The sequence below is a fragment of the Telopea speciosissima genome, chromosome 11 (genome assembly GCF_018873765.1).
Source record: "Telopea speciosissima isolate NSW1024214 ecotype Mountain lineage chromosome 11, Tspe_v1, whole genome shotgun sequence".
NCBI classification, from domain to species: domain Eukaryota; kingdom Viridiplantae; phylum Streptophyta; class Magnoliopsida; order Proteales; family Proteaceae; genus Telopea; species Telopea speciosissima.
The window spans coordinates 12742944-12887120 of NC_057926.1; the positions used below are offsets into that span (position 1 = coordinate 12742944).

Here is a 144177-nt window from a genome sequence, read left to right on the forward strand (position 1 = left end):
CTTGTATTTTGCTTTCACTATTTGCTGGTTCGTCTAGGATTGTTATCCAGCGATAATAAAATTTCTGTACCAAAAAAAAAAAATTTGCTGAATTAGTATGAATTTTCCAAAATAACCTTCCATTTATAAAAAAATAACAGAGACATCCTTCTGTACCTTAGTCAAATGAGATAGTCAGACACTGATTTTCATGCGGTAATGAAAAACCTCAAAAAAGGATACTGACGTTGGAAATAAAAGTGACGCATTAGGGTATTAGGGTCCAAAAAAAAAAGGCTATTTGTAGAATTGCTGCCAGTAGTAAAGCAACACAAATCTTCTACGGTGTGCTGTTCTGTCCAGCCTGTGCTGCGTAGACATAGGGCTACACATAATGACCGTCTTACCTCTACTCAAGTAGGGATAAAGCGTTCAATGCGCACCACCTTGTGTCTACGCAGCACAGATAGTGTGCACCGTAGTAGATCTGGATCCTAATGGAATTTGCCGTATGTGTAGGAGAATTACATGGAAAAACCACCCAAAGGTCATGAACTTCCCATTGTAAATTTTTTGGAATTGATCCCTTTGTAAATTTTTTTTGGGAAAAAGTTCTCTGTCGGGAGTGTGGCTTACGCCAGTACTCCCATGAGTCTATCTCTTTCCTCCCCATGTAAAAAGACACCTCTGTCCCCTTATTTTAAGGAGGAGAGAGATAGACACATAAGAATACTGGTGTAGGCCACACTCCCGTACAGAAAACTGCTTTCCTTGGGGATGTAGTAGAATCTTTGATACCCATCCGATTGTCAAATTTGTATCGTACAAGAGGAGGGGCCACTCACTCATTGATCTGTATCTAGGTTTCTTTCGTGAACAGTGTGGGAAGCCATTCCTACTTGGACAACTTATCTGCCATGTGACAATATTAGATGCATGTGCCATGGCCTTAATAACCTTTCCAAAAGTATCTCCCACGGGCCCACTCATTCATTAATCCATATGGGGTGGTCGGCGGAGATTGTGGTAAGTAAATTCTACACGGGCAATGTATCAGCCCTGTGAAACTACTATTTTTTTTTGGAAAAAATGTCGTAGCGCGACCTATAAATGCACCGTTATATAAGTCGATCTTAACCATTGAGTTAACTGAAAGGTAAATCGGTTAAATGCAGTAATCTTTACCGGTTAGTAAAGTAATTTTTTGAAAAAAATATACCTTTTACTGGAGATACCGGAGGTAATCAACACAGATTGAAAAACAAAAAAAAAAAAAAAGTTAGAATCGAGGAACAAAGGTCGCGATCTCTGGTTTTGGTCGGGAAGAGCTGGTTTTTCGGCGATCCTTCTTCCGTCTCTGACCGGTAAAATCTCCCGGTATATGAAGGTTAGATGTCTATCCCTTTCCTGGCAATCTTTCTTCTTCTATTGAAGTGATTGTTCATATATACGATGTTTATAGAGTTTGTTCTCTGTTTCCTTCTCTCAGTTTCTCATTTTATGATTTATAAATCTCAAGTTGAACAGTTCGATATGTTTAGGAGTTGATCGATTGATTAAATTTTATCTTGATATTAGAAGAAAGACTAGCCTGGCTTAGGGATTAATCAGCATTTGTTAACGATTTTGCCGAAACCCTAGATTTGCATTCCCCCAAACTGTGAGAGCACTTGTTTAGGAACTCTTCCGCTAATTGATTTTATTTTGCTGTAGCCCATAGTAAATATGACTGAATTCTTTGCCTGATTTAGAACTTTAGCATGCCTTGAGTAGAGAGTTTAAAAAATTCTTGCTAAACTGCTTACCAGTCGGCTCCAATTTGTGATTTCGAACATGATTAGTGCTAATCAAACCTCCTCAAAGGCCATAGCATTATTAAAAAATTATTTTGCTGTCTCATGAACTAGTCAGGGAGTTCAATAGAGGCAGGGGTCCTCAGAGAATATGTCTGAATGTTGATCTAAGGAAAGAAGAATGAAAATAAAGAGAGCATTATTACTTACATTTTGCTGGCTCATGAACTAGTCAGGGAGTTCAGTAGAGGCAGGGGTCCTCAGAGAATGTATCTGAAGGTTGATGTGAGGAAAGAAGAATGAAAATAAAGAGAGTGATGGTGGAGATGGACCAATATAGGATCCATCCATTTCAGAGACATGGAGTGTATCAATTATATATGATGCATCTAGTGGAATAAAATTGTTAATATGGTCGAAAATCTTGAAGTGGGATCTGATTAATATCGAAAGTCTTTACTTGTAGTCAAATGAGCATGAAAATTTGTGAACTCTGAAAGTTTTGAAGGAAACTAGAAGAATAACAGTGCCCAATCATTGAACTCAAGAGTATGATTGAATTAGGAGAAAAGAAACTGAAACTCAAGAGTATCATTTAACTAAGAAACCTAGGGAGTTTATAGGAATAAGAATATACATAAAGGTGAAAACCAGCCTTTTCTATGTTAAAACTTATTAAAGCTTCTTCATGCATGAACATTGTCTTCTTCACGGATTCTCTGTTGAATTCTTCAAAAAGTTGATCCATGGAGTGTTGAAACTTGTTAAAACCATCAATTTCTATGTTTTGCTTCAATAATTTCTTCTGGAAAAACTCCTAAGAATCTGTAGTATTTACAGCATGTTGGTTGGTACTCTTTGGTATGCTGGCTAAACAAGGTATGATTGAATTAGGGGGGGGGGTGTTAAATCTTTGCACTATTGAAGCCTTATTTGGAGCCAGCAACATGAATCCAGTTAGATTGTCCACAAATCAGGGTGAGTAAACAGGCTTTGGCTGAGATTTTCTGCCACCTCAAGGTTGGAAGAAAATGATTGACCTCCCCCCTTAAGGCCCACCCCCCTAAGGGATTAACTGTGTATTGGATTTCTGTTCTTATGGCTGAAATGGTAAAAAGAATAACTACTTAACTAGAACCTTTAATAGAATCTACAATATAACATGTTGCAAGCCAATAAATTTATGACATTCTTGTGATAGGTTCCACATCTTCAATTTATTCACAATTGGTAACATGTTGACTAATTGTGAATTAAATATGATTTGGATTACAACAAAAGGTAAAATAAAATAAAAATCAGACATGGTCTTTGATAAACCAAAAATACACAGGCCAGTCCAGAGATACCATGTCTACTGACCCAAAGGAGAGGTTGGCCCAAGCCGGGCCACGACAGAACCCATTCGGCAAATCCAACAGGAATAGACCCAAGAAATCATCCAAAGACCAAGTTTTCCATGCAAGCCAACGAGGTCCAACCATGATGTCACCGCCAAGGTCTACGTCATCTTATCATTAGAAGGACGTTATCCCAAAGAGATGTGATCCTATCCGGACTCATACATCAAGGATCATTATCCAACACGTGAAGAACACACATATCTATCTGTTAGGGAACCTCTTCCCTACCAGGACTCTACGTCTCATAAAGAGACACCCTACTACGTGATAGACTCTTCCACGAAGAATGCTTATCACCAATAGGGACTCTACACAGCGCCATACTCAATTATAAATACTCAGGTATTCCAACCCATTATTCATCTTGAATTCCAGTAATTCATCTGTTGCTAAGAGAGATCTAACTTGGGCATCGGAGAGTCCTAGGCCAGAACCACACCGGTTCCCCCTTGTCCCTAACGTCCTTTTGCAGGTTGCGGCACCCGAAGGACCTACCGAAGATTTCTTGACGCAACAGACTGACGCCATCTGTGGGAACGACACTAGCCAATGTTTCTACTAGCTCGCTTCCTCAAGTACTTAATGGCACCGCGTAAGAAGGTCGCTCCCTCCACCAATGCTCCGAGGGAGAGGAATGCGATGCCACCACCGGAGAGCTCTTATCAGAGAGCCAATAATCATGAACTTTAAGAGACGGAGAACCCGGAGATTGAGCACGTCGACATGGGAGAAGTAAATCTCAATAACGTAGTAGCCATGGAGGCTGTACCTGACCAAACGTGTAGACAACTATGGGTCAGATTAATGACTTGCAGAGATAGATTCTCCAGGACCAAAACCTTTTTCGGGATTATTTGAGGTAGCGAGTGACTTCCCGCAGGAGGATGGTGCCATTGCTGAGGACAGAACTAATCCCTCGACAGAAGCAAAACCTTAGGAGGTCACTCCCTGGAGGTGAAAGATTGAAGAGACTCGCGAGACTCACAAGTTCAACCCATCAGCAAGGAAATCCTTCACATCATCCCGTGAGAACCGCGGATCTGTCGATCCGATCGGAACATGGGGCATCACCGACACATAGATCGGTGGAACCTAATCAGGACAGTTCGATCAGAAGATCGGTATTCCAGGGGCGACTAGGAGGAAGTCGCACACCAAGGCCAAGTTGGACATATCTTGAAGAAAGTCCCTCACGTTCACGTCAAGGCTCATCACGTCATGACCACTGGCCATCACGTCAAAACTCATCGCGGGAGGAAACATCAAGGAGGGGTCGAGAGCGGGTTCATAGTGAACGTGCAACCAGGCGTGATGGACAGTCGCGTGATGAAGAGCTAGATAAAAGACTCCAAGAATTGGATGGGAGGTTAGAAGGACTAAAGAAGCAGACAAAAGGCGAAACGCACTCTATACCAGGCCAACATCCATTCTGGGCAGAAATCATGAGCGCATCTCTTCCCTCCAGATTCAGGTTACCTACCTTCGAACTCTACAGCGAAACCACGGACCCCAATGATCACATCAACTACTTTAAAGGGATGATGATCCTGTATGGCAGATCAAAGGTCATCTCTTGCCGAGCTTTCCCAGCCTCCCTCAAAGGCGCGACCACTTTGTGGTTCTCGAGACTTAAGCCTCGATCAATAAACACCTTTGCAGAACTCTGCGAATAGTTTGTCACCCGCTTCCAAAGTAGTGTCAAATAGAAGAAAACCATAGTCAACTTATTGAACGTGGTACAAAATCCAGGGGAGTCCCTCAAGGAGTATGTCACCAGATTTACGAAGGAATCCCTGAAGGTTAAAGACCTGGATGACCAGACTCAACATGCAGCCCTAGCTGGGGGCATAAGAGACCTAGACCTCATCAAGGACCTAGTGAGGCATGAGACTAGGATAATGAAAGAACTACTGGAGCGGTGCAACGAGTTCGCCAACATGCCCGAAGTACTGCAAGCCTGAAGAAAGTGATTGAAGCCAAACCACAAAAGAATAAGAGGTTAGCGCCGGATGATCGTGGTGAAAGCGAATGGACTAAAATAGAGCGCCGACAGGAGAAGGGTGATCGTTGACCCAAAAAAACTGAGTGTCGACTGATCGAGCTGGAAGCCCCAACTACACTCCCCCGAACACCACAAGGTCCAAATCCTTATGTAGATTCAAGACTGTGGCCTACTTAATTGGCCGCGACTCATGCTTGTAGGACTCGAGAAGTGAAATCTAAACAAGTATTGTCTCTTCCACAAGGACACTGGACATGACACAGAAGAGTGCATTTAACTGAAGAGGGAGATTGAATAACTCATCAAAATGAGGAACCTGAACAAGTACGTAAAGGGAGGTCGAGAGGGCCGTTTAGGTCAAGGAGGTAGAGATCATGATCGGGGGAGAGAGGAGCCGCAACGAGAGGAGAGGAGAACAGATCATGATGGGGACAGAGGCCGCCACGAAGAAAGAAGAAATGCTCCAGGACCAAGCAATACCAGGGGAGCCCCAATCCTCACTATAATGGGAGGACCAGGGCAGGAGTCTACAAGAAAGGCAAAAGCCCATGCTCAGTTCATAGGGGTAACAGAGATGCCAAACAAAGTAGCCAAGACAGAGACGGTAATCTCCTTCTTGGACGCCGACCTGGAAGGAGTGAGCCTGCCACATGAAGATGCCTTTGTGGTGCAGGTGGAGATAGCCAATCGAGCCGTGTATAGGATGCTGGTTGACAACGGAGCGTCTGTGGATGTAATCTCACTAGAGGCCTACAGGCAGTTCGGGTTCAGTGATGATAAGCTCAAGCCTGAAGCAACCTACCTCCATGGGTTCTCAGGAGCCTCCTCTTCCATTAGAGGAACAATTGAACTGTCAGTCACCTTCGGAGACCACCCTCGGCAAGTTACGATCATGATCACCTTCATGGTAGTAAGGTCAGTTGTATCCTTTAACAGCATCCTCGGACGAACAACCCTAACTATCCTGAAGGGAATAGTATCGTCGATACACTTGAAGATGAAGTTCCCAACAGAGAATGGCATTGGCGAGATCAAGGGGGACCAGAAGAAGGCTAGGGAGTGTTATGCATTATTTATCAAGAAGAATAACGGCAACACTCGGGGGATGACTTTATGCATAGAGAACCTCATTAGCGATCAGAGGGATGAGCTCACAGAATGGAGAGAAAAGCTGGTGGAAGACCTAGTCCCATTCCCTCTCAGCGAGGACGAACCCACCAAGATTGTGCAGGTTGGATCATTACTAGACGAAGAACAGAAAGGTAAGTCGGGGCGACTCCTGAAGGAGAACTCAGACGTCTTTGCATGGTTGGCCTTCGACATGCCAGGCATACCTCGGCACATTGCCAAACATAGGCTCTACATGGATCCAACTAAGAAGCCAGTTCAACAAAAGCGGAGGAATTTTGCCCTCGACAGACAAGCTACAATCAAAGAAGAGGTCGAGAAGCTGAGCTGTTCGGGGTTCATCAGGAGCAAGAAATTTCCTACTTGGCTCGCAAACGTCGTGATTGTTCGCAAACCAAACGGCAAGTGGAGAATGTGTGTGGACTATACCGACCTAAATAAGACATGTCCCAAAGATGAATACCCCCTGCTGAGGATCGACCTATTAATCAACACGACTGCAGGTCATAAGATGCTGAGCTTCATGGATACATACTCAGGCTCCAATCAGATCCTCATGAATGAGGAGGAAGAGACCTGCACGACATTCAGGACAGATCAAGAGAACTACTATTACCGCATCATGCAGTTTAGGCTAAAGAATGCAGGAGCAACATACCAGAGGATGGTCAACAAAAAGTTTGAGGCATAAATCGGGCACAACATGGAGGTGTACGTGGACGATATGCTCGTGAAAAGCGTCAAGGTCGATGACCATCTAGTCGATCTCAAGGAAGTGTTCAAGGTATTAAGGAAGAACCAGATGAAGTTGAATCCGGCAAAGTGTGCCTTTGGCGTAACCTCAGGAAAGTTTCTAGGTTTCATGGTTTCGGTCCAAGGCATAGAAGCTAATCTGGCAAAGATCAAGGCCATCCAAGAGAGATCGCCACCCCGAACAGTAACTCAGTAAGAGAGGTGCAAAGACTGAATGGAAGGATAGCGGCCTTGACGAGATTCATGTCGCATGCTGGGGACAAGTGCTTGCCATTCTTTAAAACCTTGAAAATCCTAAGAAGCCCCAAAGGCTTCACGTGGACGGAAGAATGCCAGAGAGCCTTCAAGGAATTAAAGAAATATCTGGAGAGTCCACCGTTGTTGGGGCGACCAGAACCTAAAGAGGAATTGTAGCTCTACTTGGCGGCAATCCCAGTAGCAGTAAGTGCAGTATTACTGAAAGAAGAAGGCAAACAACAGAAGCCCATCTATTACGTCAGCCACGTGTTGATCGATGCAGAGACCAGGTATACCAAGATAGAGAAGATAGCCTATGCACTTGTGATCGCGGCAAGGAAGCTAAGACCATACTTCTAAGTCCACGCGGATAGATTTGGGCAATCTGTTAAATGGTTGCTATATTTTACAATCGTACAATAGTGATTGGACCAAAATGTAAATATAGACACATTTCGTGTTGAACATGATCCACGGGGATTCCTGAATTATTCACCGTCAAGTTGTAGTTGCAACGGGAATCTCCGGTAATTATTTTCTCTGTACTTGAGAGACACTTGCCATTTTATTTATATTTTATACATTTGTGGTGTGTCAATGGTTGATGTCTACCGAAAGGACTAACTATATATCGATCGCTCGGTGTGCACAATGTAAATAGTTATGGATGTGATGCTCAATAAAGTTTCCACTGCCCGTAAAGGGAGAATACCAAAAAGAGAGTGAACAGATTTGATGGTGCCAAATCCAAGGCCTTGGTATTTTGTAAAGTGTTTGCATAGAGTATTTTATCTTATTAATATTAAATTAAATGTATTTTGAAAAAGAGTTTTCAAAGAGTTTTATGGCCAACCAAAGTCCTCCATACTCTCGTGATAAATTATAATGGACCAGAATTGTGGCGGTGACATTTATTCTATGGTTGCAATGGCCTATTCTAGGTGTCAGTAGTGTGGGGAGAAAATATAATAAAATTACCTACCGCAAGGGGTTTTCAGGTTACGCCCTGGTAGGATCGTCTTTTACTATGATTTTGAATAAGTTTTATCCTTATGTGCAATTTAAGATAATCTTATGAGCTACCCTTTAGGATCACACCACTTGGTTAGATCTGGATCGTAGGTTTGCCACCTCCTTAATTAGGTCTCTATATATATAAAGAGACCTAAGGCCAAAGATTATTGATGATGATAGAGAAAAAATCATTAGAACAATTTGCACAAAATTGTGAGAGAACTTAGAGAGAGAAAAAGAGTCTTCTTCTTCCTCAAACACTATTGGCCATTGGAGGAGAAGCAAGCTTGGGAGATCTTCTTCAAGTGTTGCATTGCTTTGGAGGAACATATCATTTGAGTGTTCTAGGTGACCTTGCTCTCCCTTTGAGGTTAGTACATGTTTGAGTTAAAATAATACAGCAAGCGTACGGGTCAATCGTAGCTACGGGTTGAACACGAGGAGATATACGCCATCTTATTTTACTCACTTTAAAGTAATGCAAAGTGAACCAAATTAAAGTGTTAAATTAAACTAATTAAACTAATAGACTAACGAATCCTAACTCACAAGCATCTAAAGAATTAAATTGGCGTCCTAACACATATCCATCTAACCTATCAAACTGACGTGGATTGGAATGGATAAATTGCAACCACACACCACAACCACATAAAAAAATAAAAGAAGAAGAAGGAGAATGAGATAGAAGAGAGGGAGAATGAGTTTAAGAGTTTACAGAGTAAAAACCTGGATGTGCTTGCATGAATGTAGTTGAAGAGCTTGAATACTTGAACAAACTTTGCATAGCTTCCTCTTTTAAATCTCCAAGTCTTGTCATCAACTTAAGAACTTAGACTAGAAAGTTTGAAACTAAACTAGAATTATTACAACCATATTGAAGACATAAAATTAAAGCATAAATCAAAAGCATTACAACCATGGAATTGAAAGCATGAAATCAAACTAGAACTTACAAAGAAGAAATTTCATTAATAAATTGCACTAGAAGCTGAACTAAAATTGAACTAAAACTAACTTAAAAACTGAACTAGAACTAACTTGTTACAACCCAAAGGGCAAGGGGTATTTATAGGGGGAAGGGAGAAGAGAGAAGAGGGAAGTGGTAGGAGAAATATTCCCTAAGAAAAGAGAATATTTTCTTCTCCTTCCTCCTTTACAATGCCTTGGATCCCAAGAAAAAAAGAAAAAAAAATAGAAAGAGGGAGAGAAAAGAATCCTAAATACATAAGTCTTCTATTTATTAAAAAGTAACTTTCTAATGTTAACTTGTGTTTCTTTTTCTTTGTAAGTTTCTTCTCCAGGCAATGAGATCAAGGCATCTTTGACTTTTCAACCTTCCATAGATGAGAGAATACCTTTCAAAAGAAATTTATCCCAAGTAGAATTTCAAAAGTACCCTTGAAAAGTTGGAGGAGAGAGAATGATGACTAGGATTCCACTCACAATTAATGAAATGTCAAATCTGTCATTCAAAACACATGGAGCATGGGATACTTATATGGGCCTCACTGTTGTATTCCTTACGAAAAATCACCCAAAATAGATCCAAATTTTGTCCAATTTGGAGTTCGAGAGCCCAAGATATCTCAAGTTAAAGTTGGACTGCTCCAGAGCCTTCCAAATTGAATCTTTCGGTTGACAGAAAGATAATTTTTGATAATTGTGCTAAGGCCCCTGGAATCTGAACTTCTACTTTATTTTGTCCTCGATCGACTATCAATAATTATAAATAAACCCCTGTCCACGAAAATGGTCGTAACTTCTTCGTTTCAACTCGAAATTAAGTGCTGTTTGAACCGTTGCAAAGCTGACTCAACGGGCTACGCATCCATACTATTAACACCTCAAAATTATGTTAAGGGGCCCACTGTAATCACATTCAAATTTGATTGATTGACGTGATTCTTTCAGTGCTCAATCCAAACTTGATTTTCTCGACTCCTGGGTACTTCCGGCTATTCTTAGCATCTTTTGCTCCATTTTCACAAGAATTCACCTAAAACCTGAGAAGCACAAGAAAGCACCGAAGTAATTCTGTCCAATGTGGTAAAATGTATGTTTTAAGCCCTAAGATTTCACACAAAAATGTGCTCATCAGATTCCCCCACACGAACGTTACTTGTCCTCAAGTAAAGCAAAAGAAAAACTAACCTAGAATGCAGAAAATCTTAACTCACTTTTGTAGGAATCACGGTTGCACTTAGCATGTGCAACAAGCCTTTGAACCCCTAGGTTACCCCTGGTGGACGCGTTGTGTCTCGTGGGTATTTGCAGTGAATATACACCCAAAATTCAATTGTAAATGATTGCTACAAATTTTAATCATGGCATAAGTAGGACAGTGCACACAGTCTCAAAGAATGTTCAACTAAAGATCAAGGAGCCAAAGATTCCCCCACACTTGAATTTTGTCACCCCACATCAATTCAAGTAACAAGCATACATCAAGGTCAAGGGATCTCCTCATATTTTCTGAACGTTACTCACCTTCAAGTAAACCACTCATAGCATCGATGGAACCAAAGACTTAGGCTTTGAGTATTTTTTACCATACTTTCTTTCTAGGCATTAAGACAAACTTTTTTCTTTCTCAACAACAAACTTTATTTCTATTCCACTACTGTTCTCTGAATGACATGGTGGAGCATACACCAGACACCCAAATACTTGGTAGCTTCGCTTTTTGCATATATCCATAAGACATCGAGACATTGATGCAAGAGTTTTTTGAGTTTCCTTCCAAGGAATTTCGATCAAGTCACTCTGCTTCATGAGGCACAGTGCCTTGTCTAGTCCCAAGGAATTCCACTTTTCTTTCTGTTTCTTTCTTTTTTTTTTAACCCTTTTTTTTTTTCCATTCACTTTCATGTCTTGCCTTGCCACAAACAAATTGGTCTCAACCACTAGCCAAAAGATTAAAGGGTCCATAAAACACATAGATGAATCTAGCCATCAAATGAAATAGTACTCATATTTTCTAACTCAATCCCCATCACTGGATACATATCAACTACCGTCCTTGAAAAAGAATTTTTTTATTATTTCACATGCTAGGGCACCTAATTCTCTCTTTCTCTCGCTTTGCAATCAAAGAGACGTATGCACAACACCAAACTACCGCCACAATCAAAATTTACCAAATAAGCAAGCTTACACCCCCCCCAACACTTAATTCATGCAATGTCCTCAATGCATGCATAAAAGAAAGAATAAGGACAAGGGAGGAGATGAGGGGGCTATGATGAAGAGTCATGAGCTCTACAACAAGTACTTGGGGCATTAAAAGAAATCTCAATCCATGGCCAGCAAATGTAGAAAGGGCTTCAGAACCAGAAAACACTCGACCATGAATTTTAGCAAAACGAGAAATAATATAGAAGTTAAGTACAACTGAGAAATATCCAATAGAAAAATCTATCCTCATGGGACAGTGGAAAATGAAGGCATTAAAACTCATGCCATAAATCCTCCCCTTCTCTCCCGTTTGCAATGTAGAACACATGTCATGTTTAGAAAAATCAACCAAGAACGGATCGCAGTAAGCATCAAAAGGATCATAAATATCAATAACCTAATCAAGATAATCATAAAAAATGGGAGGTTTACTCAAATCAATCCTAGTAATAAAACTATCTGCTCTTGACAGAACTTGGTTTGCTAAATAAGGATCGCGATAATTTGCTTCAAAAGCATCATGACTAACATTGTCCTTCTCAATAAAATCATCAATCTTAGGAGGTTTGGACAAATCAACATGTGAGACAATGGAATCCTCAAAATGACAATTATCTGGGTTTTCCAAAGAGAGAGGGGGAGATCAAATTTTCAGGGTTTCTATGCTATCATAAAAATCTGATTCTAAATCAGTGGAAACATTAGGCTCATTAAGATCAGAAATTTCAGGCAAAAGTTGGACGTCCCTAGGTAGCTCATCAAACCTCGCTTCATTAACATCTTCAGGAGACTCAATCTCAACAAATAAATCATCTTGAAAATCATCATATTGGGGTTGACTCTCGTTAACCTCAAACTGGGGTGGTGGACTTCCAACATCATTAAACTGGGGATGGGGTGGTTCATTCTGAACAGGAATCTGGTAACATAGACTAGGTTCAGGCTGACTAGGTAATGTACTCATTTCCTCCTCCTGTAACATGGTGATCAATTGAGAGAGTTGCTTCTCCATTCTATCAATAGTCATTTCTAGCTCATTCATTCTAGCCTCCTCACCCATTTTTTGAAACTCAGGGGGTTGGTGATACGGTGCAAGGAGAGGTGGCTCATTGAGATTCAATGGAGGGTTGGGCATTGGAGGACCAAACTGACTATGATATTGGAAATTGGGTGGTCCAGCTTGGTTATTTCATTGATCCCATGAGAAATTTGGATGATCACTCCACCCCTAATCGTAAGTACCAAAAGAATTGTACTGAAATAGAGGACTCACATTCTCATCACCATAGCTACCTCCATAAAGACTAGGGCATCCTTCCATATCATGGATAGTCTAAGGATGTGACCAATCAAAATTTCTTGAAAGCCCATAGTTGGGTTGGGGAGCAAAATTGTACTGGGGTGGTGCAAAATTGTTCTCTTTCTCACTACTTTTGGCTTCCCTAGTCTATTTAAACATTTCCCCCAAAGTTATGGTTGCCTTAGCATAGTTCTATCTTTCCCCCAAAATCATAGGTGGAAGTATATCTCCCATTATTCTAAACTAACCACCTATCCCAAATTGAGATCTCTCTTAGAAAAATTAAAGAAAAATAAAAGACTAGAAAAAATTCACTAAAAACATGAGGGAATAAATAGATAGATGGTGCATTGCTCTCAACAATCGAAACAATGGTTCCAAAGCTGTAATTGATCAACCCACAAGAAGAATTGGCATCCTCCTATACATTTGTAATATTTGCTACCTCTATTTTTTTCTAGACCTACAAACATCTTTCTTACACCTCAGACCACAAAATTCATAACTAGCAATGATAATCATGCTCTTAGTAGAAAGCCATCTGGTACATTAAGAGTTCCGTGCATTAATTAAAACAAAAAGGTAGAATTATTTCAAGAAAGGAACAGGAGACTCAGCTTGTAATTTTAATCAAAATCACAAGTTGTTGCAAATAGAAAAGCCTCTTTATCTGTTTTCTGTTTTCTTTCCCAATATTTCTAGAAGTCAGACAAAATGGATAAAAGTTCTAATTCTTTGCTGAGCATAAATTTAGACATTACATATGCAAAGACATCAGTCTAGAGAAGGCCGAGGAGATTCATAACAACCATTCTACTGAAAAATGGCCGAGGAGATTCATGTATTATCTTCCCAGAAGGCTACCTTGGAGCCCGGGACCACAGACTTATCTGCTAGGGTCCGAGCCCTTGAGGATGAGCTTTGTGCCCTTCGACAGAAGCATGGTGCCAATCTTGTCCACGTCCGTGAGTAAGCCGTGGCCGACTTTCGAGTATCTCGTGCTTGCAAGGATATGTTCGATGCATACAATGATGAGGTTTATACTATGGGTATAAACGACGCCGTGGACTTTGTTCTTGGGAGAACTCCCGGCTACAATTTTAGGGAGTTTCAGAACTATGTTCCTCCTGCCGCTGCGAATGCCGATGAGATAGCAACCGATGTCCCTCGTCCGGAGGAGGGTGTTGAGGTGGTTCAGTCTCCGAGCATAATTCCCGTTCCGCTTTCCAGGGCTCATTTTCCTTCATCCTCGAGGGTGTCGTCTCTTAAGCGTGATGTCGCCATTGCTCCTCTTGAGCCATGATTTTATTTCTTTTTTTATGTCATAGAATACTTTTTCGGCATGTGCTTATAGTGGCTTTCATAATCTCAATACTATTTTTACCTTGAATCTTACTTCTTTTTTTGTACGTATCGCAATTTACCCTTGTTTGTTGTCTTGTGGCCTAAGGCTTTGGTTGGTATAGAGCCTCGTGGCCGATGGCCTTGGTTGGCATAGAGCCTTGTGGCCGATATTCTTGGTTGGCATAGAGCCTTGTGGCTGATGACCTTGGTTGGCATAGAGCCTCATGGCCGATGGCCTTGGTTGGCATAGAGCCTCGTAGTTGATGGCCTTGGTGCTTGTGCAAACTTGATCGACAATTGGGAAGTGCATCTAAGAGCTTTCATTTCTTGAAAATCTTCAACTTAGCACAAAAAACTTCAGAAAATCTTACTTGAAAAAACTTCAAAAAATTCTTGAAACATGAAAATAACTAAAATAATTGTGGCTGATCCTTTACTGGTAAAATTTTTTTAGATGTTCAGGGTTCCACGTCGATTAATCCTCTTGTCCCCCCTAAGTTTTCCAGCGATATGTCCCTAGCTGTATCTGCTTGGAAACTATAAAGGGCCCTTCGCAGTTTGCTGATAGCTTTCCTTAGAACTAGGTCTCGCTGATGGAATAGCCTCTCTTTGACTCTTGAAATATAATACTTGGTCGTTCGCTGCTGGTATGCCACGTTTCGTAGTAATGCTTTCTCACGAACCTCGTCCAAGAAATCCAAATTCGCTCGAAGTCCATCATCGTATGTTCGCTCGTTGAAGTGCAAGACTCTATGTGACAAGGTGATGACCTCGACCGATGCTAGAGCTTCGGTTCCGTATGCTAGTCGGAATGGGCTCTCTCCCGTGGGTGTCCTCACCGTTGTTTGGTATGCCCATAGGACAGTTAGAAGTTCTTCCACCCATCTCCCCTTCGTTTCATCTAGTCTCCTCTTGATTCCTTCGAGTAGTGTTCTATTTGTTACCTCTACCTGACCATTGGCCTGTGGGTAAGCTACAGAGACAGGTTGGAAGTCGATGTGATATATCTGATAGAAGGTCTTGAACATGGGATTATTGAATTGCATCCCATTATCCGTGACAAGAATCCTTGGTACCTCGAACCAATAGATCACTTTGTCGCGAACAAATTTTTTCATCTCTTTCTCCGTTATCTTCGCTAATGGTTCAGCTTCGACCCACTTGGTGAAATAGTCGATCGCCACCACCAAGTATTTGCTATTCCCGGATGCTGGTGTGAAGTCTCCCAGAATGTCCATCCCCCACATAGTGAACGATATAGGACTAAGGATGGAAGTCAATTGTGTCGCTGGCTGATGAGGTACCGGGGCGAATAGTTGACATTTCTTGCAGGCCTTAACATAGTTTATGACCTCTTCTTGCATCTTCGACCAATAAAATCCTTGAAGTAGGATTTTATAGGCTAGGTTTCTCCCTCTCATGTGGCTTCTGCATATTCCTTCATGCACCTCTGCTAAGACATACTTAGCTCTCTCGGGTCCTAGGCACCTAAGTGGCGGTGCCGTGACCGCTCTCTTGTATAGCACTCCGTCGATCAGCGTGTATTTGGCTGCCCGAATTTCACCTTTCTAGCTTCGAACCTATCCTCGGGCAATACATCATTCTGCAGATAGTTGACGATGGGATCCATCCAGCTTGGCCCTTCCTCGATCTCGTTGACTTGTTTTTCCTTGTATGTCGGCTCATGAAGTACCTCGATGTATACCGCACTGGCCAAGTTTTGGAGTTCATTATTTGCAAGCCTCGATAGGGCATCTGTTGCAGCATTCTCAATCCGCGAGACTTGAACCATCTTGAACTTCTCGAACTTGGCTACTAAATCACGAGCTCACGTCAAGTAGGCTGCCATGTGTTCATCTTTTGCCTCGTACTGTTCGTTTACTTAGTTTACCATGAGTTGGGAATCACTTCGAACGGCTAGGTGGATGATCAAGATTGCTCTTGCGACTCGTAGCCCTACAAGCAATGCCTCATTCTCTGCCTCATTGTTTGAGGCTTAGAATGTGAATTGGAGTGCGTATTGAATCCGAAAACCTTCCAGACTGGTGATTATGAACACAGCCCCGCTCCCTGCCGTATTACTCAACCCGTCCATGAACATCTCCCACGACCCTCGATCATGCTCCTCATGTCCTACCTCTTTTGGCTCGGTCTCCGAGAAAGTACATTCGACTATGAAGTCTGCTAGGGCCTAACCTTTTATTGTCGTTTGAGGTTGGAACTTGATGTCATACTCGGTTAACTCTACAGCCCAGGTGATCAGTGTTAGTAGTGGCGGAAGCGACGGGATTCTCATGTAATCACAAAATTTTATGAGCATGTAACGATCTCAATAAACACATTAATGTACTAACGTCAAGGGGAGAGCAAGGTCACCTAGATCACTCAAATGTTGTGTTCCTCCAAAGGAATGCAACATTTAAAGAAGATCTCCTAAGCTTGCTTCACCTCCAATGGCCAATAGTGCTTGAGGAAGAAGAAGACTCTTTTTCTCTCTCTAAGCTCTCTCATAATTTTGTGCAAATTGTTCTAATGTTTTTTTCTCTATCATCATCAATCATCTTTGGCCTTAGGTCTCTTTATATATATAGAGACCTAATTGAGGAGGTGGCAAACCTACGGTCCAGATCTAACAAAGTGGTGCGATTCTAAAGGGTAGCCCATAAGATTATCTTAAATTGCACATAAAGATAAAACTTATCCAAAATCATAGTAAATGACGATCCTACCAAGGCGTAACCTGAAAAACCCCTTGCGATAGGTAATTTTATTATATTTTCTCCCCACACTACTGACACCTATAATAGACCATTGCAACCATGGAATAAATGTCACCGCCACAATTTCGATCCATTATAATTTATCATGAGAGTATGGAGGACTTTGATTGGCCATAAAATTCTTTGAAAACTCTTTTTCAAAATACATTTAATTTAATATTAATAAGATAAAATACTCTTTGCAAACATTTTACAAAATACCAAGGCCTTGGATTTGGCACAATCAAATCCGTGCACTTTCTTTTTGGTGTTCTCCCTTTACGGGCAGTGAAAACTTTATTGAGCATCACATCCATAACTATTTACATTGTGAACACCGAGCGGCTGATATATAATCAGTACTTTCGGTAGACATCAACCATTGACACACCACAAATGTACAGAACATAAATAAAATGGCAAGTGTCTCTCAAGTACAGAGAAAATAACTACCAGAGATTCCCGTTGCAACTACAACTTGACGGTGAATAATTCAGGAATTCCAGTGGATCATGTTCAACATGAAATGTGCCTATATTTACATTTTGATCCAATCACTATTCTAGGAATGTAAAATATAGCAACCATTGAACAGATTGCCCAAATCTATTCGTAGTTGTGAACAAAATGATTTGAATTGGGCAGATGCAATATACAATTATGACAAGCACATAATGAAATAAAACTAAATTAATTCATATAATCAAATTAAATTGGGTTTAATGGACACATAAACGTTACATCCAACAATTTCCCACTTGTACATGAAACCCAATGTCCAACAGGTTTTATCCCCATGTTCTCAACATGTCTGTTAACTACTACTGGAGTAAGTCCCTTGGTTAAGGGGTCAGACAAATTAGCTGTAGAATTAACTTTGGCAATCAATACATTCCCTCTTTGTATTATCTCTTGAATGAGATGATATTTGCGCTCCACGTGCTTGTTCTTCTAATTTGCTCTTGGTTCCTTAGCTTGAGCAATGGCTCCTTTGTTATCACATAACAAAGTCATGGGGTCTTTAACGAGGTCAGGTACTACCTCCATGTCGACGAGAAATTTTCTCAGCCATACCCCTTCCTTAGCAGCTTCACTGAAGCTGCTAAGTATTCAGCCTCAGTTGTGGAATTTGACGTTGACTTCTGCTTTGCACTATTCCATATGACAGCCCCTCCTCCTAGCATAAATAACATGTCAGATGTCGATTTTCGGTCATCTTTATCTGACTGAAAATCTGAGTCTGTGTACCCTACTACTAATAAGTTATCTACACCATAAACAAAGAAATAATCTTTTGTTCTTCTCAAGTATTTCATGATGAACTTAACCGCTGTCCAATGTTCCTGTCCAGGGTTTGATTGGAATTGACTTACTATACTAACTGCATGACAAATATCTGATTTGGTACATAGCTTTGCATACATGAGGCTTCCAATGGCCTAAGCATATGGAACCCCTTTCATAGTTTCTATGTCCTCAGGGGTTTGTGGACATTGTGACTTAGAAAATGCTATGCCATGTCTAAAGGGAACATTTCCTGTTTTAGAATCTTTCATTCTAAACCTCTCCAGATCTTAGTCTATGTAATTAGCTTGGGACAGACCTAAAATTTTGCGTTTCCCGTCTTTGACTATCTTGATGCCTACTATATACGTGGCATCACCCAGGTCTTTCATTAAGAAGTTAGTGAAAAACTATTTCTTAACAAAAGTGAGCATTCCAACATCATTCCCATTGAGAAGTATGTCATCTACATAGAGAACAAGGAAACAGATCGAACTCCCACTGAATTTCTTGTAGACACATGGCTCATCAACATTCTGATCAAAACCAAACTCTTTGATCGTTTGATCAAACATGATGTTCCAGCTTCTAGATGCTTGTTCAAGTCCATAGAATGACTTCAACAATTTGCACACTTTGTTCTCTTCCCCATGGAAAATGAACCCCTCTGGTTGAGACATATAAATGTCCTCATTAAGACGTCCATTCAAGAAGGCTGTCTGGACATCCATCTGCCAGATCTCATAATCGAAGTGTGCCGCTATGAAAAGTAAAATTTGAATGGATTTTAACATTGTGACTGGCGAGAAGGTCTCCTCATAATCTATGCCTTCTCTTTGGGTATAGCCCTTGGCTACCAGCCTTGCCTTATATCTCTCCATGCTTCCATTGGTGCCTTTCTTCTTCTTGTAGATCCATTTGCATCCTATAGGCTTACTGCCTTTAGGTGGATCCACTAGAGTTCAAACTCCATTAGAGTACATGGAGTCCATTGCGGCTTTCATAGCATCTAACCATCTAGTTACATCCACATCTCCTATAGCCTCTTGGTAGGTGCAAGCATCAGTGACCATGTAGAACTCTTCTACTTTGAATGATTCCTCGCTAAATAAAACCAAACGGAGGAGCCCTGATTGTTCTCCCACTGTGCCTAGGCTCTATAGGATTCATCACCGGTGGTGAAGTTTCAACGGGTGGTGGTGTAGGGACCATCTGAGTATCCATGTTATACAACTCTTGAATTACAAGCGGCTCAGTTCTAGGTGCAATTTGGTCATTCTCGAGAAACATGGCGTGTTTACTTATAAACAACTTTTTCTCTGTTGGGTTATAGAAATAGTAACCCACAGAGCCTTTGGGGTAGCCTAAGAAATGGCATCTATCAGTCCTGGGTTCAAGCTTGTCTGCATGCTGTCGTTTCATATGTATAACACAACCCCATACCTTAAAGTGTCGTAGGCTAGGCTTGCGCCATGTCCACAACTCATATGGTGTCTTGGGCACAGACTTGCTTGGAACCCTGTTTAGAATGTATATAGCCGTTTCCAATGCACATCCCCAAAATGAAAAGTGCAGCTGAGAATAGGCGAGCATGGATCAAACCATGTCTAACAGAGTTCTATTTCTACGCTCTGACACATCGTTTTGTTGTGGTGTGCCTGCTGCCGTCAGCTATGATAAGATCCCCTTATCTTGTAAGTGATCCAAGAATTCATCGGATAAGTATTCACCTCCTCAATCGGATCTAAGGCATTTAATACGCCTATTTAATTGGTTCTCAATCTCGGCTTGAAACTCTTTGAACTTTTCAAAGGTTTCCAATTTGTGATGCATTAGATAAATATAGTTATAATGTGAATAGTCATCGGTGAAAGTGATGAAGTACTGATATCCCTGCCTAGCAGTGATATTCAGTGGTCCACAAACGCCTGAGTGGATTAAATCTAACGTTCCGTTGGCTCTTCCTCCTTTCTTAGGAAAGGGTATCTTGACCATTTTACCTTGTAGACATGATTCACAAGTTGAAAATGGCAGAACCTCTAGACTTTCAAGAGATCCATCCTTAACTAACCTGTTTATCCTGTCTGTCCCTATGTGGCCTAATCTAAGATGCCATAAATACGTTTGATTATTTGGAGAGTACTTTCTTTTCATTACATTAACATTCATGCTGGAATCACCGAATTCATTCAAGACAGAATTGAGAAAGTAAAGGCCATTCAATTTAAAACCAGAAGCAATGAACTTGCCCTGAAGAGTAATGATCATATTATTATCAAATGAGACCTTATAACCATCATCAATAAGTCTTGAAACCGAAATCAAATTCCTACTAAATCCAGGTATGTAATAACAATTATTAAGTTTCAAATAACCAGCTTTGCTAAAATAAATGAAAAAAGTTCCTACAGCTACTACTTCAGCTTCATCTCCAATTTCAACTTTGAGGGTGATCTCATTCCTTCTTGTCCTTCTACTCTCCTGAAACCCCTACAACTTATTGCAAATGTGTGCAATGGACCCAGAGTCCACACACCACATGTTAGTTGGTCTAACCAACATAAGAGATTCAGAAACAACAAAAGATTCAAAAATACCTGTCTCTGGCATGTCCTTCTTCAAGGAAGATAGGTACTCTTGATAGTTTCTCTTCTAGTGTCCAGTCTTGCCACAATAGAAACACTTTCCTTTGTTAGCTTTGGCCTTTTTCTTCTACACTCCTCCCTCTTTCACACTGGTTGACTTACCTTTCTTGCTTTTCTTAGTACTTTTCTTTTTCTTGTTCTTTGAACCCTGACAACTCTTCTCAGTAACATGAGAAACAACCTTATTTTTCTTAAGCGTACTTTCTGCTTCTATAAGCATGTTAGTAAACTCAGAGACGTTGTTAGCCACTACTTTATTCATGTGGAAGTTCATGATAAAGAAGCTATAGGCGTCAGGAAGTGAGGCAAAGATAATCTCTATCTTGAAGTCCAACTCAAATAGAATACCCTTATTCTCCAATCCAGAGAAGAGCTTGGTAAGCTTCATCATATGATCCTGGATTGTGGTACTGTCATGCATCTTTGCAGAGAACAGCGCTGAGGAGATTTGTTGGCGTGCAAGAAGATCTTGCTTGCCAAAAGTCTGCTCTAAGTGTTCCATCACATCCTTGGCCGATTCCAGGTCATCACATGAGCTCTGGAGGTTCTTATCAATGGAGCTAAGAATATAGGCGGTGGCCAGAGCATCCTTCTCTTTGAAGGTCTCCCAAGTCCCATAGTCGTCACCTTCAGTGGTGTGGGGGTAAGGGAGGTCCATCAATAGAAATGACATGGTGGTTCTTCTCTGCCTTCAGAATGAGTATAAGCTTTCGCTTCCACTCAGGGTAATTAGTCCCGATTAGTCTATTGTCATTAAGTAGGGAATTGAGGGTGGCATTGTTGGTCATATTGATGGCAGTTAGGGTCTACAAATAACATACAAACAATTAATTAACAACCATACCATCAAAATAATTAAGGAAACATGCATCACATTCCAATGGTAACTCACAAAATCAACATCCCTCTCAGTCGAAAATGTGAATTGGAGTCTTCTAAGCCTTTAATATGCAAAGCTTCGCCTTTCCGAGTTCACTATGTATATACTTTGCTGTCAATACCCTAATATAAGGGTTGAACTCCAATATACTTTGGCCACCTGAGTGACAGCTTAGCCTTTCGGAGTTCACTGCACACTCAAGTCAAGTAGGTATCTATCTCCTCAAAACAATTTATGGCTCTTAGGTAAAGCTGACACTCAGGCTATACCTATTTACTATGATTGTTTCTATCATGCCGGAGATGGGAGGATGCTACTTATCCACTTATCACTAAGGTTAGCCTTTCGGAGTTCCCAAAGTGGTCTATGGATAGTCTATTCTCTCATCGAGATAGGAGACCACGGGCGTCTAATCATTAAAGATTCTCGCATTATTACTTGCTTTACTTAGTCGAGGGTAATAAGATAATTTTAACATTACTATACATTAACCATGTTACTCCTAACCATCATACATCACATGCATCTAGTAACGCGCACAAGCAAATATTACCTTATGTACTAACATGTAGCAAACCACATAAAGCAAATAAAGTAAGCAATAATATGGTATGGTCATGGGATTCTCAAAGGTCTTCAACTACTTGAGATGCTCCCACTCGAAACTTTGTCTTCCTTGAAGTCACCTTCCTCTTTTTTTAATCTCAAAGATCATCTCATGTCTTCAAGCGGTTACATTCATTGGACTTTAAAATTAAATTACATCTCATGAATTTAAAATAAAGATTAAAATTTTACAACCATTTAGAAAACCTTGGGAAACCAACCCTCCAATTATAGGGCTGTCCAAGGGGGATACAACCATTTAGAATGGGGTAAGAAGAGAGGGGGAAAATTAAGAAGTGACATAAATATAAAACAACCATCACATACTTAATCCCATGACCATTCCATGCTACAAAACAAATGATTAGATCAATTGCTCAAAATCAAAGTGCTAGTACCACATGAATTTCATAATCCCACTTTTAACTCTTTAAAAGTGATTCAAGTATCAACTTTAATACCCAACACTTGGATATGCAATCTATACATGATAGGTAGGCATGAATTCAAAAAAGCATTGCATTATCTATATTATCTCATAATAAAATGCAATGCGGGCAAAATTGTAATTTCACACATACTTGTTTGATTACATAATTTCATGAACTATTCTGAAATTTCTTTAATTAAACAATGTTAGAATGAAAATGCATTTTGGTTCTCATAAAACTCGATGTCCAATCAATTCTCAATTAATCACACCAAGTGGAACCTTAAATTAAAAAATAAAATTTGTATATATCTCATTCAAAACATTTATTTATTTATTTACAATTCAGGTTGGCCCATGGGTCGACCCAAGTGGTCCGATCCACATGGACCGGCCCATGGGTCAAACCCATGTGGGTCGGCCCGAATGGGTCCCATGGGTCAATTTGCAATTAAATAGAATCCTATTTTAATTTGGACTTTCCTAATCAAGTTAGGATTCCTATTTAAAATCAATTTCCATTCATGAGAGAACATAGTTAGAGTTTGATTCCAAATAAGAAATTAGAATCCCACTCCTTTTAAATTCTCATTATATTGTGAGCAACTTAATTAGATATAGATTCCAATCCAAAATAGAAAATTAATTCAAATACAAGTTTTCAAATCTAATTAGGCGATTTTGCTCACAAATCCAACTTTCCTAATCTAATTACGAAACTTTGCTAAAAATCCTATTGTGTTCAAAATACAATTAGAACATCTTCAAGCAATCTCTATTAAAATAGCTTCAACTAGAACTCCATTAATGGAGCTTACAAGATGGAATTTGACATGAAGAAGATGAACTTTTTAAATCTACACCACATCCACACATAAAAATTTTTAAAAATCATCATCTTCCCCAACCTCCATGGACCCTTTTTTTTTTTTAGGGATGCAAGGGCCATCAGCCACGGGGCTCATGGCAGCAGGCCGCTTCCTACGTGTTTTGCGCATGATTACCTGCCCCACACCTACTGACAAACTGGCCGACAACCGCGGATCCGACTGGTGTGGCCTCTTCTCTTTCGTTTCATATATTGTCAACTTCGAATTTTGTGTACAATACTCAAAATTCAAAAAACTCAAAACACAATAATGGAGGAAGAAGAAGAAAAAGAAGATTGTAAGTTGATTTTGACATGTGTTTAATGAAGAACCTATGCTCTGATGCCAATTATTAGTGACGGCGGAAGCGATGGGATTCTCATGCAATCATAAAACTTTATGAGCATGCAAGGATCTCAATAAACACATTAAGGTACTGATGAACACATTTCTGTGTAAAATCTTAAGGCCTAAAGCATACATTTTACCACATTGGACAGAGTTACTTCGGTGCTTTCTTGTGCTTTTCAGGTTTTAGGTGAATTCTTGTGAAAATGGAGGAAAAGATGCTAAGAATAGTCGGAAGCGCCCAGGAGTCGAGAAAATCAAGTTTGGATTGAGCACTGAAAGAATCACACCAATCAATCAAATTTGAATGTGATTACAATGGGCCCCTTAGCATAATTTTGAGGTGTTAATAGTATGGATGCATAGCCCGTCACGTCAGCTTCGCAACGGTTCAAACGACACTTAATTTTGAATTGAAACGAAGAAGTTACGACCGTTTTCGTGGATAGGGATTTATTTGTAATTATTGATAATCGATCGAAGACAAAATAAAGCAAAATTTCAAATTCCAAGGGCCTTAACGCAATTATCGAAAGTTATCTTTCTGTCAGCCGAAAGATTCAATTTGGAAGGCTCTGGAGCAGTCCAACTTCAACTTGAGATATCTTGGGCTCCCGAACTCCAAATTGGACAAAATTTGGGTCTATGTTGGGTGATTTTTCGTAAGGAATACAACAGTGAGGCCCATATAAGTATCCCATGCTCCACGTTTTTTGAAGGACAGATTTGACATTTCATTAATTGTGAGTGGAATCCTAGTCATCATTCTCTCTCCTCTGACTTTTCAAGGGCACTTTTGAAATTCTACTTGGGATAGATTTCTTTTGAAAGATATTCTTTTATTTATGGAAGGTTGAAAAGTCAAAGACGCCTTGATCTCATTGCTTGGAGAAGACACCTACAAAGAAAAAGAAGCACAAGTTAGAATTAGAAAGTTACTTTTTAATAAATAGAAGGTTTATGTAGCTAAGATTCTTTTCTCTCCCTCTTTTTATTTTTTTTTCTTTTTTTCTTAGGATTCAAGGCATTGTAATGGAGGAAGGAGAAGAGAATATTCTCTTTTCTTAGGGAATATTTCGCCTACCACTTCCCTCTTCTCTCTTCTCCCTTCCCCTTATAAATACCCCTTGCCCTTTGGGTTATAACAAGTTAGTTCTAGTTCAGTTTTTAAGTTAGTTTTAGTTCAATTTTAGTTCAGCTTCTAGTGCAATTTATTAATGAAATTTCTTCTTCTCTTCTTTTAGTTTTTGGCTTCCTAAGTTCTAGTTTGATTTCATGCTTTCAATTCCATGGTTGTAATGCTTTTGATTCATGCTTTAATTTTATGTCTTCAATATGGTTGTAATAATTCTAGTTTAGTTTCAAGCTTTCTAGTCTAAGTTCTTAAGTTGATGACAAGACTTGGAGATTTAGAAGAGGAAGTCATGCAAGGTTTGTTCAAGTATTCAAGCTCTTCAACTACATTCATGCAAGCACATCCAGGTTTTTACTTTGTAAACTCTTAAACTCATTCTCCCTCTCTTCTATCTCGTTCTCTCTTCTTCTATCTCATTCTCCTTCTTTTATTTTTTTTTATGTGGTTGTGGTGTGTGGCTGCAATTTATCCCTTCCAATCCGCATTAGTTTGATAGGTTAGATGGATATGTGTTAGAACGCAAATTTAATTCATGCCAATTTAATTCGTTAGATGCTTGTGAGTTAGGATCCGTTAGTTTATTAGTTTAATTAGTTTAATTTAACACTTTAATTTGGTTCACTTTGCATTACTTTAAAGTGAGTAAAATAGGGTGATGTATATCTCCTCGTGTTCGACCCGTAGCTACGATTGACCCGTACGCTTGCGATATTATTTTAACTCAAACAAGTTTTTGACGCCGTTGCCGGGGAGATTATTGTCCACTTTATTTTTCTGATTTTTAGGTGATTCCAAGTGCTTTAGTTTCTCCTCTTTCCCATCTTCTATTTAAAAAAAATAGAAAGTTTTTTAAAACCTCATCTTGTTTCTCTTTTGTTTCAAAGAGTGTGCGCTCAATCTAAACTCCTTCATATGTTCAAACCCTCCATCTTTTGGTGTCCCTCATAGGATTAAGTTACCTATGACGCTGCATCTTGACTTGGTTGGGTGGAATGGCATATGACTTATCTTTGGAGGTGACCAACTTTGATAACAGGAAGCGACATAGTGAGTGCCTTGGAAACAGAAACGTATAGTAGTCCTCCACTCTACATTAGAATCCAATTGGAGTCGTCCGTAGGTGGCTCTTGAAGACTATACGGGTTCCCTTGCTGTCAACCTATATGGCAACCTAGTGAATGTGAAAATGGATAATGTAAGGTTAGAACTTCAAAAATCGAAAGAAGGAAAGGTCAAACGTTCTGGTGTTGCCCCAAATCAAATTTGGTATGAATACTATAACTTATACATTTTTATGTCCTTTATAACAAACAAAGCTGGATTTAAATTCTTTTGTTTTTGTCTAACATTTTTTGAATTGAACTACAGGCTGTTGATAATGGTTGTGGAATGTTTGCTTGGATAGAAGATGAAACCTCCACGTCTGATGCTCCTTCTACCCAACAAAAGTATAGTTCAGTTGATTACGCGGAGACCTCCATGTCTGAAGGTCCTTCGACTTCAGATGAGTTTATGAAAGGTTATTTTAAAACAGCGATTAAAGGCTCGAAAAATCAAACAATATTGTTAAAAGAAGTCTTTGATGCCTTTAGTGAAGTTGACCTAAATAAAAAGAGTTGAGTCATGTTGCAGGGGTAGTAAAAGGAACTAACTGTGATGGCACGCGGTTAAGGATGTAGGCAGCGGTCAAAAGAGCATCCCTCCAGAAAGATATTGTGAGGTTGGCCTACGCCATCATCGATCTAATCATATCTAGAAGTGTCCTATTCCTTCGCTTTACTACACCATTTTGCTGCAGAGTGTAAGGAATAGTTAATTGTCTAATGATTCTTTTTTTCTCACACAGTTCTTTGAACTGATTTGACAAATATTCGCGTTCTCGGTCAGTGCATAGAGTTTTTAAGCTCTTGCCTTGTTGATTTTCAACCTCCGCTACAAAGCGTTTAATACAATCTAATGCTTCATAGCAGCGAGTGATAAAAAAGACAAACATATCGCGAATAGTCATCTATGAAGGTAAGGAAATAAGAAGCACCATGACGTGCCTTCACATTCATTGGTCCACAGATGTCCGAATGGACAAGCTCTAGGATCTGGATTGTCCGGATTGCCTTTTCAAAAAGATTTCGATGGGCCTTACCAGCTAAAAAGGGCTCACATGTCAATAGGTTGATTTTAGCGAGTGGGCCAATAAGGCCTTCTCTAGCTAACCGTCTCATCCTATCTTGACCTATGTGCCCTTGTCTAGCATGTCATGCAAGTGATTCTCAATAAACATCAGTATTAATTACAAAAGATGAAGAAGTAACTACAAGAGTTATTAAGTCTAACTTAATAAAACCATTCTCATATTTGCATTGTCCAAAAGAACTACCATCCAAAAGTGTCTCAAAAGTGTCACCATAAAAAACAAATGAATAACCTATAGTCAAAAGTTCAGTAACATAAAGTAGATTATGTTGGATTTTCGGTGCGTATAGCACATCATGAAGAAGCAAGATGTACCCAGTGCGCAAGGTGAGCTGATAGGTACCAACTCCTCGATCTACTTCACTCATGTCATTTCTCATGTAGATGTTCTAGGCACCATCTGGAATCTTTCTATAATCTACGAACCCCCTCAATCACGCGTTATGTGTCTTGTTGCTCCTGTATCCACAATCCAGTCAGATAGAGTTTGGGCAACCAAAACATGTGTACAAACAAAAGTACAGAGAGAGAGGAATGGAAATGGTACTTTCTTCGCTTTAGTGCAATCACGAGCGAAGTGCCCCATCTTCTGGTAGGTATAGCACTTGACCTTGGTAATATCGCTTTTTCCACCTCGCTTGCTATGTTTGCGCTTGGTGGATTTATCTCCATTTGGTGCAGCGTTCTGAGCCTGTCCCTGATTCCATGTGTTCCTCTGTCTCTTGCGTTTAGACCCAGAAGTCTTGCGCTGCCCCGCTTGGGCGACAAAGGGATATGATTGGGTCACCTCTAGGCGCTCCGCCTCTAGCTCCACATGAGCAACAATGACATTGAAAGTTTTGACATTGTCGTTATGTGTGAGAACCACTTTCATTTGGGCCCAGGAATCAGGTAACATCCTAATGACAGCTTGAACTTGCTGCTCATTGATAAGGTGTACCCCAGCATCATCTAACTTTCGTATCATGTCTTTCACAATCCTAAGGTGTTGTGCTTGGGGTCCTTACGGTACATCTCAAACTTCAAGGTCATGGCCCGTAGCCTTATAGTTGATGTACTGCCACATTCTAACTTAACCAAATCCCACATGGCCTTGACAGTTTCGCACTTTTCATACTAGTCGATGAGATCATCGTGCATCGAGCTTAACATAATAAAGCGAGCACTACAGTCTTTTTTAAATCAAGTCTCATAGGCTTCCTTTTCTTGACGGTGACGGGCGGTAGTACCTTTATCGGGTTTAGCCATTTCAGAGGTCAGGTGTTCAAGGTAATCTTGTTCATCAAGTAAGAACTTCACTTTACGATGCCACATATCATAGTTGGTTCAATCCAATTTGTTACCTTGGTTAAGGTCAATCACAATATTCTTGGTAGCCATCACTATAATGTGAAAGGGAGGACATTTGGTATACATTCATAAAAAAAATTGTTCAAGAAACCCTAATTAAAATTAATGGTTCCCTCTTCCACACGATGAGACCAAACATTTCGCTAGGCTCATAATCAAATCTCACAATGTGTAGGTTTGGGAACGTATAATTTTAATTGATTTCGAACAAAAATAGGAGGAAAGGGCATCTCAATACCACTATTTAATGCGCCATACATCAAGTGCGCAAGGGACTCACACAAAAGACCCAAATTGGTACTTGAAGTGATATGTCGAGTCGATACAAAGTCAGGATACGCAGTGCAGTAGCCTCCCTTTACATGGCTTTTCAAAATTTAAAATTAAAATTACAACCAGATCTTTACATTCAAGAATCCTACTACATCACTACTAGGGAGCATCACACTTTATATCATGTCCAGGTACCAACTCTATCACACATATATCACAAAATATATCCCTTACACAAGTACCAATATTCCATCCCATAAAATATAAAAAATAATAATAATAATAAACATAGGTTACATAGAATAGGGTTTGACCTTTTACTCATACGGTGTGAGTCAAACAAAGTCAATACCGTCATAGGAGGGTAAAAATATCAATTTAAATTTACAAACACATAATAGCAAAAAAATAAAATAAAATAAAGGCAATTAAAACCAACTAAGGGAAAACAAAAATGTGGGTGAAGAGAACCGTAAAACAAATCCTTCAATAAAATTTTGAATCTACCACTTTTTTGGTGTGACAAATCCAATGGAATTCAATAGTACAAGCTGTACAGCCTGAGGCCATGGGCAGTAGCCCTTGCATTTGAGCCTAACTCAGCCCACCCTATGTTCCACATCCACTCATGCACATCCAAAAAACAAAAAACCCTGTCTCCGAGACTTACGTAGAAATGGCATACCATAAAGACTTTTTAAAATAAAGTTTTTTGGTAATGACTTTTTAAAATAAAGTTATATAATGATTAGTAGGGGTGTCAACCGGTCGGGCTCGGTCGGTCTTGGTGGGCCTAGCCGAGCCTCACCAATTTTACAGGCTACACAGTGTCCGACCGTTTAGGCATTCGGGCTTGCCTTGGGCGGACATGGTACGGTTTCATTTCGGTCGGTCGGTGTTTGGTCTTTAATCGGGGCAGCCTTATTCGGGCTAAACGGGCCTAAATCGGGCTCAAAACTGCCTAATGAGTCGTTTAACTCTAAACGGTTTCTAAACGGTGTGGGTTTACTAATTGACATGCAACCAGAATTTTAAGTTCAAACCATGGGCAGTCACGGTACACCTCAACTCAAAGTCAAATAAAGCTTATCCCAATTAAAATAGTAGTACAAAACCGAATAGAAGCACATCTAACAAAATAAGTAGAGGGAAAAAAATAGCAACACAACACCGAATAGAAGGCACATCTAACAAAGTAAGTAGAGGGAAAAAAAAATTGCAGCACAACAGCAAATAGAAGCACATTTAACAAAGTAAGATCTAAAAACTAAAAACTAAGCCTCATTTCACCTATGTTAGTGTATCTAACCAATAAATGTCAAAACCAACAAAGAAACAAACAAAAACAGGAAATTTGGAGGGAAGGGGAGGGGAAGTTTATAAGTTAAAAGGTCGGGCTGGGTCGGGCTGTAACTAGTCGGTCTAGGTCAAGCCTGGAATCGATCGGTCCGGTTGGGCGCCCGACGGGCTAGGACCTCACACCGGGACTGCCCGATTACTAAACGTGTCGGGCCGGGTCGGGTCGGGCTTTAACCGGGCAGGCTTGGTTGGGGCTGCCGGTTCAGGCCTGGAATTGACACCCCTAATGATTAGTAGGGCTGCAAGTTTGGCCCTATCGGCCCGAACCCGCCCTAGCCCGCCCTGAGCCCGAACAGGGTCTGGGCTAAGATTTCTGGCCCTGAGGGCGGGTTAGGGCCAAAAATTCTTGGCCCTGAGCCAGGGTCGAGTCGGGTCAGGGTTGAGACCTCGGGCTCAGCCCGACCCTGATTTTGACCCTGATTTTTAACCTTGATGGCCCTGAAGAAAATTCTTTATTTATTAAATAATAGAAGCTATTCTATGTATAAAGAACTATGTGGTGCACTAGGTAGTTTGCGATGTATAAAAGCCAATTGCTATAAGGAGGTCTTGGGTTCAAGCCTCCTCTCTCACATCTTCCCTGTACTTATTCTTTTAATTTGCTTATTGCAGGGCCAATCAGGGCGGGCTTGGGCTGGGCTTGGCCCGTAAGGGTCAGGGTCAAGGTATTTAGGCCCTGAGTCAGGGTCAGGGCGGGCCTGGGCCTAGCTAAGGGGACTCAAGGTTGGGCTAGGATTTTAAAAAGCTCGGCCCAACCCGACCCTGTTGCAACCCTAATGATTACCTTTGTTTTTTGGGTTTTTTAACAATGCCCCCCTGAAAATGTCTATTTATCCAAATGTCCCCTTATAACTTTTTTAATTGCAAAATACCCCTACTTTCAAAACATTGTAGCATTTTGGTCAAGTCCGTTAATTTGGGACGTTAGATGTTAGTTTTAAGGAATCTAACGTCCCAAATTAACGGACTAGACAAAAATGCTACAATGTTTTGAAAATAAGGGGGAGTTTCCAATTAGAAAAGTTGTAAGAGGGCATTTGGACAAATGAATATTTTTACGGGGGTATTTGTTAAAAACTGTTGGGTTTTTTTTTTATAATAATCGCAGGCTTTTAAACAGTCTTGAAAGCCATCAGTATGGTATTCATGAGATAGCATCAATGTTGTATTTTTTTTTATATTAAAAAAAGCGAAAGCATCAAAACTTGGTGCGCACGTTCAACGTGAGGGGCAACGGCTCGTAGCCAAGGCCAAGCAACAACAAAGGTACATGCGAGGCATAGATCAAAGGCGCCAGCAGGCCAGCACGTGCGGATGGACAGCCAGCTACGATGCATGCATGCTGCCATAGCAGCGTCCACCGCCGTTGGTTGCGGATCGCAAAAAACTCAAAAAAAAAAAAATTTCTTAAGTTAAAAGCGAACCAAACCCTAATGGCTCTAATGCCAATATAAATAAATCATCACCCGTTAGAGTGTTATCTGAACGGAGATGGAAACGCAGCGGAAGAGAATCTCGCACAAGTTTGGTTACAAACTTTACAAATTCAAACAATTTCCTTCACGATCTTCGAATATCTCGAAAGATACTCCACACCACAAATCCCTGAGAAGAGATGGAATCCCAAAGAGAACACAAAACAATGGAGAGAGAGAGAATTTGATTTCTTGGATTATTTAGTCTTAGGGGTTACAGACTTTTTATTTAAAGTCAAAACCCTAAGAACCCTACCCCTATTTAGACTCTCACTGGGAATCTACCAAAGAGGGAGGAAGAAACCCAACCACTTAAGTGGCTGATTCTCTCCACACCTAGCGGGTCGGGTCCAGCCTACCCTTTGTGGACGGCTTGGACCGGGCCTAGCCTCGTGTTCGATTTACAACCACTAATTTCATCCACAATAATAAGAATATCACATCGTACAGTTGGCTCTCCCTAAAATTTTTTAAAACAAAAACAAAAAAAAAAATCTTTTCTTATCTCAAATTATACATCCCCAAGAAGATAAGTATATAAAAAATATAACAAATATAAAAAATAAATATCCTCTAATATACAAAGTATCAAAATGATATCAATAAAGAAAATAAAAATAATGAAATAACAAAATTTTGCGTCCCAAGATTCCATACAAACTTTTAACATGTGCATCATTTTTCATCTTGATTTTTTGCTCCTTTTTTTTTTTGGTTGATGAAATTGATTTTTGCCTTTTGATATGGAGCTTAGAACATTGAAATTCACAACTTATTTACATCTTCCCATACCAGCTCTGGTCCAACTCGAAGGCTGGAGTATAGAAATCACCTACTTCTGGAAGATCTATACAACTTTGCCCTAAGAACAACCAAAATAATGAGGATCCTGCAAAAGAAATACAAAACTACTTCATCTCCATGCCAAGAATCCAATGCATGGAAAAAAATTGTATGCAAAAGAAGTAAATAGTAAATAGACCTACTCACATTCTGATCAATCATTCATAGCTCTCCTTCATGCATAATGTAGCCTTATAGATTCCAATCTAGAGCACATATAATTGCACTCAACCAAGAAATATCCAAGTATAGCAGTACTAAGAAGGTTTTCTAAGGCTAAGTAAGGCCATTGTCCTCTCAAAAAGGCAGGTGATCTAACTGCATGATCTACTGTATTTTCCTCATCTTTCTAGACTACAATAAGGTGATATTTACAGCTAGAAAATGAACGCATCATTTGACATTCACTGCAGCAGACATTTTCCTCAGCCTTTGAGAAATTTCTGAAAAGGATGGTCTCTCTGACGGATCAGAGCCCCAACAACTTTCCATCAAAGATTTCCATTCAGGGTCACACCACGTAGGAACTTGTGGACGCAATGTGTTGTTCACAATTCCCCCTACAGAGGTAACAGAAGCAACAAGGATGATCAAAGTGGTCAGTATAATGGACTAATAATAACTGTTGTATCAAAAAGGACCAGCCCATACATTCATATAGCAACAAGAAAAAGAAAAACATTAATTTTCTCATCAAGGTGTCACATTCTTTATTCATAATGCCAATAGTTTCTGCAGTGCAATACAATGGTCACCCACAAAACTTGTTCCATAAGAATTAGAGGAAAAGTTCGTCAAAAATATACCCAGTACCTAACCAAATTGAATCATTTTTTTTTTTCAAATTTAAGTTGGAATAAGGCATAGCTGAGTGAGTTGAGGAACAAAGCTTACATCTTTAGAAAGTATCGTGAAAAGTCACTACGCATACATTTTTAGATTCAAGCACCACAAATCCTGTTACTTCCTTTGTGCATCATACTCCTTTACTCTAGAAAATATGAAATTAAGGAGCCAGCTAAAAAGTAAACTTGGACACATGCGAATAAATAGCAATCCTATATTTGAACATATGTTTTCTCAATCAGAGGTAAGGGCTCCCTGTAGCACCTATGTTACAAAGGTATAGGAGTGACAAATGTTGGGATCGGATTTATCAACAATTAGGATCCTTCAGAAACCCAAGGGTAAGGACATAAGGACTTAACTAATCTGTATCCTCCCAACTGAATACAGTTGCATGGGCATATAATATATAATAATGAATAATCTCCTTTTTTGTCCAAGGGCGTGCTAACAAACATGCATGTGCGCAAACATAAACCAGATCGGTCCAGGCATACATGTTTGTGTGTGCCGTGTATAAGTCATTAATCAGTTTAAGTTTGTTTACATCAATGTACAAGATATGCATTAGCTTAGTTGGTCTGTTCAAGCTCGTTAAGTAGGTGGTCTTGCATTCAATCCAAGCTCAAAAACAGAAATATTTCTTTGCATTGAGTAGTCAAGGTAAGAGTTGTATTATTCATCTGTTACTAAGATTTATTAAAGAGGACTAGCTCATTTGTTCCTACAGCATCAAGAAATAGAAATGCATTATATTCTCATCAAGGCATTAACAAAATTTTCTGCGATATAATACAGTCAACTACAAAATTTTCCTTCAGTATTCATGGAAAAGCCATCCAACACAATGCTTCAAAACATCCTGCACACCCCAAAATGTTACCAGTATGTAACTAAGTTGAATAACTTACATTGCACATCGTCCCAAAAAGTGTTACGTGTTTTTTTAATAAGTTTGAAAGAGGATTAGTATAGCAGATCAATGATAATTAGGAATAATTTTTTTAATAAATATCTTGAAAAGTAACCAGGCAGACATTTTCAGATTTAAGCACCACAAATACCTTCACCTTTTTGGTGCATCATGTTCCTTCACTCTAAAATCTATGAAAAAATAATGTAACAGCTACAAATTCAACTTTGGCAAATGAATAATGGGAAATCTTGTATTATTGGTTAGGGCATCAAGAAGCATCTATGTTAAACAGGTGGGAATGCAGATGTAGGGAATGTAAGGACTTGACTAATATTTACATGGCAACGGTATACTGGTTTTTTTTTTGGGGGTGCAAAGAGTGCTTCCCACACATACTCATGCATACGTGCAAAATGAACCAAATCAGGGCCAATTATACATGCTTGTGTGTTATGTGGACGTCTATGATCAGCTTAAGTATATTTACAAGTATATAAAATTTGCAAGCTATAATTAGTTTAGTTGGCTGGTTCACTTTCTTGCCAAGCAGGTCGTCTAGTATTCCCACACATATGCATGCATGCAAAATGAACCAACCCAGGCCAATTATGCATGCTTGTGTTATGTGGACGTCTATGATCAGCTTAAGTATGTTTAGAAGTATATAAAATTTGCAAGCTATAATTAGTTTAATTGGCTCGTTTACTTTCTTGCCAAGCAGGAGGTCTAGTGTTCAAACCAGACTAAAAAAATATATATATACACTTTATTGAGTAGTAGGCTAGATGCTTCCTCACTTTATTGAGGGCGGGCCTTGGTGCAACGGTAAGGGTTGCTCCATTGTGACCAAGTGGTCACGGGTTCGAGTCTGGAAACAGCCTTTCTGCGAAAGCAGGGGTAAGGCTGCGTACATTATGACCCTTCTTAGACCCCGCAGTGGCGGGAGTTTCGCACACTGGGTACGCGCTTTTCTTTTCATAAGTTTTGTAATACGACCATTTGGTTTTCCTTGAGAACAATGACATGATCTTGGTTTTGAAACTACAGGTTGTAGGTAAGAATTATTTTTTCTTCTCTCTTAATCCTAGAGACTTTGCCCATACAAAAAAAAAAGGAGGATAACAATAAATATCATAATTGCTTAATTATGAATAATATCTTAAGTAAATGAAATAAAAATATAAAAACATTTACTTAAGTGATATTTGGCATAAATAAGGGCCAAACTTGGTTCAATACTACTAAGGTGCCAAATGCCTAGACCCCAAAAATTCTGCCTGGACGCCTAGACGACGCCGACAACTATGATAAATATACACTTCATAATCAAGTTATATGTAATAATCCATATGGAGCTGTATTAATATCTAATAAAGAAAACAAAGAGCAATATAATAAATGCAATTACGAAATTGCAAAATCACATTAGGAACAACTCCTAACATAATAATTTCCAATAAAGGAAACATTAGCAACAGAATAAGCAATTATGTACTAAAATCTACATTGCATAAGGTTAGGGTCAACTGGCGGGACATTTGCATAGACTCAAGTTTTGAGTTCTTGTAATAATTTGCAACAATGCCAGTCCACAATTTATGTTAGTATGTATCAGAATAATCGGTAAAAGCCCAATCCATAAAATTCATAAGAAATTGGAGCTGGATTGGCAGATATAACAAATATCCAATACCTAGAACCAGACTCATTTCATGTACAGGAGTACAGACTGATAAGAAGGATCCAAGCAACCATACTGATTCAGTTTTGGGCGATTGGTTGGAACTTTTTAGTTCATCAAATGGCCACCAAATATTATTCTTAACATATGTTTACACGGAAACCCATAAGAAGTAAACACCAAAGAATGAAGAACTTCAATAAGAAAGAAAACGAGGTGTAAAGGTACAGCATTGGTAGTTTGTCTTGAAGAACTTAACTAAGTAGAAAAATTGTATCTAGAGTATAGCAGATAGGATTTGACTTTATAATAGGTTGTTCTCTTGCGTATTAAATTGTGTAAACACGTCCATGGTTCAAAATCTCGCGATATTTCGGCTTAATTTCGTATATCTCGAGCTTACCGAGATGCGAAATCAGGTCGAAATGAAAAAATACTATATTTCGTTGATATCTCGTGAGATATCGACGATATCTCGATATCTCACGAGATATCGACGAAATATGGTATTTTGGCTTAAAGTGTCACGTGAAGGGGGGCTTTAATACAATATTTCGCAGATTTCGGTCCATATTTCGACCGAGAGCTGCATTTGCTAAGGAATTTCAGTCTTTTGCCTATTCTTCCACTCTTCCAAGCTCTCATCCAACACTCTAGCCATTGTTCAAGCACATTGTTGTCGGATTTTCGCCAGTAAACTCATCGGAGGGTCATCTAAGCTCATCATCCAAGCCTTTTTCCACTATTTAAGGTAAATTCTATTCCTCTAAAACTATTTTTTTGAAAAGACTATGTACAAATTTTGTTGGATGGTGATGATATTAATATATGTTAGACACCGGAGGCCGATCTATAGCCTCACGGTGTCGAAATTTTTTTTCCATATGTTTTTTTTTTTTTTTTTCTGGTTTTAAAAATTCATTTTCCTACAATTAAAATAGGAAATAATTAGGGGTAATATGACTTAGATGGTAATGAATTAAATATATGTTAGACACCAATGGCCGATCTACGGCTTCACGATGTCGGATTTATTTTTCTACTCTTAAATAATTATTTTAATTTTCAAAAATTAAGAAAAATATATATAAAAAAAATTAAAAAAAAAAACAGAAATAAATAAGGAAAAATATGAGTTTTAAGTTTAAAAAATAATGAAAAAATATGAAAGTTATTTCTATATGTTTTGAATTGCATTACATGTATATTATGTTTACTAATTTTTGGTTTTGTTGTGTTAGGTCAATACTTATATTAACATTATATATAAAAAATTGGTTTTAATTATGTGAAAAATATAAGGGTTAGGGGAAAACTATTAAAAAACTATGCAAGTGTATTAGTAATCTAAAAGTGTCAATTGAAGTGCATCTACATTAAATATTTTAATTATTTGTGTTACTTACATTGCAGTAAAAAAGTATCATTATAGCGGATCGTGATAGACAACGTGCGAAGGGCAAGCAAAAGGTGGGGGAAAGCAGTCAACAAAGGGGGCGGAGGGAACAAAGAGAACAGAGGGAACAAGAGAGACCTATCAGCCAGCATAGGGGTGACATTGCATGGTTACATGGCACTCCCATTGATGGGGATAAGAGAAAATCTATATGTAACTATTGTCACATGCAATTTATGGGAGGTGGGTCCAGTAGACTTAAACAACATCTGACTGGAGGATCTAAAGATGTTGTAGGTTGTCATATGGTCCCTACTGAAGTAGCCAGGGAGATTGGTGATAGTTTGAGGGGAAAGAAGAAGAGGAAGGCTGATAAGCAAAGGATAAGAGAACAACTTGAGGATACAGTGAGGAGTTCGATGGGAGGAGGAAGCCAATACAATATGAAGATGATGATGATGAGGACATTGCAGTACCTGATGACATACAAACAGCACATGAGGCTAGGGATTTTAGGCAGACTGTTTCAAAGAGTAGAGTAAGTTTTCAAGATGATCAGCAGAGACAAAGAGTAGGGGGTAGTGGAGGAGCTGGCAGTTCTGGAGGTCCTAGATCTTTGAATCCTTTTAGAAAATCACAAAGTGTGAGGGCAGCCCCAACACCTCTACCAGTACCAGTACCACCATCAACATCTGATCCTAAATTGCATAAGAAGAAAGGAAGCAGTCAACCCAGAATCAAAGGAGCATGGAAGAGGATGAAGGGAGTGGTTAAAGAATCCATAGCTAAGTGGATGCTATACCATACCATCCCAGCAAACACTACACAAGGCCCCCATTATGATACCATGATAGATACCATTGCAGCGGCTGGCTCAGGATTCAAGGGCCCCACCTCATATGAGGTAATGAATGTTTATCTACCTCAACAAAAGAGTGAGATTGATGAGTACATTAGTGAGATGAGGAATATGTGGGAGACATATGGGGTGACTATAATGCCAGATGGATGAACTGGGCCTACAAGAAAGTCCATCATCAATTTCATGGTTTATTGTGATGGGAGGACGGTGTTCCTCAAATGCGTGGATGCATCCAAAGAGATAAAGGATGCAAAATATATTTCTGATTGTTAAAGGAAGTAGTGAAAAAGATGTGGGTATTAAGAATGTTGTCCAGTTATTGTAACGACAATGGAAGTAACTTCAAGCTGGCCGGTGAGAAGATGATGAACAATAATCAGTACCGGCTCTTCTGGACTCCTTATGCAGCCCATTACATTGACTTAATGCTAAAAGATATGGGAAAGTTAAAGTTGGTGAAGACTGTGGTTGAAAGTGCAAAACAAGTCACCAACTTTGTATACAACCACTCCTATGCACTCAATCTATTGAGGGAAAAATGTGGGGGTGACTTGGTTAGGCCTAGCATCACAAGATTTGTCACCAACTACATTGCCCTCAAAAGCATTGAGACAAAGAAGGCCGGGCTGAGAAGCATGTTTGCCTTTGAGGAGTAGTTTGAATGGAAGGGTTCCAAGAGCGCAAATGGGAGGGAAGCACAAGCAACGATGTCATCGAGGACTTCGGACCAAACTAAGCAAAGTGGTGAAAGTTTTGGAGCCGTAGTTAAAGTTCTACATGTTGCCGACTCCGCTCGAAGGGCCCAACCATGCCGTCCTATATGCTGCAATAGACTTGATGAAAGATAGTATCTATAGTGTGGCTCATCGCAGTAGCAAACACTTCTTAGATATCATAAATGTTCGCTGGGAGAATCAACTTATGCATCCACTGCACAAGGCTGGTGAGTAAATTTGTTTTATGTTTACTAATTCATAGTATTATTATTTACTAATTACCTATGCATTTGACAATACCTCTATTCTATATGTCATATTTCAGCATACTACTTGAACCCTAAGTATCAATATAACAATAGGCTTGGGTTGGAAACTCAATTTATTGATGCTGTGAAACAAGTAGTGAAGAAGTTGGAGCCAGATGGTACACTACAAGCAATTTGCAACAATGAGGTGAGTTCATTTGGAAACTCAACTTATTGATGCTTTTAAATAAGTAGTGAAGAAGTACTTACTAATTTTCCACATGGGTGTAGATCAAGGTATTTAGGGATGCATTGGGAAGTCTTGGAACTGAGACTGCGATACAATGCAGAGCACGTGGTGATGCTGGTAATTCTTTTAAGTTTTAAATTACATATGTATTGAAATTTGAAAGTTGAAACAACATTTGACACATGTCTTTTTTGTTGTAAACTTGTAATGCAGCTGAATGGTGGGTGTTGTATGGGAATCGATGAAAACTTAAGAATAATAGCAATTAAAGTCCTTGCCCAAACATGTTCTCGCATCCTGGTTGTGAGAGGCGGAGTACCTTTCGCACTCATCCACTCCAAGAGGCGCAACAGATTGGGGTCTCAACGTTTATCTGACATGGTGTATGTGCACTACAACTTGAGGCTGAAACTGCAACACATACGCATGGGACATGAAGGACAGAGAGGCACCATTGATCTAGCTGACATCTTTCAAGTTGACTCAGACGATGAGGACCCTATTGTGGATTGGGTGAGGGATAGAGGTGAGCCAGTGTTGGATGAGGAGGGAGGTAGGCCCAACCCCATGATAGCTTCTGAGATTGGTGCTGATGTGGACAAGTATATGGCTGACGAGGGTCAGATACATGCAAGGGAAGCCTCACCCATACCATTCCAGCCCACTGGTTGCAATGTTGCTGATGATGAAGACTGGTCTAAGTCCTCAAATGATGATGATGGTGATGATGGTGGTGATGCTGGTGGTGGTAATGCTGGTGGTGGTGATGTTGGTGATGCAGGTGAAGAATTTGACGGCATGCGAGAGCGTTATGTGGTAAGCCAGGAGGCCCAGGATACGACATCTGTAGAGCCACTCCGATTCACTGGAGAGAATTTGATCATGCCACACAAGATACGGACCACGGAGCATGTGCCCCCGCACCCCCACCCTCAAGAGGCCCCCTACATACATACAACAGGAAGCGTAGGGGTCGACAAACACAGTTGCAACCTGATCACATGGACATTGATAACCTATCTAGCTCTGTTGGTGGTTTGAGTATGGGTGATAGGCAGGGAGGACCGACTGGACATTGGCGTGCCCCATCTTTTGACGCACATACCACTCCATTGGCATTGGATTATGGTGCATCACAACCTTACGGTGGATATGGATATGGATCATCATCATATGGGCAATTTAGTGGGGTAGGGGACTATGACTACGAGTCCCAGTCCAGGGGACATCTTGGATCATCTTTTGTAGATAACATCTTTGTATACCCTAGCGGACCTAGCTAACAACCTCACACCATACACGCACCAATGCCATCGCCTCTTGCGCCGGCGCCAACATCATATCACGGTGGATCATCTTCTTCACGGATTGGATCGATTGGTAACCCTAGTTTATATTCTAGGATAGGTTACCTACAGTATGTTGATGATTCCATTTACGTGACACTTGTGGATGACTAACCTCGTTTCTTCTCCGATTCTATACCGTGGTCCACATATGTCCTTCAAACAGAGAGCGATGGACGTCGACTCCAGCGAGGCATGAGTGGGATTGATCAAGGGAGGCACAGCAACTACTATTAGCAGTTTAGCACTTATAATGTGTAACTTAAGTTGTGATTCATTAATCTATGAACTTGTGAGTTATGACTTGCGAGTTGAGAGTCTTGTGACTTACTAACTTTGACACTTAGTGTATTGCCTTTAAGGCTTTAAGCGAGTTATTGAATATTATGGAGTTTATGAGAATCATGGTACTCATCAATGTGTATAGGCTTTAACTTGATATGTGATGAAGTTAAATACTATTATTAATTATTAACTGCCTAATCTATGTGTATTTAACTATTTATACATTTGGGTCGGCGACCGTATGTCAATCAAGGGTGCAAGCCCAAAACACCAATTTGAATTCACATTTTTACAATTTTATGGTTTAAATGTGTTTATTAAGCTTAAATAAGGCTGTCCATGATATTTCAGGCCTAGATATGGCCAAATACCCCCCGAGATGGACCCCCGAAATATTACAGAAAAAATGCAATATTTCGGTCATATTTCGCGATATTTCGGGTATCTCGGATATCTCGGTAGGCCCGAGATACCGAGATATCGCGAAATATTAAACCTTGAACACTACACGAAGATAATCATACAAAGGGGTGACAAATTTATGAATCAAAAAAATTGAGAGTTGTCTCCCTTAGGTTCATCATTGCATATCATTTATTTAACAATCGCTTGATCATAATTAGGTCTTGGATCATATCATTAGCTTTACTCTGGCTGTTGTACAGCCTACTGGCTACCGACATATCGTTCATTTATCCCAGACTGCATCACATAGAACAGCCACCAGCAAACTACGAATATGGCCCATAAGTTATTTCCCTACTAACATATTTAAAAGCAGAACCAATGGTATATAATATAGCCACTCCTGGGGATAACCTACAAGCTACAATTTCCTTCAGTCAACTGAGAAAAAAAAATCCAAACACCCTGTTAAATACTATTAATTTTCTGACAATTTACTCTTCATTTCTGTTAGGGACTTTAAAGTTTTTATGAAACATCTTACACGATCGAAGTCCTAACACCAATTTAAAGTCATAAAACTATAGCAAGTACCCAAAAAAATATATATTTATAGCACTGCCCTTTAATTTAGCATCTTCATGTCCATAGGATAACATTTATTTTCCACTCGATGAATCATATAAGTACAAATTAGGCACACCGAGAGGGTTATACTATTTCGATATGTTGAGTTTTGTGAAGTCTACATTAAATTTCCCTCATAAATCCACACGATTTCTCAGAATGTCATAATCAAAACTTCACATGCAAAAAATTTGAAGTGTTTTCAATGCTAGCCATGAATTTTCTGCAGAAAACACAATTCATAATGGATGGATGACATTAATCGATATAGTCATGTAACCAAAAATAAAACTACATCATAAAGTAAACAAGAAATAAACAAACTCAGAAGAGTTTGGTGAGAACCCTAGAAGGGTTTGAGTGCGAGACATACTCAGCATGGTTACTTCATCCATCTAAAGAATCCATGGAATAAAGACTCCCTTATTTCTCAAAGTTGACTTCTATGGAATTTATCATTAAATTTCCCATACAAGTCTACATTAATTTATGTTACAAATAAATAAAAAAAACAAAAAAAATATATATGTTACAAATAATAACAATACTTTCTATAAAGGGTGTTGTTTGTTTTTTCCTCCAGAATCAATAAGACGAAAATTGTAACACAAAATGGATTTAGAGTGTATAAGAGAGAATTTAAGTTAGAACTTTTTTGACGTGTCAATATCATAGAGGGACCAAGAAATTTTTGTACCAATGAAAATCAACAAATTTTTGAAAATATTGCAAAACAATTTGGAATATTTTTATTACCCTAAGAGTTCACATCATCACCTTGACAAAAATCAGGATAGTTTGCTGAAATGTCTAAAAATTACCCGCAAGTTTGAATCTTGATTACAAAACATTTCAAATAAGTTCATGAATGATCGCTCATTTATGGAGCTGTCCCCAAGAGAAATGCATTACTATCTGTTTCATATATAACACAAGCAGCTCATGGGTATCCTCAAGCTATCTTCTCTTACACCTCCATCAAAGCTAAGCGAATTAGCACTTTCTGGAAGGATTTCGCAAGCCGCAACAATAGAGTTTCCTTTTCATTTTCAGCTAAGGTTCTCATGAACATTTTAATAGGAATGGCATCTGAAGCCAAGGAGTTCACCATAAAATGTTCAAGGGAACTTAAAGGAACATAAGTGTAGATCACAACTGCTAGTTGCTAAGCCAAAAACACTAACACTCCCATGTCAGGAGAAACTAGCAAAGGTGAGACCGGGCAAGTCAGCCCCACAAAAAGTTACCCATTGACTTCAAAATACTCCTACATGGAGAAGGAAAATGATCCACAACTAGAGTTATGACAAATAAACAAAAGAAACTAACTTTATGAGAGCTTAGCCCACCAAGGACAGAATTTAGGACCAAACAGATGGTAACATGAATTGATAACTGACTCATGATTTGAGGTATGAATGAAGATACTTAATTTAAGAAACCAAATGTTATCCATAAAACATTGTGATACTGTGATGGTGACATGAATTGATAACTGACTAATAATTTATTATTAAGGCACAACTGAAGATACTTGTTGATTATTAATTGCATTTATTACTAAGCTGAACATATTGATGCATACACCATATTCCAAGATCATATTGTATATCAGCTTCTTGATACAGCATTCAGCATGACATTCCAAGCTAATGTAGTAAGAACATAATATCACTTGACACTCTCAAACATGTTACAACTTACAAGCAAAAAAAAATTACTGGTTTTCTGATATTAAACCTTATTTATTTAGTTTACTATTTTTATTTCTAGGGTTTGACGTTCAAACCTCAACATGGTTGTCAGGTCAAAAAAGTTAGTCTCTCTCTCTCTTGGTTTTCTGATATTAAACCTTAACTTATCTATTTAGTTTACTATTTTTATCTTTTATTTTTATTTCTAGGGTTTGACGTTCAAACCTCAACCATGGTTGTCAGGTTAAAACAGTTTTTTTCTCTCCCTTTCTCTCACATGCTGTTGATCAACATAAAACTCCATAACAGAATGACATAACAGGTTATTTATGTAAAAAATTGTTAATGGAGTAGGATTACCCTTTCAGCATGTTACAAGTTCCCACTCAACAAGCAGGATCGCAGGGCGCCACTTGTACCAGATCTGAGAGAAGGTTTAGAACTCAAAAACTACTTTTCAGATTTATGCAAATATCTGGTCAAGTGTAGGTCTGAAACAACAGTATTACTTTCCAAAAGTTGGATTAACTAGTTTTCAGATTTAGGTAAAAATCTGGTCGAGTGTAGGTCTGAAACAACAGTATTAATTTCCAAAAGTTGGAAGGAATCCAACGGTTGGATGAAGTTCTACAGGTACTCCTAAAAATAGAAACTTAAGAGTTCGCAGATTTAGTAACTCCTCAACACTCCAGATCCGTATGTCAAATCAGCACCCAAACCTGATCGACTTATCCCCTTGGAATAGAGAATAACATACCAAAATATCAGCCAAAGTTGATGGCTTGATGTTGCAGATCAGAGAGGCCAAACAGAATAGAAATGTAAGGGAAAACAGAGTATTGCAAGTACTGTTAGGACCTCAGGAAAATATTCTGTAACCAAGATCTATTATGCCCCTTTTGAAAAGTGATAATATGCCTTCAAACTGCCAGAGAAACAGCAGTGAACAAGTCTAAACAGAACTGTTTGCTTACTGAAATTATCAGAAACAGAAAAGAGAATTAGGTTAGAAGAAAGGATTGAAAAAAAATCAGAATCTAAGCTTTTGTGAATGGAAAAGAAGAAGAAGAAAGGATATGTTAGGCCTCTCACCTAGATATGGAGAAGGAATCCCACCAAGTTTGTCCTACTACATCCCACAGTAGAGCAGTTTTGAATCCCACAAAACGATGCTCTCTCTCACAGAACTCGCAAGCTAAAAAAAAGGGCATACCCAGTGCACAAGGCTCCCCCGCCAGTGCGGGGTCTGGGGAGGGTCATATGTACACAGCCTTACCCCTGTTTTCACATTGAGGCTGTTTCCAGACTCGAACCCGTGACCACTTGGTCACAATGGAGCAACCTTTAGCCTTTACTCGCAAGCTAAAGGCTAATTTAATTTCTCAAATCGTTCATAGTGGGTATGATCCCCCTACTCTTTATTTATAACCTCAATGAAATAGAAAAATTGAAAACCACACATGTGGAAGGAGGAATCCCTTGCAACATAAGTTCTCCAAAAATTAGAAACTCTTCTATAACTTAAACAAAATATAAACTATGGCCGGATTGTAGCATTTCTATCCAACCCTTCTAGAAACACTACTAACATAAAAAATATAACTTATTAAAATAGAAACTAACACTAATGCCATATGAGCCTTAAATCCCTAATATTTGGGCTTATAGAATTGGCCCATTACAATAGAAAACCCAAAAAATGTCAGCCCATGACTCATAGAACCCATTGGGCACTCAAAATTAAGCCTATTGGTCCATTCTTGGTCCAGTTCGTGGCTAAGTTTGCGGCTGGCCTTCTTGTTCTTTTGAACTGCATGGGAATGGCAATGGAGCCAATTAAAGCGGGTGCTCACCAAACTCCACCCTAATTGTTTGAGTAAGAAATGCTTCTTACAGATGCGCGTGCAGCAAAACCAACCAGGTATAGGGAATGGCATAACTGAGGCATAGCAAGACTCCTAAAATCTAAGTAGCCAGACAAGGTTATCTGCTCCAGGTTGGGTGCTTTGTGAAGGAAGACTACCCAGCCGAACAGGATGAAACTTAGCATGTTAAAATTTATGTAATAAGGGTACTTTAGGAACTAGTCTTTTGCCTAGTTGCTTTATATTGTATTTTCTCCTTTTTTACCTTTTTTTACTTTTTACCTCCCTAGAGAGGTGTATGATATTTCTTTCTTGTTATCAATGGATTAATATAAATGTGGTGGAGTAAACACCCGAACTCTTCCCTTCTCTATTCTCTTGTCTTCTTCTTCTCCTCCTCCACTTTTCCTCCTCCATCTTCTTCTCCTTCTCTTACTTACGTTTACTACCTAAAATCCAACTTGGTATTAAAGCTACCAGGTTTGAGAGTCGTATTTCTCTTCTTGCTTCTCTTTTTCCTCTCTTTGGAATCCTAGGGCACAAAGGATTCCAAGAAGGAGGCTGCTATGTGAAACACTTGAAGAAGTATGAAATAGGTTTCATATACAACATATTTGGAGATTTCAAGTTGATATTTGAGCTACCTCGAAGCCCACATGAAAGTTTATGTTAGGTACTTGACTAATACGCCAAAAGCTCCAAAGTTGATGGAACGTGTTAAATCAAGCTCTTTAACCTATCCCATACTAGGCTGGCCCAATCTAACGCCCATACACTAGAGTGGGCCCCATTAGGCACCTAGCAGACCACCACGCTTCTGTAGCTGTCGTCCTCGGCAGCTTCCACTCTAGCAGTAGGTCCTCGGCGGCTCTCTCTCTCTCTCTCCAAGTGTTTGGGCTTTGGAACGGACCACTAGAATCGCCCTAGAGTCCTTTTTATGCTCCATATGTCCTTATTTACTGATTGAAGAAGCTGTTGGAGCATAATCTCTTTTCGTGGGATCTGCCCGGTTAAGCCGATATTGTTTTTCTCTTTTTCTTGCATTTGGAATGCAATGCGTGATTTTCTTGATTGTGAAATGGTTATGCAATGCCATGTGTGGACTCTTGAGTTGGTATGAGTTGATGCTACCCTTTGGAGGGCTTATCTAAGTAGGGATTTATCAAGTTGGTGTTTGTTTTTCTTGGCTGGGATTCTTTTCTTGTATTGAATTGCATATTTGGGTTGAGTGTGTACTCCTCACTTGGTTTGGCTACCTTTGTTTATGGTTGAGTGCCTCTTTTTCTACACTATGCCTGATCCAGATGTCTCCGGGAGTGTTACAGCTGATTCACAACCCACTTTGGTAGCCCCTCAGTTAGACTTTGAGAACCCACATACACAGGTCTCCATTGTGAAGCTTGATAACACCAACTACTTGGACTGGGCTCACGCTATGAAGCTGTCCCTAAGGAGCAAAGGGAAACTTGGATATATTACTGGTACTATTACAACTCCAGAGCTCAGTGATCCTACCTATCAGAAATGGGAGACCGAAAATTCCACAGTCATGACTTGACTGATTTTCTCGATGAAGCCCGAGATTGGGAGAAGATTTATGCGAAAGGAAACTGCCAAGGCCATTTGGGATAGTGTCTCCAAGACCTTTGACAAGGTGGGTCACTCTGCCAAGGTCTACCAGCTTCTCTAAAAAATTATTACAATGCAGCAGGGTGACAAGACCATTTCTGAGTACTATAATACCTGTGTTGATCTCTGGGAGGAATATGACCACTACAGGGATCTTCAACTGACCAATCCAGAGGATGCAGCGAAGGTGTACCACACTCTTGAGAAGGAACGTGTCCTCATTTTACTAAATCCTGATTATGAACCAATCTGGATCCAGATCTTAGCCCGGTCTCCTCTTCCCTCTCTTGATGACGTCTGTGACTATTTAAAAAGTGAGGAGACCCAATGTGTGGCCATGGAACCAGCATCACCACTTGAGCAATCGGCTCTTCTAGTTCTCACAGAGACTTCCGTGGTGATAGTAGAGGGCCTACCTGTGGGGAAGATAGAGACACATTCTGATGCGATCATTGTGGGAGATCTGGGCATACTAAAGAGAAGTGTTGGACTCTTCATGATAGTCCTCCTAGTACACGTGGTGGCCATAGAGGAGGTGCTAGAGCACACTCTGTGATGACTGAGGCAAATGCTAAGGAGTGTCCACCTAGCACACAGGACGATTCCACCTTGGTAAATGCAATGTTTCGTATGGTCATGTCATATCTAGGCATTTCATCTTTTACACCTACAGTGGCACATTCCTCATCATCCTCAACTCTGCACGTCTCCACATCCGCTCCTATTGCAGCCCTGTCTTAGGTCATTGACTCTGGTGCCACTGACCATATGACTGGTACGTCTCACTATTATGATTCTTATACCATTTGTTCTGGTAGGGATAAGGTTAGGGTAGCTGATGGCTCCCTTTCCTCCATTTCTGGTAAGGGCAGCATTCCTGTTACATTGTCCATTTCTCTTGATTCCGTCCTTCACGTCCCTAACCTTGTTGCTAATCTTGTATCTGTGAGTTTTTTAACTAAATCCTTTAACTATTATCTTTTTTTTCCTTCTTACTGTCTTTTTCAGGATTTGGTGACGAAGAGGATTATTGGCAGTGGGCGTGAGGAGAAAGGCCTCTACCTTTTTTAACCTTTTTCCACAGCTCAAACCTTTGTGTGTGGACGTAATGATAGTAGCTCTATGGATTCTGTTATGTTATGGCATCGTTGTCTTGGTCATCCATCATTTGTTATAATGAGGAAACAATCACCTCATTTATTTTCTTCTTTTGCTTCTTCTCATGTTTTTCAATGTGAACCATGTATGTTTGCCAAACATTGTCGTTCATCTTATCGATATCAGGGTAATAGATCTGTTGTCCCTTTCCATATTGTGCATACGGATGTTTGGGGACCCTATCCTACTACCTCTTTATTTGGCTATTGTTATTTTGTTTCATTTGTTGATGACTTTTCTCGCACTACTTTGAATGTTTTGATGAAGCATAAAAGTGATGTTTGTGCTACATTTAAGAATTTTTATCAAATTATCCTTACTCAATTTGATACTTGAATCAAAATTGTTCGTTCTAATAAAGAGGGAGGGGAGGAATACATGTTTAGTGACCTCCAAACCTTCTTTTTTAATAACGGCATTATCCATCAGCTAGCATGTATTGACACACCCCAACAAAATGGGGTCGCTGAGAGGAAAAATTGCCATTTATTGGAGGTCACCCGTAGTCTTTTACTTGGCATGCATGATCCTAACACTTTCTGCTCTAATGCCCTTCTCACTACTTCCTTTCTCGTAAATTGTATGCCTACCAAACTCCTTGGTTACAAATCTCACTTGGAAACCTAGTCGTCATAGATCTCTGCTTTCTCCATTCCTCCCAAAGTCTCTGGATGTGTTTGTTATGTTCATGTTAACAAACCCTCTCGAACTAAACTTGACCCCAAAGCTCTCAAATGCCTCTTTCTTGGGTATTCTTCTACGAACAAAGGCTTCAAATGTTATCACCCTTCCTCTCATCGATGTCTTCTCTCCAAAGATGTCACCTTCCTTGAATTTGTAGCCTTCTTTACCTCTCCTCAGTATCCCCTTTAGGGGAAGAATTGTGGGAGTGACTAGGCTGTTGATAATATTACCTTTCTTTCTTCTCTACCTATTTCTCCTTTTATGCTTGCATGACATTGGGAAACACAAAGAAGTGGATGTGGTTGATATTGATGATCAATCAGGTGTTGATGCTAGCAATGAAAAAGAGGTAGTATTATTGTAAGAAAGGGAAAAAAGAGCTTGTACTAATCCTATAGCCCAGTTTGTTTCCTATGATGCTCTTTCTCCTACAAGTCTTGCCTTTATTGCTACTCTCTCTTCTGTTTCTATTCCAAAGAATGTCACTAAGGCTATGTCTGACCCAAAGTGGAAGCAAGCTATGTTTTAGAAGATAATGGTACATGAGAAGAATACCGTGGGGGGTATTCTGGACTTTTTTCCTCTTTATTTATTTAGTTGTTTGTATGTGGTTTAATCCCACATTGCTCATGTACATATGTTTATACTTTTATTACTCTTATAAATAAAGAGGTGTTTGGGGTGACTCAAATCATCCAAGCCTTTCCCTAATTTCAAATCTCTCTACATGGTATCAAAGCTGATTTCAAATTAGGGACCAACCCCATCGATTTTTTTTTCTCCTTCTTCTCTCCTCCATCGTTTTTTCCTTCTTCTCCCTCCTTGTTTCTCCTTTGTTCTCCCTTTTTTCCTAAGGGCAGCACTACAAGAGGTGCCTCTGCCTCTGCTGGAACAATGATGAAGACCTGAACCATCTCTTCTTTGATTGTCCTACTGCAGCTGCAATATGGAAGGGTGTGCTCCTTAAATGCTGGCCTGTCCGAAGGCGTATTCTTCCCTTCGCTAGAGAATGGATTTGGATTGATATGACCTTCGCTGGCTCCTCTACTTGTGACACGGTCGGGAAGATGGCTTTCTGTGCTACTCTCAACCATATTTGGATGGAGCGTAATTTGAGAAAATGGACTTCCATCTCTTGGCCTTTCCAAAAGATTTGGGATTCCATTTCTTTTGAAATTAAAACAAAACTATCCTTACTTCCCCCCTCTACTTGTAAAGACACCCATAGGAACAGGACCATTGTTCAGTCCTGGGGTCTCTCAAATGTCTCCTTGGTTGCTCCGGCTAATGCTTAGGCTGGCTGGTTGGGCTCTTCCTCTTTAGGGCCTTTTGTAATTTCTTCTCTTCTTCTTTTGGTATTGAAATTCTTATTCACACAAAAAAAAAGAGGTGGTCGTATGACTTAGGTGCTGCCCCTCCCAACCTCTTTTTTATGTTTTCTCCATGATCAATCCCTGCTCGATAGCTGCTGGACTCTACCTGCGTTTTTTAAGTCTTCAAGTTTTTTTAGAAGATCAGCCCCTACCATTATTGCAGGCTGTTCTTCCCTTATTGGAGCTTCTTCAGCACCCTTTCCAGCATCTATTCAGCATATATATCCTCCTTCATTGAAGACCTCCACTCCCAATCGATCTCCATCTTCAGGGTTTTTTCCAAAACCCTGACAATTGTCGACTTTGGGTGTGGGGCTGCTTGTTGCTGCTACACTTTGGCTCTACTTCTGCAGGGCTGATTCTACACTTACAATGACACACTCGACTGCAAATTGGGCCTTCACAGTTCAGTTTCGAAGACCTCTCTAAGATCGATATACCATCACAGGTGCTTTTTAAAACCCTGACATCCATCGATCTTGGGGGCTGCTGCTGCCTATTGGACCTATATTTCTGCAGGTTATTTTCTCCATTATACAGGGTCAATCGACTTCAGTTGCTGCTATTTACCTGCAGTTTTATCCCTCTCTTGTCCCTTTATCAATTTCCACAATTCAAGGTTTTTTCCAAAACCCTGCCAATATCGATATAAGGTTCTTCTTGTGCTGCTGGTTCTGATTTTTGGAGAGGTGATTCAGCCTTTAATTTGAGGATAGTTTTGGATTAATTTGCTTCCAGTATGGGTGATTCAATCACTTCTTCAGCCACTTCATGATGGTCACAGCAAGACAGAGTACCACAGCTTCCCACCAAATCCTATTAAACTAGATGGCTCGAATTATCTTCTATGGTCCAGATCTGCCTCTTTTGCTATTGCAGGCCGTGGTCTCACCAGTCATATTAATGGTACTTGTGTTATGCCTACTGAACAAGGGCCTACTCAGGAAAAGTGGCTTGCCAATAATGGTGTTCTGATGTCTTATCTGATAGGCTCTATGACTTCAGATTTACAACATAACTTTCTTCTTCTGGACACTGCTTCTCAGATTTGGGCTGCATGCAAGGAAACTTATGGGCAGCTTGGCAATGATGCCCAAGTATATGAAATCCGGAAGCAGGTCCTTCACATCACTCAGGGAGAACTTTCAGTGTCAAAATACTATGCTACTCTCCGCAGTCTGTGGCAACAGTTGGACCATTTCTCAGACTTTCACCCTACTACAATGGCTGATATTGCTTCCTATAAGAAGCACGTGGATAAGATCAGAGTCTATGACTTTTTGGCTGGTTTGCATGTGGAGTATGATCAGATCCGTGTTCAGGTGTTGGGCCATAAGCCTTTTCCCACACTTGAAGAATCATATGCATTAGAGTCTTCTGAGGAGAACCGGAAGGCTGCTATGTTGCACCCTCCTATTACAGACAGATCAGCTCTCAAGGCTGCTGCCCCTGCCACTCCTGCTCCTAGTGGCAATGCTTCTCTTGGTGATTCTGCTACAGGGAATGTTGTTTGTGAGCACTGTCACAAACCCTATCACATGAAAGAGAAGTGCTGGAAACTTCATGGGAAACCAGCTGATTTTGAAACAAAAAGAGCTGCCAAGACCAAGGCCCATCAGACTGAGACTATTACTGCAGCCCCTGCTACTGACCCTGGTCTATCCCAGGAGGATCTACAGGCACTCCTACGTATGCTAAGGTCTTTCGCTGCCTCTACTACATCAGCTACTACCAATTCTTCTGCTCCTTCAGGTTCACACTTTGCCCGGTCAGGTATTCCATTTGGAGGTCATTGTGCCTCTGTAGCTTCCCATCCTTGGATCATAGATTCTGGAGCTACAGAACATATGACCGGTTCCTCTAGCTTGTTCCATAAATACTCTCCCACTTCTGGGAAAGATAAGGTCAAAGTGGCTGATGATTCTCTTTCTTCCATATCTGGAAAGAGAATCATCAACTGCACTCCGTCTCTTCCCTTGACTTCTGTTTTGCACATTCCTAATTTTATTACTAACCTTCTTTCCATTAGTAGTATTACTCGTGATCTTAACTGCAAAGTCATTTTTTTTTCCTTCTCATTGTGTGTTTCAAGATCTGGAGTCTGGGAAGACGATTGGATTGGGTAAAGTGCACAGTGGGCTGTATCTGCTTGATGACGGTCGCTTCTCTCCACCACCATTACATTCTCCACTACACCAGAACTCCATGGTCTGTTCTGAACTCTACCAATGGCACTCTAGGTTAGGTCACGGGTTACCCCCCTCTAGGAATCTTAGCTCATTTATTTCTTAGTCTAGTCACCCTTCGTACTAAGGATGACTTTTTTTGTGAGGCTTGTGTTCTGGCCAAACAGACACGTTCAAATTATCCAGTTTCTAATAAAAGGAGTTCTTTTTGTTTTAATTTGGTGCATTCTAATGTTTGGGGCCCTAGTCGTAAACCTTCTATTTCTGGCCACCGATGGTTTGTTTCTTTCATTGATTGTCATTCTAGGCATACATGGGTATATCTTTTGCATACAAAAAATCAAGTTTTTTCATATTTTCAGAATTTTCATAAGATGATTCAAACTCAGTTCCAGGCTACTCTCAAAGTATTGAGAAGTGATAATGGAACCGAGTACACTGAGTCACAATTTCAAAAATATTTGGCTGACCATGGCATGCTTCATCAAACTAGTTGTGTTGATACCCCTGCCCAGAATGGTGTGGCAGAAAGGAAAAATCGCCACTTGCTAGAGATGGCCAGGGCTTTGATGTTTGCAAGGAATGTCCCATCTCAATAGTGGGGGGATGCGGTCCTCACTACCGCCTATCTCATCAATAGACTGCCCTCTAGGGTTCTTAACTCTCGTAGCCCCTCTGATGTTTTAACGGGAAATTCCTCCTTTATTATGCCACCCAAGGTCTTTGGTTGTGTGTGTTATGCTAGGGATACTAGATCTCCTGGCAAACTAGAACCTCGGGGACTTCGTTGTATTTTCTTAGGTTATTCTCCGACCCAGAAAGGTTACAAGTGTTACCATCCCCCTTCCCGCCGGACCATGGTTAGTATGGATGTTATTTTCCATGAGTCCCTTTCTAACTATTCTTCGCCACCTCTTCAGGAGGAGAGTTCTAGTAAAGATGTGCCTTTTGAGACTCCTCTGTCAGAGGTTCCTCAGGCTGCTGTCCAGCCTACTTTATCACCACCCACGGTTGCTGTCCAACCTAATTTACCACCACCTGCCCAGCCTACTTTGGATGCCCAACTTCCTCTGGCTGTTCCTCCCTCACCTGATGGGAATCCTTTACAAGGGGAGACCATAGAAAATAGTGTTGTTAATGTTCCTATCCAGGGGGAGCTGACTCCTGTCTAGAGGACTATTGGTGAATTTCAGAAGAGAATCGACAACTCCAACATCATCACCTATACAAGGGGCAGATCCAACAGAGGGCAGCTGCAACCCACTGTAGCACCAGTACCCATCCAATTGCCGGCTCCAGACCCGGATCCTTCATCTCCTGGTAATCCCTCTCCTTCCGACCTACCTATTACTCATCGCAAAGGTACTAGGACTTGCACTTTACATCCCATATCTCGCTTTGTTTCGTATAGTTCTCTTTCTCCTTCTTTCCATGCTTTTGTATCCTCTCTTTCTTCTGTCTCTATTCCTAAAAATTGGCAGGAAGCATATACAGATGGAAAGTGGAAGGCTGCAATGTTGGAAGAAATGAGAGCACTACACAAAAATAACACGTGGGATCTTGTGGCACTTCCTCCAGGGAAAAAACCAGTGGGATGTAAATGGATTTTTGTGGTAAAACAGAAGGTTGATGGTTCAGTGGATCGGTATAAGGCACGTCTGGTTGCAAAGGGGTTTACTCAAACTTATAGAGTTGACTACCAGGAGACCTTTGCACCACTGGCAAAGCTCAACACTATCAGGGTGTTATTATCTTGTGCTGCAAATCTTGGGTGGGATCTTCAGCAGTTAGATGTAAAGAATGCCTTCCTCGCTTGAGGAGGAGGTATATATGGACATTCCACCAGGCTTCTCAGATGACAAGACTAAGGGCAAAGTTTGTAAGTTGAAACGTGCTCTATATGGGTTGAAGCAATCACCTAGGGCCTAGTTCGGCAGATTTCATAAGGCTATGATTTCAGCAGGTTATAAGCAGATCAATGTTGATCACACTTTGTACATCAGACGAGTTGGTGACAAGGTTACTCTACTCATAGTCTATGTGGATGATATCGTGGTGACTGGTAATGATAATGCTGCTATCAGGGATTTGAAGCTTCTCCTTGGCCGTGAGTTTGAGGTCAAAGATCTAAATTCTCTCAAATATTTTCTAGGGATAGAAGTTGCTCGCTCTTCAAAGGGCATCTTTCTTTCTCAAAGAAAATATGTCCTGGATCTGTTGACTGAGACAGGGCTGCTAGGTTGTCATCCTTCAGATACTCCTATGGAGGCCACTACAAAACTTAGGGAGAAAGAGGGTGAACCTGTTGACAAAGGTGGTTATCAGCGGTTAGTGGGCAAACTAATCTATCTTTCTCACACCAGACCTGACATAGCAGTTGCTGTAAGTATGGTGAGCCAATTCATGCATGATCCCTATTCCTCTCATATGGATGCAGTCCGTCGTATTTTGAGGTATTTGAAGTCTGCTCCAGGAAAGGGAATTCTCTTATCTTCCAATGGTCACCTCAAGGTTGAAGCTTATACTGATGCCGATTGGACTAGTTCTCCAAACAGAAAATCTATCTCTGGCTATTGTTCCTTTGTGGGTGGGAACCTTGTCACCTGGCATAGCAAAAAGCATAATGTTGTGGCAAGGTCCAGTGCTGAAGCCGAGTTTCGTGCGATGGCCCAAGGCATTTGTGAACTTCTATGGCTTAGAGGATTATTACAGGATATTGGTGTTGCTGTCCATCTTCCAATGATGCTTTATTGTCACAATAAAGCTGCCATTAGCATTGCTCATAACCCTGTCCAGCATGATCGCACTAAGCATGTGGAGGTTGACAGACATTTCATCAAGGAAAAGCTTAAAGCTGGCCTCATTTGTGTTCCCTTTGTGAAGTCTACTGATCAACTTGCTGATGTGTTCACTAAGGGGCTGAATAGCAAGCTGTTTCATCCTATCTTAGTCAAGTTGGGCATGCATGATATATATGCTCCAACTTGTAGGGGAGTGTTAAATATGGGCCAGAATACCGTGGGGGGTATTCTGGACTTTTTTCCTCTTTATTTATTTAGTTGTTTGTATGTGGTTTAGTCCCACATTGCTCATGTACATATGTTTATTCTTTTATTACTCTTATAAAAAAAGAGGTGCTTGGGGTGACTCAAATCATCCAAGTCTTTCCCTAATTTTAAATCTCTCTACAGGTACTTGGAAATTGGTAGATCTTCCCAAGGGGAGAGACCCAGTTAGATGTAGATGGGTCTACACAATCAAGTATCGATCTGATGGTGCAGTTGAAAGGTACAAAGCAAGGTTGGTGGCCAAGGGGTACAGTCAAGTATATGGAATTGACTCTCAAGAGACATTTGCTCCTATGGTTAAGCATAATTTTATAAGAGTTCTATTATCATTGGGGGTCAATAAAGATTGGCCATTATATCCATTAGACATGAAGAATGCCTTCCTCCATGATGACTTGGAAGAGGAAGTGTACATACAAAACTCACTAGGCTTCAAACTTCCTTTAGCTGAAGGATAAGTGTGTCTTCTCAAGAAGGCACTATATGGTCTCAAACAATCACCAAAAGCATGGTTTGAACGATTCCAGCAGGCTATTCTAAAGAAAGGATATTCCCAAAGTCAAGCTGACCACTCTCTCTTTACCAGGCAAGGTAATGGTACCATCACAACTCTTGTTGTCTATGTTGATGATATTGTAGTAACTGGAGATGACAGAGACAAATAGGCTGAAGATCTACTTGGCTCAACAGTTTAAAATCAAAGATCTGGGTCCCTTGAAGTATTTCTTGGGATTAGTATCAAGGTCCAAGAGAGGAATCAACATATGTCAACAGAATTTTGTTCTTGATTTGTTGAAAGAGACAGGCATGTTAGGCTGCAAACCGGCAAATTCCCTTATTGAGCAGAATCACAGGCTAGGAGAAGATTGTGGCCCCTCTCTTATTAATGCGGGAAAGTACCAAAGGCTAGTGGGGAAGCTTATTTATCTGTCTGACTCGCCCAGATATTTCTTATGCAGTGGGAGTGGTTAGCCAATTTATGCATGCTCTCAAGAGTGGCCACTTGGATGTTGTATATCGCATTCTTAGATACTTGAAGTCCTCTCCAGGGAAAGGACTGTTGTATGCCAGGCACAATCACTAATGTCGATTGGGCTGGATCCATCTCAGACAGAAGATCTACATCTGGTTATTGCACATTTGTGGGAGGTAACTCGATCACATGGAGAAGAAAAAACAGCCTGTTGTAACCAGATCCAGTGCAAAGGCAGAATTTAGGGCTATGGCTCATGGAGTGTGCGAACTCATATGGTTGAGACGATTGGTCCAGGAAATGGTATTTGACACTGAAGGTCCTATGTGGCTCTACTGTGATAACAACACAGCTATCAGCATTGCTCACAACCCGGTGCAACAAGACAAAACAAAGCACATCAAAGTGGATCGATACTTCATCAAGGAGAAGATAGACTCTGGCTGCATTTGCACCCCTTTCGTGAAGATTGGTGATCAACTGACGGATATCTTCACCAAAGGGCTTACTTCTCTCCAGTTTGGCACCCTATTATGCAAGCTGGGAATGCATGACATTTATTCTCCAGCTTGAAGGGGAGTGTTAGTTTATGTAATAAGGGTACTTTAGGAACTAGTCTTTTGTCTAGTTGCTTTATATTGTATTTTCTCCTTTTTTACCTTTTACCTCCCTAGGGAGGTATATGTAATATCTTTCTTGTTATCAATGGATTAATATAGATGTGGTGGAGTAAACACTCCAACAAAACACATTACCACCGAACTCTTCCCTTCTCTATTCTCTTGTCTTCTTCTTCTTCATCTTCTTCTCCTCTTTTCCGCCTCCCATCTTCTTCTCTTTCTCTTACTTACATTTACTACCTAAAATCCACCTATACAACCATCAATGCAAATAGTCTAAACCAGCAATTGACGTACCAGAAGCAGGGATATTGTAGTTGCACACTTTTTTATGGTCAAGCTCATTGGTCATTGGCAAAAGCACAATTCATTTCAACCAGATAGCCAACATCTGATCATATAAAAAAGAAGACATTTTCGCACGAGGGGAGGGGAAGACCATAGATCATCAAATTGGAAAAAAAAATAAAAAATTTGATATACGAGATCTGTTTGGAATACATGGGTAGAAGGTAAAAACACTTGTATTAGAGCTGACTTGGGAGTTGCCCCGATCAATGACAAGCTCCGAGAGAGATGTTTGGGGTGGTATGGTCATGTGGAACAGAGGCCTAGGAATGCCCCAATAAGGAGATGTGATCTGATTCCATGGAAGGAGCTAAAAGAGCTAGGGACAGGCCTAAAATGACCATAGGTGAAGTTGTGAGGAAGGACATGCATATAGTATTAGGTCTTGTACCCAATATGACCTCGGATAAAGCCTATTGGAGGAAAAGGATCCATGTAGCAGACCCCATTTAGCTGAGATTCTCCTGAATTACTGGGCTGTGCCTCTTCCCTCCTAGTTTCATCTTTCATCTTTTATCTTTCATTTTCCTTTACACTTTCCATCTTCCATTTGTCATTTTCCTGTTTTTCATTTCTCATTTCCTTTCCCATCCCTCTTTTCCTCATCTCTTCATTCCTTTTTTTTTTTGTTTAGACCTCAGTTTTCCCTACTTTGTTTTGTTTGGATCCATGTAGCCAACCCCATTAAGTTGGGATAAGGCTGAGTTTGTTGTTGTTGTACATGCAACACAACAGACAGCATGCAGATCAAAGTATTCTTATGAAGATAATTGTAATTTCATGACCGTTCTGTAGCTACAAATGAGAGGGACAACTAGCAATTTATAACCATAAGTTAGAAAAGTACAGAACTTCAGCATAATGCTGCCTACCAATAATAGAAGCACAATGCATATCGGCATAAGGTTCCTCCCCAGTAAGCAATTCCCACATGACAATCCCAAACGAGTAAACGTCGATCTACAACAAGAGGGAGAAAGAAATACAAGAAAAAAAACAAAAGCACAAAAAATTAAACACCTTACCATAGAAAGATACATGTAAAATATAATATGAAATCTTCACAACCATTCTAAGATTGACCTTACTTTTTCTGTTACCATGTTACTTTTCCCACTAAGGAGTTCAGGTGCCATCCATGGTAAAGTTCCTCGGACACCTCCTGACACTAAGGTGTGTTGTCTTACTTTCGACAAGCCCAAATCACCAATCTGGAAAGAAAAGTAAAAGTAAAAATTGATTCACTACAACATTCGTTGCAAGATATAGTAGAGTATCAATAATATCTGCAAACGAGTCACAAAAGAACCAGATAAAGAATGAACAACGCAAGAGGCCATACAGAAGAACAACTAACTCAGTTAAATGGCAAACCCACAACTGCATGACCACCCCTCCTCCGCACAAAAGAAGAAAAAAAGGGGGGGAGGTAGGGGAGGAAAATTGGACATGAGAACATGTTGAACTCAAATGATTAAGATATACTTCCTCAACAAACATAAATATTCCTATAAATATTTATAACGAACTTTATTTAACATAGACATATTCCGAAATAAACATAGTTCAAATAAGATGCAGTGACAGGAGGAATAGAAATATACACGAGAGTGTTGTAATTTGGGGTTCAAGGGTATTTATGTTATTTTGTCATATTTTATCCCTTAGGGGTATTCTTGTAATTGTTCCTATTCTGGAATATTCTCTAGTTTATTGTAAATAAAGTGGGCTGTGGACAAAGTCACAAGCCATTATTCCCCAGTTCTTCATGGTATTAGAGCGAAGATCAACATGCGGATCCGAACCCTAATGGAGAAGAAAACACTAGCAGCCCTCTCTCTCTCTCTCTCTCTCTCTCTCTCTCTCCCTCTCCTAATGCCTCCTTTTACCCGGCGCTCCTCGAGGGTTCTTTTTTGTGAATCCATGCTTGGATGAGAGATCTCCTTCTTTGAGATCTATGTTTTCTTTTTCTTGCCACTGATTTGGCTTTGCCTTTTATTGAGAGGCCTTTTGTTTGCACAAGTTTTTTTTATCTCTGACCAACAATCATGTTGGACGTGACAACTGATGAAACATCTCCAGCCACATCGAGTGATCACGGCTTTCCTACATTCCCTGTTTGTTCCATTAAATTGGATGGGAATAATTACCTGATGTGGTCTCGCTCCTGCTTTGTCTCTATAGCCTCCCGTGTTTTTTCTGGTTTTCTCAAGGGATGCTACACAGCCCTAGAAGCTGGTCCTCAAACAACTATCTGGTAATTTCTTACCTCTTAGTTCTATGCTCCCACATATTGCCCGAGGTTATGTCTTACTGGATTCCACAGCCAAGATCTGGAAGACAGCTAAGGATATGTACTCTCAAGTGGGTAACGATGCTCTTGTCTATGAACTCTAAAAAAAAGATTTATGTGACAAAGCAGAAAGAGATGGCATTACCTCAATATTTTTCTGAGTTGCGGAGTATGTGGCAAGAGTTAGATTATTATGAGGCCTTCTCTGCCACTCATGGTACTAAATCTCGTTTCGTTTTGGTGTTTCGGTCTGACCGAAATTTCCGAGATATGGTATTTTTCTGTGGGTGTAAAATGCCAAAAATGACCGAGATTTCCGAAATTTTCGAAACGAGATGACCGAAATTATCGAGATTTCCGAAATTTCCGAAACGAGATGACCAAAATTTTTGAAATATTCGAAATATTGCATTTTTCATATTGGACTTGCGTTTCATTTCAGACAGGTCGAGATACTCGAAATATTCGATATCTCGACCGAAATTTCGCGAGTTTTAGTACTATGCTGCCACTTGTACTACTGATGCTTTGAAGTTCCACAAGCGGAAGGACAAGTTTCGTGTCTATGTGTTTCTTGTAGGGCTTAATGTTGAGTTTGATCAAATTCAGGCTCGGGTTCTGGGTCGTGATCCTTTTCCTACCCTAGAGCAAGCATATGTGATGGTTCAATCTGAGGACAGCCGTCGTACTGCAATGTTACAGCCTGCTCCTCCAGATCGATCTGCCCTTTTTTCTGGTTCTGGAGGTTCTTCTTATGAAAGGACTCAACATCCCAGTGATCCCCCTGCTCCCGACAAGGGTACTATTAGGTGTGAGCAAGGTTCAATATCTCGCGATATATCGGTATCTCGGGCTGGCTGAGATATCCGAAATTTCGTCGAAATATGGTATTTTTTCTGCCATATTTTGGCAGTCCATTTCGGTGGGTTTTTGGCCATATTAAGGCCTGATATTTCATGTACACCCTTATTTAAGCTAAATAAACACATTTAAACCTTCATATTGCAAAAAAAATGAACTCAAAATGGTGTTTTGGGTTTGCACCCTTGATTGACAATATACGATCAGACCCTGATATAAAGATAGTTAAATACACATTGCATAACTGTATAAGTACTCAAAGACATAATAACAAATTGAAACAAAGTAATGAATAAAAAATAAAGTCAAATGTGGCCTTTAGTTTTCCGGATGAGGCTTCAACGTTTTCCGGCGACAATCCGTCGAAAATGAGGATGAACAATGCTTGGATGATGCTTGAAAGAGTGGAAGAAGAGGAAAAAAATGAAGGATTTGGAGCTCTATGCAGGTCTGACTTGCGAAATTTGAACTTTAAACCTATGGTCACGTGAGCCATTTAAGTTAAAAAGGAATATTTCGACGATATTTCGTGATATCTCGAAATATTGCCGATATCTCACGAAATATTGTCGAAATATTGTATTTTTCATTTCGACCAAGCATTTCGTCTCGGTAGGCTCGAGATTTTCGAAATATGCCGATATATCGGCGATATTTCGCGAAATCTTGAACCATGGGTGTGAGTACTGTGGCAAGGAGTGACATACCAAAGATTTATGTTGGAAGCTCCATCGTAGACCTGCAACTAGCAAAGGTCATGATCAAGGTCGTGGAACGGGTTCGGCTCAGGCACACCAAACCAAATCCACTGCAGCTGCCCCCATTGGAACATCTCTTTCTCCGGAGGAGTTGATGATTCAGCTCCAGCGTCTTCTTGCACTGTCCAGCTCTTCTCCATCTGGATCTGTTGCTGCTTCCCTGCCATCCATCTCTGATTCCCATTTTGCTCATAAAGGTATTTATGTCGGTGGTTCATGTGCCTACTCTGCTTCTACCCCTTGGATTATTGATTCATGGGCCATTGACCATATGACTGGTTCATCCCATTAATTTTTTAAGTACTTTCCTGGATCAGGTAAGGATAAAGTTAAAGTTGCTGAGGGCTCCCTCTCCTCCATCTCTAGGAAGGGATCCGTCAAATGCTCACCTTTACTCTCTTTATCTTTTGTTTTACATGTTCCCAATTTTTCTACTAATCTCCTTTCAATTAGTAGTCTCACTGGGGATTTAAATTGCAAAGTAACCTTTTTCCCGTCCCATTGTATTTTACAGGACTTGGTGACGGAGAAAACGATTGGCAGTGGTAAAGTGGTCAATGGCTTATACTAGCTGGATTTTGCAAACTCCTCTTCTTCAACTTTGATGACACAAGCTTCTCCTGGCAATTTCAATGTTATTCTAGCTGATTTATATAGATGGCATTACCGTTTGGGTCATCCTCCTCTTGGGACTTTGGCCAAGATTTCCAGATTTATTTACTAAATGTAACCCGAACAATTTCTTTCGTGATGCTTGCATTTTTGCAAAACAAACTCCTTTTGTTTATCCCCCTTCTGATCATATTCATTTGAAACCTCACCATTTAATTCACACTGATGTATGGGCCCTACCCTATGTGTTTCAATTATTGGGTATCGTTGGTTTGTTACATTTATTAACTACCATACTAGAGTGACTTGGGTTTACTTGTTACATCAGAAGAGTGAGGTCTTTCGTTGTTCTGTTTTCAACTTTTTCACCAAATGGTTAAGACCCAATTTGATGCCACCACACATTCTTCGGTCAGATAATGGGCAAGAATATCTAGAATAAATACTCTTTTCAAAGTTATTTGGGTGACAATGGCATTACACCAAACCAATTGTGTGGATACTCCTGCTCAAAATGGTGTGGCTGAGCAAGAATCGCCATCTATTGGAGGTTGCTTGGTTGTTGATGTACCAAATGAATGTTCCAACACCCTATTGGAGCGAGGCTGTTCTCACGGCTGCATACCTCATCAATCGGATGCCCTCTCGCGCCTTCAATTCTCGGTGCCCCTTGGAGGGGCTTACTGGTTCTGTCACTTTGATTGTCACTCCGAAAGTGTTTGACTGTGTTTGCTTTGCTCGTAACCATCACCAGCATGGTAAGCTTGATCCTCATGGACTCCGTTGAATTTTTCTTGGTTATTCGGCAACTCAGAAAGGGTACAAGTGCTATCACTCTCCATCTCGCCGCATATTTGTTTCTATGGATGTTATGTTCCATGAAAGTGAAGCCTTTTTTCCCATTGCTGCAACTCTTCATGGGGAATCCTCTTCACAGGAAGATGTGCTTTTGTAGGCTCCTATAGAGGAAGACGACGAAGTTTTGGTTCAGAGGGGAGCCCACAGTTCCCACGGTTCCTATGAAGGTGTTTGGTCGCACCAAGTAAAAAAGATAGCAAGATGGAAGCCACCACTACTACCTCTGAGCCACCTCAATCATCACCTCCTGATCCAAGTTCTCCTATTTAATCATCACCTGGTAAGTCTCCTCCTATTTCTGATCCTACAGTAAATTTTCCTATTGCACTTCGCATACCTATCAAGACTTGTACTTTACATCCTATCTCTAATGTAGTATCCTATGAATCTCTTTCCCCTTCTTTTCAAACTTTTGTTTCGTCCTTGTCCTCTATCTCTATTCCTAAGCATTGGTAGGAAGCATTAGCATATTTGAACTGGAAGGCTGCGATTATAGAAGAAATGAAAACTCTTAGAAAAAATGAGACAAGGGATCTAGTCACTCTTCCTCCGGGGAAGAAACCTGTGGGGTGCAAATGGGTGTTCACTATGAATAGATGATATGATTGATAGATATAAAGCTCAGTTGGTTGCCAAGGGCTTTACCCAGACATTTGGGATTGATTACCAGGAGACCTTAGCTCATGTGGCCAAGTTAAACATTGTTCAGGTTATTCTCTTGTGTTCAATTAACTTGGGATGGGAGCTACAACAACTGGTTGTGAAAAATGCGTTCCTTCATGGGGCACTCAAAGAGGAAGTTTACATGCATATTGAAGCGAGCTTTGTATCGGCTGAAACAGTCAACTAGAGCATGGTTTGGGCACTTTCATAAAGCAATGATATCTGTTAGCATGGTATGAGATTTCACCAAGATCTCAAAAAAACTCGGTTTCATCTCGAAACGAGATGGTAGGTGATACAGGACTTGTGTAATATCTCGGTCGAGATCTCAGTATCTCGCCGAGATCTCGCGGTATATCTCGACCTCGATTTGACTTGGTCGAAAACCAAACTATAAAAAGGCACCCTCTCAGCAAGATTTCAACCTCAACTCGAATCTCGCCTCTCTCGCTCTCTTATGAAGAAAAAACAATTGGAAGTGAGGGTTTTGGTGCTTTTTTTTGGTAAATCCCACCTCAAATGAAGATTAAAGCTTGGAGATTCAAGATTGAAGCTTCAACATCAAGAGAGGGTTTTGGTGCTTTTTTCATAGATTCATGATCAATACTTGTTTGTTGACTATGTAGTTTTTATATGTGATACCATGTCCAACGACACTCATTTCAATACTAGCTACTCTCAAATGGTAGGATTTGCTACACACTTACACTTGTATTTGTCTAATTTATGTCTCTTTCCAAGTTTCTAACAATTATTAACAAACTGTCAAGCCATCACCAAGTATGATTATGAATATCATGCCTAATGCTTAAATGGATTATGGTTTGATGTTTTTTAATTTCTAATGCTTAATTAAGTTGTTTTACACCTCTACTTTAATTATATGTGTTCTAAATATTGTGTGGAATAGCCTAGGGTAGAGGTCACCTACGCCGTAGACTACCAACCTAGGGTCTGAAGTCAAAATACCATTTTGGGTTTGAATTTGTAAAAACTAATGTTTTCATTGCATTTAGAAGGCCTAAAATAGGGTGGGCGTCAAGTTTCAGGACCTATCTTGGCCATATGGCCACCGAAATCCACCACCAAGTCAAGACGGGAAAAAATACACTTATACACCAACTCACTGAGATCTCGCTAGAACTCGATGTCGTGGCCTAGCAAAACCAGGGGCGAAACCAAGACCTAAAACCTTATCTGTTGGTTACACACAGAGTAATGTTGATCATACTCTATTCACTAAGAAGATTGGTGAGTTGATTAATATTTTCATTGTGTATGTTGATGACATTATGGTAAAAGGAAGAGAAAATGATGAGATAGCCCGGTTGAAAACTTCTTTGGGTACCTAAGTTTAAAATTAAAGATTTGGGAAAGCTTCGCTATTTTCTTGGGATTGAGGTTGCCCGATCAAATCAAGATATCTTCCTTTCTCAACGGAAGTATACACTTGATCTTCTCATTGGCAATGGAATGTTAGGGTGCAAACCGGTAGAGACACCCCTAGAGGCAAATTCTCATCTCAAGCAACAGGATGGTGAACCTATGGATAAAAGGGGTTATCAAAGATTGGTTGGGAGATTAATCTCTCTCTCTCACACTAGGCCAGATATTGCTTTCTCTGTTAGTGTGGCCAGCCAATATATGCATGATCCATACTCCAGTCATTTGGAAGCTGTTTAACGGATCTTGCGGTACCTAAAATCAGCCCCAGGTAGAGGGGTTCTTTTTTCTCCTCATGACCGTCTACACGTTGAGGCTAACACTGAAGCTGATTGGGCCAGCTCTCCTGATGATAGATGCTCCACCTTTGGGTACTGTACTTTGGTTGGTGGGATCTAGTTACTTGGCACAGCAAGAAGCAAGCAGTGGTTGCTCGGTCTAGTGCAGAGGCTGAATTTAAGGCCAAGGCCCATGGTATTTGTGAACCACTCTGGCTTCAGAGTCTTCTCAAGGATTTGTATGTCAATGTTCAGCTCCCTATGCAGCTTTTTTGTGACAGCAAATCAGCTATTAGTATTGCTCACAACCCTGTTCAGCATGATAGGATGAAGCATAATGAAATTGATCCTCATTTCATCAAACAGAAGTTGGAGCAAGGCATCATTTGTGTTCCCTTTATTACTTCCTCCGAACAACTAGTAGACATGTTTACCAAAGGATTGTCTAGCAAAGTTTTTCACCCAATTATTTCCAAGTTGGGCATGATTGACATCTATGCACCAACTTGAGGGGGAGTGTTGTAATTTGGGGTTCAAGGGTATTTTTGTTATTTTGTCTTATTTTATCCCTTAGGGGTATTCTTGTAATTGTTCCTATTCTGGATTGTTCTCTAGTTGATTATAAAGTAAGTGGACTGTGGACATAACTGTAAGTCACAAGCCATTATTCTCCAATTCTTCAGAGAGAAAAGAGAAATGTACTAAAGTTCTGTCTAAGACTCTAAAAGAGAAGACACCATTACAGTTGTGCAAAGAGAATAACAAGCTAATTGGGTAAAAAGAAGATTTATAATAAATAATTTCTCCGAAGACCAGCATTTGTTCTACATGAGCGTATGAATGTGTCTTATATACCCAAATTTTAGAAAGGTCAATGTCCATACTATGTGAGCCACGAGCTTCTTTCCTTACCAGGTTTCCACTAATGGAAACTAAATTCAAAGACTTTGATTAACACAAGTCCAACATCACTCAATATAATTCACTAATAAAACGAATAACATAACCAACAAGGCAGAAACCCCCCAAAAAGGCAAAAGTAATGATCAAGGCACTTACTTTGCACACAGGTCTTTGGGGATCTCTCATATTTACTAGCAGATTTTCACATTTCAAATCAAAATGAACAATATTCTTTCCATGCAAATACTCCATCCCAAATGCAGCATCCATAGCTATGATGAGTCTCTTACGACGATCAATCGTCCTGTTCAAAGTTACCATGAGGTCAACATAACACTTTATGTGCTTCACACGCCATTTGAGAGTAACAATTCCAAAAATGTGAATATGTTGTTCATAATCATCTAAACTATCTACCTGTCTTTCTTTTGCAGAAATTGCTTTAAAGATCCATTAACCATGAACTCTGTCACAGTGGCGAGAGATCCATCAGGACCATCACGAACTATTCCATAGAAAGCCACAACATTTGGATGATGCAATGAACTCAGTATCAAAGCCTCCTTCCAGAAATCAGCAATCTATCAAGAAAAGCAAACAGAATAGGAGTTTAACATGGACTAGTAAAGTAAGAGAGTACTATAACAAAATATGCAAGGATATGCATAAGTTATGAGATCAATGAGTAGGATGCAAAGAAGAAGAAAAAAAAAACTTATTAGTAAAAGCTCTACTATTGCAAAAAAAAATAGGGTAATTTACACATACCACCCCTGAGGTTTAACTAAAGTATAATTATACCCCCCCAGTTTTGGATAATTCTGCGTACCCCCCTGAGGTTCACAAACATTAACACATACACCCATTCCGTCAGTTTATGACTAACAACGTTAAAAATATGATGTGAACTGACAAAATTGCCCTTGAAAAAAAAAAAACCTGCAACTCATTTCCCCAAATCGATTGGGGAAGATGTGTTGCAGGTATCCTTGTAGGAACACCATGGAAATCTGTTTGGAAGAACATGATGAAGTTACTTGTCGCCCCAGTCTTACATGCATCTATCGATGCTTGCTGGTGATTGACACTCTTATTCACGTCTGATTCTTCATCAATTCATCAACCCGCAAAACCAATCTTTGTTTTTAAGATCGAAAAAAATTTCTCATTTTCCGGGTTAGCCCTGTTTTTTTCCATCTGTGTTGTTTTATAGATTCAATGTATCTGGTACTTGCTTTTCCTGTTTCTCAATTTTAGTTTTTCTTCTAAATTTCTATTGCAATCTATGATGAATAATTGATCTATTGAGGGAACAATGATTCTCAACTATATGATCTTTTATCAACTGAGATTGCAGATTTTCTACTTCTTTTTTTGCCCTCCTTTTTCGTTTGGTTTTGTTTATGAGAAACTCGGATTCTTACTTTAATGTTTTCCGGATTCTTCTTATAATTTTAAAGTTCTGTTGCAATCTATTCTGTATATGACCTTTTATCAACTGAGATTGCAGATTTCTACCTCTTTGTTTGCCCTCCTTTTTAGTTTGGTTTTGTTTAGGAGATTGCAATCTATTTTGAAAATTGACAAGTCTCTAACGAGGAAACGATGGCTTAAGTATGACGATTTCTCTGTTGAGATTGCAGGTTTTTCATTTTCCTTTTTGGAAACGACGGCTTAAGCGGCTCTTGGGATCTTCAGGTTCACAGAAACAGACAACCCTCATCTATCCCAATTTCCCCAAAACTTGAAACCCTAAACCCATTTCCTAATATTCGATATGGCAAACCTCCTATTAAAATCATGAACCTTCTTCAACAACATCTGCGCTAGCACAAGCTACCAGCAAGGAAGGTCTATCCATCAGGCCGTTCAAGAATGCAATCAGTGGGTGGTGGTGGTGGTGGCTGTGGCAATGGTGGGTGGTGGTGGTGTAAAAGAAGAAGAGGATACATGCTTATCATGCCTGAATATCGTTAGGAATGAGTTCCCATGAAATCGGTGTAGATTTCCATGGTGTTCCCTATAAGGATACCTGCAACTCATCTTCCCCAATCGATTTGGGGAAGATAAGTTGCAGTTTTTTTTTGTTTTTTTTTTTTGCAAGGGCAATTTTGTCAGTTTACGTCATATTTTTAACGTTGTTAGTCATAAACTGACGGAATAGGTGTATGTGTTAACGTTTGTGAACCTCAGGGGGGTAAGCAGAATTATCCAAAACTGGGGGGTATAATTATACTTTCGTTAAACCTCAGGGGTGGTATGTGTAAATTACCCAAAACAATAATGCAAGGAAAATACTTTGGTCAAGAAAGATCATTGGCCAGCAGATGAGTTAAACAAGGACTACAAAAGTAGAGTATGACACAATAAGTTCCAAAGAGATGTATTGCACTACAAGATCAATGAATAAAATGACAGAATATGAGAGAACTTCTAAAATAAGAGCTGTACTAAAAGGTTACTCATTTCAAGCATGAAACTAATTGTTGTTTAATATCGTCCTTATACCTATAGTGTCTAGGTTCATTATGCACATGTTAAAAGTGTTAGTTGAGTGTTAAGCAAGTCTTCCATATTTGTAATATTTTAAGATTATAAATAAAGGCATGGCCACTATCTCATTGACAAGCCAGTATTCACGGAATTCAACATGGCATCAGAGCCAAAAATATTCCAGGAATATGGGAATTAATTTTTCCTTTTTTTCTTTCTTTCTTTCTAGGTCCAAGATTCTACCGTAAAGAAGAGCATCACCAGCCCCTCTACCACCTAGCGCCACCTCCGCCAAGGCCTCCACCACCTTCCGCCTCCTCTACCAAGTCCCCCCAGACCCTCCACCACTTACCGCCACCTCCGCCAGGCTCCGACAGCCTCTCTACCACCTCCGTCAGGCCCCACAGCCCTCTTCTACCTTTTCTGCCACCTCCCACCAGTCCCGCAGGCCTCTCGCCTTCTTTTTCTCTTGCGCGAGAGGCTTCTACCTTGCTGCCATTTTTCTAAACCCCCTTGGTGGTGAGTTGACTCCCACCGAGGGTTTTTTTTTACCTTTCCTCCATATGTTCTGATTTTTTGGGGGGGTTTATTTCTGAGTTTTTTTTCTACCAGCCACCATGCCTGACCCTTCCGAGATCTCTTCTGCCTCCTCTGGTTTTGATGGTTCATCGCAATGTGACTTTATTCCGCTTCTGCTGAATCCTATCAAGTTAAATGGCAGCAATTATCTTTTATAGTCTCACTCTTGCTTGTTTGCGATTGGCTCCCGTGGTCTTTCTGGATACATCACGTAGGTTAGGCCTGTTGAGGCTGGTACTGCACAAAATCGATGAACAAATTTCAACTTCCTGATTATGTCCTATTTGGTTAATTCCATGGATCAAGACCTTGCTGGGCGTTATCTCCTTCTTGATTCGGCTGCAAAAATTTGGAAGACTGCCAAGGACACTTATTCTCAGGTTGGGAATGCCGTCCAATGTTACGAACTGCAACAGAAGATTCATTCCACCAAGCAGATGGAATTGTCCCTTTCTTAGTATTACAATACCATGTGTACCATAAGGCAGCAGTTAGATTTTCTGGGCACCTTCACTGCAACCACTGATGTTGATGCCACGGCCTACCGCAAGTGGGAGGATGGTTTAAGAGTATCTGATTTCTTGGCCGGCCTGAATATTGAATTTGATCATATACGGGCCAACATTTTGAATCGGGATCCCCTCCCAACTCTTGAACAGACATATGCGATTCTTTCGGCTGAGGCAGCCGACGTACAGCCATGGTTCATCTTGTTACTCGGGAACGATTGGCCCTTATTTCTGGTTCCCAATCTTCTCGTAGAAATTCTTCCCGTTCTGCTAGCACTGACCGAACATCTGGTGATCGCCCTCCCATTAAATGTGATCACTGTAGGAAGGAATGGCATACCAAGAACCGATGTTGGAAGCTTCATGGTCGCCCTGCTGATACTCGCAGGCGAGGGAAGGGTGGTTCCAATCGGCCCAGTAACACCCATGCTTATCAAGCAGCTCCTGAAGAACAGCCTGATCAATCAATTTCCCAACTTCAAGCTGATCTGCAAAATCTACGGGATATGGTGAATCGCTTGGACACATCTTCTTCGACATCTGTCTCTCCTTCCATGGCTGCCTCGGCTCTGTCTCTGCTTACCCATCCCATTACATCCTCTTCCACAGGTATTTCATTTGGTGGGAACTGCACCTCAGTCATGCTCAATTCCTGGGTAATTGACTCAGGGGCAACCGATCATATGACAGGTTCCGCATCCTTTTTTTCCAAATATTTTCCTTTATCTGGTCATAATAAGGTTCGTGTTGCTGATGGGTCTCTTTCTCCTATCTCGGGAAAGGGATCTGTGCAATGCACTTCCTCTCTTAGTCTTTCCTCTGTATTGCATGTCCCGAAATTTACTACTAATTTGCTTTCCATTAGTAGCCTAACCAAGGATTTAAACTGCAAAGTAACTTTCTTCCCCAACCATTGTTTGTTTCAGGACTAGGCAACGAACAGTACGATTGCATGTGGTAACGTGGTTGGTGGTCTGTACTTACTTGATAGTTCACGGGCAGCTTTGACATCTCAGCCTGTGTGTTCTGATTTTGATTCTACACTTTTTGAATTGAATAACTGGCATCGTCGTTTGGGTCATCCACCGATTGGTGTTTTATCTCATTTATTTCTTAGTTTGGTGAAAATATGTAATAAACATAATATTTCTTGTGATGCTTGCACTTTGGTAAAGGAAACTCGAAGTAGTTTTCCTATTTCTGATAATCGAAGTTTGAGTCCTTTTGGTTTGATACATTCTGATCTCTGGGGCCCTGCCCGATGTGTTTCTACCTCTGGGTTTTGATGGTTTGCCACTTTTATTGACTGTTTTAGCTAGACAACTTGGGTATACTTGATGCATAGCAAAAGTAATGTCTTCACGTGTTTTACTCTTTTCCACAAAATGGTCCAAACACAATTCGATGCCAAAGTGAAGATTCTCCGCTCAGATAATGGGAAAGAATAAATGGATGTTGGCTTTCGCTCATACTTGGACAGCCATGGAATCATACATCGGATTTCATGTGTTGACACTCCGGCTCAAAATGGAGTGGCTGAACGCAAGAACCGACATCTTTTGGAGGTTGCACATTCTCTTATGTTCACTATGGTTGTTCCAATGCGTTTTTGGGGTGATGCTATTCTTATAGCTGCTTATCTTATCAATCGGCTTCCTTCCCGAGTGTTAGATGGTTGCTTCCCTTTGGACACTCTGTTGGGAAATCCACTTTTGTGGTTCCTCCAAAGGTCTTTGGTTGTGTCGTGTTTGCCAGAAATCACCATGCACACGGCAAGTTTGACCCTAAAGGACTACCGTGTGTTTTTCTTGGTTACTCTGCTACCCAGAAGGGGTATAAGTGCTAGCATCCTCCTACTTGGAACGTGTTTGCCACTATTGATGTGGTGTTCCGCGAATTTGAAGCTTACTTTAACCAGCCGGCACCTCTACAGGGGGAGCTTTTAAGTGGTGAAGAGGTCCCGCTGATCACTCCTCTGGATATTGAAGTTCCTACAATGGAGGATGTCTCTGTTGAATTAGAAGATGGAGTTACAAGTCAGGAACAACAAGTGCAGACTGAGCAACAACCGATTCAGGGGGAGAACAATATACAGACCTACTCTCGGGGAACTACTGATTTTCCTTTGCATGGCCCTCGGTACAAAGAGACCACCACCACTGCTCCTACTCAATCGGCATCTATTCCTGCCATTCCTGTTCCTAATCATATTTCTGGTAAGCTTCCTCTTTGATCCCAGTCATGATTTACCTATTGCTGTTCAAAAACCAAAGAGGAGTTGTACACAACATCCTATTTCCAACTTTGTATCATACAACTCTCTCACTCCTGCTTTCCGTGCCTTCGTATCTTCTTTATCCTCTGTTTCCATCCCTAACAATTGGCAGGAAGCAATAGCTGAACAGAAATGGAAGGATGCAATGAACGAAGAAATGCTTGCCTTTGAGAAGAACAAGACCTAAGATTTGGTGAGTCCTCCCCTAGGGAAGAAACCCGTTGGTTGTAAATGGGTCTTTGTTGTGAAGCACAAGGTTGATAGCTCAGTGGAAAGATACAAAGCAAGACTAGTTGCCAAAGGGTTTACTTACCCAAGGAATTGACTATCAAGAGACCTTTGCCCCTATAGCAAAGATGAATATTGTGCGAATTATCATCTCTTGTGCTGCAAATAAAGGTTGGGAACTCCAACAACTTAATGTGAAGAATGCCTTCCTGCATGGAGACCTGGCACTCTAGAAGAAGATGTTTACATGGAGATACCTCCAGGTTTTACTTCCCCAAAGACACAAGGAAAGGTATGCAAATTGAAGAAAGCTCTGCATGGTTTAAAACAGTCACCAAGGGCTTGGTTTGGCCGGTTCCATAAGGCTATGATTGCTTGTGGGTATAAACAGAGCAATGCTAACCATACTTTGTTTGCTAAAAGAATGGGACAGCAAGTGACAATTTTGATTGTCTATGTTGATGACATAGTAATCACGGGCAACAATGCACAGGAAATCCAGAAGCTAAAGACTTATTTGGGCACTGAATTTGAAGTCAAAGATTTGGGCAGGTTAACGTACTTCTTGGGGATTGAGGTTTACTATTCAGCCAAGGGCATATCTCTCTCTCAGAGAAAATATACCTTGCATTCGTTGAGTGAAACAGGGATGCTTGGGTGTAAACCAGCAAATACCCCTCTTGAGCCCAACACGCACTTGAAGAGTAAGGAAGGTGATCCAGTGGATTAAGGGTAGCTATCAGAGGTTAGTTGGCCGATTGATATACCTTTCAAATACCCGACCAGATATCACATTTGCTGTGAGTGTTATAAGTCAATACATGCATGATCCTCACTCCTCTCACTTGGAGGCAGCATATAGAATACTTCGCTACCCAAGTCAGCTCCTGGAAAAGGAGTCTTGTATTCTCCGCATAACCATCTCCGGATAGAAGCCTACACAGATGCAGATTGGGCCGGCAACCCTGATGACAGGAAGTCAACGTCTGGATATTGCACATTTGTTGGAGGTAATTTGACTACTTAGAGAAACAAAAAACAAGTGGTTGTAGCCCGATCAAGTGCTGAAGCTGAGTTTAGAGCTATGACACAGGGTATTTGCGAACTTCTATGGCCTAAGGGACTTCTTCAAGAGTACTGATCTTCCAATACGGCTCTACTGTGACAGCAAGTCGGCAATCAGCATTGCTCACAACCTAGTGAGATTGACCAGCACTTTATCAAGGAGAAATTGGAACAGGGAATTATTTGTATTCCGTTTGTCAAGTCTAGTGAACAGCTGGCTAATATCCTTACCAAAGGAATCAACACGAAGTTATTTTTGCATACTGTAAGCAAGTTGGGCATGTCTGATATGTATGCTCCAACTTGGGGGGGGGGAGTGTTGTAATATGGGTTCAAGGGTAATATCATCCTTGTACCTATAGTGTCTAGATTCATTATGCACATGTTAAATGTGCTAGTTGAGTGTTAAGCAAGTCTTCCATATTTGTAATATTCTAAGATTATAAATAAAGGCATGGCCACTGTCTCATTGACAAGCCAGTATTCACGGAATTCAACACTCATTTAAGAGAATATTAAGGCGAAAATAAGTAACGAACATTGCACATAAAGCTTCTAGTAGCATACAAAAGATATACATCTTTTCTTAATGAAATTATTAGGAAATATGTAAACTGAACATGACACAGAGTATCAGATGGAGCAGAAGGAAGAATTGTCAATTGAGTACAAAATTTGAAGCATTAGAAAAAATCCAAAGGCATCTGCATGCATAGTTGTCAAGGCGCTAGGCGATCCAAGGCGTTCGAGGTCCTCCATAAGCGCTTAGGTGCTTAGGCGGTGCCTAAGCGGAACCTAGACGGCCTAGATCACGTTCCAATATTATTTTTTTAATATATCATTTATATGTGGTGAAACAATCAACACACACATTTGGTTTATATGTTCTTGGAATTGGTCATTTTCAAGTATACCTAGTCTCACATTTGGTTTAAACTGTTCTTATAAAATATGATATTATGAATAAGTAATTAACCAGCTCTCGATTTAGAGAAATGTTCTTGTTCCCTAAGAAATTTGATTGATCCAATGATTTTATTTTTACTTGAAACTTTTTGTATTAGGTAGAGCACAAAACCAGCTTTCCAACAAATGCAAGATTCCTTAAATCTGATTTATGTTGAAGGAGTTATGTTCCGGTCAAACCTTATTTGGTGTGCGTGAATGCTGTCAAAATCGCTCTGAATGAAAATATTTTTTAGATAACAAAATATATGAATATTTTACCGCAGTTTTGTTTTTTAGCAATGTTTTACCATATTAAGATTTATGGAATTTTTATATTTGAGAAAACCCCCAACATTAGAAAGTTGAAAATTTCACCTACCACCCAAAATCCAGTTTTTGTTCTTGAACTCATAACTTATAGGGGGTTGAGTTTTTTTTTTTGGGTGAATAAGAAATTCATTACCAAAGAGGGAAAAAATATAGGGACCCTAAAGGGGAGCAACAAAACAAAGAATCAAGAACCTAGTCCTCACAAGGGAGAACTAGAACCAACAAGAGAGACAGAAGATAGGCCCCAGGAGACAACAATACGTCTGTTCCTTGGGGTATCAAGACACGAGGAAGGAGGGACAGACGATAATTTCACCTTAATTTCAAAGGAAATGGAATCCCAAATCTGCTGAAAGGACCTAGAGTTGGTGGTCCATTTCCTCAAATTACACTCCATCCAAACATGATTTAGGGTAGCACAAAAAGCAAGCTTTCCAACCGTGTCACAAATAGAGGACCCTGCAAAAGTCATGTCGATCCAGATCCATTCGCAAGAGAAGGGCAGAATTCTTCTAGGGGCCGGCCAACATTTTGCCAAGATGCCCTTCCAAATTGCTTTCGCAGTAGGGTACTCAAAGAAGAGATGATCCGAATCTTCCTCACAGTTCCAGCAAAGACAACAAGAGGTCGAAACTGGGATATGCCGGTGGCGCAGGAAAGCAAGAGTTGGGAGACATGTGGAGAAGATCCTCCAAGCGGTGAAGCAATGCCGAGGGATATGATGTTTGAACCAAAGAAGCTTTCTCCATGGAGCTAATTGACCTTTTTTACGAATAAGATCCCAAGCTGATTTGGTGGAGGAGGAGGAGGTTGAATTGCTTGCCAACCAAGTAACACAGTCACCTCGACCCAGGAGTTTTCTGGAAATGGAGGGAAGCTCATTCCAGAAGTGAGCAAGCTCCGGAGAGGAGGTAGAAGGAGGGGACCATCCACCATGCTGATCGAGAATGTCTGCAACCAAGGAGAGCCTGTGAAGACCAGAGGCGTAAATGGTTCTTAGGGTTATCGAGTGAATGAGAATCCCCCGCGGGTGCTAGTGATCAAGCTAGATATAGGATGATAAGCCATCACCAATCTGAGAGTGAATGTTGCGAAGAGCAAGGTGGCGGAGTTCCAGGATCTTGCGCCAAATCCAGGAAGAATCTGAGGAAGCTGAAGCCGTCCAGATGGAGTCTTGCCGAAGAGGGCCCGAGTAGATCTAGTCAACCCAGATGCTTTTCTGCTTTGAGGCTATCTTCCAAGAGTTTGATGATACCAGCGAGATTCACTTCTTTGATTCTTCTAATACCCAAGCCGCCCTCTTTCTTTGGAAGACACACATCAGCCCAGCGACTAGGATGCAGGAACCTAGAGGAGTCATTGCCCTTCCAGAGGAAGGAGGCCAGAAGAGTTTCCACAGACTTGATAGTAGCTTGGGGAAGCCCAAAACAGCCCGACCAGTAGATATAGGAAGATTCCAAGACTGATCTGATAAGGACCAATCTGTCTGCATAAGAGAGAAGCCAACCCTTCCAAAGCTGAAGTCTTTTGCGGATGATATTAAGCATCAGGGAACAGTGGTGAGCGGAGAGCCTAGCAGGAATCAAGGGGAGCCCAAAATACTTGACAGGAAGGTGTCCCTCTATAAAACCAGATCTGTCAATGAAAGCCACCTTGTTCGGATCAGAAACCCCAGCAAAGAAAAGCAGAGACTTTGCAGGGTTAATGCGGAGTCTTGATAGCACATGAAAGTGCTGAAGGCAAAGCAAAGCCGAATCTAGAGAAGCAATGGAAGCCTTTGAGAAAATCATCAGGTCGTCAGCAAATGCCAAATGAGTCAGCTCTAGAGCTCTACACTTGGGCAAAGGAGAGATGAAGTGCTGATCAGTGCTTATTTGAATTTTCCTGGAGAGGCCCTCAACAGCCAAGGTGAACAAGTAAGGGGAAAGGGGGCAGCCTTGACGAATCCCCACTGTAGCATCAAAGTACCCCGCCGGGCTGCCATTGACTAAAACAGAAAACCTTGGGGAGGAGATACAGGCCTGAATCCAGTTGACAAAGATAGCCGGGAACCCCATTAAGGTCAAAACTTGCCGGATGAAATCCCACCTAAGGGAATCGAAAGCCTTGTGGATATCAATCTTCAGAAGAATAGCAAGAGAGTGATTTTTCCTATCAAACCCTCTGACAATGTCTGGCAAGGAAGAATGTTGTCCGAGATGTTTCAACCAGGGATGAAGGCAGATTGTTTGTCACTGACAAGAAGGTCCACTACACTTTTAAGCCTCCTAGCAAAAATCTTAGAAATGAATTTGTAGAGCAGGTTGTAGAGAGCAATGGGCCTGAAGTCATTCATAGTGGCTGCTCCCTCCTTTTTGGGGATAAGGCAGAGAAAAGTGTGATTGATGCCCTTGACCTGGTTAGGGTTGTAGAAGAAACTTTCAATAGCTGCAATGAGATCTTGCTTGATGATGTCTCAAGTAGCTAAGAAAAAACCCATACTAAACCCATCCGGACCCGGAGCACCTGACACCTTCAAGGAATGGATGGCTGCCACAATTTCATCTTCTTTGGGAATGGAGCTCAAAGAACCAAAGGAAGCCAAGGGAATGAACTTGTTGAGCAAGCCATTGAGTTTTTATCCTTTTGGAATTTGATTTTTTAACTATTTTTGTTGGATTCAAATAGGAGGGTATTTACTTATTTATGAATAATATCTTAAGTAAATTAAATGATATTTGGCATAAATAAGTGCCAAAACCTGGTTGATAACAATTAAACCAATGCAAGGCGCCCTACAATAAGGCGGCAGCCGCCTAGGCACCTAGAAATCCGCCTAGACGACTAAGCGCCGCCTAAGCGACGCCTTGACAACTATGCTTGCATGTGTACAGACAGACACAGAGTAACACAATTCATAGTTTCTTTAAAGTTTGCAAGGAAAAATTGACTAAAGAGTACTGGTATAATTCAAAAGATTAGTTAGGACCAGTACATCAGTCACTACAAAAGCCTTTTTTTTTTTTAAATTTGTTTGTACTTACAAAAGATTAAGACAAACACGGAAGCTAATGGTGGTTTGCAAGGATATGTTAGTCATTTGAAAATAAACAATCCTGTCTCTCGTCCTTATTAGAAGTCGAAGATAAAAGCATGCAAGCGCAAGAGACATCACGAGTCTTCCTCCCACCCCCAAATCCCCTATAAGTTATGTAGGGTGGTTATTAAAGGAAGAAACGTAGATATAAAGAAAAGAATAGAAGGTAAAAACGAGGTGTTAGTAATTAGAAAGAGAGAGAGAGGTAGACTGATGTAGATCACAAGTCCATATGTACCTGCAGGAAGAAGCCCCAAAACCAGCCCAGCAAGTTTGTGGGATTCGACTGCTGTGAGAGGCAGCCTGGTCTGATGATGTGGCAAGTTTTTGTTAGTTCAATGGAGCATCACCTAAGGCAGCTCCAGCCCAAAGAGAAGCATGAAGAAGATAAGAGACCAAGACAGAAATTTAAAAAAAAAAGAAGAAGAAGTTACTGAACAGTACCCGAGTTACTGTTCACGTGGACACTGATTTGGGGGCACATATGGACAGCTTTGTTCCTATTTTTGTTTGGGTATGACCGAGATGCAATGCCCACCAAATGGAATACCTGTGGAAGGATTGGTCGAATGATTAGAAGGCAAAGAAACAGCCGAAGCAGCCAATGAAGAAGATGTGTCCAATCGAATCATCATGTCCCTGAGATTTTGGAGTTCAGCCACAACTTGTGAAAGAGATTGGTCAGTGGGCTGCTTGTCAGTAGATGCCTGATTTGCAAGGGCATTGTTGGAACGATTTGATCCATCCTTCCCATGCCCATGTGTATCTACAGGGCGACCACGAAGCTTCCAACAGTGGTCCTTGGTATGCCAGTCCTTCCCACAGTGGTCACATTTAGTAGGGGGCAATCACCAGTCACACGATAACCACCAATACCACAGGAAGAGTTCCCACGAGAAGTCGGTTGAGAGCCAAAAAGGAGAGCCAATCTGTCCTGAGTGATGGGATTAACCATGGTTGTACGCCTATTGTCCTCAGCCGCGAGAATCGCTCAAGCTTGCTCAAGAGTGGGTAGAGGATCACGATTCAGTATATTTGCCCTGATCTGATCAAATTCAATATTGAGGCCAGCCACAAAATCAAAGACCCGTAAACCATCTTCCCACTTCCGGAAAGCCGTGGCATCAACATCACAGGTTGCAGTGAAGGTCCCCAAAAAATCCAATTGTTGCCACATAGTGCACATCTTATTATAGTATTAGGAGAGAGAGAACTCCAACTGCTTTGTCGAGTGGATTTTTTGACGGAGTTCATAACATTGGGCGGCATTCCCTACTTAAGAGTAGGTGTCCTGGGCTGTCTTCCAGATCTTAGCAGTCGTATCAAGAAGAAGGTAGCGGCCAACAATTTCTTGGTCCATGGAATTAACCAGATAAGACATGACCAAGAAGTTAAAATTCATCCACCTATCTTGTGCAAGACCAGCATCGGTAGGCCTGACAGTTGTCGCGGTGATGTAGCCAGAGAGACCATGGGAAACAATAGCAAACAAACAGGAACGAAACCACAACAGATAGTTGCTTCCATTTAATTTAATCGAGTTGATTGGAAACGGAAGAAAATCATGTTGCGAAGTGCCATCGGGGCCAAAGGAAGCTGATGTAATCTTGAAATGGTCAGGCATGGTGGCTGGTTAAAAAAAAATACTCCAACAGAAAAAATCCTCCAAAAAACTTTAAGGCATAGGGAGGCCAACAAACAGCCCTTGGTCACCAAGGGTGGAAAGGAGAAGGCGACAAAGGAGACGAAGGCTCCCACGAAAGAGAGAGAGAGAGAGAGGAAGGGCGAGAGGGTCGTGGGAGACTAGAAGGGAGGTAGAATGCTGGCGAAGAGCTGGCGGAGGTGGTGGAAGGCTGGCGGAATGCTGGCAGAAGGCTGACGGAGGTCAAGTGGTGGAGGTCGGTGGTGGTGCTAGGGCGAAATCACGAGAGAAAGAGAGAGAGAAAAAATTATGTCCCATATTCCCAAATGAATTCTTGCTCTGATACCATGTTGAATTCCATGTATACTAGCTTAGTCAGTGTGACTACAGCCATTCTTTATTTATAATATGAGAAGGAACATTCTAGAATAGGTACAAGGACAATATTACCCCTATGACAATTTTACCCTTGAACCCATATTACAACAAAAGGAAAAGGAGAAGAGACGAGCATACCTTCATAAGCTGCTGGAGGTTTATTTTATACCTCATCTTCAAGGATTCTCAAAGGATTTTTCATATATTTTATTGAGCAAGAACATTCCTACAAGAGGTATGTTGATCTACACTTTGTTCTAGTTAATTTTGAAGTGCAACATGGGGTTAGAGTAGGGTTTTGATGCTTGAGGTCATATTCTGAGTTTTGCATGGCTGAAGGCATGTTTTGTTCATAGTTTTATATGTATATTGATTTATCATAAGCTCAGGATCATGGTTTAGAAGCATGCAAATTCGGATTTGACAGGTGATGAGAGAGAAAATAGGATTTTGCCATGTTGACAGTATTTTCTAGGTTGGACAGAACAGCAGTCCGAGATTGTTCATGTTGTTGACCATAGTTAGGGATTGTTTCATGGTCTGAAATAATTATTGGGATTACATATATGTGTTTACATGATCTCTTGCAAATTTTATTACATTCTGAGTTCATTTATTATAGTAATAAATTTGTGCACCCAGACTGGTCATTGTCAGGGTGATACTCTGAACCCAAGATTGACGTTGAGAGCAGACATAGTTAGAAAAAGTATTTTGGGCTGATTTTTCTACTGTAACAACTTTGATTAGCCTTCTAACTATCCTCACTGGTTTGACTTGATTTGGATTCGGGAAAGGGGAGATATGATTTTTCTAAGTTAATGACACTCAGAATTCTGTCTCAGTCAAAACACTGTTCTTAAAGTGATTGGAAGCTTAACATAGAGAGAGTTTTGCGATGAGATTTTCTTATGGTATTGAGATATATGTATTGGCTTTCATTATAATCCAACTGAATTCACCATAGAATTCCAGAAGTATTTATTTTGTATGTTTCTTTCACTGGGGGCAGAATAGTGTTACAACAGAATTATGTAATGAAATGTGTATGATATAGAATGGAAAGGGGGGGGTTATATATTTGATCATATTAGGATAAATGATGTATAGTACTGATGTTGTATACCTACATACACATATTTATAGGTCTGTGACTTATTATATTGGAAAGGATCATTAGAGTTATTGAGGTAAGAGGAACATTATACCTTCTCATATATCCATGTGTGTATGATATGATGATATGATGTTGTAAATGGATCAACATGATGTTATCCATGTATCTATGGTTCCTATGTATGAAGTCATGGTGTTATGATGTATTAAAGTAAGAGGAACTATATACTCCCTCATCTAAGCATGTATTCATATAAATGAATGATGCAGATGCCAAGCTGTTTGGCAAGAAATATACCAAGGGCACTCATAGGAGAAGGGCTGGTTCACTTCACCAATCGATGGACCAACCCATTGTACCATAGGGCCAACCAACCTTGTGTTGGACTTGGGCCACCCAACAGGGCTGGGAGTTGCTGGGTCTCCCAATCCCAGATCAAGGGAACGATTTTGTCATTGTATTTTTTCAGTCTTCAAGCTGCACCGATGGAGACAACTTAAAGGATGGGGACCACAAGCTGTGAAGTTCAGCTGCACCTCTTAAGCCATCCAAATGGGTCCCACAAGGAGATGTGAAGACTTAGAAGATCAAATTTAGTTTCTATTCTTATGCAATATTTAGTTTCTAATTATGTTAAGTTTCTATTTCTTTTGTTACCTGAGGTGCAAGTATGACCCTCTATATATTGTAGAGGCTTCTAGAAGCCTCCCCACGATTTTTAGAAGATGAATGAAAATTGCTTTTGAGCACTGAAATTCTCTTTGTCAAGTTGAGCGACAATGAAGGGCAGAAGGAGCCTGGCTGAGAGAGCATAATCCACCTATCCCCCACTTTATATTTTCTTCTCTTCTCCATCTTCTCTTGCCATCGATCTCCTTGTGCTACTGTGTTACTGTGGTTACTATAACCACTGTGAAGATCATCCGAAGGCTGCTGCTGCTGTTCCCCAGTGCCCAAAGTATTGTTGCTTTTGCTGCTGCTGCTGTACCCATCGATTGAAGACTCTGCTGCTCCTGCGAGTTCTCCCTGCTGCAACATCAGAGTGGGATACTCCACATTCCTTCATCAAAACCTGCAGAGCTTTGGAGCATCACCTCACTCCATCACCCCCTTCATTCGATCCCCACTTCTACCCCATTCCATTGGCTGGAATCCTCCATATTCACAAACCTTCTATTTTCATTCCACCTTCATAACTTCACTTCCATCCATCAGAACTCACCAAAATTGCAGCAAAGCCTTCCCTCAATAGCCCTACACTCAATCCAAACTTGGTCCTCAACTGGTGGCTGGTTTGGCCTGCAGAATTTTACTTTCTAATTTGGTGTTGCTGCCATATCTTCCAATTCAACCATCAGAATCAAGTGAGACTTTCAGCAGTGCTTCTACTCCATACAAGCATCAATCGATCCAAGTTTTGTTGAGTTCCAGTGGCTGTTTGGTTTGATTTACTAAACCTTCTATTTCTGCCCTTGTTTCTATTTTGGATTTGTGGGTTACTTGGGACTAAATTCAACTTTTTTTTTTTAACCCGAACATTACCTGGGACCCGGAGAGCCCCTGAAATTTTATTGATAACCAAATAAATGAATAAAGAATACAAGGGGGGGACGTGCCACCTTACCCCGACCCAGAGGAGCAAACACTCTCGCCTCAAAGATGGACCCAAACCACACAATCAAAAGACAATTCAAGTTAAAATAAACCTATTTCCTTAGGACTGGCAAACCAGCCGTGTCTTCCAGGAGAATACGCTGTAAGCCCCCTGGCGGCTGGCTGCCAACGTGGAAAACGAGTTAGATTTTAGGTTGAGAAGGTAAGAAGACAGAAGGAAGAAGATGGAGGGGGAAGAAGATAGCAAGAGAATATTTAGGTTGTAATCGATTGTTTTGGAGAGACTTCTCCATACACCTATATTAATTCAAACATAATAAGGAGAGAATTACATCCACCTCCCTAGGGAGGTTACAAGAGAAATAAAGAAGAAAAACAGAATTACATAATAAGGCAACTAGTAATGAGACTAGTTCCTAAACTACCCCTGTTACATGCCTTCTAACACTCCCCCTTCAAGCTGGAGAATATATATCGTGCATTCCTAGCTTGCTTAGGAGAGTACTAAACTGAGGAGAGCCAAGAGCCTTGGTGAAGATATCGGTCAACTGATCACCAATCTTCACAAAACGTGTACAAATACAGCCAGAGTCAATCTTCTCCCTAATGAAATGCCTATCAACCTCAATGTGCTTAGTCCGGTCATGCTGAACAGGGTTGTGAGCAATACTGATGGCAGCCTTCTTGTCATAGTACAACCTCATGGGTCCTTCAGTGTCAGATCCCAATTCCTGAACAAGTCTTTTTAGCCAGATGAGTTCACACACCCCATGTGCCATAGCTCTAAATTCTGCCTCGGCACTAGATCTGGCCACAACATGTTGTTTCTTACTCCTCCATGTGACTAAGTTACCTCCCACAAAGGTACAATTTAGAGCTATGGCACATGGGGTGTGTGAACTCATCTGGCTAAAAAGACTTGTTCAGGATGTAACTTAGTCACATGGAGGAGTAAGAAACAGCATGTTGTGGCCAGATCTAGTGCCAAGGCAGATTTTAGAGCTATGGCACATGGGGTGTGTAAACTCATCTGGCTAAAAAGACTTGTTCAGGAATTGGGATCTGACACTAAAGGACCCATGAGGCTGTACTGTGACAACAAGGCTTGCAAGGAGAAGTATCAACTTCAAACAAGAGGAAAGGCCTCACAAAGGCTGTGCATACACATCCCTCAACCAAAAGAGCGTCAAACTGCCGCTCACATGCAAGAAAAAAAAATGGCTAAACACTCTAGGGTTTACCTGGGCAGAACAGAGGATCCCACAAAAGAAACAAATCTGCTCATATGGCTTCTTCAAACAGCAAGGAAGAACATAGCCATCATAATAGGTGTCCTAGGGTGATGCAAATGAACCAAACCAAGACACAAAAACAATCCGAGAAAAGGGAAGAGAAAACCTGCAACCTGAACCTGGCGAAACTTGTAGCAGCAGCTATGTGAGATCCAAATCTTCAAAACAGCTCAAGTAGATCCTTCAATCATCAAAAGAGGCTAGAATGAGCCTATTCCATACTTAAGCAAAGCTGTACACAGGAATCTCCTCTTTGGAATCCTTAGACACAAAGGATTTCAAAGAGAAGAGAAAGAATGGAAACAGGGACTGAACACGACTCTCAAACCTTGAGCCTGCTCTGATACCAAGTTAGATTTTAGGTTGAGAAGGTAAGAAGAGAGAAGGAAGAAGTTGGAGGAGGAAGAAGATAGCAAGAGAATATTTAGGTTGTAATCGATTGTGTTGGAGAGACTTCTCCATACACCTATATTAATTCAAACATAATAAGGAGAGAATTACATCCACCTCCCTAGGGAGGTACAAGAGAAATAAAGAAGAAAAAAGAATTACATAATAAGGCAACTAGTAATGAGACTAGTTCCTAAACTACCCCTGTTACATGACTTTAACAAAACGGAGGACGAACCAGAATCACAGGCAAGGTTCGCCATCCAATCAGCTGCCCTGATACTTTCCCTAATTTAACCTAATTTAGTCTTACATTAACGAATGTTTGATGTTGTATAGTCATATATGGGTATAAGATGGTAGGACTGATGATATGCACTGATGTCATATAAAATGAACATGTTTATGATTAAATAACATGATAGTTTCAGGTATGGATGAATGTGGGAATACAAGCATGCTATGATAATCAATGCCATAATGTTCCTGTACGATTTCCAGCATGGTTTTTCTTACATCTAGAGGGTGATGTGAATTTTGTGAAAATGGCAATTAATGTAAAGGAATGGAAAAGGCTTTGGGTTATACGGGATAGACTTATCTGAAACCCTTTCCAACAAAGGTTAGGTGTTGGATGAGACACATTATGGTTACAGCCTCGCCCGCCAGCAAGATGCCCAATGGTGCCGACTGGATGATCTGGTGCTCCGTTGAATAGTATAGGATATGATGTGGCAAGGATTCCTCTTTTAGAGATGCCCAGTTGGCCAGCTGGATGGTTTCATGCTCTGGTGACTGGCACAGGATATGTATGCCACCCTAGGGAACAACATACAGCCGACTAGTGTAATGGGGCAAAGGAAAGGCTCCGTTTGATCAACGGAGTGTTCTCACCCATATGTTTGGCTGTTTGCGCAATTCTCAGAATGACTTACGAATTTCATCTATGGTTTGAGGTTTAAGTTTTTAAGAAATGATTTTCATGTTTTTTTTTAGTTACCTGCTACTTTGTATGCTTTGTATATGTGGGGATGTATGTGTTTTTTTTTAACGGGTTTGCAAGTCACTGTGTTATATATACCTCACAGAGATCAGTAGAAACACATGAGATGGGTGATGATGGCTTGAGCATGGGGTTATGATATTTTACTTCGATTTTTATTCTATCTGTTTCTGTTATTTGACTTTTGAAGGTTGTAATAATTTATTAGGAATTCAGCCACCAGTAGACCATTACGCTGGAATTTGAATGATTAAGATCATGAGTTTGAATGTTTTGCAAAAGTTTTTATTTGAATAAAATTTTTATTTTTATTTTTTTGGTATTATTGAGAGATTGTTTCCATGAGAAGTAGGGAAATGGATCTTAGACCTTTGAGTTGGGTGTTAGAAGGGTAGAAAGGGCATTCACCCTTCTCGGGATTAGCGTCAAGGAATCTGGCGCTAATACCGAGAAGGGTTCCCTCTCTTCCCTTCTTTTGTTTTTCTGGTTTCCCTTCATGTCCCTGTACAGGATCAAACCTAATATATGAGATATTTTCTGGGTTCTCACATTAACGAGAGTTCAGCTTGCTCTCTCCTCTTCTTCTTCTTCTTCTTCTTCTTCTTCTTCTTTTTCTTCTATTTCTCTGCTACTAACATGGTATCAGAGCAAATCTGATCAAGAAGGACTCGCTTCCATTCCCTTCTCTCGGTCCCTTTCTTGTTTCTACAATCGATAGAAGAAAGTGTGGTAAACTCAATCAGGTTTTGAAGACTTTAGGGTTCTTCTCTGTCGCAAGGGGTACCTTACCCCAGTTCTGAAGTTTTGAAGGGTTTTGAAGGCTGCTATGATGGGTTTAAAGACATCAGTCAAGACTCAATCTCAGGTTCGATGTCTTTTGCATTAATTTATGGTTGATTGGATCGATTTTTGTCCTGTTTTTTGGTGTCTTTACCTTGATATCGATCTTGTGAATTGATTGTTTGGAACTGATATGCTGCTGGATTGATCTTGGCATTGATATCGATTTTTAGATCGATTTTTATGGGACTGTTATGCTGTTGGTTTGCTCTTATATATGTTTGAGTCAACGTTATTGATTTTTCTGGGCCGTGTACTATTCGGTTGGTCTGCTATACACTTTCTGGTGGTTCTTTAGTGCCTATTTGTGCTTCGGTTGACTTGCTGCCTCTATTTCTGGTGATTGTTTGAGGGCTGTTATTGTTTATTTGGTATTTTCTTGGTCTCCCTTTTTGGTGGCATTCATGAGTGAGACATCGAAGGATACCAAGATTGTGACTGAAGTGGTATCCTCATCACCAAATTTTCTGACCTCTAAGAAGTTGGAAGGCAGTCAGAATTTTCAGCAATGGCACAAGATTGTGTCCCTGGTTCTCACGGGTAGGGGTGAGAAACATCACTTGACTGGGAAGAAACCTGATAGAATGGATGCTACTACTGGGGAGGTTACTGATGCCCATATCTTGGACCAGATGTTGAACTCTATAGATAGTAATATCGTAGATCTTGTGACTCACATTGATACTGTTAAAGAACTATGGGATTATCTAGCTGTTTTGTATTCTGGACACAATAATCTCTCTAGGATTTATAAGCTGTCCCAAGAGTTTTATCGGTTTGATCGGAAGGGTTGTCCTCTGACCCAACATTTTGCTGACTTTAAGAGAATGCATGAAGAACTGAAAGCCTTGCAGCCCATTACATCTGATGTGACATAAATGCAACAACAACGTGAGAAGTTGGCGGTTATGAGCTTCTTAGGCAGCTTAGGCCCAGAGTTCGAATCTGTTCGATCTCAAATCCTTGGAGGTGTTACAGTTCCATCTCTTGCGGATACCTTTTCTCGGGTTCTCTGTGTGTCTCGCAACACAACACAAGTTTCTTCTGGTGATAGCACTGCCCTTGTGAGTAGTGGCCGCAGTGGGGGCCGTCAGTTTGCTAAAATTCCCCCGACTGCAATACCTGTTAGTACCAAGGTACTAAAACTCGGAACTCGGTACCAACTCGGCCCTTGGAAAAACCGAGTCGCGTTGAGATCTCGCCAAGTTGGTGCATTTTTTTTTTCGACTCGAAGCCACAACTTGATGGGTTTTAGACCTAGTTTGGATCTGAAACTTGGTATTCAACCTATTTTAGGCCATTTAAACACAATGGCACTATCAGATTTTGCAAAAACAACGTCCAAATATGAGTTTCACTTCGGACCATAAGTTGGTAGGCGACGATGTACTAAAATACCCTACTCTACACATAATTTAGTAATAGAAAGAAATCAAAACATTCAATTAATATTCTTAAAATAACTTAAATAAGCATTAGAAATATTAAAGTGTACAATACATCAATCTTTAAACAAATGTTACATAAAATGTGATGTGTTAATGTATTCAGTCCCAACACGATCCACATAGAATTCCCATGTCATAGTGTTGCTGTAATTTTGCACATAGTATGCCACTTGAAGATGTGTAGCTGAATCCTTCAAATGTGCAGCTGATTAAACTCTCCCGAAGGTCAGAACTTGAAATCCACAGGTAAAATGAAGAAGGAGCTTCAAATGGGGTAGAAAATGGCCTTTGGACAGAACTCAACCGAGATATGTTGAGTTCTGTCGAGTTAGGTAAGTTTTAAAGAGGTAGATGGATCGAGTTCGGGGTCGACCCAAGATCTCGAGTTACCCGAGAACTCGACCGAGATAGTGTAATTTTTAAAATCGTAACTTGACTCGATTTCTCAAAAAACTGAGATCTCCCCGAGATCTCGCGAGTTCTTGAACCATGGTTAGTACTCATGATTCATCTAATAAGTCTGAGAAATCTGGTCCTGTGAGGACTTGCCATCAATGTGGCAAACCTGGCCATATTCAGCGCTTTTGTTGGAAATTACATGGCAAACCTCCACAGTCCAAGATAGCCAACACTGCTATTGTTGAACCAGCAGCCCCATTTGTGCCTATGGAGAACTGTCGTGTGACTTTGACCATGACGAAGGAGGAATATGCTCGATACAGCCAGGGAAAGGCCTCTCAGGATATTTCTTCCACTGCTACTTTTGTTCAGACAGGTAATGTCACTGCGTGTCTCTCCACCTCTAGGCCCTGGATTATTGATTCAGGAGCCTCAGACCATATGTCTGGAACCTTAGGTATCTTTTCCTCTTTACAAACCTCTAATTCAAGTGTTACTCTTGCTGACGGTTCCTTTGCTACAGTCAGAGGCACTGGTACTGTTCAGCCCACTTCCTCCTTGTCATTATCTTCTGTATTGTATTTACCCAAATTTCCTTTTAATCTCTTATTTGTTAGTCAATTCACTAATGCCTACAACTGTTCCATAACCTTTTTCCTTGATTCTTGTGTATTTCAGGATTTGCAGTCGAAGAAGACGATTGGTAGAGGCTTGGTCTCTGGGAGACTATATCTTCTTGAGGACACACCTTCAGTTGCTTGTTCGAGCACAGCCTCCCCTCATGAGATCCATTGTCGGCTTGGTCATCCGTCCTTACAGAGTTTGCAAAAAATTTTTCCTAGTTTGTTGTTCCCTTTCGTTTTAAATTGTGAGTCGTGTCAGTTTGGGAAGCTCCACTGTGTGAGTTATCCCCTTCGTGTCAATAAACGGGCCACACATCCCTTTTCTTTAGTTCACTCTGATGTGTGAGGTCCTTGTCATGTAACGTCCACACTGGGCTTTAAATATTTTGTTACTTTTGTTGATGACTATTTTCGTGTTACTTGGTTATATTTAATGAAATGTTGGCCTGAATTATTTTCCATCTTTTCCTCATTCATTGCTGAAATTAAGAATCAATTTGGCTGTTATGTTAAAATTTTGCGTAGTGCCTATGCACGAGAATATTTTTCTGCCCTGTATTTTGACTTTTTGACCACTCGTGGGATCATTCATTAGTATTCCTATTCTGACACACCCTAACAAAATGGTGCGGCAGAAAGGAAGAACCGTTACTTGATGGAAGTGACTCGGCCCCTTCTCTTTGAAATGAAAGTGGACAAATCTTTCTGGGCTGATGCAGTGTTAACTACTTGTCACCTAATTAATCGTATGCCTTCCTCTCTTTTAGGTGGTGGCATTCCTTATGCTTTGCTTTTCCTTCGGAATCTCTCTTTTGATTGCCACCACGTGTCTTTGGGTGTGTCTGCTTTGTTCAAGACCATACTCCAGGGTTATCTAAGTTAGCTCCCAAAGCCATTAAATGCATTTTTGTGGGTTATTCTCATGTTCAAAAGGGGTATCGATGTTATTCTCCTGTTCTTCGTAAGTATTTTATTACTGCTGATGTTTCTTTCTTTGAGTCTCAATCCAATGTGGATGAGCTTCGTGTAGATCCTTCCTTGGATGAGGATATTCCTCTTTGTGTTATTCAGCCTCCTTTGCAGCCTTCTATTATTCAGCCTCCTTTGAAGCCTCCGGTTATTAATGTTTACCACCGTCGTCCAAGGGAAGATGCTAACCCCACTGATTCTCCACCTACTATCGCGTCTTTGCCATCTGCTGATTTTCCCCCGCCCCTATCTTTTCTGACTTGGACTAGCCCATTGCTCATCAAAAAGGTAAACGTCGGTGTGTTAGCGCCCTCCATCTTCTTATGTTTCTTATTCTGGTCTATCGTCTACCTTTCAAACATGTCTTTCCACTGTTGCATCTCATCATGTTCCTAAGACAATTGCAGAGGCATTATCTATTTCTGGCTAGAGGATAGTTATGGAAGAAGAATTATAGGCTTTGGAACATAACCACATTTGGGACCTTGTTCCATTGCCCCCTGGGAAATCTACCATTGGTTGTCGTTAGGTCTATGTAGTTAAGGTTAATGTTGATGGCTCTCTTACTCGCCTGAAAGCTCGTTTGGTGGCCAAGGTCTATGCATAGGTGTATGGTGTAGATTACTTGGATACTTTTTCTCCGGTTGCCAAGCTATCCTCTGTTCATATCCTGATTTCCCTTGCCACCTCTCATCGGTGGCCTATGCATCAACTGGATGTTAAGAATGCTTTCCTCCATGGATATCTGCAAGAAGAGGTGTATATGGAGCAACCTCCTGAGTTTGTTGCTCAGGGGGAGTTTGGGTTAGTTTGCGAATTGAAGAAATCATTGTATGGATTGAAACAATCTCTAAGGGCCTGGTTTAGCCGCTTTACAGAGGTAGTACTTGAGTTTGGTTTGTCACGATGCAATTGTGACTACTCTGAGCACTCTCTTTTCTATCGTCAGACCAACACCAGCAAGATTTTTCTGATTGTATATGTAGATGATATCGTGATTACTGGTGATGACTCTACAGGAATTGATAGTTTGAAAACTCATCTACAACAAAGATTTCAAACTAAGGATTTGGAAAATTGAAGTATTTCCTAGGAGTTGAAGTGGCTCAATCCACGAAGGGAATATCTCCCTCACAACGGAAGTATACTCTTGATTTGCTTACAGAGACTGGGATGCTAAGATGTAAACCTCTTGATAATCCAATGGATCCCAATGTCAAACTTGCTACAAATGAGGGAGATGCTCTTGATGATCCAGAAAAGTACAAAAGGATGGTTGGAAAACTGAATTACTTGACATTCACTCGGCCTGATATCTCATTTCCGATCATGTTGTAGGTTAGTTCATGTCATCTCCTAGAACTCCTCATTGGGATGCTGTTATTCGGATTTTGAGGTATCTCAAGAAGGCTCCAGGACGTGGATTAGTGTATACTGATCATGAACATACACGAGTTGAGGGATTTTCTGATGCAGATTAGGCCAGATCCCCAATTGATCGAAGATCAACTACAGGTTACTGTATATTTGTTGGAGGTAACCTTGTCTCGCAGAAGATTAAGAAACAAAGTGTGTGGCTAGATCAAGTGCCGAGTCAGAATATCGAGCCATGGCACATGCTACTTGTGAGCAGGTTTGGTTGAAGATGTTGTTGACTGAACTTGGGTTTGAGAATTCTAAACCAATGCAGTTGTGGTGTGACCAAGGTTCACGATCTCGTCTCGCCATTTCGGGCAGGTCGAGATTTCCGAAATTTTGCCCGAAATATGGTATTTTTCTGTCATATTTTGACAGTCCATCTCGGTAGGTTTTTGGCCATATTAAGGCCTGATACTTCGTATACACCCTTATTTAAGGTAAATAAACACATTTAAACCTTTATATTGCAAAAAAAAGTGAATTCAAAGTGGTGTTTTGGGTTTGCACCTCAATTGACAGTATACAATCGGACCCTGATGTATAAATAGTAAAATACACATTGCATAAGTACTAAAAGACAATAACAAATTTAAACAGAGTAATTAAACAAAAATAAAGTCAAATGTAGCCTTTAGTTTAAACTTTAAACTCAAAAATTCACAAGTGCATAAGTTCATAAGTCATAACTCATAAACTCCATAAAAGAAACTCCATAAAAGTCATTAGTTCAATACTTAATAGCCAATACACAAAGTCACAACTCACAACTCACAACTCACAAGACTCACAACTGTCATAAAACAAATCCTAATAATAATTGCTATGCCTTCCTGGATCGACCGCACTCATGCTCCACTGGAGTCGACGTCCATTGCTCTCTGTCTGAAGGACATACATGGACCACGGTAAAGTTTGGGAGAAGAAACGAGTGTAGTCATCCACAATTGCCACATAAATGGAGTCACCAACATACTGAAGGTAATCTATCCTAGGAATTTGTATGAAATATGCCGATATATTCCAAAAGATCACGAAATTTCCCCGAAATTTGTACCTTTTCCATTTCGTATGGCCATTTCGTCTCGGTAGTGTCGAGATTTTCGAAATATACCGATATATCGGCGATATTTTGCGAAATCTTGAACTATAGATGTGACAACCAGGCAGCAATACATATTGCCTCAAACCGCGTATTCCATGAGAGAACTAAACATATTGAGGTGGATTGTCACTTTGTGAGAGAGAAACTCCAACAGGGCATAATCTCTATGAAATATTATAGACTGGAGAACAACTTGTTGATATTTTTACTAAGTCTTTAGTGAGTGGGAGGGTTGACTACATTTGTAACAAGCTAGGCATGATTGATATATATGCTCCAACTTGAGGGAGAGTGTATAAGGGTAGAAAGGGCATTCACCTTTCTTGGGATTAGCGTTAGGGAATCTGGCGCTAATACCGAGAAGGGATCCCTCTCTTCCCTCTTTATGTTTTTCTGGTTTCCCTTTATGCCCCTGTACAGGATCCCTAATATATGAGAGGTTTTCTGGGTTCTCTCATTAACAAGAGTTGAGTTTGCTCTCTCCTTTTCTCTTCTTCTTTCTCCTCTTCTTCTTCTATTTCTCTGCTACTAATAGGGTCGTCACATTTTTAGTTCCAAATCCGCTTGGGACCTCATTACAGCCTATGGGCCCATCGCTCCCTAGTGCAAGTTGGTTTGGTATAATAGGCATATTCCCTGCTAGAGCTTCACGGTCTGGCATGCCCTCTCTCACTGCCTCCTGACATAGTCCTTTCTTTCCCAGAGGCTGATTCCGATTTCTCCCAAATGTTGCCTTCGTTGGAATGCTCTAGAAGATGTGGATCATCTATTCTTCGATTGCCCTTTCTCCTCTTCGCTTTTGGAAGGAGGAGAAGGATTCTTCCCTTTGATAGAGAATGGCCTTGGGCGGACATATCCTTTGGTGGTGGCTCTTCTTGCAACACTTGGGTAAGCTAGTCTTTGGCGCAGCAATCTATCATATTTGGATGGAGCGTATCTCAGACGGTGGGCTCCCTCCTCCAGGACCTTGCAACAGATTATGTCTTCCATAGCCTTCGCATCAAATGCAAGCTATCTTCTATTCTTTCTCGATGCATTGATTCCCCTCGGAATAGGTTGATTGTGGACTCTCGGGGCCTCCCCATCACTCCTCCTAGTTGAGGGTTGGGCTTTTTAGTATTTGCTTTTGTTTCTTCTCCCTTATATGGGAGTCCCCACTTTCCTCTTTCCATGGTAATGAATTTTTTATTCACAACCCCCCCCCCCCCCCAAAAAAAAAAATCTATACATGGTTATCAGCAGCAATAGCTTTCTCTTATAGCTCAGACAAGCAAATCAATTTGAAGCTTACTTCCATGAGCAATGAAGCACAGTTCATTGCCAGAAAACACGTTATTCCAAATCGTTAACAAGAAAAATCAGTTTGTATGAAAGGGGATCCTCTGTTTTCTCTCTCTGTTAATCAAATTTATTATCCCTCCAGGCTTCAATATTCAAATACAACTTTTAATGGATAGCTTTAAAATCCGAAGACAACTTTCAATGTATCGAAGATCATCAAACAATAGCATGTTTGCACCAGAAGGTTACATAATCAGCTTTTCAAAATTTATTCTGAGATTTTAGACCAAATTAATTGCTATTTCAAACTTCAGCTAAACTTATCAAGGGAGAGCAAGTTCTTGCGTAGCATTCTCTAAATGTCATGCCACACAAAACATCAAAAAATATGCTATGGAAAACTCACAGTGGTCACACAAATTCAGTCTTTCATAACGAGGTGAAGGAAACAGTAATTGATAACAGAAATCACGTATAAACATCATTTTATCTGGAAAAATCAGTTATAAATGTGATACGGAGACTACCAAGCGTTCTCTCTCAGATGGTCTTCCAGCAAAGCAGCTCGCTTTAATTCTTTTTATTGCTACATCAGAACCTTTCCATTTTCCATGATAAACAGCTCCATATGTCCCAGATCCCAATTCTCGGATTTCCTCCAGGTCATCATTTTTTATTGTCTATACAGGAGGGGAAAAAAGGAAAACATTTTAAATGGACACTGATGGAAAAGGTAGAAATACATCGGAATGACATTACTGAATACGAGAGATTATGGAGGAATACCTGCAACCCTTTAGCCAAAGCTTCTTCCTCTGCCTTAGTTGGCTCAATCTTGGAGATGTTTGGATGGTCACTATCAGAATCATGATCCAAATCTAAATTGTTGATCTATGACCAGAGTATATTCAAGTAATGGTAAGTAAATAAAATCCGAAAGAACATCTACTTCTAGAACAAGAAAAAAGAACTGTGGCAGGGGAAGTTCTCACCACTGATTCTAATTCATGCAAAGCTGCTTCTTTTGACATTGGATCAAGCAAAACACCACCATCAGCATTTTCTTGCACTGTAGCTTTTACCTCCTCAACACCCTCTAAGGCAGCTTTTTTAACAGAAGCAATCAACTCAGGTAAGAAACTCAAACACCTAGCTGAGAGGTCTTCTTTCTCTGTGGCAAGAACATCTGTTTCACCATGTTTTACAGTATCACCATGCTCTTCAGCAGGTCTGATGTCACTTGAAACAATATTTCCTTCCCCATTTTTCTTATCAGGCTCTTGGTTTTCTTTTGAGAAAGCAGTAGGTGCCACATCAGAGTGCCCAGCAGTTTCTACACACTTAAGTTCAGAACTCTCTCCTAGCATATTATTCTCTACCGTCACTACTCCAACAGCAATGTTATCTCTTGGCCCTTGAGTGTAACCTAAAGCAGTTGAAGCACCCACCTTATCATCAATCACAGCTGCCAGTGAAGACACCATTGGCACGGCATGGTCAACCATGTTAGGTTGGGTTCGAACAGGATCTGAAGCAACATTCTGGTTTTCATGACAAAGGTTGTGCGCTTTTAATTTTGAAACATGGCCATGGGGAAATTCCGATGGTGGGGACCCATCAAAGGCATATACTTTTTGGGATGGCCCAGCCCAAGCATTTGAATTATCCACAGCAATACAAAAACGAGGACTACCCTCCTGGGTTCCCCTTAGGAACCCTGAGTTTATCGTACCATTGGCTTGAGGCAACAAGCTCGACGGTTCATAAGATGATGTGACATGCAGAGGGTTCTGCACCTTCCTCCATAAAGCATGTGAAGGTGCAGGTCCGTGTGACACCTGATAAAGATTCTCTGTTGCATAAGCAGGAGGGAAGTTCCCATAACGAACTCCACGGTCTTCAGGTGCAGGAATATGACTGTGAAGCCCACTTCCAACAACTTGGTCAGGAAACCCTCCATTCCCCATTTCAGGTCCAGATCGAATATACCTAGGGTCATCATGGTTGATACAATTGGAAGAAACATGATGACCATCAGAGCAATTACCATGTGCAAGAAGAGAATTCACACCAGTAGTACCATCTACAATGTAGTGCTCACTCATTCGTCCAGCTCCAGACACATGTGTCCTAGGTTCCTCACCACAATGGTTTAATTGATGGTGTAGGGCCCAACTTCGTTCATGACCATGAACTTCATTATAGAAAGATCGAGCCTCATTTTGTTCCATATTCAACATGTAAGTCTCCCTACTGGAAGCACATTGGGCACATGGATTAGCAAATTGGTGGAATTCATTCCCTGTACTTGGCTGCTCCAAATGTGGTTGTTGCACACCATGCTTCCAACGAGAATCTGGATAACGAGCAGCATCAGATGAAGTTAGATTTCTTTGGAAAGCCATTCGACAGTGCTCACAGATATTACTCCCTTCAAAAACATTGTGTGAATGGCTCAAGTTGCCTGGAAAACCAGCCTTATCACTAGGTATAGCTCCAGGAGGAAGCCATACAACATTGTCAACAAATTGTGGCTGGTGATCATATTGGGGCTGATGACTCAGTTGCTGCCGTGCATATTCCTCAGACAACCTATCCAAGCCCTTATCGTGTAAGTCTCCAAATGTCATTCGGTAATGACCCGAAGATGGCGAAGATGGGTACTCTGGCAAAGGCCAAGGATCATGATGCCCATGGTGCCTGGGTGAACAGTATGCAGGGCTCCAAGGAGTCTCGATTTCATTATATCTCTGAGTGTGGGATTGTTGATGTGGGCCAGATCCTAGATGAGGAATGGTGAGATGACGTAAATTAAACTGTGGCAAAGGCATCTCGCAATTCCTCTGGTTATGGAGACCAGCCTCAAGGCTGATTGAATTAAAATACTGTTCAGCTACCACAGGACCCATTGTAGGGGATTCAGACTGTTGCTGCTGTGACCACCTGTAATCAGGTCCATCATTTAATGCATCCACATACCTCCTTTCAGTTTCCCTCTCATCTGTATCAAAGTGTGAAGAAGCATCTTGATCTGGATGTGAGAACAGAAATATCCTGAGTCTGGTAAACCCATCCCCGGCTCCCAACTTATCATATTCCTCCATCATATTGGTCACATCGTCATCATTAACAACCGAAACCAAAGCATCGAGATCTTCATCTGGCTGCTGATACTTCAACAAAGCTGCCCCTTCGAAAAGCTCTCTCATCCTAGCCATCAACTCCTCACAAGTAATCTCCCTAGGCAAGCTCACAATCCTAGTCTCTCCCCCAACATATCTGAGCTTCCCATCCAGAGGTCTAGGCAAAATGCTACCTGCAAAGCTACAAAGGAACTTGACACGAGGGCTTTCTTCATTCGAACCCGGCGACTGCGTAGTTGTTGGGGCTGTGGCAGGTGTCTCCATCCCAAACACAGCCTGGTACTGCCACTGATGATGATTAAAGAGGTTATCAGACTGCGAGCACGATTGTTCCAAGCGCCAAATTCCTTTATTACACATGAAGTGTATTCAGAACCAATAGCCAACGAGCTTCATAGATCCCAACACAAATCCAAAAGCCAGTATTCGAAGCTCTCGAAACCAAATCGACAGATACTCCATTGGGGAAACTGTAGTAGGCAATTCGTTTCTTCGACAGAAATGAAAACCTAAATAAATGAAATTTCTTTTCCAACATCAAGAGCTATGATTACTCCTCCGAGTAACCATCAAACCATCTCATCCATTTAAAAACACTGAAACAAAATCCAATAAATCGTCGAAAAATCCATCAACCCTGTACAATTAAGCAATCAGGGAATTCCCAGAAACCCTATCTTCCCATCCAGATCCGATACTAGAGGGAGAACCAATTAAGTTCTAACTGAGTATATACCTTTAGATACCGATTCCGGTGGCAACACAGGATCGCTGAATTCGATATCCAAACAAGGACAGACAGTGAATCTTATCAGCTAACGCGTCTTCTTTGTCTCTCTCTCATTCTCCTCTCTGGTCTCAGCTGATGATTGAAACAAAAAGCAAAAAATACATTCCAGAGAGAGAGAGAGAGAGACCACTAGCGATTCAGAAAACTAAATAAACGTAAAGGAAAAGGAAAAAATTATGTGATTCTAATTTTATTTCATGAAAGGGTTGAAGCTCTCGTGACGATGAAACGGAGATATGAAATGGAAATCTCTTCTCTCTCTGTACGTGTGTGTGAGCTTGTGAGGTGATGAAGGAACGATGATGAATGACCGCCTTCCTTCCGTCTCGGGGTTGCAAGATGCGCTGTCGAGCTGCCAGGTCGGGTACCACGTGGCATCACGTCGTTGATCAAGAAGAGCATCAATTTTTCTCCGTTCACTTTTCCGGTCTTTCCATCTTTTCTTCTTTCTCTACTCCATGATGTAAATTGAGCCCTCGATTTCAAACCCAAGAAAAAAACAAAAGGGGGAAAAATACTTGATTAGCCACTATTAGGTTTATGTTTAGAAAACTAATCATTCATTGTTTTAATTAACAAAAATAAACTGTTTTGAGTTTGGATTTACAAAACTAGCCAAAACAGTGTCCATTGTTCATCTACAGATTTGTTTACAATTTTACCCCTCCCTCCTCCTCCTCTGCCTCCTCCCCTTCCTAATCCGCTCCCACTTCGACAACTCTCTGGCGAGCACCATTCCCGCAACCGCAACACCACCACGCTACCACCCTGCTCTGTGAATTTCCCAATAAGCTCCTTTTTCCGCACTCAACCTGCAACCACCCTCCCATCGTGCCCATCTGCCCCATCAATCGCCCTAGTGTTGGAATCCAAACCTCTAAATCTCGAGTTGATCAATGAAGAAGAAACCATACTTTTCTGGTCATGAAACTCGTCCAATGAATCACCACACATGTTACTGTGATAGAGTGGCTTCCCTCGCGCCCACACCAGTAGAAAATCATCTATTCCAACACCCTTTCAATTGACTTGCAGATTTTATTTTCTTTTTATTTTTCTAAGATGGGGCAAACAGAAACAAATAAGAGGCATTAGCTTACCGCTTCATGTTCATTTTTTAGTTTTTTTTTATAGATGGGATAAACTCTGCTCAATTTTTTTCTTCTGATGAACTGCCTGCAACTTCAACCACTTACGGCGTTTGACAGAGCACGAGTGTTACAAGAATGAATGCTATGAGTTGTCATTGTTCAGTGTGGCAAGTTTGAGCTCTTGATTCTTAAAGCAATCATTGTGACCTGATTTATTCGGTCCGCCCCAGAGAGTAATTCGAAGCTCTTGCCCAAGGGAAAGTTTGCTTTAAAACTTTCTCAAGTTGGGTGTTCTCAAGTTGATTAGACACTGTAGAAGGTCACCTCACTTGGATTACAAAGATATGCATGCTTTGAGAAAACAAAGCTAGGACAAGATTTTTGGGCTACGATGGTGAAACAAGCAAAGATCACATCAATTAATGAGGGTTCACTTTCACAAGTGCACTCACAAAGCCATTGTACCAAGCATCATAGACACCTAGCCAAGCGGACCCAAACGTAGCAAGGCACCCAGCTACGCGCAAAGCCACGCAACCAGGCACCCAGTCGAGCAGCCTCGCCGAGTAGGCTAGCCCAACCAGGCGCCCAGCCGCCCGTAGCCACGCAACCAGGCGCCCAATCTAGCAAACCGCGCCACGCAGGCCTGTCCGGCCAGGACCTGACCACACGCAAGGCCATGCAACCAGGCACCCAAGCCACCAGCAAGGCAACGTAGCGAGGCTCCCAACCGAGTAGGCCCGCCGATCGAGGCCAGCTGGCCAGGCACCTAGCCACACGCAGGGCAACTGGGGCCCCAATCGAGAAGACCCGCCGGGCCGCCCGCCCAGCCAAGCACCCGCTGCGCGCAAGGCAACGCAACCAAGCGCCTAACCAGGCAGGCCCACCATGCAAGCCAGTCCAACAAGACACCCAGCCACGTGCAGCGCAATCGAGCACCCAAACAAGCAGGCCCGCCGCGCAGACCAGCCCAGCCAAACACCTGGCTATGCGCAGCCACGCAGCAAGGCACCCTGACGAGCAGGCCTGCCACACAGGCCAACCCAGCCAGGCACCCAGTGGTGCGCAAGACCACGCAGCTAGGCGCCCAATCGAGCAGGTCAGCCCGGCAAGGCCCCCAGTCGCATGCAAGGCCATGCAACCAAGTTGTCACGCTTGTATCCCGATAAAAGATATTTAACAATAAAGGGGGTAACTGGGACCACAGGTGTCATCCCAATACCTACCAGGATAATAGATACAGTGTCCCGAGCCACAGTCCACCCTGTTATCGAGTAATGATAACAGCAGCGAACATATCCAAAGAAATAAATCGTCCCAAATACAGAGTTAGCGGAAGCGAAATTTAATTAAATCATGTGAATATAGAGCATCGGTTCTCTAATAATAACACATAGTACAATTTTAATATCTCGTAACCATTCATTTCTCTCCTTATAATTAAACATAAAGTTTATACATGTATGAAAATGAATACAAAAATTAAATAATAAATGACACCACTAGGGCACCATTCTTAGGTGTACATCGCCATCCAAGTCACAGCCACCGACTCCACATGATTCGCATCCATACGTGCGCATCAAGAGATTACCTACATATCAACTAAAAGGGGGTTGCGCAACGGGGTTAGCTCCACAAGCTAGTGAGAGAGCAAAGGGGAATGCAAATACATACAATGTTAGATTCATTTTTCACCTAGCACACAAATTCTAAGTCAAGTGTATACTACTGTGATAACTCGGGAGACACTGAGGGTCACTTAACTTATCGCCCTAATGAAACCTTAATTATCACAAGGGAGCCTACCCCGGTAGAAGCCATCGGACCACCCAGTGGTAGACCTCGATAGCCATCACTACCCCTGACTTGGCCACTCTCCCCCACAAGCAACAGGTGCTCAGGACTACCCAACACATAAACCCTATTGGTAAGGGTCGTAGCATAAGGGAGAAAGAATCCTAGCCGCAGATAAACTACATGCAAATCCTATCGTCCCGAGAGGCATTCCGGGCGCATCAACGTCCCATTCCATCTAGTACTCGGGTACTAGCCCGACACGACGCATACAAATCAGGATGACAGATAACAGGTCTCATAATTAATTTCTGGGGCTCCGGTACTGGTACACCCGGCACCGTAACCCAATACAATAGTGAGAGTAATATCACATCACATTCATAGTAGTTCACCCTTGAGATAAATAATGCAATGCACACAATGCTTATATTTTATATAATAGCATGATAATGATTGCTTAATATATATATTTAAGCCGAGATAAATCACCCAAAACCCACTCACCTAACTCGGGTGTCACCCGGCGTGGTTGACATGAATCTCACTGGTGCACTAGCTATCCATCGAGTTGGGTAGCCTAAGAATACAAAAACAAACGTCAAGAGGTGTATAGAAGGGTCCTATGTTATGCCCCCAATGTTAAAATTAGGTTTCAACCAAGACAGCATGGACGGACTCATGAACGGAAGCAACAGGTTGGGTCTGCCCCTGAGTCTGTTCAGGCCAAAAGGTCAAAACACGAGGGATGGATCCACGAATGAAACTTCTACTTGAATCCATTCCTGCATCCGTTCAATTTCTCAGACATACCCGAGAGCGGGTAAAACCACATACAGATGCCCCATCTTAATCCATCCTTGCATCTGTTCGATTTCTGAGAGATTCCCGAGAGGGAACGGACCCGCAGGCGAAGGCAACAGAGTAATTCCATTCCTTCATCCGTTCGACTCCAATCACTGGGATTACATTGGACGGACTGACGGAAGGAACCACGACGGTGAATCCGTTCGTGCATCCGTCAGAATTCTTTTCCGAGATTTTATAGGGTCTTTCCTTTAGCTTGAAACCCTGAGTTCACCTTGCACTCAGGGTCATGGAGGGGGTGTCTTAGGTCTCCCTAGGGTCATTAGAACCTGGGTTTACCTCATAGATCCAAGATCTCATAAGGGTTTGGCTCCATTTGGTCCAAGGGTAGGGCTTAATGGTTTAAAACCAAGCATTCAGCAACAATGGCTACAAAGCAGCTTATAGAAGCCTCTTTTAGGGTTTGGTCATCACCATTAGAGCTCCATTTAAGGGCTGAGCTTCACCTTGAGTCCTAAATGTAACCCTAGGTTAGCTCAAGCTCAAGGGATCTACTTCAATCAAGAATGGTAATGGAAAAGAGGGATGTACCAAGAGTTAGAGCTGACCTTGGTGACTAGAGCTCCAATCCCAGCCCTAGCCAGCCTTGAAGATCCACCTCCTCTTCCTTTCCTTCCTTTTCTTTTTTTCCTTCTCCCCTTTTTCTTCTTTTCTTCAAGCCTTGATCAGGCAGTAGAAGGCAAGGTAGGGCAGCCAACCTTTTTGGCATGCCTTCTGTTACGCCTGTGCCCGGATTTATTATTTAATAATGATTTCTCTCTCTTGTGACGTATAGATTCTGCTGTCGTGTATGCTGGTGAATTATTTTCACTTGTGGTCAAACCTAGCCACAAGATCATTGACCACATCACGGGCCTGCCTGTGGAGAATAGGTTCCTTAACCGGCAGTGGGGAAGATTTATCGATGGTGATTTTGTCGATCACCCTCCTAGCACGAGTCCACAAAGTAAGGAGTATTGAAAGGCATTCCCCGTGTCCCCACAGTTAGATACCTCCTTTGGCGATGAGCTTAGTATCGCGATCGGGAAGCTATTCGGGATAACGAAGGACACGTCGTGACGGCTAAGGGGTAAGACACTAACGTTTCAAATGATACTGTACCTTACTTTAGTTGACCTTGGAGTGTGGGCTAAAGCCCGATCGAATTCCTTGTGCTTTTGCTTTTACAGCAGTAGCGGACGCTCGAGCGGACTCACCAAGACTGAATCCACCTGTTAGTCCTCCCATGCTGTCTTTGGTCCTTGTGTGTTTTCCTTATGTGGGACCCACACCCTATACCTCAGACACTCTAGTTTAGCCTTTTAGACGAGGTTGGTCTCATCCTTGTCTTTCCGTGGTTTGTCGGTTGCCATTGGGTGGACCCATTGGCTAAATAAGTCTTTTAATGGGTTTTAACATTAGAGTCCCAAATCCAAACAGACCCTAAGATGGGAGATTAATCTTAAAACTAAGACTTAACCCTCAAGTATCAATTACTTCTCCTTTCACCTACCCCAAACCGTTGGAGCTGTGGGAGCATTGAAGGCTTGAAGAAGAAGGGCTTGAGAGGCTGTGGAGGTGGAAGACATCGATTGGTTCAACCTTGAGGTAAATGACCTCACCTACCTCTTCCTCTCTTCCACTTCTAGGTTTGGAGATTCCATTGGGATCGATTCCAAGCTTGGGGGTTCTCTTGGGAACCCATCAAACTTTATTAATTATTTCCTTTGAGACCTATAATCCCTCCTCTTGGTGCATTCATAACCTTGAATGACCTTATGATGTTCAACCATCTAAACCTATTTCAGGTTGGGAGAAACTCGGGAGATGGATCCAAATCTCCTAAAACCCTCTAAGATTTATGTTGGATTTCATATAGCGAACCTCCAACGAAGGTCTAAGCTCACCTCCCCAACCCCGAGACCCTTTTTGATCCATGAATAAAGGGCTGGAGGAGATGCTCTTCGCAGCTTTCTAAAGGAAGGGCAACGGATGAACAACCAGATTCACTGTCGTGTATCCGTCAGTTAGTCCGTTCAGCTTAACCTGGCTGTTCCTCTGGCCGGAGTTATAAGCGAATCCACCTAAGATGAATCTGCCCAAAACCCAGAATCCTTAAGTTGCTCTCGGGTGTGTCTCAGGGTTGGAACAGATCTACGAGCGGACTCACGTTCTGCATCCGCCTGTGAGTCTGTTCCATATATTTTCAGGGCATGGCCTAGACAGATCCACGATAGGATTCACCTGTCTGGCTCCATTCCTTCATCCTTTCCTGCTGTCTTGGCCCAAATTGCATTTATTTGTAGGGACCTTTTGTGGGACCTGCCTATACACTTCTAACACCGTCCCTATGCATTCTCAGACCTTGGAATCTGCACGGGAGTAAGTGCACTCAACCAAACTTCACCAAACAACAATCAAGCAAGCGGTGAGTGGGCTTTGGGTGATGTTTGGGATTGATATATATAATTATAAGAATGCATTATTTAGATTAATATATTATTCTCTATGCTTGCATTCATTCTTGCTATGTTGCATCTTGCATATGAAACCTGTGATTATGAATTGATGGGATGTGAGTATGATGTTTTATATTATAATATTGGGTTACGGTGCCAGTTACACTAGTACAGGAACCCTGTGACTGTTATAAATATGATATTTACTTGCTTGCCATCCTGGTCTGTATCCATCGTGCCGTGCTGGTACCCGGGTACTAGATGGAATGGGACGTTTATGCACCTGAAATACCTCTCGGGACGATAGAAATGCATTTAGTATATCTATGGTTAGGGTGACCCTTGCCAACAGGGGTTCATGTGTTGGATAGTCGAAGTACCTGAGGTCTGTGGAGGTGGGAGAGGCCAGGTCATGGGTAGTAACGGCTATCAGGGTCTGCCACTGGGTGGTCATGATGGCTTCTGCCGGTGCAGGTCCCTTGCGATAATTGAGGTTTCACAGGGGCGATAGGATAAGTGACCCTCAGTGTCTCCCGAGTTATCACAGTAGCATATACCATGACTTAGATTGCTTGCTAGATGGAAGATATGAATTTAACATTTCATGCATCATAGACTATGTGTGATTGTATGTATGTGCACTCCCCATTCCCCTCACTGGCTCAGTGGAGCTAACTCCTTGTGTACACAACTTTTAATTCTGATGCAGGTGATGGTTACTTGGCTGGCCTGGATGTGCAGTCGGCAGAGTATGATTGTATTGGGACAGAGGAACCTGAGTATATGTCAGAGGAAAATGAAGATGGTTGCCCCTGTGATGATTACGCCTATGGGCACTGATGTTTCTAGAGTGTTGACTCTCCCTTTTGATTCTTTTAGGGCGTTATGCCCTATATAAACATTTACTGTAATAACTCATTATAGTTTTGAGTAGTTATGTCATGGTCAGCTGACGTTAGTCCTAACTATTACATTATCATATAGACTTAAATGCTTCTGCTTTATATAACACTGACGATGATTTGGAATATATTTAAGTTCCTTTTACTCAAATGGATTCATTTGGGTGGGCCTTGGTAGTGACTATGTGTCCGCTTCTATCCCGATATAAGATATTTTGCCACATAGGGGTATGACTGGGACAATTACACATCATCCCAACACCTACCAGGATCACAGATGCAGTGTCCCGAGCCACAGTCCACCCAGTCATCACATTAAGATAACAGAAAGGAACGTACAAAGGGAAATAAATCGTCCTAGATACAGAGTTAGCGGAAGCAAAATTAAATTAAATCATTTGAAATTATAGAGCATCGGTTCTCTAATGATAACACATATTACAATTCTAGCATAAGTAACCACTCATTACTCTCCCTATAAATAAACACACAGTTTATATATGATTGTGGAATGAAGACAGAAAATAATAAAATAACAAATAACCGCCACAAGGGCACCAATCTTGGGTGTATATCTACATCCAAGTCACAACCTCGGGTCCCACTTAATTCATATCTAACGGTGCTCATCTAAGTAGTACCTCCTGCATAACAACTAAAAAGGGGTTGCACAATGGGGTTAGCTACACTAGCTAGTGAGGGAGCAAAGAGGAATGCACATACACCATACAATCAATATCAATCAGAATGATGCATGTTAATGTTAGATTCATTTTCCACCTAGCACACAATTCTATTGGTCAAGTATATGCTACTGTGATAACTCGAGAGATACTAAGGGTCACTTATCCTATCGCCCCAGTGAAACCTCAATTATCATGAAGGGAACTGCACCGGTAGAAGCCATCATGACCACCCAATGACAAACCCCAATGGCCATCACTACCCCTATCCTGACCTCTCCCACCTCCACAGACCACAGGTGCTCAGACTATCCAACACCCCTGTTGGCAAGGGTCATAGCATAAAGGAACAAACATCCTAGCCGCAGATAAACTATATGCAGGTCCTATCGTCTCAAGAGGTATTCCGGGTGCATCAACGTCCCATTCCATCTAGTACCCGGGTACTAGCACGGCATGGCACATACAGATCAGGATGACATACAACAGTTTTCATAATTTAAATAAATTGGGGTTCCGGTACTGGCACACCCAACACCGTAGCCTGATACAATGGTGAGTATAATATCACATTCACAACAGATCACATTTGAATAAAATGCAATGCGCACCATGCCTATAAATATATCATAGCATGCTTAAGATTCTATATTAAATATATATTCAAGCCCAACAAATCACCCAGAACCCACTCACTTAACACGGGCACCGCCGCGTGTGGTTGACATTAATCTCATCTAAGCTTCCCACTATCCATCGAGTTGGGTAGCCTAGGAATACAAAATCAATCATTAAAACATGCATAGAAGGGTCTCAGTAGAGGTGAATCTGCCCCTGACTCCATTCAGGCCAAAAGGTGAGAACAAAGCGAGCGGACCCGCAAGCGAAACTTTATACTTGAGTTCGGTGGTGCATCCATTCGACATCTGAGGCATAACTAAAAAGGAACGGATCCACGAGCGGATGTGCTTCTTGGGTCCGCCCCTGCATCCGTTCAATTCCTTAGACAGACCCGAGAGCAACTGGCTTCGGGCGAAGGCAAATAGAGTGAATCCGTGGCTTCGTCCGCTCAGGCTAAGGCGCAGGGTTTGTACTGGGCGGTCTAACAGGCGGTACCACGATTGGTGGATCCGGCCATTCGTCCGCCGATAGTCTCTTTCGAGATTTCAGAGGGCTTCAGCTCCAGCTTGAAGTTTGGAGTGCCCAAAGCTCTCAGGGACAAGGGGGAGGTGTCTAAGCCTTCCTAAGGTCATTAGGTCCTAGGCTCATTACATGGATCCAAGATCCTACAAGAGTTGGGTCACACATTGGTCCAAAGGTTGGGATTTAAGGTTCAAACTGAGGATTCATTGGCCATGGCTGCACTTGCAACACTTAGAGGCCTAGGTCTGCATCCATTAGAGCTCCCAACTAGGGCCGAGCTTCACCTTGAGTCCCTAATGAAACCTTAGGTTAGCCCTAGCTCAAGAAACCAACAAAATCAAAGAGAAATGAGGGAGAGCTAGGTTTGGGGAGCTTATCTTGGTGAGCTTCCTTCTTCCAGCCACTCTCTCCATCTCTTCTCCCTTAGGTCCGGCCAGCTTGGGAGGAGGTGTGGAGCTGCCATCCATCTTTGCATAGCTTCCACCTTCTTCCCTTCCCCTCCTATTCCTCTTCTACTTCTCCTTCTTCTTCCTTCCTCCTCCTGTTCTTTTCTCTTGTCTCTTCTCCTCCACGGTTTATGGGGGAGGGGGAGAGATAAGTGAAAGAGAGGGGTTTAGGTTATCCTTTAAGGGGTTATATGGGCGTTAGGGTGTGTTTGGTTTAGGTACCCCCAATCACTTAGTAGCCCTTATGTCTTTAAATGGGTTTTAATTAGGTCTTAGGGCTTGTTTGGCCTTAGGTATAACCATTAGGTCTATTACGTCATGTTTGGGGTGCACCCTAAGTCCATAGGACTTAATTGTCCACTAAGGTCTGTTTGGTTTAGGTTGGGGTGTATAAAACTCATTATTCACCTAAGTTAAGCCTTGTGGGCCCACCTTCATGACCCACTCAACCGATCAATGGTGAGGATAAGGGTCCACACAGTCCAAAGGTTCAATTGAGGTGCCCGGGACACGAGGGTGTGGGTCCCACAGGAAAATAATCTAAAAAGGTTAATGACAGCACGAGCAGATCTTGGAGCAGATTCAGCAAGAGTGAGTCCGTTCGTGACTCCGGTGCTGCTGTCATGGCCCAAACTTCAAGGAAAGTTACGGGGCTTTGGCCCACACTTCCAGGGCTTCAACGGGATTCTTATTATAGTATTTCCAATTCAAGGTCATCAGTGTTGACCATAGCCATAGGGCATTACCCTTTGGGTAAGGTCTGGATTGCCCTTGGGTATAAGGGCATATTTGGGGTACGGGAGTAACACTACGCACGGGGACACTGTGTCGTTGATCCTGGTAGGTATTGGGGTGACGTGTGTCATCCTAATCACCCTTTTGACTGTGCTTGTGGCATAAGCTCGGGATAGGGGCATGACACCTTCCATCTTCTTCCCTTGCCCATTAACAGACAATCAACTTGACCAAGGTCGGGGCTCAACTGGCTAACATTGTGAGGTCAAGACAAGGTCACATTTATAGTGCCGGAGAAATTAGTCTAGCCACACAAGTCTAAGATTTAAGGGATATATTTATTTATTTTATTTTCAATTTATGTATATACACAAGTATAAGTTTAATAATTGTATTTATATCCCTAGAAATGTATCCGCCATCAAGGTTAATTCAAAAACGTAGGCAAGTCTTAGGTAGGGTATACTAGGTTATTTAGAAGGTCTAAACACGACTCGGGACTCGACCTATTGGTCTAAATAAGAGTCCGGATGGACCAAGTAAAATTCCAAACTAGAATTGTTACTAGCCTGTGAGGTGTCATGAATGACCTTCAATTACACATGGTCTCTACTGATCATTCAAACTAGGTAATTCAAAATCAGAATATTATTTCCTTTCTTCTTGTCTGACTACGAATTTGGGTCCTATACGTCCTATCCAAGGTTCCTACACCCCATAGGCTTAGGCTTTTGACCAAATTTGGGTTTATTTATTCACGAGGCTTAAGGGTTTTCATTCTCAAGGGTAACTCTCTTCCTCTCACATAAGAGGGGAGCCACAACATATACTAATGCCTACCATTCCCTACTGGTTTACCCAGTTGGTGCAGGCCCTAACATTTCAATTTCAAGGCATTAAATTAAATTTAAATAATCTCCACGAATGGGCCAAATAACATGGGTGTTTAAACTAGGGTATAGGCACCTAATCATCACATATAGGTGTGGCCAAAAGGTCTACAAAATTTGGGCTCAAAATCCTAAAAGAAAATCGGACGGACTCACGGGCGGAATCATTGCTATGTGTTCGTTTGTGGCTCCATCACAAGATAGACAGGACGAACTAATGGGAGGATGTGGAATGTGAATCCGTTTGTTCGTCCATTCTCAGAAGACTAGGTTTTATAAAAATACTAAGGCGATCGGATCTTTGGACGGACTCACGAGGGTTGATCCGTTCGATGCTCCCTACAGCTCTAAGAACAAAAATTTACAACTTTGTACTGAGCAGATTCACGGGCCGAATCACCATGGCAGATCCGTTCACAGAATTTTATAAAGACAGAGCCACGAGTTTTTTAAACTCATTTTGGCTCCAAAGGAAAGGACACAACCGTAGGGAGAAAGGCTCTCCAAGGAACTTCCGTTCAAGCATCCTTGCCCCTCTTTGGTGGTTTTGGCAAGCCCAAACCCTAGGATCAATCTCTTACTCCCTCAAGGTAAGGTTCTCTCCCTATTTCTCCCTTCCTTTCTCTCTTCCTTTACATTTCTAGGGTTTTTGATGGTGTGCTTTTATCTTCTTTTCCTTCCCATGGATTAGGGATAAACATTCTAAGTTTGTGATTGTGTTTTGATTCAAGTTGTATTTTCCTACTCATGTACACATCAAAACCATGCCAAAATCGATTGAGACTAGGGTTTTTCGGTTGAACCAAGCCCTAATCGATTAATGATACTATGCTAGTGGATTTTTGTATGCCTATTGTGTCTTTTATTGAATTTAAAAGTCTTTCCAAGAATTTTAGAGATTATTTGTCATGTTTATCATGCCTGGTTGAATTACATCTATTGTTTCTAGGTATTTATTGGGATAAAATCCTCAAATTCTCAATAGTTTGAGAAAAACTCTTCAAAGGCATATCTAATTCATTATATGCCCTAAAATTTCATAGAAAATCATTCCTGTAGACACTGATTTTTGTCACCCCCTAATTGGCGATGATGACAACGGGACATGGATGATGGCTGACGCACCCCCCCTCTTTTCAAACCCAAAGATACCTGGTTCATAAGACCAAGAACCATGCTGAGCACAAAATGGCCCATTTTAGGCCCAAAAAAAGGAAAAATGGCACTGCGCGCCCACGGCGCAGTGGACTCTTCCCACGGCGCCGTGGACGCCTTCCCACGGCACCGTGGGTACCTTCCCACGGCACTGTGGGGAGGTGTACCGGATTTCCACGATGCCATGAGGGGGTGTGATATCAGCCTGCTAACATCACCCACGGTGCGGTGGAAAAGTCCCCCACGGCGTCGTGGACATCTCCACGGCGCCGTGGAAGACTTTTTCGGCCAGGAGAGAGAAAAGGTCCCTCCCTATAAATAGGAGGGTCCCCTCCCACATTTCCCAAGGAATTTTGGGTAGAGAGACCCTCCCCAAGTGATTCCTAGTATCTTTGTCTCCCTTTTCACCCTCATTTCTCCTCCTTCTCTCATGAGTGTGTGAGTATTTGAAGTTTCCTTGAGGTGGACAGATCCTTCGATTGTCCCTCTGAGTATAGAGTGCTTTGGCTCCTTAACTTTGGTATCCCATCTGTGCACGGATAACCATCGAAACTCCCCTGTTACAGACGTTATTCTGTCTGTTTACTCTTTTCCAAATCACTCAAAAGAGCCGTTACTGCCAAGAAAGAAGTAGCGTCGGTCCATTTGTCCATCTCCCCTGAGCCAGGGGCATACAACCATATAGGTATAATTATTGCATTTTTGTTGATTCAATGTAGTCCTTTCATATTTTACCGTTTTAGTCTGCATTTTTCACATATATAATGTAGTTTATTATATTAGTTCAATTCATAGCATCTGAATGTAGTTCATAATATCCCCCATTCCGGAATAAGAGAGAAACAACATTCGTCCTTATGTAGCATCTAACATAGAGAGACCGGGCGAGGTGGGTGCCTAACACCTTCCCACACTCGTAACCTGACCCCTTACCCGAACCTTTGGTTGGACCATATGGAGTCACGTAGCCCGATTCCGCTCACCACAGGTAGGGCTACACTTAATGGGTCCTAGGCCCTAACCCTAGGTGGCGACTTCTCATTAGGTTAACATATTTTAATGCATGATCCCAATCCCCTATTTATCATATATTGACAATGTTATCCACATCCATACACACACACATGTATCTCCCAAAACCCTATGTCACCAATGCACCAACAAAAGGGGCTGAGGAAACCTTCGTCCCGAAGGACCGCGGTACTTACAGTGGCGACTCCACTGGGGAGATGGTGGACAAATGTCCGCCCGAGGTCAAACTCTCGAAATAGGTGCTATCAATAAATGACAGAATGTTCTCTCTAAACTTTTATAAACAAAAAATAATAATAATAAAAGAATATAAAAAAAAATATACAAAACAAAATACAAAAAATAAATAAATAAACAAATACCATAATATATTTGTCTGGCTAACCCTTGTGTGCACTAACCGCATCATGTATAGTGCTCGAAGTGAAATCAAACGGCGAGGGTACTCCCTGTCGTGCCTTTACCCCCGGGGAGGTGAGGCACGTCATACTAAGTACTCTGAGATCGGATGATAGCCGCTTCCTGTACCACTTTCTTGCACACATACACTGCATGGGAACTCCTCTTACCCTCGTAGTTAGTCGTTGGACCCCATGAGTAGTCATGGGTAATTTGCGGCGAAGCTACAGCCCTTGATATTTACTGTACGAGTTTAGAATCACCAGCGAGGGTATTCACTAGTGTGCTGTGGAGTGCTCTGCCACTCAAAAAAGGCACTAGCTTGATTACTCTGAGTTTGTGTGACCTATTCTCCAGGTATATCAAAAGAACCACGTGCCTACAATTCGCGACCACGAGCGATAGGTATATCGGTTCTGTCAAGGGTGGCCTTGTTCTGTCCTTTGAAAGCCTACCCATTACATGCATCATGTAGGAAAATAGACCACATATGATTAGGGTACAACACAAACTAACCTTTGTTAGCTGTAAGAAAGATCGAGTTTAGGGTCATTTGACGATTAACCTGGTTTTGATATGAGATACCGCCAAAGATAAGGAATTCCATAGTCCCACGATGATCCCTCAAAGAAAAATGGAAGTCTACGTCCATATAATGGAACCTTACATGTCCCTTGAGAAAAAAAAGAAGGCATCTCATATTGACTCCAGACATAATCATCAATGACCCAGTAACTAGGATCTTTCTTTTGTTTGTTTTTTGTTGTGTTCAAAAATGCTTTGGCAATGACGGCATTCGAAGTCTGGTCTCAGAAGGAGTCTGCTGAAACTCTGATGACCACTCCGATTACTTGAGTCAAATAAAATAATAAAATGAAACAAATGTTATAAAATACAAAAAAATCATAAACAAAAAAAAAAGATAAATAAAATAAAATTCTTCTTTAGCCTTCTTAGGGTCTAAACTAGGTATTCTTCTCTCTTTCGTAGAAGCACGATTCCGTCCTTATCCACCTGGGTTCGACGCAATGGAAGGTTGACTCGAGCCAGCCCACCATTCTCCTCAAGATCCTTGATTCCTTCTCATTCTTCTAGTTCATCTTCTGAGATATCACTTATGAGTAACATGAATCCTCCAGAGGATCACCTGTCTGAAAGTCACGTCGAAGATCGAGTGGATAGGCTGCAAGTAGACATGGCCGAAATGCGGTAACTCATGGCACAACTAGTTCAGTCGGTCAATGAACTATCTAGGGGCAGATCCATAGCTGGACCAGCAGAGCAAGAAGTTCGAAAAACTAACCCCGCAACCCTCAAGACTCCAATCATCATACCAGTAGAAGAAGGGGAAGATAGCCACCCTATGGACCCTCCTGAGACTGAAAGGGAGAAGTAAATGAGAGAAAAAGTAGCCGAGTTGGAAGTGGTTGTCAAGGGCAAAGTCAAAGAAAGAGATGAAGAAGACCTGATGTTCTTTCCCGAAGGGAAAATCCTTGTAGATTTCAAATGGAAATTGGATAAGTTCGATGGATCGGGAGATCCTAGGGCTCATCTCAAGATTTTTGCCACCATTGCCAGATCATGGGGACTTTCTGAAAATCAAATGGGACAGGCGTTCTTATATTCTTTGGCCGGATCTGCCTTGAGGTGGTTAACCCAGCTCGATCACACCTAAACCCAGTCATGGGCCTCTGTGGTTAAAGCCTTCACTCAGCAATATTCATACAACACTGAGATGGATATTACTCGAAGAGAATTGGAAACCTTGAGGCAAGAACCAAGTGAAGAGTTCTCAAACTACATCATGCGGTTCAGGGAGAAGGCTGCGAAAATGTGGAACCGCCCTACTGAGGAGGAGCAGGTCGAGATATTGTTAGAAAATCTGTATGGGGAGTACCATAAGAAGATATACTACCAGCACATCAAAACATTTGATGCTCTTCTGACAATCGAGAAGAAGATTGAAGATAAGATCTTTAAAGAAAGGCAGAATCAGGGTATGACCCGTGAAGCAGCAGGAAGCTATTCGACAAGGAAAAGCCCAAGAGCCAAAGGAGGAAATGCTGTAGGGACAAGCAGCCAGGCGGCAGAAGTCCAGGTGGTAGCCACAGGATCCACCCCTCTCGTGATCCAAACTGAATCTGAAGCACCCAGGAGGAATTTCAACTTTGAAGGAATGATGCCCTTGTTGTTATTCACCAAGCTCAAGAAACAGGGAATGATCAATTTCGTTCCTCCTAAGCCTGTGGATTTGAACAATCTACCTACCTGGTATAAGCCCAATCTGTACTGTCATTACCACGACCAACAAGGCCATCATACGGATAGATGCCTAGCTCTTAAGCATGCGATCCAGGACTTGATTGACGAGGGTAAAATTGAACTTCAGAAGAAGCAGCCGCCAAATGTCACCACAAATCCTCTACCTAACCATGGAGTAAATATGCTTCAAGAGGATGCCGAGCAAGCAGATCCTACTACCTTGATTCATCCAGTCGGGAAGAGGAAGCTAATGAAGGCACACGTCTATATAGCAATGTTGACCAAGAAACTTAAGGAGGAAAAAGAACCACAGATTCGACAAGAGGTGTCTCAGGAAGTGGATCGGCCCGATTCCCCTTTCTATAATCCAAAGTCAGAAGGTGCCACATGGGTAGAATACCAGATACCTGCATGGAAAATCTCACAACCACTGGTGAAGGGGACCTATTCCCCAGAGTCGTCTACGGGATCAGTGAACATGCTGCAGGAAGAGACACCATTCCAAGATCCTACCACATTGATCCAGCCCATCCCGTGGTATTCAGGAAGAGATGAGTAGTCACGGCAAGCACGGGTAGAAAGGATGCAGATTTGCGTTTTTTGCGCCCGAACCAACTGTGACGGGAATATCCGAACAGGCGGGCAACCATGTGACCAAGGTAGAGGTATAGCATCCATCAACCGGCTTCGAAAGTTGGATTTCTTGGAGTATGGATTAGAGGGTCTCAAGATAATGACACCATTGTGCAAGTATGGTTTCTCATCATCCAAAATATCTCACCTGGTTCCTGAAGAAGAAGAAGGGACGAAATCACCAGTCACACCTCGGCTCCTTAAAGCGGTTTCAAGCACTAGCTATTGGACAAGCTCGACTAAAGAAGTCTCTCTTGCCCATATAGGGGGAGATATTGACAATAGCTCAGATGAGGAAGACGACCAAGATATCCACGAGGGATGGATAGAGTATGCCGAGCAAAGTCCAACGATGGAGGATGAAGGAGTAGCAGCGATGGATTGTGTAAATAACATCGGAAGCGATGATGATAATGACCCTACCAGCCTTATTCAACCCGTATCATCAGATGAGTATGAAAGCAGAGATGATGAGGAGATATCATCTCCAGAGGTTCCCAGAGGTGATTGGACGGTGTCCAGAGAAGATTTCGAGCGTTGGAACATGAGCATCTTCTATCAGGTCGCAGATATACTCGATGTTTCCACCCATACTCAAGAGATCTGATACAAGGCTACTTCTCTATTTCCAGATCTGGTGTGTAGTAACTTCGCAGCACGTTGTGAGAGCTTGGTGATGCCAAATGAGAGCGATGAACTCGCTCGAACCCTCTATGAGCTGAAAAATATGACTTGGTTAGTCAATGCTTTGGCCTGTGATCTGTTCGGAACTCCTCCAGAAGACCTGGTCTTGTATTCAGATTCATTCTCCTATCCAGATACACCCCGAAGAAGTGAAACATGGGACGCATGGATCAATGATATCAGCCTCGGGGAATTTCAGATTGACCCCACCAGAGGTATCTTTCCTATGGACATCGATGATGAAGGGGAAGAGCCGTTGGAAGAAGAACAATCATCTGAAGAAGTTGAAAGTGAGCAAGAATCTACATCAGAGGAATCCAATGTTGAAGTGTCTGAAGGGGAAGAAGAAACGGAGGATGAGGAACCTTGGCAACCAAGGACACGTCTGGAGAAGTATGAGAACATTTGTGGACCCATACCATGGGAATTATCATTCCGGGTGAACAAGATCCACCGGGATGTAGATAAAATCCAGGAAACACTCATGAGGACGGTGGTCTTGGATGATAAGTACCAGGAGGAGCTTCAACAGCTGGAATCTGTTAGAGAATAGTGGGCGCTCCCTCAAGCAATTCGCCATTTGGAAAACTCTGTAAAGTTAACTTTGGCCTTGACACAAGACCTGTGTGGGACTCCTCCCTCGTCTCCGTATCAGGGTGACAGAGAATACCGCGCATGGGCAAGAGCACATGATGATTTCTATATGTGTCATGTCAATGAGGGAGAAGCAGTAAATGACCCAACAGGGAATATCCACCCAGTTATTTCAACCCAAGAAAAGAGGTTTGAAAGTTCAATTTCTCAAGGAGAAAAGAAGGATCGCAGCTTCTATGAGTCATTGACGGAAGCAAGGAAGATGTACCAAGCGGCTTCGGAAGCCTTTCATGCCATTGGCCAATTGATACGAGAAGAACCCCATACGATCCAAAGAGTTCTTTGGCGAGAAACCCTGTCGGAATCCTAAATCAAGCCCGGAAGCCTATCGTGGCCTTGTTTGATGAAGGAGGTAAAACCCAAATTTTTCCCAAGGGTCCTCTTATCATCACTGATAGTGACGAAGAAGATGGGGACTTTTGCCCAGTCCGGTTGGTCATTAAAGAAAGAGAGTCAGAGGTGGCCGAAACTTCAAGAATAAAGAGTTGACGTGGAAAAATATCGGTCTAGCCATCCACGGCAGCTTGTTGAGCCGAAAATCGAGTACTAGACCAATTGAAGAAAGCCCAAGCCAACATCTCAATCTGGGTTTATTAATGGCATCACCAACCCACCGAGAAGTCGTTCAAAGCTCTTACCAAGATTCAAGTGCCCATAGAAATGGGGCCTGAAGAATTATCTCACATAGTGGGGGCCACTTATGCCATTCAGTCACTCTTTGTCTCAGAAGAGGATTTACCCCCAGGAGGAAAGAATCACAATCAGGCACTTTACATTATGGTGGAATGTAACAAAAATCAGGTCCCCCAGGTTCTGATAGACAATGGGTCCGCCCTCAATGTGATGCCCCTCAAAGCAGCCAGATGTATGGGTTTACCTCTAGACAAAATAAAGTCGTCCAGTCAAACCATCAGGGCATACGACAATTCTAGAAGGGAGGTAATTGGGATTCTTACCACCAGTGTCAAGATTGGACCAGCCTGCTTTACCATAGACTTCCAAGTCATCGACATTCAAGCATCCTTCAATATGTTGCTTGGAAGACCATGGCTACATTCAACGGGAGCCCTAGCATCAAGTCTTCATCAAAAGTTGAAGTTCATATATGATCAGAAAGTGATTACCATTTTTGGAGACCCGAAAATGGTACACACTTTGGCCAACATTGAAGTAGGCGGTTCATCCTCGCAAGAAGTGCAACTGGGTGGGTTTGAAATTGGCCACATTTGTACTACCTCTGCAAGTGAAGAAGACCATAGTCTAGGGAAATTCCTGACAATATGGAGCGAAGCCTCTGTAAAGATTATGAGAAAGATGAAATATTTCCCTGGATTGGGATTGGGTAAAAACCAACAAGGGGTACTGGCATTCCCGGAGATACCAGCCAATGCCAATCATTGTGGATTAGGGTTTAACTTGAAGAACCCAGGGAAGAAAGCCACAGGACAGACGAATAGTGCGGCAAATGGTGAGCCATATTTCAAGACCCTGAACGGGTACTTCGTGAAAGAGGGAGAAGACTTCCCTTACTGTGGAAATCCAGAACCATGGTTCGATCAAGAACAAGGCGAACGTCTACCAGGACTTGAAATATTCTTTAAGAACGAAGTAGACTGGATAGCCATGGAATTGGATCAAGCCAGCAAGAAGGAAGTCACAGGTGATCAAGGGATCGGCAAACTGTTCGAAGTAGCAGTGATCATTGAAGAAGAAGAATAAGGACCGGCACCACATCTTCTCATACAACCTCTCCAAGGATTCTTAGCGAATTGGGCAAGACTGATGGAGGATTTCCATATTGATGAATCTGAAGTTGTAACCAGCTCTAGCATAGTCCTGTCTAAGTCTGTATCTGAGTCCGGTGGAAATGTCCAGTCCATTGGGTCTGTCTGTACTCTTCCCCTTATCATGAATGAAATGACTGATTTTGAGTATGTTTCTTCTTCTGCTTCCTATTCTTCTGATGATGATAATGTCTTAGAACATCGTAATCTGTTAGAACAATTGGAGCAAAGAAGAGCTCAACCCGTCTAAGAGGATACCCACCCCGTAAATATAGGGACCGATCAATGCCCTCGAATAATCAAAATTGGTGCTTCTCTCAACAATAACGAAACATCCCAAATGATCTCTCTCCTCAAGGAATTTGAGGAAGTCTTCGCCTGGTCCTACAAGGATATGCCCGGCATCGATCCAAAGATTATGCAACATGAATTACCAACATATCCGGAGGCTCGCCCAGTCAAGCAGAAGTTAAGAAGGATGCGGCTGGAATGGAGTGAGAAGATCAGGGAAGAAGTAATCAAATAATGGAATGCAGGATTTCTTCAAGTAACTCAGTACCCTCAATGGTTGTCCAATATTGTCCCAGTCCCTAAGAAAGATGGGAAGGTTAGAATGTGTGTGGATTTTCGTGACCTAAACAGGGTCAGCCCGAAGGATGATTTTCCGTTACCCCACATTGATATTTTGGTAGACAACACTGCAGGCCATGCTCTACTGTCCTTCATGGATGGTTTCTCAGGATATAACCAAATTAGTATGTGCCCGGAGGATAGGGAGAAAACTGGTTTCACCACACCCTGGGGCACGTTTTGTTACAAAGTAATGCCTTTTGGGTTGAAAAATGCTGGGGCAACATATCAAAGAGCGGCCACGGCTATCCTACATGACATGATACATAAAGAAGTAGAGGTATATGTCGATGATATGATAGTTAAATCTATTGACCGACAAGGCCATGTTGTAGCTCTCAGAAAGTTCTTTGAAAGAATCAAAGAATACAAGTTAAGGCTGAACCCTCAGAAGTGTGTGTTTGGGGCCAAAGTAGGAAAATTACTGGGATTTCTTGTCAGCGAGAGAGGGATAGAAGTGGACCCTGACAAGATAAAAGCCATCACGAAAATGCCACCACCTCGGACAAAAAAAGTGGTACGAGGGTTTTTGGGCTGCATCCAGTACATCAGCAGATTCATATCTCGGTTGACATCCACTTGTGAACCTATCTTCAAACTCCTAAGGAAGAAAGAGCCGAGAGAATGGAACTAGAAATGTCAAGATGCCTTTATGAAGATCAAAGAGTATCTACTTTCTCCTCCCATACTTGTCCCTCCAGTGTTCGGTGAACCTTTGCTCCTATATTTGTCAGTAGGAGAAATAGCGGTCGGATCAATGATGGCCCAAGTTGGCAAGGCAGATGGAGAAGAGCATGCAATCTACTATGTGAGCAGGAAATTCATTGAGTATGAAACTCGATATGCCCCAGTAGAAAAGACATGTACATCTCTGGTTTGGGTAACTAAGCGCCTGAGGCACTACATGGTGTCACATCCCGTCAGGTTGATCTCTCATATGGATCCCATTAAGTACCTCTTCGAGAAACCAGCATTGACAGGAAGGATGGCTAGGTAGTTGTTGCTATTATCAGAATTTGACATAACTTATGTCAGTCAAAAGTCTGTGAAAGGGCGAGCAATCTCTGACCATCTAGCAGCATTTCCCTCAGAGCATGATTCCCGAGCAACAGATGACCTCTTCCCAGATGAAGATTTGTACTCCGTAGAAGTCGGACCAACTAGGGGGTGGCAACTGTACTTTGATGGAGCCTCCAATCAAAAAGGATTTGGCGTAGGGGTGTTATTGATAACCCCAGAAGACTTTTACTTGCCAATGGCCTTCAGATTGGAATTTAGTTGTACCAATAACATAGCAGAGTATGAAGCTTGTGCTATTGGGTTAGAAATGGCTCTGTCTGTAGGAGTTAACAAAATTAAAGTTTACGGGGATTCCTCTGTGGTAATCTGTCAAACACAAGGAAAGTGGAAGACTAAGGATGAGAAGTTGAAGCCCTACCAAGTCTATCTGGAACAACTGACGCAATGCTTCAAGGAAGTTTCTTTTGAGTATCTGCCCAGGGATAGCAATCGGTTCGCCGATGCTTTAGCCACTTTGGCGTCCATGGTAGAATGTGATACTCGAGACAAGATCTAGCCCTTCCTAATAGAAAGAAGGACTTGCCCAGCATATGGAGAACCAGTCAATACGCTCACCGAGGATGGAAGACCTTGGTATGCTCCAGTGGTCGACTACATCAAGGAAAGGAGATATCCTGAAGAGTTTTTAGAAAGAGAGAAGAGGCATTTACGAAAATATGCCACTCAGTTCATCCTCCAAGGAAACTTGTTGTATAAGAGGTCTTATGATGGTATCCAACTATTATGTGTGGATGAGGATCAGGCTCAAATCATTATGGAAGAAATCCATCAAGGAATATGTGGACCACACATGAATGCAAGGATGCTGGCCAAGAAAATTCTCAGGATGGGATACTATTGGACCACCATGGAAGCTGAATGTGCTAACTTCGTAAGGCGATGTCATAAATGCCAGATATTTGCCAACATCATTCATATTCTTTCGACAGAGTTGCACTCATTAAATGTCCCTTGGCCATTTTCTACCTGGGGAATTGATGTGGTTGGAAAAATAACTCCAAAGGCTTCAAATGGACATCAATTCGTGTTAGTCGTCATCGACTATTTCACAAAATGGGTAGAGGCTCAATCTTATGCAGTCCTAACTTCCGCCAAGGTGGCAAAGTTCATAAAAGAGAATCTCATCTGCAGATACGGGGTGCCGCAACAGTTGATTTCAGATCAAGGTCTGCATTTCAGGGGAAAAGTGGAAGAACTCTGTAACCAATTTGGCATTAAGAGGCATAAGTCTACTACTTACCGACCACAGACTAATGGAGCAGTAGAAGCAGCCAACAAGAATATGAAGGTCATATTACAAAAAATGGCAGATGCACACAATGACTGGGCAGAGAAACTTCCACTAGCTTTATGGGCATAGCGGACATCTATCCGAACCTCTACCGGAGCTACCCCATATTCTCTGGTATATGGGATGGAAGCCGTATTACCGATAGAAATTCAAGTCCCTTCTCTTTGAGTCTTACTCGATAGTCAATTTCCCGAAGGAGAATGGGTAAGGGCCAGGTATGAAGAGCTCAATCTCCTGGATGAGAAAAGGATGAAGGCCATGGATAATCTCAAGAAATATCAGCAAAGAATGGCTAGGGCATTCAATAAAGGTGTCCGCACTCGGAGCATTGAGGAAGGAGATTTGGTCCTTTGAGAGCAGCGAGCTCCAATCCACGACCCAAGAGGAAAATTCCGACCCAATTGGAGTGGACCCTATAAAGTCAAGACCATATTGCCAGGACAGGCGGTCCAACTCTCTGATCTTGACGGAGAAGATCTTCGGGGTCTGGTCAATATGGACCAACTAAAGAAGTATTTTATCTGAGATATGTGAAGCAATTTGAACTATGTTCGACCTGATTCCTCCAAAGGGATACGTAAGCAACTCGATGTATTCGGGTACGGTCTCAAAAAAAAAAAAGAGGAAAAGAAAAAAAAGAAAAAAAAAGAAGGCATTGTATCAGTTTCCTCCCATAAATTCCGCCAGCCGGCGTCCCTTGCACATATGGGTAAATCTCGCCATTTGGCCTTCCATCCTTGACCTAGCTTAGGAGTAAAAGTCATCTAGAGCTGGTTATTAACAAAGGATTTATTCATTCTGTGTCGCAAAATGCTAACCCAATCCTTGATACGAGGTAGCATGAGAGGACCAAAGAAAGAAGGACTCGACGCAAGCGATTGCGTCGGTGGACTCTCCGGATGAATGTGGACGAGCCTACACTCCTAGAGGATCACCATCTGATAGTATTGGGAAGGATTGGTTGCTTCAAGCTCCATCATGATTTACTAAGGGAAGTGTCGAAGTGCTGGAACCCCCAATTGCACGCGTTTCACTTCGGAAAAGTCTGGCTGGCTCCGACCATTAAAGAATTCCGGGCTTGCATGATGTCACCCCCTCGAGGAAAGTCGTTCCTCCCAACTATGAAGAAAGAACAGCTCTTAAAAAATTTGGGAGATTTCTTTGCCATGAATAAGAAGGAGTTAAAGCAAGTTCTCAATTATGACAAGGTGGATGCGTTAAAAGTCGTGAAGATCTTCAACAACAATGGATTTGAAGAAGAAAGACAGATCCGACGCAGAAGGTGGGCATACTTATTATGTATGATTGGGAGGTACTTGTTAGCATCTCCAGGAAAAGGCATGTCGCCAATAATTGCAAAAGTGGTGAGGCAAATTGAAGAAGGATGCGACATCGCTCCTACCGTTTTAGCAGAAACATTCAAAGGGTTTGATACCATGAGTCAGTCTCAGAAGTACGGTACAGACTTCCTTCATGGATCTTCGGCGGTATTCCAAATGTGGTTGATGGAAAAACTAAAACTGGTCACAACAATTCCGTGTCCTCATCTCCGGCCTATGCATTATCAAATGCAGAGGGAAAAGTCAGAATTCCATAAGGTCCAAGACTGGAAGAAATATTTGGAGGAGAGAGATGTCCAAGAAATCCAGTGGAACTGCCCTTGGATGAAGGCCGAGAGAGAAAAATCAGAAACATCAGGGAACAATTATGTGAGATTCATGGGTTTAACTCACATCAGTTTTTATATCACTTCCTTAGTATCTCCGAGGCAGGAACAACCTAAGATGGAAAATTTCAGAACCTCAAAGATGTGACACAAGAAGTGGTGATGCTATTATCCGAAAAATGTTACAAATAAGCGATATCAATTGGATGTTCCTATCTTTACTTGTTTGTCTTTCTTTTCCCAATTTCTTTGTCCTTGCTCATGTAATGGAACCATTTACCAATGGAATTTATGCTTCTAAGGAAAGGGATGGAGTCTCATGTGCATTTCAAAGAAAGAAATATCCAATGAATTCATAGACAATTCGTTTGTGTACAAAAAAAAAAAAAAAAAAAGAGAAGAAAAGTATACATAAAAATTACACCAGTATCCATACCAAAGTGTATAAACAAAAAAGAGAAGGGAAGGAAAATAAATGTACATAAGTGTTACAATATTTCCAAATAAAAAAAAATATATAAAAAAAAAAAGAGGAGCGGTCATGACTCAGGGGAGTAATCGTCAACATCCAAGCCTCCCCCCTCTCCGCTTTAGGACGCTATCAAGGCATCCCTCTCGACCTCAGCCCGCGTAAGGTTGAACTGCAACTGATCATTTGCAAGCCTGAGTCTCTCAATCTCTCTCCGACAATGGTCGAGCTCAACCCTCTAAAAAAGGAGAGAGAAAGAGAGAGAGAGGAAAATCAAAAGATAAGCAAGAAATAACAATAATAAAAATTGAAATCAAAAAAAAAAAAAAAAAAAAAAAAAAAAAAAAAAGGGGGGGGGGGGGGAAGAGACAAAGTATTACCATACTATGGCCCGCGTCCACACGCGAGATGATCATCTCATCCATGCTCGCCATCATGCGCCTCATATCGGCGTATCGGCTCGCATCCACCTAAACATGATAACCACCCAAGATGTCAAGAGTTTGAAAAATAATGGATGAAGTTAGGAAAGTCGGATGTGCTTACCCCGTCATAAGGAAGAGGGAGGCCTAGGTCCGTATCCGCAGCCCGAGGGGGTGGTAAGATGACCTCAACCATCCCAGGCTCGTGGTGGCGAATGAACCACGAACGATACCCTGGAATGTAGTCGCCTGGACCAGCAATCCGCAGGGCTGGAACCTCTCCAGAAGGCCCAACACCTGACTCCACCTCCCCTACTCGGGAGGCACAAGAAGAACTCCCACCACCATAGACCCCTGGAATCATGGGGCGACCTGGAAACTATCGAGAAGAGAAACACGTCAGAATAAAAGCTAGATTAATAATCTGAGGAGAAGAGGGGAAAATGGAGAAGATCTTACCTGAGGACCCTCGCGGGTGAGGGGTATGCAGACTGTCTCTCAGAGAAGGAGGTCGGTGTAGTCCGTCTCGGCTAGCACCAACCCAATCGCGGGCTTACCAACCCTCCAGTGCCTGATCTCATCCCGATCCATCAAGGCTGGCTGATGGACTCGAGCAGGAGGAGGGCAGGGCACCAAGCGAGCCTCAGACCACTGCAGGGACACTCGCTCTCCCAAGTAAAAAGCAAACCCCCATGGGCCCTCAAAAAGGACCCTGTGAGTGGAGAGAGCTGAGGCCCTGTCAAACATGTTCGGCTCTAAAATCACCTCCCCTAAATAAGGACGGAGAGAAGCCTGTCAAGAGAGACACCAGATCAATGCAAAAATAAAAAGGAAGAGGAGAAAAGAGAAAATAAGATAAACAATCACTTTAAATTTACCTCTGTCGGCTGCAGCTCGTTCAGGAGGCCGCGAATGGATCCAAGGTCCTTATGGCGACCGCTCCTGAGCAAGTGGGACTTACGCCATCGCGTTGTCCGAGGAAAGGTGATTCCGGGGTCATCCCCAGGTCTGAAAGTAGGGACCCAAAATCGAAGGATCTCATAGCTCCACGTCTGCAATAGGCAATCATAAATGAGCTCAAAAAAGTAAGAATAAAATAAAAACAAAAAAAAAGAGGGAAAAGAGAAAAAGGCAAAGTTGAGAGAACTCACCCATAAGACATAGCAGCATCTGATCAGGTTCGGTGACCCCACAACCAGATAATCTAACATATCCAGGAAGTAGGCGTACATCGAGCCCCCCCAATCGTAGCCCGCGGCCACGTCAAAATGCTCAAAGAAGCGAACATATGCGGCTTCGGCTGTCACCGTACCCATTATATCGCTGAAGATCACCTCCGCCAGCAAGAATAGGAGGAAGCATCGAGCCTGCTGATCCTGAAGGACGGACGGCGACTGGTCTGTAACAACCCTCTCATCCCAGCTACCCCTCAAGACCGACGCGGGGATCTCTCTCCCTGTAACGGCAATCCCCAATTGCTTCCTGTAGTACTCCAGGTGCTCTGATGGCTCTATCGAGGCTATAATCCTCTCCTCCGGAGTCAGTGTCATGGGTAATCCACCAAAGGGGAGTCCCGTGATCATGTAGAAATCTAAGGGGGTGACCATCGCCTCACCAAAGGGAAGGTGAAATGTATGGGTGCTCGGCCACCACCTCTCTATCAGAGCTCTCACAGTCGGACTGTCCAACTCGAGAGCCAGGGACGAGGCGATGTGCCCCAGCCCGGTCCAAACAACCCGCGACTGTACTGCTGGGCAAAGTGTGCGGTACCACTCTGAAACTGCCTCCAGCCCACAATATTTCTTGGGCGAAGGAAGGGAGCTGCCCTACAAAGAAAAATAAGGCAAATGGTTAGCTGAGATAGTGAGGACAACAATTAAACAATTAAATAAAAAAAGAGAGAAAGAGGGAGAGGCTGTAAAAGGGGGCGTCACCCAGATTTGTGTACCAAAGGACACTTAGGGTAGTGTCTGATGGCCTCGCTTTAATTTGCGTGCCACTGGGTGCCTAAGAGGGTATCTAGAGGTGTTACCTAGATTTGCATGACAAAGGACACTTAAGGTGGTGTCTGATGGCCTCGCTTTGATTTACGTGCCACTGGGTGCTTAGGAGGGTATCTAGAGGCATTACCTTGATTTGCATGCCAAAGGACACTTAAGGTGGTGTCTGATGGCCTCGCTTTGATTTGCATGCCATTGGGTGCCTAAGAGGGTATCTAGAGGCGTTACCTTGATTTGTGTGCCAAAGGACACTTAGGGTGGTGTCTGATGGCCTTGCTTTGATTTGCGTGCCATTGGGTGCCTAAGAGGGTATCTAGAGGCATTACCTTGATTTGTGTGCCAAAGGACACTTAGGGTAGTGTCTGATGGCCTCGCTTTGATTTGCATGCCATTGGGTGCCTAAGAGGGTATCTAGAGGCGTTACCTAGATTTACACGACAAAGGACACTTAAGGTGGTGTCTGATGGCCTCGCTTTGATTTACATGCCACTGGGTGCTTAGGAGGGTATCTAGAGGTATCACCTTGATTTGCGTGCCAAAGGACACTTAAGGTGGTATCTGATGGCCTTGCTTTGATTTGCGTGCCATTGGGTGCCTAAGAGGGTATCTAGAGGCGTTACCTTGATTTGCGTACCAAAGGATACTTAGGGTGGTGTCTGATGGCCTTGCTTTGATTTGCGTGCCATTGGGTGCCTAAGAGGGTATCTAGAGGTGTTACCTTGATTTACGTGCCAAAGGACACTTAGGGTAGTGTCTGATGGCCTCGCTTTGATTTGCGTGACATTGGGTGCCTAAGAGGGTATCTAGAGGCGTTACCTTGATTTACGTGCCAAAGGACACTTAGGGTGGTGTCTGATGGCCTTGCTTTGATTTGCGTGCCATTGGGTGCCTAAGAGGGTATCTAGAGGCGTTACCTTGATTTGCGTGCCAAAGGACACTTAGGGTAGTGTCTGATGGCCTTGCTTTGATTTGCATGCCACTGGGTGCCTAGGAGAGTATCTAGAGGCGTTACCTTGATTTGCGTGCCAAAGGACCCTTAGGGTAGTGTCTGACGGCCTCACTGTGATTTGTGTGCTACTAGGTGCCTAGGATGATATCTAGGGGCATTACTTGGATTTGCGTGCCATTAGGAGCTTGGGGTAGAGTCTAGGGACCTTACCTCTAATCTATGAGGTAAGGTATGAAGCTAATATAAATGAATGCATAAATTGAAAGGGAAAGAGTAAGAATACTGACCTGGCCCCATATGGAGCGGCAACCATGGCGGGTCGTGTCGGCCAGGGTAACCCCTGAAAGATACCATGCAGCCCGTGCATCGCGAGCAGTGGTACCGAGTAGTGGCTCCCGGTGAAACTGGCGTCCTCGTCGGCGGAAAGACATGGTGTGAGCAAATAAAAACGGTTTGAAGTCAAAAATCAAAAACAGCAGAGCTTCGCAGCAGAAATGGGAGTGAAGGAATGAGGGAGGGAACCCTCTATTTATAAATTCTCTATCGCGCCCACGGCACCGTGGAATTCTCCACGGTCCCGTGGAACAACGGCCCACGGCGTCTTGGAGGATGGCCCACGGAGCCGTGCACACGGGGCCGTGCAAGCACGATGCCGCTCATACACGGGACCATGCGGACCCGCACACGGCGCCGTGGACCATAAAAAAAAAATTTAAAATATATATATATATATATATAAAATATCCCAAGTGAAATCTCTCAATACTAACTTTCGATCGAGTGGAACCTTATAACCATCCAAGTTTGACTTTTGGTCGAGTGGTGCCTTATCACCCTCAAATTAGATCTTCGGGCCGAGTGGTGCCTTATCACCCTCCAAACTTGATGGTTTCAGTCGAGTGGAACCTTATAACCATCCAAGTTGAGTGGTGCCTTATCACCCTCAAATTGGATCTTCGGGCCGAGTGGTGCCTTATCTAGATCTTCGGTAGAGTGGTGCCTTATCACCCTCCAAACTTGATGGTTTCGGTCGAGTGGAACCTTATAACCATCCAAGTTTGACTTTTGGTCGAGTGGTGCCTTATCACCCTCAAATTGGATCTTTGGTCCGAGTGGTGCCTTATCTAGATCTTCGGTCGAGTGGTGCCTTATCACCCTCCAAACTTGATGGTTTCGGTCGAGTGGAACCTTGTAGCCATCCAAGTTTGACTTTTGGTCGAGTGGTGCCTTATCACCCTCAAAAATTGTTTGAGCAATGCTCACAAGATAAAGATTTGGTTCTTTCGAGTTTTTCTTTTGAGGATTATCGAAAGATTTCATTGTGATTAACCGCCTGTTTTTAGCAACTCTGCCGCCTTTGAGCAAAGCGTCAGCAGTACATGCTCTTGGTGACAAAATTAGTTGGTCTTTTGTCTTTACCCTTTGGCTGTTGGCACAGGCCTCGGCTAAAGAGAGGCAAACTGCAGACACTGATTTTTGTCACCCCCTAATTGGCGATGATGACAACAGGGCATGGACGATGGATGATGCACCCCCCCCCCCTCTTTTCAGACCCAAAGATACCTGGCCCATAAGACCAAGAACCATGCTGAGCACAAAATGGCCCATTTTAGGCCCAAAAAAAGGAAAAATGGCACTGCGCGCCCACGGCGCCGTGGACTCTTCCCACGGCGCCATGGGGAGGTGTATCGGATTTCCACGGCGCCATGAGGGGGTGTGACATCAGCCTGCTGGCGTCACCCACGGCGCCGTGGAAAAGTCCCCCATGGCGCCGTGGAAGACTTTTTCGACTAGGAGAGAGAAAAGATCCCTCCCTATAAATAAGAGGGTCCCCTCCCACATTTCCCAAGGAATTTTGGGTAGAGAGACCCTCCCCAAGTGATTCCTAGTATCTTTGTCTCCCTTTTCACCCTCATTTCTCCTCCTTCTCTCATGAGTGTGTGAGTATTTGAAGTTTCCTTGAGGTGAATAGATCCTTCGATTGTCCCTCTGAGTATAGAGCGCTTTGGCTCCTTAGCTTTGGTATCCCGTCTGTGCACGGATAACCATCGAAACTCCCTTGTTATAGACGTTATTCTGTCTGTTTACTCTTTTCCAAATCACTCAAAAGAGCCGTTACTCTGCCAAGAAAAAAGTAGCGTTGGTCCATTTGTCCATCTCCCCTGAGCCAGGGGCATACAACCATACAGGTATAATTATTGCATTTTTGTTGATTCAATGTAGTCCTTTCATATTTTACCGTTTTAGTCCGCATTTTTCACATATATAATGTAGTTTATTATACTTTAGTTCAATTCATAGCATCTGAATGTAGTTCATAATATCCCCCATCCCCGTAATAAGAGAGAAACAACATTCGTCCTTATGTAGCATCTAACATAGAGAGACCGGCTTTGGCCAGGCGAGGTGGGTGCCTAACACCTTCCCACACTCGTAACCTGACCCCTTACCCGAACCTTTGGTTGGACCATATGGAGTCACGTAGCCCGATTCCGCTCACCACAGGTAGGGCTCCACTTAATGGGTCCGAGACCCTAACCCTAGGTGCCGACTTCTCAGTAGGTTAACATATTTTAATGCATGATCCCAATCCCCTATTTATCATATATTGACAATGTTATCCACATCCATACACACACACAGGTATCTCCCAAAACCCTATGTCACCAATGCACCAACAAAAGGGGCTGAGGAAACCTTCGTCCCGAAGGACCGTGGTACTTACAATTCCGTTGACATATCCTCAAGCATATTTCCTTGTTGATGTGGTTGTTAGTGAAATCTTTAAAATCCATCCCCTTTTTCTCTATCATAATCAATTCCTTGCCTCTTGTTGGGGTCTTTCATTCAATCATTTGTTTGCTTGGTATTGATTGGGGTGTAAAGTAGCAAAAGCATAGGTTGTTCATATTGATCTCATCCCTTCATGCTTATGCTATAAGGTCCTCACATGGATTTTGTATACATATTTAAGTCTTGTCTCTTTTCCCTAAAGTTAATCATATTTCCAATGGTAATCATGTCCTATTTTTCATTGTGTAATCTTTTCATCTAACAATTCCCACACCACATAAGCATTTTGCTTCTATAATTTTATTTGCCAATCATATCTCACTTATTCCAATTTGACTCGCTATTTTTGTCTTCTTGGGTGGTGTCTTATGTGTAGGAAAATACTCATTGCTCCAAAAAGAAAAAGGGAATTAGCCATAGTGACAGCGGCTCCTACAGCCTATAATGTGGGGAGGTTCATATCGGCAAAGACTGAGGGAATCTTCCGAAAGCACCTCCACAATAGAAAAATCTTGGTGGAGAGGGACATGGTGGTCGAAGAATTACATGCTTACAAGGTGGGCGCCAGATTCAGCAGGCTGAACTGGAGTAGCATGCTGACTCACCCCGATTTCTATTATCCCACATTAGTCAGAGAGTTCTATTCTAATCTAGTGTTGGTCAAGGAGGATGAGGAGGGCATCAAGCTAACCTCTTTTTTGAAAGGGGTCACAATTGCTTTCAATGAGGTGGAGTTGGGATTCTTCTAGATGTTTCTGTAGAGGGAGACAGGGTCTATCATGCCCCTGGCAGTGATCCCAACAGGTGTTTGACCCCAGCAGAAAATCAGAAATTGTTCAAGGCACTCACCAATAATAAGTCTGATGAAAATGAAGATATTTCAAGGTTCCCTCCTTCTCAGCGGGTTCTCATATTCATAGCCAAGACCAACTTGGCTCCCTTCAAAGGACACAGTACTCAGCCTCCTTTGATGGCAGCAGCACTGGCATATTCCCTATATACTGGCCAGCACATTTGTCTCCCATATGTGATTATTTAGCACATGGCCCATGCGGTGATAGATCCTACCCACAAGAACACTTTGCCGTATGGTAGGCTGCTCACTTGGATCTTTATGTACTTTGGGATAGATCTCAATCATGAACCCAAGGAAACAAACTCTGAGGGGCCTTTCGGGTTTAATGCCATACAGAGGATGGGGTTGTACTGTGACTATGACAATTCCAGGGAACAGGTCAGGTATGGGGAGGGTGGAGGACCCAGAGAGATCGATGATGAAGATGACGATGACGTTGAGTTAATGAGATCCGGTCCATTTGCTGCAGGGACTTCTGGTGCTCGAGAGGGAGGTGGGAGTGATATTTCGTTGGCCAACAGGCGGATGAACCTGAGGATGATGGAAGGCTTTGAAAACAGTTCTCCACTCAGGGTCGGCGTGTCAAGGGCATAGAGAAAGGATTGAGCGACCTTTCTCGGCTGTGGTGGTGGCAATGGCGCGGAGGATTGGCCCGCTTCTCTCTCAAAAAATTTGAAGTTGTTTGATCAGGCTTTTCTTTTCTTGTCTTTGAATCAAATGTTGTTGGAACTTTTTCCTTTATTTTCTTGCTTTCCTCTCTTCTTCTTTTTTTTTTTATCAGTTAGTTTAGGAACTTTCGATAGATATATATATATATATGTTTATATATATACTTATTTCTCTCTTTTGGATTGTTATTGATAATTGTGGGTTAGTTATATTTGATTGGCTATTTAACACTTACTTAGGACCCAACAAAACATTAGCACGGTTATCACTTAACAGCCTATGTTTCAAGTTTTAAGTTCCACGTTTGCCTATTATCTTCTAGGTTCTCATTTCACCACAATCAGTCTTCTTCCTATGTCTGCACACACTTATTTATGTTCTTGAAAATTTTAATTTAGAACCTAATTGTGGAGAGTAAATCAAGAGGTTACGCCAGACTATGATCGGTGCAGAACATCATTGCCCTGATACCACTCTGTCACGCCCCCCATCCTGATGAAAGATATTTTACAATAAAGGGGGTGACTGGGACAACTTGTGTCATCCCAATACCTACATGGATCACAGATATATTGTCCTGAGCCACAGTCCACCCTGTTATCGAGTCATGATAAGAGCAGGGAACATATCCAAAGAAATAAATCGTCCCAAATACAGAGTTAGCGGAAGCAAAATTTAATTAAATCATGTGAATATAGAGCATCGGTCCTCTAATAATAACACATAGTACAATTTTAATATCTTGTAACCATTCATTTCTCTCATTATAATTAAACATAAAGTTTATACATGTATGAAAATGAATACAAAAATTAAATAATAAATCGCACCACTAGGGCACCATTCTTGGGTGTACATCGACATCCAAGTCACAGCCACCGGCTCCTAGTGGTGTCAATAAAGCCCGCTCGGCCCGAACCCACCTGAACCCGCCCTGAGCCCGGCCCGAACCCGAACCCGATCCTGATTTTTTAGCCCGAAGGGCGGGTCAGGGTTTAGAAATAGCTTGACCCTGGCAGGGTAGGGTCGGGGCGGGTTTAAGCCTCGGGGTTGAGCCCGACTCGACCCTACCCGACCCTGAATTGTTTATATAAGTGTATATATACTTTTATATATACAATATATAGATAAATAGATATTTATATATATTTTATTCTTCTTTATCCTAACAAAAAACAATAAAAAAACACTTAAAACCCTCAAAACATAAAACGCGATTCACATTTCAATCAGATACTCATGACTCACCCCATCTTTTTCCCTTCTCTTTCCCTTCATGCGCCGTCTCCAAACCCTATCTCTTTCCCTCTGCGATGTTTGGATTAGCCTCATCCATCGTTCTCGTTTGGACTTTGGAGGAGAAGATTGACGAGGAGTCTCCAAACCCCATCTCTTTCCTTCTGCGATGTTCTGGATTAGCCTCATTTATCGTTCTCGTTTGGACTTTGGAGGAGAAGGCTGACGGGGAGAACTGCAAGGCGAGTTTCAACTAATTAGGTATTTCTGATTGTTCTTCTTTTTCCGTGTCTCTCTCTTGGTTCTGCCTCTTGCTCTCTTCTCTTTGCTCTTTCTCCTTCTTCTTTTTTTTCCTTTTCACTGGGTTGAACCCCAGAAGGGGTTAATCAAAGTTTTCGAGGGAAAAAAAGGGGTGGTAGGAGTTTTTGCTGTGAATCGACAGTGTTTTTTTTTTTTTTTTTAAGTCAAATGTGTGGGGTGATTTTCAGTGAAAATTGAAGAGGGTATCTGGTTTGGGGTCAAGTATTTGGATGGGAATGAGAGTCGAAGGGAGGAGTGTTTTGCTGTGGAGGTCCAAGGTTTTTGTTTGCTTGTTTATTTGTTCGCTGTTACCGGGTTGCTACTGTTGGAATCGGAAGGGGGTTGGGGAGATGGGGCTGTTGTAGATAATTTCTTTTAGAGCTCTCTGTGGGAGAGGGCAAAGGCATGGACGAAAAAACTGGGTGTAGAATGTCAAACAGAGATCCCTTAAACTTTTGAATTAATGGATGGAAATAGATACATACCCAAATCCATGTCTTTTCTTAGATAATTTTTTTTCTTAAATTTATTTTGGATTATTGGATTTTTTTGTGTGTGGCTTTTAGTAACCCGACCTTCAGGTTAGTCTGATGGTTACACAGTCATGAGATTGATGATGCTTCCCCTGTTTTTTGTTAGCTTAATGCGACACTAAATAATGAGATATGATGTAGTATGAATCCTGCTTTCATAAGGTTTCAAGAGAGGTGGATTGGAATGGGTCTTAACCTTGGGTATCTTCGGCATGTACTACTCAGACTCATACTCATAATTCTTTATTTTTGTATAAGATGTTATATTGGTTAAGGCTTTAATGATCTTAATTTGAGTATTGTAAGCTTATTGCCCTGTTTCTTTGTCTTACTTGGCTTTTTGATCGGTCATGGTGTTTGAGTATGTAATATTTTACTTGCAATGCTGACAAATCCTAGAAAATTACAATCTCATCAACTTTGACATAGAAAAAATTAGAAACATAAGAAAAACCATTTCCAAAAAAAAATAAAAAATAAAAAAGGCAAGGTCAGGGTCAATCAGGGCCAACCCGACCCTGCCCGACCCAATCAGGGTCGGGTCGGGCCGGGCCGGGTTAGGAAAAACCCTGGCAGGGTCGGGTCAGGGTTGAGGGTTTCTTGACCCTGCCAGGATAGGGTCAGGGTCAGGGTTTAGATTAAGGCCTCTAGGGTCAGGGTCAGGGTCAGGGTTTACGCAGGCCTGGCCCAACCCGACCCATTGACACCCCTACTGGCTCCACATGATTTGTATCCATACTTGCGCATCAAGAGATTACCTACATATCAACTAAAAGGGGGTTGCACAACCGGGTTAGCTCCACAAGCTAGTGAGAGAGCAAAGGGGAATGCACATACATACAAACACGTAATTTCAAGCAATTTATGATGCAAGCTAATGTTAGATTCATTTTCCACCTAGCACACAAATTATAAGTCAAGTGTATACTACTGTGATAACTCGGGAGACACTGAGGGTCACTTAACTTTTTGCCCTAATGAGACCTTAATTATCATGAGGGAGCCTACCCCGTTGAAGCCATCGGACCACCCAGTGGCAGACCCCCAATAGCCATCATTATCCCTGACCTGGCCACTCTCCCCCACAGGCAACAGGTGCTCAAGACTACCCAACACATAAACCCTATTGGTAAGGGTCGTAGCATAAGGGAGAAAGAATCCTAGCCGCAAATCTACTACATGTAAATCCTATCATCCCGAAAGGTATTCCGGTTGCATCAACGTCCCATTCCATATAATACTAGGGTACCAGCATGGCACAGCGCATACAGATCAAGATGACAGATAACAGGTTTCATAATTAATTTTTGGGGCTTTGGTACCGACACACTCGACACCGTAACCCGATACAATAGTGAGAGTAATATCACAGTACATTCATAGTAGTTTATCCTTGAGATAAATAATGCAATGCACACAATGCTTATATTTTATATAATAGCATGATAATGATTGCTTAATATATATATTCAAGCCTAGTCAAATCACCCAAAACCCACTCACCTAACTCGGGTGTCACCCGACGTGGTTGACATGAATCTCACCGGTGCACCAGCTATCCATCGAGTTGGGTAGCCTAAGAATCCAAAAAAACAAACGTCAAGAGGTGTATAGAGGGGTCCTATGTTATGCCCCCAAAGTTAAAATTAAGTTTCAATCAGGACAGCACGGACAGATTCATGGACGGAAGCAACATGGTGAGTCTACCCCTGACTCCATTCAGGGCAAAAGGTCAAAACATGAGGGACGGATCCATGGACGAAACTTCTACTTGGATCCGTTCCTGCATCCATTCGATTTTTGAGACACACCCGAGAGCGAGCTGAACCACGGATGGATGCGCCATCTTAATTCATCCTTGCATGCGTTCAATTTCTGAGACATTCCCGAGAGGAAATGGACCCGCAGGGGGAGGCAACAGAGTAATTCCGTTCCTTCATCCGTTCGACTCCAGTCACTGGGATTACACTGGACGGACGGAATCACGACGGTGAATCTGTTCATGCATCCATCAAAATTCTTTTTCGAGATTTCACAAGGTCTTTCCTCCACCTTGAAACCTGGAGTTCACCTCACACTCAGGGCCTTGGAGGGGGTGTCTTAGATCTCCCTAGGGTCACTAGAACCTAGGTTTACCTCATAGATCCAATATCTCATAAGGGTTTGGCTCCATTTGGTCCAAGGGTAGGGCTTGATGGTTTAAAACCAAGGATTCAGCAACAATGGCTGCAAAGTAGCTTATAGAAGCCTCTTCTAAGGTTTGGTCATCACCATTAGAGCTCCATTTAAGGGCTGAGCTTCACCTTGAGTCCCAAATGAAGCCATAGTTAGCTTAATGTCACGGCCCGCCCAACAAAGGCCCACGGGCCTAACTTGCAAGCCCATGGACTTAGACATTGGGCTAAGACCTAGTCCATGGCCTAGAACTCTCTACACTAGAAGAGAATCTAGATATGTTCTAGAACCTCTAGAAACAAAGATGGTCAAGGAAGTTTCTAGAGAAGCTTCTAGAAAAGCTTTGTAAATATCTAAGGAAGGAGGACAATTCTAGAGTTCTCCAAAGAGCTAGAATCCTCCACAAAGGAGGTGGGAAAATTCTAGTTCCTTAGGCTAGAAAGTTCTCCACCATTGGATGGAGAACACTTGTACAAATCCTAACCATACATTGTAAGTTGAGGTGCCTATAAATAGAGGTGGCCTCATTTGGCTAAGGCACAACCAATCAACCAACCAACCACCCAATCAAGCAAGCAAGCTATCAAGTCTTGTACTAAAAGCTTTCAAGCAATTCAAGTGCATTCTTTCAAAGTCTCTCTAGTGTTCTCTAAGTTCTCTTCCCAAGTCCCTTGCTAGAGTTGGTGAAAGGCTAACTTAGTGCTAAAGTGAGTGCTAAGTGCTGGCGCGGTTGCTTAGAAAGATCTAGGGCCGTGACAAGTGTGGTATCAGAGCTTCGGTTGCGAGGGAAGATACTTGTAGATTCGACATCATGGCTAACGAATCGGAAGTGCTAGACATGATGGTGAGTGAGCAAGCCCGTGGGAGGGAGGCCATTCCCACCAAGGAGAGGCGAAGAGGCAAGGACAAGTCTGTGGACGTTAGTGGAGCTATGGAGCCACGCCTAGCTCGGGTGGAGCTAGCAACGGCCGAGGTGAAGGAGCGCCTCGATGTTGTGGAGCAAAGTGGGGAGGAGCTCGAAGGCCACATGATGGAGCTCAAGGAGGAGCTAGTGGGCCAAATGGGGGAGCTCAAGGAGTCCCTACAAACTACTCTCAACACCATAATGCACGCCCAACAGGAAGAGTTTGCCAGCTTCAAGGCTCAAGTATGGGAAGCATTGGCCAAGATGGACGCTCGCATCGATGAGGTACAAGCGGATTGGGCAATGTGTAGGAGGGCAGCGGCTGGGGGAGCCACTACCTCGCGTGAGGTACCTAGGGTGGAGGTACCAAAGCCCAAGCCATTCGATGGGAAGAGAGATGCGCGGGAAGTCGACAACTTTGTGTGGCACATGGAGAGGTACTTTGAGGCAATGGCACTCGAGGATGAACCTACTAAGGTACGAACGGCTACACTCTACCTCACCGACACAGCAACTCTATGGTGGCGCAGAAGACATGCAGATATTGAAAAAGGTATGTGCACCATAGACACCTGGGATGAGTTTAAGAAGGAGTTAAAGAAGCAATTCTATCCCAACAATGCTACCTTCTTGGCAAGAAGGAACATCAAAAGGCTCAAGCATACTGGGTCTATTCGGGACTATGTCAAAGAGTTCACCACTCTTGCGCTCGATGTCCCGAGTATGACCGACGAGGAGTTATTGTTCAACTTCATGGATGGTCTCCAAAACTGGGCTGCACAAGAGCTGCAACGCCGTGGTGTGCAAGACCTTGCTTCAGCCATAGCAGCGGCAGAATCATTGATGGAGTTCCAAAGAGAAGACAGGCCAAGAAAGAGCAATGGGGAGAATGGTGGGGGAGACCAAGGTTCTGATGCTCATCACCCCAAGGAAGGTAGTAGCAAACCCTCTTTAGGCAAGGAGGGTAAGCCTCGTCTTGACAAGAAGGATAAGTTCAAGCCCAAGGACAAGTGCTTCTTGTGTGATGGGCCACATTGGGCTAGGGACTGCCCAAAGAGGAAGGCCTTAAGTGCTCTACTCGAGGAGAAGAGTCAAGAAGAAGAGCCGATTCGTATGGGTTCCCTAATGCAGCTTGGTGCTATCAAGGCCAAGATGGAGGTCAAGGTCACTACTCCACAGAAGGGGTTGATGTACGTGGAGGCGCAGATGAACGGGAAGCCTACACGTGTCATGGTCGACACAGGTGCTACCCACAACTTTGTCTCAACGGAGGAGGCAAAGAGGCTTGGACTAAAGGTCTCCAAGGAGGGAGGATGGCTTAAGGCGGTTAACTCCCAAGCTCGTCCCATACAAGGCATAGCTCGAGGGGTCGAGATGCGGATGGGGACGTGGAGCGGCACCTTGGATCTGTCGGTGGTGCCCATGGACGACTATCTAGTGGTGCTTGGCATGGATTTTCTTAGAAGGGTTAAGGCTATACCCATGCCATTCATCAACATGGTGTGCATCATGGAGGAAGGTGCTCCATGCATGGTCCCCACGGTGTCAGGGACTAAGGAGGGTGCCAAGCTCTTGACCGCGATTCGACTCGAGAAAGAGGGAAAGAAGCTCCAAGACTCCACTCTCGACGTATCGGTTGGAGCTAAGGAAGGCGGCCTTGTAAATGCAGAAGCAAGGCCTACTAAGAAGACTCTTGATGGATGTAAGGACATCAGGCCATCAGGGATCCACAAACAATCACCACCTAAGGGGAAGGTGGATGTGGCCCGGTCTTGCAAAGATAAGACCAAGAAGAAGAGAAAGAGGAGGGCTAGCAAAAGAAGGCGACCGACAAGCTTCAAAGACGGGGAGTTAGTGCTCGACAAGTCCCTAAAGGAGGTGTCTAAGGAGAAGGCTCGCCAACACACTGGCCCATACGAGGAGAGACATGGAAGACTCAAGTTGTGGCACAATGGACGTTGTTACTTCACACGGGAGGAGGCTATACAGGCGTTCATGCAGGCCATATACAGAAGTTCTCCAAGAAGGTTGCGACGAGGGCGTCGCCAACTTGGGCGGGGGAGAGTGTCACGGCCCGCCCAACAAAGGCCCACGGGCCTAACTTGCAAGCCCATGGACTTAGACATTGGGCTAAGACCTAGTCCATGGCCTAGAACTCTCTACAGTAGAAGAGAATCTAGATATGTTCTAGAACCTCTAGAAACAAAGATGGTCAAGGAAGTTTCTAAAGAAGCTTCTAGAAAAGCTTTGTAAATATCTAAGGAAGGAGGACAATTCTAGAGTTCTCCAAAGAGCTAGAATCCTCCACAAAGGAGGTGGAAAAATTCTAGTTCCTTAGGCTAGAAAGTTCTCCACCATTGGATGGAGAACACTTGTACAAATCCTAACCATACATTGTAAGTTGAGGTGCCTATAAATAGAGGTGGCCTCATTTGGCTAAGGCACAACCAATCAACCAACCAACCACCCAATCAAGCAAGCAAGTTATTAAGTCTTATACTAAAAGCTTTCAAGCAATTCAAGTGCATTCTTTCAAAGTCTCTCTAGTGTTCTCTAAGTTCTCTTCCCAAGTCCCTTGCTAGAGTTGGTGAAAGGCTGGCTTAGTGCTAAAGTGAGTGCTAAGTGCCGGCGCGGTTGCTTAGAAAGATCTAGGGCTGTGACATTAAGCTGATCTACTTCAATCAAGAATGGAAATGGAAAAGAGGGATGTACCAAGACTTAGAGCTTACCTTGGTGAGTGGAGCTCCAATCCCAACCCTAGTCAGCCTTGAAGATCCACCTCCTCTTCCTCCTTCTCTTCCTTTCCTTCCTTTTCTTCTTCTCCTTCTCCCCTTTTTCTTCTTTTCTTCAAGCCTTGATCAGGCAGTAGGAGGCAAGGTAGGGCAGTCAACCTTTTTGGCATGCCTTCCATCTTCTTCCCTTCCCCTCTCTTTCCTCTCTCTAATTCTACTTCTTCTTCTTCCGTATCTCTTCTCCTCCACGGTTTAACTTGGAGGGGGAGAGATAAGAGGATATGAGGCTTATGCCTTATCTTTTAAAGGCAAAAGTGGCCTTAGGTGTTACAGCTTGGTTTTTTTTACCCGAACCCTAACCCGAATCCGATGGTGGGTCCAAAATCCGAAGTAGCAGCCTTGTATACGTTTTGGAGTATTGTTTTGATGTTTGAACGGGTAGAAGATGAAGAAGTAATCCTGGTGGTAATCCGTTGTCTACCGGCAAAATGACGCGTACCTCCCCTATACAAATTTTAAAATTTCCAATCTAATGTATAGATAATGGAAAGCGACCCCGACCATATTTTGGGTATTTGGGGCATGAAAACATCGTGGGAAATGTGTTATTGCGCGAAACCACCAAAGGTCGAGGCATTTCGACACTTGGACAGCACTTAAAAATACTCTGGTGGATTTTCTGATCAACCACACATATCAACCAGAGTGTCGTTACTGCAGATTCCTTGTATCGGGAGTGCGGGATTCGGTACCTCAAGTCGGGGATCTTGTCGCTGCGTCTCATTTAGCTTATTGGAATGTCTCCCCAACAACGTTGGTAAGTGGGACCCGTTTAAATAGCCCTCGTACACAAATGCGGTAAAATTAACATTTTTATTTAAATGAGGATAAGGATAATAGACCGACTAACCCAACTTTATATAAAACAAATGAAACTTCTTCACTCTTTTTTTTATTTAATTATTAAAGGGAGATAAGTTAATAGGCCGACTAAAACCCAACTTTAGATAAAAAAAAAAAGGAACCTTCTCTATTATTCCTATCTCTATGTGGAGGACGTTGGAAGCAGAGAAGGAAAGAAAAGAAAAGAAAAGAGAAAGAAGAAAGAAGAAGAAGAGAATAGGAAAGCTTGAAGACAGAATTCTGATTTTGTTAAGAGGGTTATCAACCACTCCTCCCTCCATCAAATCCTAATTACTCCTTAAATTGTTTCCTCTCTGTGATCTGTTTATGAACTCTGTTTAGCTTCCATACACATGTTTGAAGAAGGGAATTTATCCAAATATCTCTAAACAGTAACTACCATGAGGTAGCCTCTTCCCCTTTCCATGAATCGTTCTTTGATTGTCTTCCCTTACCATGATCCTTATGCTAATTCATCCCTGCTTTGGGAAATCTAAGCACCCAGTTTCTTGGGTGTGAGTTTACTTAGAAGATTATTTAGTTACTTAAGCTATCTTCTTGTATGCTAGACCTTATTAGGAAGTTTCATCTAGATTATCAATTAATGGTGGTACCATCAAATAGCACCCTACAGAGCCTAATCATGCTGTATAAGTAGTTCCAATTGTTATAGTTCATGTAAAAATAATAAATCTGATTTAATTCCTGCATATCTGAACCATTGCCATTATCCTAACCCCCAATTCCCCAAATTACTCACCTCCCTACCCTATTTTGAGTCACAAGAACTCAATCTTATATGTAGGTAGCGTCCCTGATGTGAATTGAAGAAGACCAACCCAAAATCTCCATTAAAACAGTGTTGTTCTTTTCATTTTTTGTTTCTAGTTGTCTCTCGTGGAAGTCACTGGTCAACCAGAGACATAGACCAGAGTTACTAAGAGTTGTTTCTTAACTCCAGACCTATTCTAAATCGACCCTAAGTTATCCTAGGATCTTAGTACCATTACAACATCATCTAGCATGCATGTTTAGTTGATAATGTTTTTAGAAACATAATGCTTGAGTCAATTTTCCCTTGTTGTTTGTCTCTGGTGGAAGTTATTGGTCAACCAGAGACATAGACCAGAGTACAGAATGGTGTTTTCCTAACTCCAAACCTATACCAAATCGACCCTAACTTATCTTGGGATATCAGTATCATTAGGATATCATATAGCATACATGTTTAGTTGATAACTTTTAGAAACCTAATTCTCGAGTCGACTTTTCGTTTGTTGTTTGTCTCTAGTGGAAGTCACTGGTCAACCAGAGACACAGACCAGTGTTGCTGTTAGGTGTTTTCTTGACTCCAAACCTATTTTAACTTAACCTTAACCTATCCTAAAACTCCAGTAACATTAGGACACCACCTAACATATATGTTTGATTGATAAATAATAGGACATGACTCTTGGGTCATCGAGCCTATCGACAATCGACTAGAGAATCAATCCGGCTTCACAAATTCAACTATAGCAAGGTGAGTGGGGATAGGCCTTGATTTTATTTTGGAGTGTTTATCATTTTAGATTAATTATCAGAAAATGTGCATATGTGTGAAATTATTCTTATTAGAACTTGTCTTATTAATTACTTCATTCATATCTTGTGATTATGAAATTGTGGAATTATGATGAAATGTGGAATATGTTTGAAGGTGTGATTTGTACGCTAGAATAGATGCCATAGATGGCTTGGAAACGAGAGGTATGGTGTGCTGTAGTATGGGATGCAGTAGCACTATACACCTCGTACTATGCCATTTAATCTGCATATGGCTAGGAACGTCATTCCTTGGTACTACAACCCTTACCAGTAGGGGTTCAGGTGCTGGGTGATCATAGCTCCCTGTCGCTGAGGAGTGTGTGGAACACCGGGGTGGGGTCCAGGCTATGATTATCGGGGTCTATCCATGGGAGGATCTGGGGATTACTACTAGTGTGGGCTCCATGCAACAATTGAGGTTACGGCTTGGGTTGAGTTGACGGACCCAAGTCTGTTTTCCCGAGTTGTTGGCGTAGTACGACCTAGAGACTTAGGCATTATTTGTTAGGTGGAAATTAGATTTAAAATCAATCCATGCATTTAGGATTTTTTGTTTTGTATGTGCGAATGCTTGTGTGTAGTCTATCCTTTACTTGCTGGGCTCGGTGGAGCTCACCCCTGTGAAATATTTTCTTTTAGATGGTTTTGCAAGTGGATATGATGGTGGCATAGGGGATTACTTGGAGAACAGGGAATGATGACAAAGTCTTTTCAATTGTTTTCTTTTATTAAAACTCTACACTCTTTATGGAAGAAGTATTTCCACTGTAAATATTTTAGTATAGCTTGTTTCTAGTCCAATGGACGAAACTATGTAAATCCAAATTGTCAAGGAAATAGGGGATCTAAATGTAAGTAATATATAAATATAAACTTGTGAATTGTACTTTTCACGAACTCTGATCAATGAAGAACGTTTGTTCTTGATTTGGTATTGTACTTGTGACGTGTATATACTGCATCGGGATCCTGGAGGTCTTCGAATACTTCAGGTATTTGGGTAACTAGCCGAATCCTCCCAGGGGGTGGTTTGCGGGTGTGACAGTAGCTCTTGTTTGTCTCGGTGTCCCTAAAACACAAGATAGTCTTTTAGGTTTAAATGGGCTTTAGGGCCTGTTTGGCCAATGTCATAACCCATTAAGTCTATTTAGTTAGGACATGTTTGGGTCTACCCTAAGTCTTATAAGACATATGAGTCCTTAAGGTTTGTTTGGTTTAAGCTAGAATAGAAAACTCATTATTTATTTAAGTTAAATCTTGTGGGCCCACTTTCATGGCCCGAATAGCCATAAGAAGGTAAGGGTGGGAGTCCATCTGGTCCGGGGATCTAGTTATGGTGTCCGGGACACGAGGATGTGGGTCCCACAGGAAAATAAATCAAAAGGGCAAGTAACAGCACGGGCGGATCCACGAGCGGAACCAGTCAAGTGAGTCCGTTCGTGACTCTGTTGTTGATGTTAGGGCCCAAACCTCAAGGAAAGTTGCGGGGCTTTGACCCGTACTTTCAGGACTCCGAGGGGACTCTTATAATAGTAATTTAAGTTCAAGGTCATCGGTGTTGACCATTGCCACCGTGGCATTACCCGTTGGTAAAAGTCTAATTTGACCCGGGGTATTAGGATATATTTTGGGTGCGGGTGTAACACAGGCACCTGGCCGAGTAGCCCCGCTGCGCAGGCCTGCCCGACCAGGCACCCAGTTGCGCACAAGGCAACGCAGCCAACCGCCCAACCAGGCAGGCCTGCCATGCAGGACAACCCATCCAGGCACCCAACCATGCGCAGTGCATCCAGGCCTCCAACCGAGCAGGCCCGTCGCAAGGTCAACCCTGTGCGCACGCAAGGCCATCCCCGCGGGCATGCCAGACCAGCCCGTGCGCACGCCTACCCAGCCTTGGCCGACTAGATCTGGACTAGCCAACCTGCCTGGCCGGTACCCAGATGAGCAGGTTTGCCCAACCAGGTCCAAAAAAAAAAAAAAAAAAAAAAAGAGAGGCAGGCCAACCCCGTGCGCACGCGAAGCTAGCCCTGCGCGCACGAAGGAAGCTAGCCTCGCGTGCACGCACGCAAGGGCAGCCCGGCGTGCATGCCTGCCCAACTTCGACTGACCAGGTCTGGACGAGCAGACCTGGTTGGCCGGGCACCCAGCCGAGCAGGCTTGACCAAGTAGGTCTGCCTGGCCAGGTCCAAAAAAAAAACAAAAAAGAAAAAAAAAGAAAGAAATGAGAGAAAAGAAAAGAAGAAAAAATAGGCTCACTCCCCGGAGCTCCTACAACGCACCGCGGAGTGGGGGGCATCTGAATCACCCAAAAACATCCGACCGCCCTAAGGTTGACATGTGCCAGGATCCTAACCGACGGCCGACAAGACGGATTTGTGACATGTGCAACCGAATTTGGCTTGGAGGGCAAACAACCACTTAGAGCACGAACCATGGAGCTATTCCCCCTAAACGCACTCGGGAGGGAATCTCATTTCCCACCAGGAGATGTCTGCCTCATTGGGGGCAAGTAACCAACCCCACTACGGCACATGGCAGAAGGTGGGAGACAGGGAGGCCACCAACCGCCTCGATAACCATGCCATGTATAAAAAGAGATGGAGGGAACCCAAGTACGATACACTGATTTTTACTGATTTACTGCTCTCTCCGTACCCCCCTTTGACAAATCATCTGTGCGCCGGACTGACTTTGGCATCGGAGTGTCCCCTTCGGAGTCCGCTCCGGGCCTCTTCCTTGCCCTTTCTCTCCTTGCAGGTCGTACAAGTCATCAAAAGACTTTCCGGCGGCAACACAAAAGAATCCAACATTAGTAATTAGATGCCAACTACAACCATTATTGGTTATCCACTAATTCACCAACATGTGACCTTTCACACATGACCTACAACCATCTCTTCTCCTACGCTGACATGTAAATCCGCTGGTCTAAGACTCTAAGTGATTTGCTCCATTCAAGTAACGTTTTATATACATTAGAGTATTATTCAAGGAACGTGCTTTAGCCGTGACTAATTCATTATACATTACCTTCTTTAGATATTAGGAAGTAAATCCCTATTTGATATTTGCTTAACCAATCTCTCACTTTCCCTCTCTCTTCCCTCCCCCCCACCCCAAAGAGCCACACATGCATTTGCAAGACAACAAACACATTTGTATTTGTCCTGTATTGTAGATGTACACGACAACAGATACGACCCTATAAATACTATTACTTCAATGATCTGCATAAAGATTCTTATCCAACGGAAATAGTAGAAGTGGGTGGAGAGAGTCTCTCTTCTCTCCTGTAGAGTAACTTTTGCTAAAAGGAATCTCCACCTCCAGCTCTGGTTTCAGGTTTCGGTAGTTTTATGGCGCGGAGTAAGGGTGTCAATTTGGGATCGGAACCGGGAACCGTCCCAATACCGTCCCGCTAAAATCTGGTATCGGACCGTTCCATCAGTAAATGGGACGGTACTGGTATCTGATTTTGGTACCGAATGATAAATGGGAAGGGACGGGATTCCCAACGGTACTAGTACTGAAATACCAATTAGGTACCGGATGGTACCGAAACTACTAGTACCGCTTAAAAAGAAAGAGTATATAAGATCATTTTTAAAATAAATAAAAAAAGGATATAAGATTTACGATTCATTAGGGTTTCACTAAGTGCCTTTTGAATATGAAGAGGAACAATAGGTCAATAGCCGTAGCTTGAAGTCTCTCCTCATAGAATTGGCTACACTGCTACTCCCTCCTCCCTCCTCCCTCGACCAACTGCATCTACCAGGTTCTTCCTTTTTGCACTTCGTAATTTGTACCATACTACCATTTGACATGTGTGATAAATAGAGTTTTGTTTGGAAAAATCAAAGAGGAAACACAATGGGATTCTTCCATTTTGTAGGACTTCTCTAGATTTAAAAAAATGAGAAGCTTATTACATGTGATCTTAGGGAGTTTGAAGAAGTAAAACTATGATTTCATAATTTAAGTTGCTTTACAAAAAGCAGTAGACAACTTAG

The 144177-nt window shown here is 42.0% G+C and overlaps 1 protein-coding gene and 1 non-coding gene across 5 annotated transcripts; one reads left to right on the plus strand and one right to left on the minus strand.

Annotated features, from left to right (window-relative positions):
* Nucleotides 1-32468: 32468 nt before the first annotated feature.
* Nucleotides 32469-97326, minus strand: LOC122645838. 4 transcript variants are annotated; one of them, XM_043839223.1, is made up of 9 exons: nucleotides 94434-97326; nucleotides 94228-94332; nucleotides 93969-94121; nucleotides 66839-67002; nucleotides 66578-66725; nucleotides 58841-58963; nucleotides 58625-58712; nucleotides 32724-33136; nucleotides 32469-32622 (listed from the first exon to the last, which is right to left on the minus strand). In XM_043839223.1, the coding sequence occupies exons 1-8, from the start codon at nucleotides 96942-96944 to the stop codon at nucleotides 32970-32972; spliced, it is 3459 nt and encodes a 1152-aa protein (XP_043695158.1). In that variant the 5' UTR covers nucleotides 96945-97326; the 3' UTR covers nucleotides 32469-32622; nucleotides 32724-32969. The 4 variants fall into 4 exon arrangements, with proteins under 4 accessions (XP_043695158.1, XP_043695159.1, XP_043695160.1 ...); XM_043839224.1 differs by having other exon boundaries at nucleotides 32469-32595; nucleotides 32720-33136; XM_043839225.1 differs by lacking the exon at nucleotides 32724-33136 and adding an exon at nucleotides 51967-51970 and having other exon boundaries at nucleotides 32469-32595.
* Nucleotides 67442-67528, plus strand: LOC122646976. The gene has a single exon (XR_006330772.1). It is a non-coding gene; the product is annotated as a small nucleolar RNA U31b (small nucleolar RNA).
* Nucleotides 97327-144177: the final 46851 nt, after the last annotated feature.

What these genes read in the sequence shown, in the direction of transcription:
- LOC122645838 (XM_043839223.1), bottom strand. Translation starts at nt 96,944, where the DNA reads ATGTGTAATAAAGGAATTTGGCGCTTGGAACAATCGTGCTCGCAGTCT. An exon ending in TGCATGAATTAGAATCAGTG is followed by an intron (nt 94,333 to 94,433) that starts GTGAGAACTTCC and finishes CTCTGGTCATAG; the next exon opens with ATCAACAATTTAGATTTGGA. An exon ending in TTTCTGCAAAAGAAAGACAG is followed by an intron (nt 66,726 to 66,838) that starts GTAGATAGTTTA and finishes AACTTTGAACAG; the next exon opens with GACGATTGATCGTCGTAAGA.